The 144,179-nt window shown below is 44.1% G+C and overlaps 4 protein-coding genes across 34 annotated transcripts in view; all 4 read right to left on the bottom strand.

Moving 5' to 3' along the window:
• MYO5B (myosin VB) overlaps nucleotides 1–22,566 on the bottom strand; it is a 390,702-nt gene extending 368,136 nt beyond the window's left edge. The window contains exon 1 of the mRNA XM_023207571.2: nucleotides 22,187–22,566. Coding sequence (XP_023063339.1) covers nucleotides 22,187–22,213 — 27 coding nt within the window. The 5' untranslated portion in view covers nucleotides 22,214–22,566. The remainder of the gene's footprint in view (nucleotides 1–22,186) is intronic.
• Nucleotides 22,567–56,211: 33,645 nt separating this feature from the next.
• Nucleotides 56,212–91,273, bottom strand: CFAP53 (cilia and flagella associated protein 53). Its single transcript, XM_023207570.1, has 8 exons — nucleotides 90,995–91,273; nucleotides 86,645–86,874; nucleotides 85,716–85,889; nucleotides 75,486–75,789; nucleotides 74,762–74,980; nucleotides 67,230–67,446; nucleotides 62,564–62,666; nucleotides 56,212–56,628 (listed from the first exon to the last, which is right to left on the bottom strand). The coding sequence occupies exons 1-8, from the start codon at nucleotides 91,229–91,231 to the stop codon at nucleotides 56,400–56,402; spliced, it is 1,713 nt and encodes a 570-aa protein (XP_023063338.1). The 5' UTR covers nucleotides 91,232–91,273; the 3' UTR covers nucleotides 56,212–56,399.
• Nucleotides 91,274–91,410: 137 nt separating this feature from the next.
• Nucleotides 91,411–107,055, bottom strand: MBD1 (methyl-CpG binding domain protein 1). 29 transcript variants are annotated; one of them, XM_023207551.1, is made up of 17 exons: nucleotides 106,403–107,055; nucleotides 104,915–105,049; nucleotides 101,833–101,947; nucleotides 101,575–101,741; nucleotides 101,406–101,488; nucleotides 101,119–101,159; nucleotides 100,612–100,758; nucleotides 100,379–100,507; nucleotides 99,908–100,024; nucleotides 99,756–99,824; nucleotides 98,943–99,110; nucleotides 98,321–98,620; nucleotides 98,087–98,224; nucleotides 97,579–97,710; nucleotides 97,432–97,493; nucleotides 96,218–96,289; nucleotides 93,615–94,579 (listed from the first exon to the last, which is right to left on the bottom strand). In XM_023207551.1, exons 2-16 carry the CDS (start codon nucleotides 105,022–105,024, stop codon nucleotides 96,250–96,252), a joined length of 1,818 nt encoding a protein of 605 aa, XP_023063319.1. In that variant the 5' UTR covers nucleotides 105,025–105,049; nucleotides 106,403–107,055; the 3' UTR covers nucleotides 93,615–94,579; nucleotides 96,218–96,249. The 29 variants fall into 29 exon arrangements, with proteins under 29 accessions (XP_023063315.1, XP_023063319.1, XP_023063325.1 ...); XM_023207557.1 differs by having other exon boundaries at nucleotides 98,087–98,179; nucleotides 98,943–99,107; XM_023207552.1 differs by having other exon boundaries at nucleotides 94,439–94,572.
• A 335-nt stretch (nucleotides 107,056–107,390) lies between these two features.
• On the bottom strand, nucleotides 107,391–113,287 carry CXXC1 (CXXC finger protein 1). Of its 3 annotated transcripts, XM_023207538.1 has the most exons (16): nucleotides 112,559–113,287; nucleotides 112,394–112,479; nucleotides 111,739–111,857; nucleotides 111,538–111,638; nucleotides 111,017–111,252; nucleotides 110,747–110,923; nucleotides 110,326–110,352; nucleotides 110,003–110,248; nucleotides 109,721–109,840; nucleotides 109,379–109,563; nucleotides 108,896–109,103; nucleotides 108,707–108,817; nucleotides 108,518–108,567; nucleotides 108,278–108,374; nucleotides 107,899–108,051; nucleotides 107,391–107,783 (listed from the first exon to the last, which is right to left on the bottom strand). In XM_023207538.1, exons 2-16 carry the CDS (start codon nucleotides 112,394–112,396, stop codon nucleotides 107,637–107,639), a joined length of 1,980 nt encoding a protein of 659 aa, XP_023063306.1. In that variant the 5' UTR covers nucleotides 112,397–112,479; nucleotides 112,559–113,287; the 3' UTR covers nucleotides 107,391–107,636. The 3 variants fall into 3 exon arrangements, with proteins under 3 accessions (XP_023063306.1, XP_023063305.1, XP_023063307.1); XM_023207537.1 differs by lacking the exon at nucleotides 112,394–112,479; XM_023207539.1 differs by lacking the exon at nucleotides 112,394–112,479 and having other exon boundaries at nucleotides 109,733–109,840.
• Between the last annotated feature and the right edge of the window lie 30,892 nt (nucleotides 113,288–144,179).

Genomic DNA, 144,179 nt, shown 5'->3' with positions numbered 1-144,179 from the left:
AACTCCTGATGTTTTCTGAAGGGGAAAAGCAGAAGCCAGCCATTGTGAGTTCCTTCAAGGCCACTTCTCCTTTCCCACATGGCCGGAATTAGGGGGTAGCAGTGGGGTGGTAATATACAGGTACTGATGCACACGTGTGAAGTGGAAAATGCCTTATTTTTCTTTCATTTGATTGATCATACAAATGCCTTACATAGGTGCTAGTGATTTGTCCAGAGCAGACATGCTGCAACTGCAGAAGGTATCTGGCCTCAGACATCAGGCCCTGTTCCTGGAGGAACACACCCCATGCCAAGTGTCTGGTCAAGTGACAAGCAGAGTGATGGCCGGAGGAGTCTGAGGGCAGCCAGCCAGGCCACTGGCACATCCTGGATCTGTCGCTAATGAGATGCCTGATCTAAACCTATATCATCAGCTTCCAGGACACTATGGGGGAACTGACATCTAAAGAAAGGCAAACTAGGTCCCTAGCCGGCCTCTCAGGGGAATCGGATCCATGTCCCCTCGGTAGCCATTCCTCTAGGGTTGACCCAAGCAACATTCTGCGCAAGGGGATTCATGCAGTGCCAGCCTGCCAGGTGGCAGAGGCCACACCATGCCTGCCTCCCTCTTGACTTTCACTCTCCTCCCCCATCATGATGATCCTTCCTCTCTCTAATCTCCTTCAATTGTTCTCATCCCTTTTCTGTCTGCATCCAAGCTTGCAACCCACAAGCCGCTTTATCCTAAAAGACAACAGGTGGTCCTCTTCCATTGTCTTCCTACCTCCCACCACTAAATAACCACAACATGGAACTAAAGCATGTTTTAAACTTTATTCTGAATCAGTAAAAGCTTGATGATTTCTATTCTTAAGATCGAGTGAGTTGGAAATCTATTTCTTTAAGAAAAACAAAAACCATCAAATTTATTTAGGTTTATATTTATGGGCAAGTAGAATCTCGAGAAAATGACTTACTCCTTCCTTCTTTTACTATGTGAAGTTATGCTTTGTCACTGCAATTTCATCCTCCCCAATAAGCAGTCATTTCTAGACACCTTTCAGGTGGGCAAGAAGTTTCAAGGTCATAAAGGTCAAATTCTTACTCAAAGGCACTCCCTTATGGCATCCTTGCTGGAAAGCTGGCTCAGGTACCTGCAGAGATGAAGACCTCACTTCTGCACAGGCAGCCCATTCCACCACAGAGGGGTTGAGGGGTGTTCAACTGACCATGTGCCTCTGCACCAAGCTAAGTCCACCTTCCCACAACACATACCCATTGCTGGTCATACTGCTCTTTGGAAGAATTCAGAGAGGAAATACATGAATTCCACATGACAGCCCTGCAGTATTTTAGGATTATATCTCCTTTTCCCTAGACTATAAGTCCTGGATCCCCAAGCCATTCCTCACATGCTATGGTTTCCAGGCACTTTGCTGTCCTGGGCATCTACCTCTGGATAAGCTCCATTTACTAAGGTATCCTTAAAATATGTCATTGAAATCAGAATATATTATCATGGAGTCACATCTTATTGGGAGGGAGTTGGCTTAATGCTAACGTCAATATTAAAGCAAAAATCATGCAGCACCAACACTACCCTTGGAAATACCTTGCACTGTCCATGACCGTGGTGAGATGTTCTAACTTCAAGAGGCTCTGAACTACCTAAACAGATCCTCCTTCCCACTCTCATCCCTGGGGTATCCTCACTGAGCTGGTCAATGGTTCACACAACTGAAGTTATTTTTTCTCATTTTGTTCGTTATTTCCTTGGGGATTTGTGTTCACTTATGCCTAGCACACATAACTGCATTTCTGAAATTTAAATGCATCCATGAGCCAGATTTACCCAAGCTGTAAAAATAGTTGCCACTGTTACTTAGCCCTCTTCAAAGGTGTTTTCCTAGAGTCTTCAGAAGTTCATCCTCTCTTGCACACCTGGTCCCTGATCAAAGTTTGGTCCCTGACCAAAACTTCTTGATGGTCAGAGAGCCACCACTCAGAGTTTACCCAAGGAACTTTGTTAAATTTCCATTCAAGTCTTTCTTTCTGCAAATCATTGTCTTGATAATTAAAAAGTCATAAAGAGGTTAGTGTGATAGCAATCTTACTATAGTACGTAAAATCAATAGCACCATCCTTTTCTAAAGGCTGCAACAATTTAAGCAACTGCTTTTTTTGCTCCTATAAGACAAGTGTGCACTCATGAATGTCGTTTATCATCCCAAGTGAAAAAGTTACTGGCACAAGTTTCTTGCCTGCGTATTTATGGTTACATTTGAAGTCATCTTAAACTATGTTAGCATGTCAGGACCATAGGAATCATAGCTAACACTTATTCATTTAAGATGAAAAGTGTTGTATTATAAGGGAGATAATGAGCATTGAGCTTTGAAAGAATTTCATATGACACCCTTGGTTAAAACAATACCAAAACAGTAAAACTAAAACACAGTTACATAAATCAGGGTAACCCTAATTTCGTGGAAACACAGGCCATCTTATTTTTTTTTTTAAAGTTGGTACCAAGTGAATTTTATCCAAAAATAAGCTTCAGCAAAGGACTACAGGGCAAGGAAAGGTACAGCTCCATGCAGAGGCAGCCCTGAAGATTGATGCAAATAGACGCATCCATACTTTGAATATTTCTGTGTTTTTATACACTAAGGGGTGGGATGAGTTCTAGAGGAACTCATTTTAAGGTGGCAGCTACAATAATCAAGCGCTTATAACAGCTTGTAAACATTTATGTTTTTGTTTTTATATACTCCCATCTTTGCCTTCTTCCTCAAACGGCACTGTAATTTATGGGAATCATTCTTTGATGTCAATAATGCTCAGTCTCAACAGGCCAAACAAACAAAACTTCAGCGCTATCCCCACCCCATCCAATCAGGCTGTGTCCTGTAAGTCCTGCTTTCCTTAACTGCCTTGAGCCCCTCCCTGGGGTTGGTGAGAGGGAGCAGTTTTCCAGGTGAACAAAGTAGGGATCCCATTTCAAGAGCTCTTTTTAACTGCTCAGAGGGAACTGCTCTGAAGGCTGAAAGCCCCCAGATGATGTGGGTCTTCATCACCACCCACTGAACCGTGACTCTAGACAGAGAATTCAGTCCTTCTAAACTGATCTAAGGCAGGGATAGCAAGGCACGCTGAAAGACTGACGTGCAAGGCAGGCAAACCCAGCCACAGGGAACAGCAAGTGGTGAAGCCTCCTGGAGCACTGCCTTCATGGCTGCCATGACAGTGAGGCAACCTCTAACTGCCCGCAGTAGAGGGGTGCCACAGCCCATCCTTCTTGTTATCTCCAAAGGCAAGAATATTGTTAAATACCTCCTGATACACTACTCCTGAATAGCACTTATTGCACTGTAATCCTTAATAGCAAGGACTGTGTCTTATTCGCCTTTTACACCCAGCACCATGCTAAGCATCAAAAAGATTATCAAATACTTGTGTCTGTTGTACAATACTACCTAACCCACTGAGGTTAAGAGTGGAAGACAGTTCTGCTGTGGGGAGAGAGTAGTTCTGGTGCATACAATGAGCTGAAAGTGAACATTTTCACAAATCAGACCATGAGAGCTTTGGACTCAGATCACAACCAAGGCCCCCAGCCCAAACTGGCACAAAGTAGAATCAATGCCACTTCCCATGATATAACACCCTGCTAAATCAGAAAGTGTATATGACTGAAAAATATCAACTTCCCCTGTCTGATGCCATGAACTAGCTCAGATATTAACCACTGTTTGCCACAGTGAATACATTAAAAAAAAAAAAATTATCATTTCTTAGGACCCACCGTACTCAGCAACTTAACAGAAAACACTTGAGATGCATAAACATAGCTCAGTAGGGAAGTGCAACCACTGACCCTCTAGCAAAACACAAAAAGCACAAGGCAAGATTTTAAATTCCAGTGTTAAGCCAAGAGTTTACTTATTGAGTGAGATTCAGCAGAAAACAGTTATAACCTAAATAATTTGGCTGGCACTAAGCTGCCTCACTTTAGACACAGGCTACCATTCCAGGGCTTCAGGTATTATTTACAGCTCCAGACACGTCATTATTCTTTGGCCAGCATTTAGGCAGTTTCTGATTTCTGAGATGGTTCACAATGCAACGTGAGCGCAATTCAGATGGACACTCTTCACATCTGTTCCATTAAGTAAGAACTCTCTCCACGGCTAGTGTTGTGTGACTCCAGTGGCCTGCTGAATGGGGTTTGGTTTCACGCTGCCAGTCAGATTTCAGGGATATTAACACAGTGGACTATCCCTAGAACCATTATTAAGGATGGATTACAGAAGGTTAAAGTGTGAGGCAAGGAAGGGAGTGGAGGAAGCAACTGGAGGGGGAAAAAAAGGTGAGGACCTAGAACACTTTTAGAAGAGGAGATAAAATCCAAGGAAAAAAATGTTTGTTATTATACTAATAAATAAATGGCAAATCTTGGGGCCCATAGCCCAGCATTATTTTTAGGGGGTGACAGCAGATTAAAGCTCTTCTAGACATGAAAACTACCAGCCACCACCAGAATGTAGGCAGAGATTGATGATAGTTTAGACTCCGGTAGAAGGATGCAGTTTCCATAAATAACCATAATCTAGCAAGAAGTGGAAACCAGGCCTAGAACAAGTCTCCCAAATCCAATTCTACAAGAGATACAGCATCTGTATTTGATGCACCCAAAGTGGAAAAACCAGGTCTCTGGTACCAGCAGCCTCCTGTTTTGATGGAAACATGGCTCCCAGTGACTAAGCCATCTTGGGAAGTTCCTTCAGCTGAAGTGGGCAAAGCCACCCGAACCAGGTAGAGGAAGCCCAGGAGTCAGCAATTAAGAGGTTGCCTTCTACAAAAGCTTTAGAGCTTGTGTCATAATGACAGGGACAGCGGTGCATAGTGGAGCCAATCTAAACTGGAACCAGAGATTCAGAAAGGGCATTAAAACCACAGCAGAGGTGAGAAGACAGGGAAAAGAGCCAAGGACAAGACTAACTGAGTCACCTTGCCGCACTAGCACAGAAGGCAACGCACCCCTGCTGCTGATGGGATAGCCTGCTCCCTAAAGCCGTGGAAGTCTTCAGCATTCTTCTTGTCCCCCAGTACTGTGCTGGCCTATTAGGCCACGGTTCTCAGACCAGGTAAGCCTGGTTTCTGAAAGAGCCTCACCTCCATGAATGCCTAAAGCATCCTTAGAATAAAGCCTATGCCTTGAAGTGCCCTTGGACCCAAAATAGCCAAGAATACCAAGTGCTAGGAAGGACAAAGAGATACAAGCATCCTGTTGGTGGTATCAATGTGGGATGCTCTTCTCAACACAAAGTGCAGGAAGGGTCTACAACCATAAGCTATGGAACACTTAGGTCCAGAGCTCTAGGGCTGAAGATCTGACAGGTGGTCCTCAAAACCAGGACCTTAAGACTCCTAAGGGCCTTCTCCACACCTGAAAAGGAAAAACATGTTGTAACCTCGAGGTTCCCCATCAATGCTGGTGATTTGTTAGGTGAAAGGACCCAATCCAAGGCTGGCCACTCAGAACCAGAGGAGCTGGAGCCAGTGATTCAGCAGAGAGCTCCCTTCCCAGCCACTCACCACACTGCCCTGCACCGGGCTGTGGCCTCCCAAGGACATGACCTTCTCCTAGTGATGTGGCTATCAGCAAGTAATACAGTTCACATGTTACCTCATTTCATCAACAAGCCTGAGGGGTGTCCGAGACTCTTACTCCTGGTTTACAGATAACTGAAGCCTAGAGGTTATGCCTAAGATTACACAGCTAGAAAGCTGAGGAACCAGGTATCAAAATCCAGGCCAATCCCCCATCTAAACGCCTAACCTCTATTTTCCAGTCCTCCTTCCCAACCAACCACTCCCCGAGTTTAGCTTTTAAATTGTGGTAAGAGACACAAAATTTACCATTGTCACCATGTTTTAAATGTACAGTTTAGTGGCATCAAGTACATTCACATTGTTGTACAATCCTCACAACCACCTATCTCCAAAGCTTTGTTTTAATCTTGAAAGATTATAATTCTGTGTCCATTAAAAACCCTGCCATCACTCTTTCTGTCTCTATTAATTTGACCATTCTAGATACCTTATATAAGTGGAAACACACACTTATCTTTGGGTAACTGGCTTATTTCACTTAGCAAAATGCCCTCAAGGTTTATCCTTTTTGTAGCAGATGTCAGAATTTCATTGCTTTTTAAGGTTGAATATATCCCACTGTGTGGACAGGCCACATCTCATTCATCCATTCATCCTTCCATGGACCATTCCTTAGAATAGTCAAAAGGCTGCTCCCTGCTTTTGACGATCATGGATAATGCTGCTCCATCTCATCTTTCATTCACTTACATTCAGCACCTGTCATCCTGCCTGACACAGCTGGGGGAAGAGAGTAAAAAGAGTATTCACCATCCACTTTCAAGAGTGCATTTTAGGAAATTAGGTGAAATGGGCTTTCCATGTGATTTTTAAATCAATAGATATTTATTAATGCTATTATACTTGTCATAACATTGAAGTAATTATATGTTCATATACTAAGCTAATTGTACTAACATACATATGATTTAAATGGAATGATAAATCAGCATAACTATAAAATTCTATCTTTAAATTGTTAACCAAACAGACCAGAACTGCTACATCCAAATAAGTATTTTCCTGACAATTTGGGAGGCTCTACATTTATTGATCACTGGGAACATTCAAAGCCTAACTGTAACTCCAGACAATGAGGGCTAGTAAGAGGCCTCACAAAACTGGCATCCATACCTGGAAGCCACATACAGTCCACAATAGCAATATAAGTCAGTGAGTCCTCACCTTACTCAACCAGCTTAGTTGTGTGAATAGCTTAACTATTTCTAGAACAGAAAGCCTATCTTCCAGACAAAGGTATTGTCACCATAGAGAGGACTCAAAAGCACACACCATCAGGTTTGAAGCCAGTTTCATAAGAGGTATTGATGAGCTACGACATCTGCACCCCTCTGCCCAAGTGGCCATCCCAAAGGATACAGAATGCATTCAGACGGTGCAGGATCTAGCATGCTGGTCATAAAAATCCATCATATTTTATGGGCATTGCCATCATGTTGGTGCCTGCAGCTTGTTTCATAGTCACACACATACACACAATAAAATGGTAATTAAAAGAGCAAGTAGCTTGATAGCGAAGAAACACTAGTTTCTGGCTGAGGAGACATTCGTTTTCCTTACTTTACAAATAAATATTATCCCTCATTAGGGAATTCAGGCAAATTGAAAATGTGATTAAATCTGATGGGAAGAGAGAAGGCAATTTATCTCCATTTAATGTACTAATACCTCCTTAATGCTTATTCATATGACAAATGAACCATTGGCTTGGAAGAACTCAAGGTCAAATGCCTACTTTTGCCAGGGTATTCTCTTCCTCCCGGCCTTGTGTGCTGGCTGGCTGAACACATCCCAGTGGTGGGACAGTGCTCCGAACCTTTGTTGCCTGTGTGATGAATACGAAAGATGGTCTGAACCTTCAGGCAAAAACTGTGAGTACTGTTACCTTTCCTGGGCGAGAGAAGAAAACAAACCAACTCGATCTAGTTGTTCTTCCTGGATTCACTGTTTTCTGTTCCGAAAGCCATCAGCTTTGCTAGATCTAACAGGATGGGTGGAGATCCATATATGCGCCCCCCATCATGCAAATATCCACGGGTCTTCATAAGACTGGTTTTGGGGGTGTTTGTTTTCTTCCTTTGACCAGCTTGGCGGAGAAAAATTGTTAATTAAGCCTTTTCAGTTAATTGAGGGAAAAATAGGAGACTGTGCTCTTAATAAATGATAACCTGGAGAAGGTAAGGGCAAAAATATATGACCAAAATAATGTGTAAAATTAGGATATTCAAACACAAGGCAGTTAAATTAACTCTCTGATCTCAAATGTTACTTTGCTGATATTCCACATTCATACCTTGTGCTAAGCCTTTGACCACTGTAATAAGGAAAAACAACATTTAATTATCTCCTGACAGGGGCTCCACATTCCATAGACTTAGGCAAGTGCCAGAGGAAACAGATGGGCTTTCTACTGGGTATGCCAAGCCAAAAGCCTTTCCAAAATCACAAAAGATAACGTTACAGTCAAGGTGGCTCCTTGGTGAGGAGAGGACTTTCCTCAAAGAGCCATGCCTAGAACCAGGGAGGGGTTGGGGGCTGTAGGTGAACTTTAAACCAATTCAATAATATTTGTTGAGTTCCTACAGTATGTAAAATCCTACCTTGGGAACTTTGAGGGATGTGAGGCTAAGATTCTACCTACAACTTCAGTGACAGCAATTTTGCAAATATACACACTCAATCATCAATTGCATACCCAAAAGAAAGAGTAATGAAACACTGAATCTAAAACTACCTTGCATCTTTTAATTTGGCATTATAACTCATCCTATTTTCAGCAGAACCCCTTTTTTTGGATAACTGATGATGCACAGTAATAAAATGAATACCTGTGAACTCACTACCCAAATTAGACTGCTAATAGTACAGTTTCCCATGCTGCTCCCCTACCACTCCCACCTCCCAAATAATTATTCTAGACTGTTTTCTTTTCCTTCATTCCCTGGTTTTTCCTCAATTTTATCATATATATATATATTCTTCAATACTATTCATTTTGTTTCAGAAATTCTAAGAATGGTATCATTCTGTACGTATTCTTCTCTAAAGCACATTAAATGATGACACCTAAGCTGGGCCTCATAGGAAATGAGGTAATATGTCCTAAGAGTGTATCATATGATTGGTGGGCTGTGCTAGGGTCTACACGAACAGCTAGCAAGGGAAACTGAACGAGAGTCTAAAGCGAATGGCCAAGACACATGAAGTAGATAATGAAACATAGGACAACTTACTGGTCCAAATATTTTACCCTTTCACCTTCTAAGATACACAATATCCAGGTCACAGTATGAACAAAAATGGTATTTTATTGCCTGGTATTTTTTAATCAGGGAGGCTGGTCTCCCAACAAGGGACCTAAGCTTCTTAGTCCTGAAGACAGAAGTCTTTTAATTCCACGCAGAAGGCACCTGGATGTTCTCCTTCCTCACAGGATTTCGTTTCACAGCATGTTTGAGTTTTATAATGGCAAAAGCTGTCTGGGAAAGTCATTAACTTTTCAGGATGGGCCTCCCCATTCCTCCCCAAACTTCAGCACAGAAGAGAAGAGCTGCAGAGTCTGTGTCACTATTAGAATTGTTCAAGGGAGGGTGATGATTCATGAGTCGGTAAGTTTTAAGAGGAGCATTATGAGCCATTAATGTGAGCTCATATGTATAAGCTTGCTCATTCTCACAGGCAAATTAGTGAGATCAGTGTAGCCCATCTATGCCTGGGTCCAGAAAACTTGAGGACTTCCTCCTGGGTCAAACTTAAAATGCTCAATTGGAGGATGTTTCTGAAGTGCCTTAACAAACTCCCTGATAAGCACTTAACACGGTAACAGGGAATGAACTGGGTCCTGGATATACCACTACAAGGCACTCTCCTCAGATCATGAAGGGATCTGTCCAAGATGGCCAGAGCAGACAACCTGAGTGAGGAAGGCAAACTCATCTTCCATCAGACACCAATTTCCAGAGGGCAGGGCACACCCATAAAAGGCAAAGATCTTTGACTGAACGAGAAGATGCAGAAAGGCTTCCAGTAATCTCAGGGCATGGCCCAGAAAGAGAGCAAAATGCCTACTAAATGTCAAGCACGGTAGGAAGGAGGCGGCTTTTCACTGGAGGATGTTAAGGGGGAGATGGAGCCAGGAAAAGGGGACCAAGGCCCTGAGAATGAAAGGATGGTTAGTTTTAGATCAGAAATACCTAATTTTAAGCTTCCTGAATTTCAAGTATGCTGTGGTTTAGATGCGATTCATTTGTCCTCAAAGCTCATGTTGAAATTTGATCCTTAATGTGGTGGTGTTGGGAGGTGGGGCCTAGTGGGATGTGTTTGGGTTATAGGGGTGGATCCCTCATGAATGGTATGATGCTGTTCTCATGGTAATGAGTTCTCACTATAGTGAGACTGGATTCGTTCTCCTGGGAATGGATTTATTCCCACAACAGTGAGTTGTTATAAAGCCAGGATGCCTCTCAGATTTTGTCTTTTTGCACGTGTCTGCTTCTGCTTTGACATTCTCCACCAAGTTATGACATCACAACAGCCCTTGCCAGAAGCCAGGGCAATGCCCTTGAACTTCTCAGCCTACAGAACTGTGAGCTAAATAAACCTTTTTAAAATAAATTAACTAGTCTGGGGTATGCTGTTACAGCAACACAAAATGGACTAAGACAGTATACTTTGTTACACTTTGCGCCTTTTCGAAGATGTGGATCTCTTTTAGGACTACATGGTCTAAGGAAAGCCAAAAGCAGGGGGTCTGCCTACATTAGGGACAGAGTTTTAAGAAGCACCAGGACACACATGGGGCTGGGTGTGGTGGTGGTGGCAGTGGCAAAAGAACACAAGCAGGATCAGACCCCCTGCCGTTCCTTCTGCACAGGGACTCCATCCATCCTTCTCTCATCTTGGTGGGTTTTCTATTGCTGAGGCAGGGAGAGTTGCAGGGCAGTGCTAGGTAGAAAGGACCCTCTATTTTAGGGTCCCTTATATCCAAATGATGTTCTGATTCACCATAAATGGGACAGATACCTCATGGAAGGAAGTAGAACACAGTGGTCAGAAGCTGGGCCCTCAAGCCAGGCAGCTTTGGGAAAGTCACATAAGCCTGTGTTATTGTTAACTGAGCTAACACATAGTGCTGAGAAGCGACCTGGCACAAAAGCGCTCCATAACCAGTAGTTTTCCAACTAGAGGGTTCAAAACACATAAGCTCAGAACAAATGAAGGGGAAAATACATGCCAAGGTGCTTTATTTTTTAAATGTATATATTGTATCCTGAATATTGTGGCTTCCATGTTTTCCTATCTCAAAATGTAGAGTGGACTGGGTACTGTGACTCATGCCTACAATCCCAGCACTTTGGGAGGCTGAGGTGGGAGGATCACTTGAGGCCAGGAGTTCAAAGACCAGCCTAAGCAACATGGTGAGACCCTATCTCTTAAAAAAAAAAAAAAAAAAAATTTAAGTTAGCTGGGCATGGTGTCACATGTCTGTTCCCAGCTATTTGGTAGGCTGAGGTAGGAGCATTGCTTGAGCCTAGGAGGTTGAGGCTGTAGTGAGCCATGATTGCACCACCACACACACTCCAGCCTGGGTGACAGAGTGAGACCCTGTCTCAAAAAAATAAAAATATAGAGTAGTCATTTAAATTAGCAAAAACAGTTATAAACAATGCCAGTTAATACAAACAGGAAATATAAGGAAAATAACACATAAATACCAAGCATATGAACAGAGGCTCATCCCTCAAATGAAAGTCAACTTTAAAACATGCCTAAAACATTTCGTATGAATAAGGGTTAAAAAAAAGAGAGACAAAGAACAATGACCCAAACTCTATTAGAGCGGTGAAGAAACAGACTGGTTCTCTTCTGGTGGCTATTAGCCATATCAATGAAGACTGTAAATGTGCATGCCAGCAATTCCACCTTTAGGAATTTATTCTGAGAAAATAAATGAGGTTACAAGAACATTGTGCAATATTTTTCACAGTATGAAAAGATAAACAATATTTTGGTATGTTCAAAAAAGCTAGAAGATAGGATCTTGAATGTTTCTAATGCAAAGAAATGATAAATGTTTGAGGCAGTGGATAACCTAATTGCCCTGATTTGATCATTATACATTGTATACATGTATTGAAAAAAAATCACTTGAACCCCATAAATTTGTGCAATTATTACTGTCAACAAAAAAAAAAGAAAAATAATGGGAACCAACCTAAACGTTTATCAGCATGGGAATGGTTAAACACATTACAGTATGTGGCATCAGACCTTGGCAATTTAAAAAATGTATATTTTTAAGAAAAAATTACAGTACATCCATATGCTGCCTTATCATGCAGCCATTAAAAATGGCAATATTGCCTTTATATGCTACAGGAAAAGATAGCCATAGATTAAGATTTAGAGTAAGAGACATAGCACAATCCCGTTTTGAGTACATATTGTGCCTAAGTCTAAAGCAGCAATGCCCAAGAGAAACAGAATGCAAACCACCACTGTGAGCCACCTGTGCTACTTTAAATTTTCTAACCACCTTTAAAAGGTGAATTGAATAGAATATTTTAGCCGATATACAAATAACAATCACTTCAACACATAACCAATATAAGAAGTATGAAGGATATTTCGCATACATTGTTCTAAGTCTTGGAAACCCAGTGTGTACAGTACTGCACACTTCCAGCTCATCCCAGCCTGGGCCAGGCTCATCTCAAGTGCTCAGCAGCCACATGCAGTTACCCTATTGGACAACGGAGGTCCAGAGAACATGCCTAAGTGGTCAAGAGTAGTTGTTTCTGGGAATGAGACTACACAGCTTTTGTCTTTTCTGCATTGTATGGATTGTTTCAATAATCATTTGTATTCACAGAGGGAAAATCAGCATTGTGAAAAATGCTTTTTAATGTTCCTTTAAAGCTATAATAAGAGACCAGAAAGCACAGCTTGAATTTAAAACTCCTTTCAGACTGCTCTTGCTCATTCCCCAGGGGTGGTGGGGAGTAGGAACCTTTTCTTACCATGCCTTGTCTACTGCTCTCCTAGTTACGTGTTTATAGCAATCCTACCTCCTCTCTCACCAAGTCCCCTTGTGATCAAGACCCCTGCAGGACCGCAGGGAAGGGTTAGGGAAAAAAAGAGGCTAGCCACATAATGCTGACTGCCCCCAGCATGGTGACTGGAGGGAGAAGCAAACTGATGAACAGTTGCCAACACTGTGTTAGACGAACACTTCACATGGATTAGGATCATAAGCCTCCAGTAACCTTCCCATGGTGCAGGTACCACCCCAATTCTTCAAATAAAGAAATCAACACTTAGAAAGTATTTGTTCTTTGACAAACCAGACAAAAACAAGAAATGGGGAAAGGATTCCCTATTTAATAGATGGTGCTGGGAAAACTGGCTAGCCATGTGTAGAAAGCTGAAACTGGATTCCTTCCTTACACCTTATACAAAAATTAATTCAAGATGGATTAAAGACTTAAATGTTTGACCTAAGACCATAAAAATGCTAGAAGAAAACCTAGGCCATACCATTCAAGACATAGGCGTGGGCAAGGACTTCATGTCTAAAACACCAAAAGCAATGGCAACGAAAGCCAAAATTGGCAAATGGGATCTAATTAAACTAAAGAGCTTCTGCACAGCACAAGAAACTACCAGAGTGAACAGGCAACCTACAGAATGGGACAAAATTTTTGCAATCTACTCATCTGACAAAGGGTTAATATCCAGAATCTATAAAGAACTCAAACAAATTTACAAGAAAAAAAAAATCCCATCAAAAAGTGGGCGAAGGATATGAACAGACACTTCTCAAAAGAAGACATTTATGCAGCCAACAGACACATGAAAAAATGTTCATCATCACTGGCCAGAGAAATGCAAATCAAAACCACAATGAGATACCATCTCACACCAGTTAGAATGGCAATCATTAAAAAAATCAGGAAACAACAGGTGCTGGAGAGGATGTGGAGAAATAGGAACACTTTTACACTGTTGGTGGGATTGTAAACTAGTTCAACCATTGTGGAAGACAGTGTGGTGATTCCTCAAGGATCTAGAACTATAAATACCACTTGACCCAGCCATCCCATTACTGGGTATATACCCAAAGGATTATAAATCATGCTGCTATAAAGACACATGCACACGTATGTTTATTGCAGCACTATTCACAATAGCAAAGAGTTGGAACCAACCCAAATGTCCATCAGTGATAGACTGAATTAAGAAAATGGCACATATACATCATGGAATACTATGCAGCCATAAAAATAGGATGAGTTCATGTCCTTTGTATGGACATGGATGAAGCTGGAAACCAACATTCTCAGCAAACTATTGCAAGAACAGAAAACCAAACACCACATGTTCTCACTCATAGGTGGGAATTGAACAATGAGAACACTCTGACACAGTAAGGGGAACATCACACACCAGGGCCTGTCGTGGGCTGGAGAGAGAGGTGAGGGACAGCATTAGGAGATATACCTACCATAAATGACGAGTTAATGGGTGCGGCACACCAACATGGCACGTGTATACATATGTAACAAACCTGCATGTTGTGCACATGTACCCTAGAACTTAAAGTATAATTTTAAAAAAAGTAAAATAAAATAAAAAGAAAGTATCTGTTCCAATGTGTCAGAGCTGAGAGTTCCACAATATCCAGGGTGGTCCATGTCAAGATCATAGTCACAAAGGCCTTGGAAATGCCCATACCAAGCTCCTGTTCTTACCCTTATTAACACCATGTTATCAGACAACTGCATTTCTTCATTAAAGAAAAGTAAATCCCAGGCATCATTTGCAAAAACCCCAGATCCCGACATTTCTCCTTTAAGCTCATTCGTAAATCTCCAAATGTAAATAAATGCTTTCACTTAGACAAACCATTTTCATTCCAAACCCAACATGTCAAAGATCCAGAATTATCCCTGTTCCAACCTGGCTTCTGTCCACACTCAAGGTGGACATTTCAAGTTCACAGTTGACTCTTCTACTTCCCTTGCCCTTAATAAAACATTTATTGAGTTCTAGTCTCTAATCTCTACGTAACTACAAAAAGTAGTAATGAGTACACCTAGCATCCAGATCTTCATTTTTAAATTCCATTCTTCAATAAAAGGAAACTGACAGGCATCAGCTTAACCAAGGAATCAGAGTGATCCATCAGTAACAAAACACATTGATATCACCTGTCTCCTGAGGCGATGCAATGAGGAAGGCACAGAATTTCTGATGTGTTCTTGTCCCAAATTCACAACCTCCATGTAAGCATAAGACAATCAGACAAATCCAAAATCATTCTATAAAATTATTGAGAAATGTTTTTTTTGGGGGGGGACAGGGTCTCACTCTGTCACCCAGGCTGGAGTGCAGTGGCACAGTCACAGCTCACTGCTACCTCAACTCCCAGTCTCAAGCAATCCTTCCACCTCAGCCTCCAGAGTAGCTAGGACCACAGGTGCATGTCATCACATCCAGCTAATTTTTTTCTATTTTTTGTAGAGACAAGGTCTCGCTATATTGTCCAGGCTGGTCTCAAACTCCTGGGCTTAAGGGATCCTCCCATCTTGGCCTCCCAAAGTGCTAGGATTACAGGTGTGAGTGACTGTGCCTGGCTTGACAAATGCTCTTCAAGTGTCAAGGTCACAAAAGACAAAAAACTGAGCAACTGTCACTAAATAGAGGGGGGCGGGGAGCTACAACCTTCAAGGCAGTGTGGAATCCTAGAGAGGATCCTGCCCCAGAAAAAGAACATTAGTGAAAAATGTTGTAAAATTCCAGTGAGCTCTGTAGACCAGTTAGTAGTATTACAGAAATGTTAACTTCCTGGTTTCAATAATTGCACTATGGTTATATGACATGTTAACACTAGAGCAATCTGAGAAAATATAGAAACTGCGCTACTTTCACAATGTTTCTGTAAGTCTATAATTATTTCAAAATAGTTAAAAATAGTGCTATAATTATCCCCAAACACATATAGCTCATGCCTGTCCCTATGTTTGAACTCACTCTCCCGTCTCCTCCTGAGAGCATCCTTCTCTTCACAGCCTCCTTATGCATTTCAAATTCTATCCATTCTTTAGGCCCCAATCATGTCACACTACACCTTAAAGGATGCCTTTCCCCCAATACTGTAGCCCAACTAGACCAACAGTTCTACAAAGTGTCTGTAACCTCTACAAAATGCCTGTAACTTGTAGAGGAGTATGTGCACTCCTCTAATGACACAAAGATAATCCTGTATTGTTAGTGTACTTTGTGTATTTAGCTTTTGTCATCAAACACACTGGAGGCTCCTAAAAATGTCTGCTATGGCCTCTGTTCTCCAGAATCTCAGCCTACTTAGATAAGGCATCACATAAAATCTATCAACAAGGCTGAGGCAGGCAGATCACGAGGCCAAGAGATGGAGACCATCCTGGCCAACATGGTGAAACCCTGTCTCTACTAAAAATACAAAAATTAGCCGGGTGTGGTGGCACGCACCTGTAGTCCCAGCTACTCGGGAGGTTGAGGCAGGAGAATCACTTGAACCCAGGAGGTGGAGGTCGCAGTGAGCCAAGATCATGCCACTGCACTCTAGTGACTGAGCAAGACTCTGTCTTAAAAAAAAAAAAAAAAACTTATCAACAAAGGAAGGCAGGGCAAGAGCCTGCTTAATGAGTACAGGTTACAGGTCGTTGGAATACACCACATCCACAAGTCACAAGTACAAACTTCAAAATTCTGATGATCACCAACAGGGTCAAGCAGGATCCACTGGGCTTATAGGCCCATCTGAAAAAGGGGAGCAGAGGATCAATGGAGTTGGAACTAGGGATGGGAGAAGAAAAAAACCACATGCAAGACAGAGAATGAGGTTCAGAAGGAAGGTGACAGCATGACACACAACCTCCATGCTTCTCTTCAGCCTCCCCTGGGACCCTAAAGGGGCCAAAGCCCTTGAGATTCTCAACATCCACTCAGCTAAGCCACCATGAGTTATGGGTTAACTTGGGTTCCTAGAACCTGATCCTGAGATGAGGATTCCTGCTCAAGAGACTTATAAGGCAGTGTTTTCAGGAAGGACTGGTAGGGGAGTAGAGAAGGTGGACAAGAGAGGGAAGGAAGTCAAGCAAACATGTGATTTAAGGAAAGTCCCAAACATGGTAACTTTAGCTCAACTGTACAAAGAAACTGAAAACAGTATGGGCCATAATTTAGAGCTGTTCCGTTCCCAAGGTGAGGGGATAGGAAACTAATGTCATACCATTGGTTAAGACCCTTAAGAACTGTTAAGGACTGTTCCCTTTTGCAGAGGATGTCAATTCCCAGGTTCCCTATGCACACAGGCAAAACAGCTTCAGGAGCTTTGACAAAGAGAAGGGTGCCGGCTATCGGGAGTGAGCTAACACCAAGGCAGTATGCAGGGAAGGGAGTAAGGGGGAAAACAAGAGCACTAACAGCTTCTGCTGACACTCTTCAAGTCCTCGTGTCTTTAACACTGTCACCACTTCTTGGAAAGAAGAACATCGCTCAGAGCCACCAGCAAAAGAAGGAATCATCAGCCCCTCCAGCAGGGGTGACCAGGTACAGAGGAAACAGGTAGCTCTTGCTGCTTTTAGACTGACACTTGGGAGAAACTTACATTACCTGAGGTATAGGTAAGGGACAGTTAAAGGACACCTGCCCAAAAGCACGGCAATCTATTTTTCAAATAATTGGTCCCAAATCAGCACCCTTAGTAAAGGCTCCTGGGTGCAAAGCTGCCATACACAGGGTGTGTCTGCCAGCAAAGTAACCTCCCAGCAGCACTCAAAAACCCACTGCTCAGACACTACCTATCAATTAGAAGCCAAGGAGGAAAAAAGGTTATTTGAAGGAATTGGTTTCAAGGCACCAGTTTCAATTTGATGATTTCTCATTCACTCTGCTGGCTAGAATCAAAGTAGCATATTGAAAATCCAGGTATTTGAAACAGCAGTGTTTAAATTTTTTGTCCCAAATAACTCTTCTGTAGAAAAGAGTTCAGCCTGAGGAGGAGAGGTTACATTTTATGCTTTAAAATCAGACTACTGTCTGCAATCATAATGAAATAGTATTCACCATGCTTGCACATGTGAGGTCTTCTTTCTGGACCTATGCAAAGCAAAGCTCACATTGTCTTTTCCAGTGGGTTGGAAGCCAGGCACTCACACTGACCACATGCATGCCACTGTGACAACAGACACCATCATCAGCTCCACCTTTGGACCTGATGTGAGACTGAATGAGACTGACTCACTTTGACATCACCCTGAAAGTGTCTGGCACTGACTGATGCTCTTTCTCCATCCAGAAAACCCTCACTACAAAGAAAACAATTTCTAAAAGGTGAGGTGTTGGGTCTTCTGAGAACAGGAGTGTCTCTGTTCACAGAGAAGTGCCCTTTGGCCCCTGACCCACTAAAAAAATCACATAACATATAAACTGTCAGTTGAAGAGAACAGATCAAGAAGAGCAAGAACACATCTAACTGGATAGAGGGAAAAAGAAAGTCTTTGCTTAGATAATTAGACACTAAGTTCTTACCGAACACTATTTAATACAATATATAAATGTTTCATATTCCAATAATAACATCTTCTAACCCTGTCACAAAAGCAACAGGTATAATCAAAGGGCTCTAATTTTCCATTCCCAAAAATGTATAAGTGCTGTTAGCATAATAGGTAATTATTTCCATCACACATAACACATTGATGTGTGTGCCTGGTTCCAGTGTTCGTCACATTAAAAAAAGCCCACTTGCAAGTTAAAAATAAATGGGAACATTGGCTATTTTGATAATACAGTAAAAATGAATAATCTCCAAGAAACAAAGTGAATCTGAGTAGCAGGCATGACTTCCCTGTGTAACTTATGATTCACATGCACAATGAGAAGCCAGTTTGGCAAGTGGGGAGACCATGGTTAGGCAACTACGCAACTGCTTCTCACAGCAAAGCACAAGTGTGTTGATTTCCAGGAAGAATAACAACTGCTCAAAACAAATCTAGAAGCTACTGTCTTAGGTCCCAGAAAATCTCCTTAATTTCGGAATCAAGACCCGAAATGATTAAGAACTGGAAACCCATTAACAGAGTTAACAGAGCAAGGTGCAGTCCAGCAGCCCTTAGGGAAGAATCCTAATATTTGTTTGAGATTAATTATGCCAACCTCTCACACCAATGAAGCTACTTTTTAAGTGTCTTATATCAAGACCTTTCTCTGGTGACACCAGATTTGTACTTATCTCCATAACCTGAGAAAAAGTAAACTGAAACCCAAGTTCAGACTCCCACTACTTCATCATTCCTAAGAATTAACATGCAATGTATTCATTTCTAACTAAAAATGAAATTGAATGTTTTCTCCTACAAGTGTTGTCTTTAAAAGCAATCCGATACTAATTCTTGTTTTTCAAAACTAGGGCTCCGAAGATTAAGGGTTTATTCAATTGTCCATCAGTCTCATATGAGCACTATTCAAGATCACGGAAAATGCCTATCATGAAAAAATTCACATGGATTTCAGAGTTTTCTGCACCAAAGCAAACGCATAGTTTTATACTTGTTATAACAAGCATGAATGGGATCTAGAACAGGGTCTAGTTTGAGGCACTAAGAAAGGTAAGTCATCAGTTTGAAAAGAAGCCCCTATCAGGGCAACATGAATTCTACTAAAATTGAAGCAAGACCAAACATCAAATTTATGATGAAGCGTGGAGAGAAGAATTGTGAAATTATTACTTTATGAAGTTGATGGGGACAATGCCCCCAAAGAAATCAGTTTATAAGTGGGTAACTCATTTGAAGAAGGGACGAAGCAATGTTGAAGATGAAGCCTGTGCCAGCAGACCATCCACATCCATTTGTGGGGGGGAAAAAAAAAGTATCTTATCTGTTCCCTAATTGAAGAGGGCTGACAATTAATGGTAGAAACAACAGCCAACACCACAGACATCTCAATTGGTTCAGCTTACATGACTCTGACCGAAAATAAAGTTGAGCAAAGTTCCCACTTGATGGATACCAAAACCGCTGCACCCAGATCAACTGCAGACAAGAGCAGAGCTTTGGATGGAAATTCTAAACAAGTGGGATCAAGACTCTGAAGCATTTCTTTGAATTGTAACAGGGGATGAAATGTGGCTCTCCCAGTACAATCCTGAAGACAAAGCCCAATCAAAGCAAAGACTTCCAAGAGGTGAAAGAGGTCCAGTCACAGCAAAGGTGGACTGATTCAGAGCAGAGATCATAGCAGGATTTTGGGGGACTGCTCAAGCCATTTTGCTTGACTTTCTAGAAGGCCAAATGATGATGACATCTGCTTATTACAAGTGTCTTGAGGAAGCCAAAGCTTTAGCAGAAAAACACCAAGGAAACTTCACCAGAAAAGTCATTTTCTGCCACAACAATGCTCCTGATTCCTCTCAAAGAAGAGCAATTTTGCAAGAGTTTCTATGGAAAACTATTAGGCGTCCACCTCACAGTCCTGATTTGGCTCCTTCTGACTTTGTGTCCTGATCTTGAAGACAATGACCTGCATCTTTTCCAGTTAATAATGTAAAAGAGACTGCATTGACATGGTTAAATTCCCAGGACCCTCGGTTCTTTAGGGACGAACTAGGTGGCTGGTATATTTTTCAAAAGTGTCTTGAACTTGACAGAAATTGCGTTGAGAAATAAAGTTTATATTTTTAATCTTTTAACTCCATTTTCCCCCACAAACTTTCCCCCTCATATAATAACAGCAATTCAATATTGCCTGACAAAGGACTTTGACACATTAGGGTATATTCAGTTGAGTCACTCCTTTTACTTAGGAGTACAACTTGCATCTCCATGCCCTTCAATGTAACAAAGCTTCGGCTCTTTGAGCAATGCAGTTCAGATTTTTCCCCTGCCTCACTGACTTCCAGCCTCCAGTCCCAGCTCCTGAAAATCTAACCGGCTTCAGGGAAAAAACTGAAAGCTGAGCTTTTAGGGATCCTCCCCAATACCTCCACAGCTAAGAGGAGTGGAGTGCCATTCCAAGGCTAGGACTGCCACAGAGTTCACGCCCTGGCTCCCGCCTCCTCCCCTCCTCCCCCAGAGGCCGTCGCCCATCCCTGATCGCTGCACAGGTGGTCCCTGGTGGGCTAGCAAGTATTATCTGAGGCTGCTGTGTTCCCAACCCCAGCCAGGTGACAGCCTCCGCGGCCACCTTTATGAGCGTGAACCCATCCCGGCCCTGCTCCCCTCCAGGAGGAAGGCGAGAGTTTAAAATTCCTCAAACTTAGAAGAGTTGCCAGCCCACGGAACCCAAGGGCTCCCCCACATGTGCTGGACAGTCGCGAGTGATCTCCAGTTAAGGACGCAGAAGTGACTGTTCCTACCCAGCCCAGACCTGTTGGCCCGGGCAGGTGTCCCGGGAATCGCTCACGCACACACAACTCTGCACGGAGGTGTGTGCATAGGCACTGTCAAACGTGTTTTGGCCACCCAAGAAGATGAACAGGAAAACCAGGCATTGGACTATCCAAAACTTGTTTTCTTAAAGGGCACATGTGAAGAAAAGGCCTTTGCCCATCTCACTCCTGACTCCAGGGTGAAACTTGAGGGGTACCCGACGGCTGCAGCGCTGCCACCAGCTCCCCTGGAAGTAGCGGCTCGTCCCTAACTTTAACCACAGCAACTGCCGCGGAACGCGGGCGTCTCCGCCCAGGCTGCACCTGTTCCCGATTCGGAGCACCCAGCCTCGCACATCCCTTCTGACCTTGAAGGCATCCTGAAACTCACACCCTGCTCCCGGTTCGGCTTTACTCCAACCCCCTTCCCAGCAGTCACTGAAGCCCTCTTGGTACCAGAGGGGCCGCGTCAAAATACCCATCCCCAGCAAATTCACAATGCTCTTGCCTGGGGTCTCCGGAGATAACGGAGCACCCCTCTACCCATCGCTTACCCCCACTCCATCCAGCTGCCGCGCCCTCACGCAAGGTTAAGTCTCCTCCCTCTCCACCAAGTCCAGAACCCCCACCTCTCCCAAGTCCAGGGTTCCCTGTTGTAGGTATGCGTGAGGAAAGGACGCCTCGGAGGCGAACCCTCGAGAGCCGGCGCCGCAGAGCTCCTGGGGCGGGGTCCACCGCGGGGGACCGTCCGGAGCACGGCGCTCAGAGCTGGCAGAGTCGCCCCCGCGGTTCGGGGAACTCAGCTGGAACCGAGCCCGGGCAACCAAATTGAGGTGCGCGGCGGGGAGGGGGCGACAGCACCGGCTTGGGGCTGAGCCGTGGCGCTGCGGAATCTCCAGGAGCCGGGCGGCCGGTCGGTGCGGGCGTTCCCGGAACCGCCAAACTTTCTCCGCCAACAGAAGTTAGGGACGCCGAGGACGGAGACGCGGGGGACACCAGGAGGGGTCTCCCGTCACCTCCCGCCTCCAGTAGCCGAGGGAGAAGGCGACCCTGAGTGCCAGGTGGCCCTGAGCGCTCCGCCCCGGCCCCGCGGCGCCTCTCCCGCGGCTGCGCTCACCTGGCTGTAGAGCTCGCCCACCGACATGGCCCGGGCCGGGCGGGGCTCGAGCCCCGGCTCCCCGCTGCACCGCGGCTCTCAGTCCGCGGCCGGCCCGCCTGGCGCCATGTTCCCGGGCTGGCCTGGAGTTTCTCGATCTTCTCGCTCTTCTCCGACCTGCCCCGCCGGCTTCCCGGAGGCACAGCGCCGGCTAGCTCCCGGCTACGCGACCTTTACTCCCGCGGCCGCGGCGCAGCTGCGGCCGGACAGGAGTTGCGAGCGCCGGGGGAGGAGGCAGCGCGACGCCGCTCCCCGCCCAGGTGTGGGGAGGAGGCGAGGGCCGGCGAGGAGGGAGGACTCGAGCGCGTCAGAGCGGACTGCCCGTGCGCCGCCGCGCCTCTGAGCCCTGCCGGTGCCCGGCCCGACGCGCCCTCCCGCGCCCCCGCTGCCACCTGGGCCTCCCGGCCGGGGGCGGGGCACTCAGAGCGGAGCTCGGGGACCGGCGCGGGCCGCCCCCTGCTGGACGCCACGCGCGCGCAGGCACAGGTGCGCCCCGGTGCCAGCACCTGCCCTGCCTCGCTTGGCTTCCACCCGCACCCAGCCCCGCGGAGTCCGGCACGCACGCGGTGCAGACAAGAAAAGGGGAGAGGAACTAACCAGAGAGCGGGGAAAAGAGAGAAGCTTCTATGGCTGGAAGGCCCCAGACATTGCCCTTGATTTTACCTGGCTGTATTCAGCGCTTTCATTAAAATTCAGTTACTCGTAGATCGTTATTAAGGTGACCTGGACATACGTACACCAAGGATCTTCTCCTTCAAACTGAACTCTCTGCGCGGAAATTCTTGTCAGAAAGGTGGGAGTCGTAACTTCTTCTGTACAAATATTGGCCACTTTCGCCCACAGCCTCCAAGGAGACTCCAAGCCACTCCTCTCAGAGGGCTCTTGCTTTTTCAGGAAGTCTCACGTTCTCCCAACCCCCGTCTCTCCTACATGCAGACTCCCGGTCTTTCTGCCACTCACTACCTCGTTTATTTGTGTTCCCTCTCTGCCCATGGCACTTGGCTGCCTACAGCAACTTCAGCTCCTCTCCTACTTCCAGTGAAAAGTAGAAATTTCAGTCAAGAAAAAAAAAGACTGCCAGGAGTCTGTGGAAGGAGACCAGGGCTGTCAGAAGAGACACTCCCTTCTGAAGGTTGCATGTGTCCCTGAACCAGGGGTGGCCCCTGAAAAGTGGTTCTCAACCAGAAGATCTATCTATACCAGCTGGGGCAGTTGTTCAGGAGCCTCAGAAGGTGATTCTCAGAGGCATCCCACCTGGAATGCAAGATCCCGTTGTAATTCACCTGTGCAGGCCTTCCCGTGGGCGCCTCCACAATGAGAGTCAACTGGGGAGCTTTAAGCGATCCAAGGAAGAGGCCCCAACCCAAGGAATTCTGATTTAATGAAGGAAGGGACCTGGGTATCCCAATTTTTAAAGCTCCTCTGAAAGTCTAAAGGACGGTACTTCCAGGGTGACAAATGCATTGACCAAAGCTTGGGCGGCTCTCATTGGACCTAAAATGGAACTCTTCCCATCAGTGGCAAGAGCAGAGAGGAATTTTTTTTTCTCGTCCTCAAGTTTTTCTGCGTGGTTTCCTTGCCCAGATTCCTGTAGCTCTTAAAGTGTGTCCCCACCCCCCACGCCCACCATCAGCATCACCTGGTAACTTGTTAGAAATACAAGTTATTGGACTCCACTGCAGACCTACTGAACCAGAAACTCTGGTGTGGGGCCAGTACTCATTGTTCTTTCTGCCTCCAGGTGATTCTCCCCTTTTTTGAATAAGAAAGTCGTCAGTCTTGCTTAGATCCTGGCCTCTTCCTCCACCACCATTAGTGGTCCCATCTCTCTACCAGCAACTCTTCCTCTTTCCACTGGCTCCTGGCTTTCTGTGTTTTCCTTTCCTGCTAAACTTAAAGCAGTCGCTTCACTTATTCAACTATCTCCAGTTACGCCCAGTCCCTCCTTAATTCTCTGATTCTCAACACTTTATGCACATCAGAATCACTTTTGAAACAAGCGGATGTCTGGTTCCTGCTCCCAGAAATTCTGATTTAACATGTCTTGGGGGCGCGGCCCTGGGTGAAAGGATTCTGAAGAGCTCCCAGATGGTTCTAATGGCAGCCAAGTTTAAATGTTGCTGTTCTGGCCAGGTGTGGTGGCTCAGGCCTATAATCCCAGCACTTTGGGAGGCCAATGTGGGCCAATCACTTGAGGTCAGGAGTTCAAGACCAGCCTGGCCAACATGGTGAAACCCCATCTCTACTATAAATACAAACATTAGCTGGGTGTGGTGGCACATGCCTATAATCCCAACTACTTGGAAAGCTGAGGCAGGAGAATCACTTGAACCTAGGAGGTGGAGGTTGCAGTGAGCTCAGACCACACCACTGCACTCCAGCCTGGGTGACAGAACAAGACTCTATTTAAAAAAAAACAAAACAAAAAACCACTGCTGTTCTATTTTCTTCTTATTTGGGTCCACTCAGCCCCATCCTGTTGAAATTACCTTATCACTGTGAAGCATGGGGTGGGAATTGATTCAACCCACTACATTAAACCATCGCTTCCCTGGGTATTATTTTTCTATTGTTTTCTCAGCCTCTCTAACCAAACTTTAACATTATTTTCTAGGCGTAGCTTCCTCTTCCTGGTTTCTGAATAAAACTATGCTCCATTTCAGAGATCTCGTCTTTCTTCTCATCCATGCCCCCATTTCATCGCTCGTTCACAATGCTAATTCTCAAATCTAATTCTAACCTTACTCAAGACCCACCTTTCCACCTGCAGGTAGGCAATGCTAACAATGCCACTTGGACCTCGGACCAACCTGACACTCATTTGTTTCCATCCTTTCTCCCTACCCTTAACTGGTTCCAGCTGTCTGGCTTCCATCACACCTGGCACAAATGAAAAGCTCAATTCATGTTGACTGAACTGAATTGCATTTCTGGGTCCCACACTTGGCCAGAGCTTTGTGAATTTCTAATCCCACAATCAGATATGGTCTTTCCCTCCTTTGAACAATAAAGACATTTTAAAACTTAATTGATTCAGGAAACATACCAAGCGCTTTACTTCTGTGATCTTGTTGAAGCCTCAGAGCAACCTTATAAAGGAGGTTCGGAATATTAAGCCTTTTTCACAGATGGGCGAAGTGAGGCTTAGGGAGGAAGGATGTGAAAAACACTCTAGGTCAGACAGCTACTGTTCAATTAAAGTCTCATTCGAGAGTCTAACCCTTGCTTTTTATGTCAATGCATCTTGAATGTCAGTGTGTACCAGGATTAAGGGGCTATCAGGGGATGTTAATTTAGTTGGTCAGAGATGTGATCAATGAGTCTGAATTTGGTCTTTTTCTTTCTTTTTTTTTTGGTTTGTTTTTTGAGATGGAGTTTCGCTTTTGCTGCTCAGGTTGGAGTGCAGTGGTGCCATCTCAGCTCACTGCAACCTCCGCCTCCCGGGTTCAAGCGATTCTCCTGCCTCAGCCTCCCCAGTAGCTGGGATTATAAGCATGTGCCACCACACCCAGCTAATTTTGTATTTTTAGTAGAGATGGGGTTTAGTAGAGGTGATCCGCCTGCCTCAGCCCCCAAAGTGCTGGAATGACAGACGTGAGCCATTGTGCTCGGCCTACGAGTCTGCAAATGCAATACATATCCCAGGTGGTGTAGGGCCCACACTTTGAGAGACATTGCTCTGTGCTCCATGGCTTCTCAAAGTAAAAAGAAGATACCTGTTGGAAATGCCTCAGTCTCCTTCCTGACAGGTGAGGATTTCCCTCACACAAATAACAAAAAGTGAACTTCCAAGGCATTCATTTGCACCCTGTATGATATGTGAACTAATATCCCTTTCTCCTCCTCACCACTAGGCTCTAAGAGTCTTGAGGGCAGGGACCAAACCTGACCCATATTTGCATCCTCTGCACTTCCTAGAACATGCCTTGGACAAAGTTGATCGCAGTAAATAGTAGGTAAATTGAGATGTTTTGAGCCAAGTCTTAAAGGAAGTACTGCCTATTAATTAGTGGAAAAGAGAAAACAAGGGGATTACTAAACAGAAAAATTAGCATAAGCAAAGAAAGAAAGAGGAGGAATTCCACTAAGAAGAAGCCTTCTTATTGGCTGGCCGTTCTGTGAACGCGGTTTGTAAACTATACAGTGACTGTTAAAATTATTTTCTTATGGGCTGGACACAGTGGCTCATGCCTATAATCCCAGCATTTTGGGAGGCAGAGAAGGATCACTTGAGGTCTGGAGTTCACAACCAGCCTGACCAACATGGTGAAACCCCATCTCTATTAAATATACAAAAATTAGCATGCCTGTAGTCCCAGCTACTTGGGAGGCTGAGGCAGGAGAATATCTTGAACCAGGGAGGCAGAGGTAGCAGTGAGCTGAGATTGTGCCACTGTACTACAGCCTGGGCAACAGAGTGAGACTGTTTCCAAAAATAATGATAATTTTCTTATATCCTCTCCTTTACCAAATAGATTCATATCTTCTCCCTTTCCTCCTCTATCCCAAAAGCCTCCACTCCTTAAACAAAGGCTGTCTTTCTTGCTCATATTACATACCTACCGTGGGTTGGATGTGGCTCTGCTCTAGAGACTTTCCTTTGGGTTCCTGTCTGGAAGCTTGCCTGTGTTGTGGTGGAAGGAAAAGAGATGCAGCAAACCCCGTTCCAGCTTCAAAAGCTTCTGCTTAAGGACTGACTCACATTTCAATACGGAGAGAGATGCACTCACATCTCATTGGCCAAAACAAGATGCAGGGCTGCTTCTGAAGTTACCAGGGCAGGGCACTGACTGGAGGAACAACCAGAACAGGACAGCAAATGTTTTCAATGATAACATAATCCATTAGACTCCTTTCTCTCCAAATTCTCTCTTCCAGAAAACTTGTCTTAAATTATGTCAGGATTTCTCCTGAGGTCTGACCCCCCAAAACCACGGCAAGGGAATGAATAAAGTGAATTCTGGATCTGGATGAGGGGCCATAAAGTATATTCACAGTTGGAATATCAACTCCCTAAACATGAAAAGGAGACAACTTTACCTGCAGGGAGGAAAGGGTGGAAGAAAACAAACTTATCCTTGAACTAAAACCTGAGCATGGACTCACTGATCCTGATCCACAGTTTTTGGGGTAGAGGTCATCTAGCCCAATGCCACGTGCAAGAATGCTCAGCTTCCCAAATGTGGGACCACCCAGGCTCTGATTAGACAGTGCTGCAGATGGAGAACCCATTATCCTGCTCAGGAGGTCAGGAGTTCAGCCAGCACAGTCATTGAACTTCTGCAGGTCCTCTCTCATTTCCAGGGGTCCAAAATGTCCTCATCACCCTCGGCCAGCTGGCAATCCACTGCTTCTCTCATACAGATTTGAGTACTGGGTTGTGTTTTCCAGATTGTATCCAAGAAATGGAAATATGGTTGAAATAGTAGTCCCTGAGACGTGGGAATAATTGTTGAAGTTGTTTTCCCCAAAAGGTGGTCATTAAAGCCTGATTATGGGCTGCTTCTGAAATGGCTCCCAATATTTCTCACCTCCTGATGGTCTCCTTTTGTGTAATCTCTTCCATTTATGTGTGGGCTAGACCTAGAGATTTGGTTCTAACAATAAAATACAGCAAAGATGATGGCATGCCAGATCCATTAAATTATAAAGGACTGTGACTTTTGTCTTACTGGAACTCTGGCTCTTGTCATATGCTTGCCCAGATGAAGAGTTGCTGTGGAAAGGCTCATATGGCAAGGAAATAAGGGAGGCTTCAGTCCAATAGCCCTTGAGGGACTGAATTCCCAAAACAACTATATGAGGAAGCTTGGAAGGCGATTCTTGTCTAAATGAGTGTGATGGTTAATACTGGGTGTCAACTTGATTGAAGGATATGAAGCATTTATCCTGGGTATGTCTGTGAGAGTATTGCCAAAGGAGATTAACATTTGAGTCAGTGGGTTGGGAAAGGCAGACCCACCCTTAATCTAATTAGAGCACAATCTAATTAGCTGCCAGCATGGCTACAATAAAAAGCAGGCAGAAAAATGGGAAAAGAGAAATTGGCCTAGCCTCCCAACCTACATCTTTCTCCCCTGCTGGATGCTTCCTGCCCTCAAACATCAGAGTCCAAGTTCTTCAGTTTTGGAACTCCAACTGGCTCTCTTTGCTCCTCAACCTGCAGACAGCCTACTGTGGGACCTGGTGATTGTGTGAGTTAATACTTAATAAACATATGTGTGTGTGTGTGTGTATAACATATTTTATATATATTATATAGAATATATATTTTATATATTATATATATATATATTCCATTAGTTCTGTCCCTCGAGATAACCCTGAGTAGTACAATGAGCTTTCAGATGAGACCAAATCCCCAGCTGACATTTTGATCACAACCATGTGATCCACCCTGAAGCAAGGATCCGGTAAAGCTGCATCTATGTTAAAGAAACTGTGAGATAATTCTGTGACCCATGTAAACTGTGTGATAATAAATGTGTTGTTTAAAACCACTAAGTTTGAGGATAATTTGCTATGCAGTGATGGATGACTAATATAATCATATACAAAAGCGTTCTGTGATCCTTGGCTTACTGACAAGAACTTCATTCTAGCAAATTCTCTCCTCATCGTGGCAAGTTCATTCCCCAAATATCTGCTAAAGTGGTCATCGTCGAACTGGGGTTTGTGGGGCCCTGTACACCAAGACTATTCATGTTGTTATTCCCATATTTTGTTTTAAAAGAATCGGTGTCCAGATCCTATATCTCCATATGTATTTCTTCCTAAACACTGATTTGAAAAAAATAAAAATCAGGCCTGCAATTAGGAAAGGGTCATTCTCAGGTCTCAGTTCCCAGGTCCCTTTCTCTCACTTTGCAAAAGACACATTCTCAGACCTCCTGAGTAGTAGGATGGTGGTTTGCCTGGGTAGCCAAAGCCTTCATGATGCCACACAAAAGGACACTTAGAAATGTGTTGAGAAAGCAAGTAACTAAAGAAGGGGCCACAAATTCTTTTGCAGTTCAAATGGTTTCCACTTCTGTGCTATCAACAAAATTGAAGCAGGACTTAAGCCAGTGGTCAGCTGACAGGTTATTAAAAATAATCCTTCGATGGGTCACTATGCAATTTTTGTCAACTCTGAAGGAATTCAAAGAATTGAAGGACACTGTTCCAACAAAACTTCCCTTCCTATCTATTTATTTATGTAAACAAGATTCCTCTCAGCACTTATAACAAAAATAGGAATAGATTTTTGAAGCTGTGCAGTAATACTCTGTGATAATTCAAAATAATAATTTTAATACTTAGACCACTGGAAATTTTTAAAATATATTAATTTATATACCTATTTTTGTTGTGGTTAATTATTATAGGGTGATTATTAAAAGGACTTCTACCACAAAAAATATAGGATAAAATTCCGTGGAAAAAGTGGAATGGAATTTCAGGCTCAAGGAACAAAAAATAATTGATTTAAATAACTTGTTTGTGTATTTTTAAAATGGGCAATGGAAGTTATCAAATTGCTATGACTGAGTCCATTGGGTTCATTAAAAACAGTAATATAGTATTTTAAGTGACTAGATACATCGAAATTATAACTTTTTCAACTATGGAAACTAAAAAATATCCAAAATGTAAGGAGACATATAGTTTAAAAAAATTTTTTTTGAGAGTATAAAAGCAAGAAAGTCAGCTGGGCACGATGGCTCACACCTATAATCCTAACGCTTTGGGAGGCTAAGATGGAGGATCACTTGAGCCCAGGAGTTTGAGATCATCCTGAGCAACACAGGGAGACCCCATCTCTACAAAAATATATTAGCCAGGTGTGGTGTCATGCACCTGTAATCTCAGATACTCAGGAGGCAGAGATGGGAGGATCGCTTGAACCCAGAAGGTCAAGGCTGCAGTGAGCTGTGGTCATGCCACTGCACTCCAACCTAGGCAATCAGAACAAGACCCTGGCAAAACAAAAAAAAGAACAAGAAAGTCTAAAGCCCCTGGGAGGGAGGACAGCCACTTCCACAGCTCCCCACATTAGGACTTTCTTAGGAATTCAGGATTTAAAATGGTGTTAAACATCTTGATGCTGTGAAATGCTTTCGGCTTGCCAGTTTAGTCTGTGCTGATCTCCAAGTATCTCTTGGGACAATACAAACTTATTTTTTCACCTGTTTTAAATTAGCACCCAGCCTCTGCAGCTTTAGCAGTAACTTCTGTTAATATTTGTACTGGGAGGCCCTGGCACAGTCCCCGACCCCCCGACCCAGACTTCTGCTTCAACATTCTTCCATGGTGGAGCTCTGATATGTGAGGATGATTGAAGGTTATTGGAGTTGTTTAGGAGAAAAAGACTCTGAGGACTGAGGAATGGTGAGGGCTGGGGACCCCCAACAAGAGAGATAGGGGCATCGTGTTCTTAAATACTTAAAAATCGGTTTTGTGAAAGAGAGATTAAGCCGATTAATAGAGGCCAGGCCCACAGGGAGGAAGTTTCAGGGTAATAAATCATGGACAACTGTGAGGAATAAGTACAACATTCAAATAAGAAAAGCTATCAAGAGAGGCAAGGCATCTGGCAAAGAAGTGAGCGTGCTGTCCCTGGAGGAATGCAAGCAGAGGCTGGATTATCACTGTCAAGGATGCTATTTTGCCACCAGGTGGGACGGTGGGCTGTACCCCTGCTGGGAATCACTGGTGATTCCCTGGTGGCTGCTCTCCTTACACCTGGCTTATGGTGCCCAGGAAAACTTAGAGCTATTGTCGCAAATGCTGGATTGATAGCCTTGTGGGAAGAAACCCGCATCTTAAAGCTTGCTCCCTGGGAAGGTTTGAGATCAGTTTTTTACAACTCAGTACGACTGTAAGTCATGTGCTTCCTTTGGGGGATGTTTCACATAAACCTCACCTTTAATCCGAAATGGAATGAGCAGCTTTGCTTCCTAGGAGGCATCCTAACTGCTGAAAAGGGGTGGCGGGGCTGGTTTCTTCTGTTTGAAGAAGAGGGAGGCAAAACACCGTGGTTTATGCTTTCCCAGAACCTCCAAAATCCCTGTTCCTCGTGGCTGCTCCCAGGGCTCACGGCTGTATGTAAATAACCGTAATGACCCTTCCAAGAATGGAATGACGAGTCTATTAGAGCTTGGACGGAGAGGAGGGAGGAGAAAAATGAGGTGGCATGGATCAGAGGAAATGTAATATCACCGTCGGCGAACGTACAGTCTCCTCCACACCCCACTAAAGTGTTCTGAGCCTCCAGTCCTCCGACAGACACTTGCCCCTCACCGCAATCCGCCCTCACCTAAGCAAGGTCCCTTTCCGGAGGATCGCAGAGGCCGCGGGAATGTTTTATCCCCAGCCTCTCACGCCCTCTTCTGGACACTTTTCCCAACAGCTAGTTTTGTTTCTGCTTTTTCTCATTTTTCAGTCTCTCTCACTTCATCTGAGAGGAAGGTTGAATCAGGTTGAAACATGAGCCCCACAGCAAGGCTTTGGTTTAATGGTTCCATTTTGATTTATTACCAGGTGATGTGGGGTGAAGGGTAAACCTTCTGAGCCAGGCAGGTGGGGAGAGATTGTGAAATTCTCTGCTACTTAAGCGGATCTCGGGAGCCCCATCATCTTTCTAGTTCTTCCCAGAAATGCCCAGGCCAAAGAGCCTGCTGCCGCACCACCAACGAGGGGCGCGACTTTGGGCCGTCCCCCTTCCTCTCTGAGCCTCTGATTTCTCATTAGTAAAATGAGAGGATTGGCTCTTCCAGCTACCGCTTTCAAAGATCAGGGAACTAGGGAAGATTGTCTGTTATATACCCTGAAATACTTCAGTCCCACTCAGTTAATTTGAGCTTTAATTCCAGGGAGGGCCAGGTGACATGCTGTCAAGAATCTCCATTCCAGGGCAGTCAGCAGGCACATCCCAAAAGGCCACACGCTAGATGTAGCCACCACAAATCCTTCTGCTATCACCAAGTCTAGGCTAATTAACAGACTGAATGTCAAATGAGTTTTTATTGGTGACTTGTGCAATTGCAGGATGGATGTTAGAAGTTGGCACTCTTTGGTGAAATGATGGGTATTCAAGATTTGGGGGTGGGCTAGGGACATTCCCCACTCTTGCCAGAACATGCCAGAGCAAGAATCTGGAGTGCCTTATAACCTGCACCGTGAGAGAGGGCGCCCAAGGCCGGATCCCAACTTGGCCTGGTGTCCAGCCGATGGTGGAGGAGGGCGTCTGGTTGTAAAAAGCTGACTAGAAGCACAAACTCCTGCCTCTGAATGCTGGAATGAATGAAACTTGTACACAGGTAGCATCAAGTAACCCTGCCTTACAGGTGTGATCAAAACCCATAAAAGGCAAGAGTGCTGAAACCTCATCAAGCTTACAAAGCCAGTTCTGGACCTGCTTGCAGCTGAAAGCTTGGCTAATAAGTGGCAGCACGTGGGCTGAATGAACTGCTTTCTCTATCACCTGTAGCCACCACAAGCTTCTTGGGCAACTAATTGTTATCTACCGAAAAGAACCTAAGTGTGGCATGGAATCCTAAGCTGCTTTCTAACTCTGAGTCCTACATGTTTCTGATTCTTTTAAACAAAAATTAATGTAAACATCATTTGTTAAAAACCCACTATATTTCAGACACTCCCTGGGGCACTAGAGATTTACAGAAGAATAAAATGTCTTTTGGGGGCCCAGCCCAAACATCCAGCTGCCTACTTGCCTTTTCCACATGTGTGTCTAAGGGTATCTCTGACTCACATGACCAAAGTGAAAATCTTAATTTTCAGCCCACATGTGTGTTCTTCCCTAATCTTAACCATACTCATAGATAGCACCTCCATTTACCATCAAGCCAAAATCTTAGGCTAGGCATCATCCTTGATTCCTCTATTTCCCTCAATTCTTTTGTTTTTCTTTTTCCTTTCTTTTTTTTTGAGATGGAGTCTCACTCTGTCGCCCAGGCTGGAGTGCAATGGCGTGATCTCGGCTCACTGCAACCTCTGCCTCCCAGGTTCAAGCGATTCTCCTGCCTCAGCCTCCTGAGTAGCTGGGACTACAGGTGCACACCATCACGTCCAGCTAATTTTTGTATTTTTAGTAGAGACGGGTTTCACCATATTGGCCAGGCTGGTCTCGAACTCCTGACCTCAGGTGATCCACCTGCCTCAGCCTCCCAAAGTGCTGGGATTACAGGCACGAGCCACCGAGCCCAGCCTATTTTTTTTGTTTTTAAATAGAAACGGAGTTGCCCAGGCTGGTCTCAAACTCCTGGGCTCAAGCGATCCGCCACCTCGGCCTCCCAAACTGCTGGGATTACAGGCGTGAGCCACTGCGCCCAGACCATTTTCCTCAATTCTCAATTCTAATCCATCAGCAAAGCCTAATAGCTCAGTCTCCAAGGCACATCCTAAATCAGGCACCTTTTCCATCTCCAATGCTGCCACCCTCCACCAGCCCCAGCCATTTCCTGCTGGGCCACTGCAAAAATGACCTGCTTGGTCTCTCCACTTCCATTTATTTGACCTCATCTCTTCCTGCCCTTCTCTTTACTTACTTTGAGCTCCTGACCTCAATCCCTTCTTTCTGTTCCTCAAACATGCTGTGCTTATTCTCACCTCAGGCTACTTGAACCTGCTGGCTCCTTCCCTGGAATGCCCTCCCCCTGATATTCACTTCAGGCCCAGAATTTAAATAAGCAGCAAAAAAACTTAGTAATCAAGACATTAGGACAATAATTTAATGAAATAGCAAAAAAAAAAAAAAAAAAAAAAAAAAAGGTCCATGATGGAAAAACAACACAAACTTTAAAATAAAGACAGGATTCAGGAGTGCCATGCTGAGCCATATAGAATCCTAAGGCAGAGGTAAAAATGTGTGACCCTATATACATTTTTTTTTGAGACAGAGTCGCTCTGTTGCCCAGGCTAGAGTGCAATGGTGTGATCTCAGCTCACTGAAACCCCCTCCGGGTTCAAGCTATTCTCATGTCTCAGCCTCCCAAGTAGCTGGAATTACAGGCGCCCACCACCACGCCCAGCTAATTTTTATATTTTTAGCAGAGATGGGGTTTCACCATGTTGGTCAGGTTGGTCTCAAACTCTGGACCTCAGGTGATCCACCCACCTCTGCCTCCCAAAGTCCTGGGATTACAGGCATGAGCCACCGCACCCAGCCTTGTATTTCTTCTTAAGAGGCAGGGTCTCACTATGTTGCCCAGCCTGGAGTACAGTGGCTGTTCACAGCCTCGATCAGGAATTTGCCCTGCTCAGTTTCTGACCTGGGCTGGTTCACCCCTCCTTAGGCAACCTGGTGATCCCAGCTCCTGGGAGTTCAATATGTTGATGCCAAACTTAGTGCAGACACCTGGTCAGCATAAAGTACTATAGCCCAGAACTCCTGAACCCAAGTCATCCTCTTGCTTTAGCCTCTGGAATAGCTGGGACTATAAACATGTGCCACCGTGCCCAGCTGTGTGTGTGTGTGTGTGTGTGTGTGTGTGTGTGTGTGTGTATTTTGAGACAGCGTTCCACTCTTGTTGCCTAGGCTGGAGTGCAATGGCACCATCTCGGCTCACTGCAACCTCCACATCCCAGGTTCAAGCAATTCTCCTGCCTCAGCCTCCCCAGTAACTGGGATTATAGGCACCCACCACCATGCCCGGCTAATTTTTGTATTTTTAGTAGAGACAGGGTTTCTCCATGTTGGTCAGACTGGTCTCAAACTCTCAACCTCAGGTGATTCGCCCACCTCAGCCTCCCAAAGTGTTGGGATTACAGGCATGAGCCACCACACCCAGCCCCAGCTGTATATTTTTAAAGGTTAACTTTTCCCAGGATCTTAAAGGAGTTAAAAAATATTGAAAAATTATAAAGTGGGTTGTTACAATGCACATTATTTTAAGCGTAAATACTTTATTATACTTGTGTTAAGGGGTCTCCAGGACTCCAGATTTGAGGATTTGCTAGAAGGACTCATAGAACTCAAAAAAGCTGTTATAGTCTTGGTTTTGGCTTATTACAATGAAAGGATGCAGATTACAATCAGCATAGGAAAAAAGTACACAGGGCAGAGTCCAGAAGAGACCGGACATAAGCTTCCATTGTCCTTAACAGGAAGAATCATAGGGAGAGCACGTACTTCTCCCAGCAGCGATGTGTGACAACATGGAGGAGGTATTGTCAAGCAGGGAAGCTCACTCAAACTTGAAAGGTTTTCACTGGGTGCCAGTCTTCATTTCTCCCACCCCCAGAGGTGAAATGAATACAGCATGGCCCTGGCTCCTGGGTGAACAACAACTAGTTTCAACAAAAATTACATCATTAGTATAAATCTGGGATAAGCCAGGTGCAGTGGCTCATGCTGTAATCCCAGGGTTCTGAGGGGCTGAGGCAGGAGGACTGCTTGAGGCTGAGAGTTTGAGACCAGCCTGGGCACAGAACAAGATCCTGTCTATACAAAAAATTAAAAAACTTAGCTGGATATAGTAGCATGTGCCCATAGTCTTGGCTACTAAGGAATCTGAGGCAAAGAGCCCAGGAATTCGAGGCTGCAGTGAACTATGATTGTGCCACTCTACTCCAGCCTGGGCAGCACAGTGAGACTCCATTTCTAAAATAAAAAATAAGACGCTATCTATGGTAGGCCAAGTCTCTAGGAAGACAAAGACACTCAGGCAGAATTCCAAGAACTCACAGGTTATATCTCCCGGGAGCCTCAAGGGTCCATTCTTTCTTTGGAATGTGCAGGGTTGGACACCTCAAGCCTGTTGAATTAACCTTTAACTGCATAATAACAAAACCAGAAGTTAGTGTAATTTCACTGGCTTTAATGAAGCAAACTCCCCAATAATATTTTCAATATCTACTTCTGGAAAAAGTTAACCACTGAAGAAATACATTAAGGCATGTCTACACAGACGCACATTTTTCTTTTGGTCTCTGATTCCAACATGGTTGAGCACAGCACTGCCAGATCCTGTCTTTATTTAAAATTTTGATATTTCATGCTTTGTGGACTTTTTGCATTAATTTTTATTTTTAAAAATATTATTGATCCATAGACTGGGCGTAGTGGCCCTATAACCCTCAAGTCTGTGGTTTCTCATCCTTCCAGCCTAACCAAAATAGTACATAATCAGGAAGGCCTCTGACAACCTTATCTGTTATTGCATCCTCTCCATTTCTCTTTCATTGTATCACTTCACATTCTAAAATAATCTTATTTCTACCTCATAATTTCCTGTCTACCCCTTCCACTCAGCTCAAATATAGGCTCCCTGAAGCAGAGAGCTTGTCTGTCTTGCTCACTGCTAAACTCTCAGACGCTAGAAGAGTGTCCCTCACATGGTTGATGTAAAATGTCAGTTGCACTGACTACATGGAGGTGAGACTCTGTGTGGTTACAGACACAAAGAGCAGCCACACAGCTGAGGTTTCTCCTGGTGTCGTTTATTGCCAAGCGGCCTCCATGGCTGGGGGATCCAAAGGCTAAAAGGACCAACAGAGATAAGTCTAGATGGAATATTTAAGCTGAAGCATTCCTCTAGCTCTTTCCAATGTACTTATTTAACAAGTGCTATTTACAGAGTGTACCATCAAGTTGCACTCATGTCAAAGTGCAGAAACTACCAGTTTGCATATTCAAACTTTGCGTAAATCAACTTAGCTTTGGAGCTTATGAAGAGATACATTGGCCCTGGTTCTGGTCTGTCCTGGGGAAATGATTTATTCTTTTTCAATGGTGATTTGTATTTCTAGGTTTCCATTATTAAAATATGAACAATACCTAAAGGGAAAATGCGTGAACAAAGTTATCCAACATTAACATTTTCATTTTCATGCCTGTGCGTCTGAGTGTTATTTCACTTTCTTGTACTTGGCTGATCATAACTCTCCATTATCCCCAGGCTGAGTGTTGTTCCTGGGGTGTGACTCCCACCCTTGTCCTTCTGGCCTCCTATCCCAGGGCTCCAAACACTTCCTAACTCCAGACATGCCATTGGCCAGGAATTCTCCTTCCTGTTTTCTAGACTTCCCCATGTACACGCCCTCTAAGTGTTTCCATCTCACTTCATAAGGACTTTGCCTTGTACCTGAGTGAGATCCAACTCATGGATCTGGAAACAGACAGCATCTCACTCAGGGTACACGGCAAAGTCTTTACAACGGCTTGTCTCCAACAGCCCCCTTATCCCCTCCTTTCCAGCCCCCTTGTTGTTCCTTGAATGCCTCATGGTCTGACCAGCTTCAGTGCCTCTGCCTTTCCTGGCTTCAAGGCTTTCACCCTCTCACCTTCACAGGGGTCTTCTCAGTGAGGGCTTCCCTGCTTGCCTCACTTACATTGCATGGCCCCTTGGCACTCCAGATCTCCTGTCTCCTTTCTTTTCCTCTATGCCATGATCACTGCCTAGCATATTATGTATTTATTTGGTTATTTTTTTCCCCCAATCCCCTTGCTAAAATATAAACCGTTTTATTCTCTAACTTGTAGGGACTTCTTCAACTCCAGCCTGATTCTTTCCAGCACGCAGGGTGGTTTGGATGATGTCTTGGTTTGCTAGGACTGCCATAGCAAAGAACCATAAACTGGGTGGCTTAAAATCGCAGAAATTCATTCTCTCAGAGTTCTGGAAGCTGGAAGTCCAAAATCAAGGTGTCAGCTGGGCCAGCCTCTTGAAACATGCAGGGAAGAATCTGTCTTTGCCTCTTCCAGCTTCTGGGGGTCTGCCCACTATGTTTGGACTTCCTTGGCTTCTTGGGTGTGAACCCCACCCTTGTCCTTGTGGCCTCCTGTCTAGATGCAGCACTTCAGTCTCTTCCTCTGTCACAGACGGCGTTCACCTCGTGCATCTGTGTCTCTCTGTCCCCGCTTTGTATAAGGACACCACTCATACTGGAGTAAGGGCTCACTCTAATCCAGAATGATTTTGTTTGTTCGTTTGTTTGTTTTTTGAGACAGAGTCTTGCTCTTGTTGCCCAGGCTAAAGTGCAATGGCATGATATCAGCTCACCGCAACCTCCGCCTCCCAGGTTCAAGCGATTCTCCTGCCTTAGCCTCCCGACTAGCTAGGATTACAGGCATGTGCCACCATGCCCAGCTAATTTTGTATTTTTAGTAGAGATGGGGTTTCTCCATGTTGGTCAGGCTGGTCTCAAACTCCCAACCTCAGGTGATCCGCCCTTCTCATCCTCCCAAAGTGCTGGGAGCCACCTCGTTCGGCCCCGGAATGATTTCATCTTAACATTTATATCTGTAATGACCCTATTTCCAAATAAGGTCACATTCCAAAGTACTAGGGGTTAGGACTTCAACATATCTTTATGGAGAGACACAATTCAGCCCATTGCAGGTGACATCTGAGGGTGGTTTTGTCCAATGGCAGTTCTGTTCCACCAAGACAAAGATACGGGGCTAGAGTTGTTGTTTCTCTTTGTTTTTTGTTTTTGTTTTGTTTTCTTTTGTTTTTAAATAGAGGTAGGGTTTCCTATGTTGCTTAAGCTGGTTCTGAACTCCTGGCCTCAAATGATCCTCCCATCTCAGCCTCCCAAAGTTCTGGGATTACAGGTGTGAGTCACCATGCCTGGCCAGCTGCCATAGTTGTAAGACACAAAGTCTTCCTTCCTTTCTTCACCCATGTATTCAACGAACACTTCTAAAGCCAGGCATTTGCTAAGCACTGAAGACCAAAAAAAAAAAAAAAAAAGTGATAGGCAGGGCCTCTACCCCAGGGAGCTCCCAGGCTAGTGAGAAAAAGCAAATAACATCACTATGTGATTAGTCCCAAGAGAGCCCACACAGAGGGAGGTGGTGCCTCCCCTCCAGAGCCATCTGTAAGCACCAACCTGCTGGTGCCTCCAGTAATCTTTGCATGCCCACCCTTGGCAGCCTGGGAGTATGGGGAGGCATATCATTTAGGATTACATTTTTATGCTCTAGCTAAAAGTTTATGGTCTCCTTCTATTTCAACATGTGTTACTCCATAAATTAGGCTGAAAAATCCTCACACATCTAAGTTGTCATCAGACTCAAGCATTTTGCCACTCCTGCTCAAGCTGATCTTAAAGCTTATTCCACAAGTGGTTGCAGAAGTAACTGTCCAGCTCCTGGCTCGCCACTCTTCAAACCCTGGGAACCGCTCACAGCAAGCCAGGCCCCAGGAGCTGCACAGTTTTAAGCACAAAGTCAGTAAGTGGTCTGTCCCACCCAGTCTTGATGCTCCTCTCCCCTTGAACTTTACTTCCAGTAGTTGGGATCCTGTGTTATTCCTGACAACAAGCCTCCGTCGGTCTGGTCATATAATTCAATCCTTCTCTTGTCTCTAGTGCCCTCATCTTTATTCAATTCCCTATGTTATTTCCAGGTTTCCTGGAGACCAGATTCACCTTACTCATCACAGTCTTCCCTCCATCTCTGATCTTATCTGTAAGTCCAGGTTTTATGACTTGGTCCCAATGTTTGCAGCAGATTCTCCTTGATGCCTGGACCTGCCTGTATCTTGCTTCCAGATTCCTGCTGCTGTGATTTGCTCACCTGTCAGGATTCCCGTTAGTCATTGTTGGGACCTTTTCAGACTTCCTGCTTTCCCAAGGGGGAATCTGCTTGGCTTTAGCATCAGGGATACTTAATCAGTGTCGCAAGGCACACTAAAGCAGCACTGTGAACTGTCACTGTTGCGCCATCAAATATGATTATGTAAATCACATCCCTCAAATGGAACACTTATTTTTGTTACCACTGAAGATACAGTTTTATGAACATGATGCCACTTGCTTCATCTGGGAGGTAAGAAATGGGATAAAATGTTTGCTAGAACATTCCAGGCTGGGAGTGTGGACAGTGCACTCAAGTACTCTACCCACATCCTGGTGATCAAGCGAGCCTCATGCTAGCCTGGATGCTTTTATAGACACTTGGAAGCATTGTGAGGCCACAGTAATGGCCGAATTGTAATCCTGCTGACTTGTCTAGTGATGTTTTATGCCTTTTAATCCCTGCATATGTGTCAATGAATATTCTGATATTTAAAGTGTGACTTGAGACTGGGTGTGGTGGTTTATTCCAGTAATCCCAGCACTTCGTGAGGTCAAGGCACAAGGATCACTTGAGCCTAGGAGTTCAAGATCAGACTGGGCAAATGTAGTAAGATCCCATATCTACAGAAAATGAAAAAATTAGCTGGGCATGGTGGCACACACCTACAGTCCCAGCTACTCAGGAGGCTGAGGTAGGAGAATCGACTGAGCCCAGGAAGTCAAGGCTGCAGTGAGCTGTGATCGTGCCACTGCACTCCAGCCTCGGTGACAGAGTGAGACCCTGTCTCAAAAAAATTACATTAAATTAAAATAAAGTGTGACTTGAAACCTAGACCAAAGAGTTCAAGAAACATGACAGGGTCAGGTTTGTCCTCCCGTAACTGAGCCCTGGAATCATCAATCAGCCAGCCCCTTCTCTCTGAAGTTAATCAGTAGCATGGACTGGGATAGTGCTGGGTGCATGGAAACCACTATCAGAAATCGAAATGAAAGTTCCCTTGACCAGAAATTCCACTTTAGGAATTCACTTTCCTGATATACTCATAAATGTATACATATGGACTTTCATGTATATGTAGTCACTTTCCTGATATACACAGAAATGAGTCAACTGTGTGGATTTATTCCCAGCAACATAGTCGGAAACAACAAAAGCCTGGAAACCACCTATATGTCCATCTCCAGGAGTCCCCTGGTGGCACAAAACCCTAAGGAGATTTGTCCACGGAGGTATTGGCCCACATCTGGGTCATGGCCGCATCGGAGATTAGTTTGCCAGAACATTTCTGGTGAGGATAGGGCATTTGCACACAGGACAGAGAACGGCTAGCTTGAGGTCAGAAAAGAAAGAACTAGTTGGAGGTGGAGGGAGGTGGTAACTAAAAGTCTCTGTGGGAGAAAAAGGGCATGAAAGGTGTGTGTCCAGGAGTGGAACCCTGTCCACTGGGCAGCCAGGAGCAGCTTTAGGTGCTGAACTGGGAAGAGAGCAAATGGCATCAGAGGGGATGGTGTCTGAAGGCAGACACAGGAACTGACAGCGAGAAAACTTGATTTTTATTTCCCCATTGTAACTTGGGTGGCTGGGAGACTCCTCTTGCAGGAAAGAGAATTTCTCTGCTAAGTGAGAGAAGAGGCCATCTCTTCCTGACAGCGGAGACACCTATATTTATCCTTGATCTTGGCCAAAAGGCCAAGAAGCAATTGGAAATGTCTGTATTTAGCACACATTGTTGGGAAAGCACATTCAATCTGAGCGATTTCATCCGTTGCATTTTTGCTGCACATAAATTTCTCTAGTTCTTGGCCCCAGCCTTGGAATTTGACTAGTAGCATTTACCATTAAATGATTTTTTTTTAATTGTCCTAAATCCTTGCCTGGATCCATTTTTCCCTCCACAGTTTTCCACAAATCACTCTTGAGCTGCCTCCAGCACTTCTCATCTGACTCTGCAGTTGGTCCTTTAAGAAAACAGCTAGTGTGGCCACAGCTGGCTCCTGAGAGAGAGGCCTTGAAAGCCAGGTCCTGCATGGACAGAGCAAAGTAGCTCAGTTTCCAATGCAGGGAGAGGCATATGCCCACATGCATATTAGGGCATGATTAGTAGCATGCTAAGTTCACACACATACACACAGACACAGACACGGTCCACAGCAGACCGACCACTCTGCAAGAAAACAATGGTACCTCTCTCCCCGTCTTGCTTACACTGTAGCTGTAAATGTAGAGTTGGAGAAATGAATTCATTCTCCACTCCCAGACTTTTTCTTCTCCACCTCCTCTTCTTCCATATGGCTCAGGAGCATTAAGCATTTATTCAAAGCCAACCATGTGCTCAGTGTTCATTTTAAATACATGGCCACATTTTCACATGAAGATTCCCACCAAAATGGGATGTTTATTTTTTGCTTTTGCTTATTGATTGAACTACTTATTCCTTGCCAGTGATTTAAGAGACTATAAGTCATGTACTTCAAAATTCTGCAAGCCCCCAGAAAAGTTTCTAGAAGCACTGCTTCAATGTGGCACCTTAGAAAGGACATGGAATTTGGAGCCAAATACGCTGAATTCAAATCTTGACCTTCCTACCTGTGCCATCGGAGCCAGGGACTTAGTCACTCTGGCCCTGGGTTACTTCCTTTGTAAATTTTGTTTAATAATCTTTTCCTGCAAGAGAATGGATACACTGTGGTATATTCACACAATGAAACACTACCCAGTACTAACAAAGAATGAACTGCTAAAACATGTAGCAACATGATGAATTGTATAGACATTATGTTGAGTGAAAGAAACCAGGCGCAGAAGACTGCATTCTGTATGATTCTATTTACATGAAGTCCAAGAGCAGGTGAGATGAATGGATGATGTTAGAAGTCAGAAGAGTGGTTATTTCTGAGGGTACAATGACTGGAAAGGGGCATGAGAGAACCTTCTGAGATACTGGAAATGCTCTGTATCTTCAGCTGGTGGGGCTATACAGGAGCAAACATAGGTAAAACTTCACCGAGCTGTACACTTGACACGTTTTACTGCATGCATGTTAAACATCAGTATATAAAAGGAAAAGCATTTCTGTCTGGTGCCTATGGGCTATGGTGAGAACCAAGTAAAACTAGATAGGCTTGCAAAACACCAAACACATGTGCATTGTTATTGTTAAGGAATAATGATGGTATCAGAAAGATGTTAGATCCTTGAGGGAAAAAAAAAATTGTTCTTCCAGACCAGAATGAACATAACTAGGAATAGAAACTGAGCACTTCTGGGAAATTACACAATTTCACTGGAAGGATATGATATGTATTATGGGCTGTAATGTTTCAGTTGTTGAGATAGCACTTAGCATTTGTGGAGTGCCAACCCTGTGCTGTATCATCTCATTTAATTTTGCAACAGTCAAGGTGGGGTTGACCCTGCTGCTCTGGATAATACGGCCTCTCGACTGGACTTGGACGCTGCTAAGGCTCTGCAGGCATCCTGCTGCCTGTTACTCATGGTGTGGCATCTTCTTCCTTAAGCTACGAGTACAAATGACTACCTCTAATAGTTTAAACAATATAGTCAAGACCGTGCCCTTAGTGAGAAAGGAGGTGCAATAGGTTGGTTATGAATCATGCCCAACATGGGGTCTGTGGTTACTGAAATTCTGCAGGCAATTCATTTCTCTTGAAGTCTGGTGAGATATAGAATACTCCCTTTTTCTCATTTGTGAATGGATCTTTCTGGTCTGTCTGAGAATGAATGCTCTGATCTCCTGCCCCCAAGATAGATTTCTTCAACTGAGTCAAGTTCATTTCTCACTGTGACCCGCCCCAACACTCAACTTCAAATGGCTTCTTCCTTCTCTAGGCCATCGACAGTCCACCCAACCTGTAAGTCCAGCTCCAGTGAACCTTCTTCCTGGAAGACTTCCAGAACTGATGGTCCCAGTCATCATAAACCTCTCCCTTTTCCAAAACACCCAAGTAGCAGTGAGCAGTGGGGTGACTCTAAAGTGTGACTTGCATAGTACCACCCTCTGCAAAGTCACCAAAAGCTCCTCCTCCAAGCCACTCAAAATAAACATAAAATCTAAACAAAACAGCATAATGCTATTCAAATGCAGCCTCAAGAAACGTTCCCCAACACTGTCTTCCAGCCAGATGCCCTTTTAAATCCAGGCTACATAGAAATTCTGAAGCCTTCTTAGCACAAGTAAGTCTGTTGCATGCACTTACTGTATTTCACACTGTATCTCGTTAGATATTGCCTTGCATTATTCTTAATTATTTCTTGGACTAGGTTTTGATCTTCAGTGAGACTATAAATTCCACCAGGGCAGAAATTATGTCATTTTTACTCTGTATGCCCCATAGAGTTTAGCAGGGGTTTCACACAGCTGAGATTGCACTAGTTACCAAAAGGTTTTGAGATGCTCTGCTAAAAATATACTATATACATTCAGCAAATGAATTTTATTCATATTATTTGTGGTAGCACTGCTGATAATGATAATAAATAATTTTTAGTGTCCTTGTATTTGTTATTGATTTCTCCAGTTGTTAAGTGCAATTTATAAAAAGCCTATTGGACTTTAAACTGCAATGATGCTATTTTCCAAGGTAGTTTTGTACTTTTTCATTACATCTTTAAAAACTGTACTCAGCACATTTTGTAGGCTGATGAAATAAACTGCTCAAAAAAAAAAAAAAAAAAAAGAAAAAAGAAAAGAAAAAGAAAAAGAAAAACCCCACTGGCATCTGTAGCATTCACATTAAAAAACAGGTTTCTTCCAATCGCACACCTCCCCAGTTTAGAATAAAGCTATTTCCCATTCTGTTCGAATTGCAATTGCAATCTATTTACACACTGGGTAATTAGTGTTTTTCATAGTCTTCCTTGAGTGGACAACTGCGAGGTTAGTATTAACCCCCTCTATAGCACAGGTCCACAGTTCTTTATCCAAATTCCTTGGGGCCAGATGGGTTTTGGAATTTTGATTTTTTTTTTAATTCTGGAAAGGTGGCATGATGCCTAAACTATAGATTTTATAACACTTCCTGCCAGAGCTGGGGCAGTGCCTGGTAATCAAAATCATTCATAGCGCTATAGTAAAATCTAGCGAGATAATTTTAAGTAGCTTTACTCCTGTCAGGTCAAGCTTTTCTGCTAAATGAGGGTTGGCATCACACCCTCTGGTTTCGGAGCTTTTGGTGTTTTGCAGTTTTGGGTAAGGGCTGGCAGACCCTGACTATCTTCTCTGGCGTACACGGATCAGGATTGGCTTCGGGATTTGTCAGAGATTTCAGATCCAGTGCCCCAGCAGCACCACATCTTTCATTCACCTGGGTATTACAATTCAATGTAGTCAACCTTTGTTGAGGGGTTTCTGTGTGCTTGGCACTGTTCTAGATGCTGTGAAAGATTTAAAGGAGAATTAGATAGGTCTCTGTATTAATCAGCTTCAGTTGCCATAACAAAGTTCCACAGTCTAGGTGGCTTAACAGACATTTATTTTTCTCATAGTTCTGGAAGCTGGAAGATCAAGGTGTCTGCAGAGCTGGTTTCTGGGGAGGCCTGCCTGCAGTCTTCTCGCTGTGTGTGCAAGAAGAAAGCTCTGCTATCTCCTCTTTTTATAAGGACACCAGCCCTTTGGAGCCCATTAAACCTTCATAACCTCCCTGAAGTCTCCATCTGCAAATACAGTCACATGGAAGACAGGGCTTCAGCAAATGAATTTTGGGAAGATACAGCTTAGTCCCTAGTGAGAGGTGACAACATGCTAGCAGCCCTCACTCTCGGCGCCTCCTCGGGCTCAGCGTCCACTCTGGCAGTGCTTGAGGAACCCTTCAGCCCTCCACGGCACCGTGGGAGCCCCTCTCTGGGCTGGCAGTGGCCAGAGCTGGCTCCCTCTGCTTGAGGGGAGGTGTGGAGGGAGAGGTGCAGGTGAGAACCGGGGCTGGACTCAGCGCTGGCGGGCCAGCACGAGTCTTGGGTGGGCGTGGATTCCGTGGCCGGCACTCAGAGCGGCCAGCTGGCACCACGGACCTGGGCAGTGAGGGGCTTAGCACCTAGGCCAGCAGCTGCAGAGGGTGTGCCAGGTCCTCAGCTGGCGCTCAGGCCTCAGCTGCCGGGCCTCAGCTGCCTCCCCACAGGGAGGGCTTAGGACCTGCAGCCCACCATGCTTGAGCCTCCCCCTGCCGTGGGCTCCTGCATGGCCCCAGCCTCCCTGACGAGCGCCACCCACTGCCTGGCTGCAACCAGTCCCATCTACCGCCCAAGGGCTGACGAGTGCAGGCGCAGTGCCGGACTGGCGGTCAGCTCTGCCCTGCGGCAGCCCTGGAGCAGGATCCACTAGGTGAAGCCAACTTGGTTCCTGAGTCTAGTGGGGACTTGGAGAAACTTTATGTCTAGCTAAGGGATTGTAAGTACACCAATCAGTACTCTGTGTCTAGCTCAAGGTTTGTAAATGCAGCAATCAGTACTCTGTAACTAGTCAACCTAGTGGGGACTTGGAGAACTTTTCTGTCTAGCACTCTGTGTCTAGCTAAAGGATTGTAAACGCACCAATCAGCACACTGTCAAAACGGACCAATCAGCTCTCTGTAAAACGGACCAATCAGCTCTCTGTAAAATGGACCAATCAGCAGGATGTGGGTGGGAATAAAACCAGCTGAGCGAGCCAGGTTCGTTTCCACAGTGTGGCAGCTTTTTTCTCTCGCTCTTTACAGTGAATCTTGCTGCTGCTCACTCTTTGAGTCCACGCAGCATTTATGAGGTGTGACACTCACCACAAAGGTCTGCAGCTTCACTCCTGAAGCCAGGGAGACCAGGAACCCCCCGGGAAAAACAGATAACTCCAGATGCACCACTTTTAAGAGCTGTAACACTCAATGTAAAGGTCTGCAGCTTCACTCCTGAAGTCAGGGAGACCACGAACCCACCAGAAGAAAGAAACTGCAGACACATCTGAACATCTGAAGGGACAGATTCCAGACACACCATCTTTAAGAACTGTAACACTCACCGCGAGGGTCCGTGGCTTTATTCTTATAGTCAGGGAGACCAAGAACCCACCAATTCTAGACACACTAGTACCCCTTTCCTCCGACAGCTCATGGTCTAGTAGTGGGTGCAGGTCGGATCCCAGCTGACCTGATAGAAAAGAGAAAGCGCTCGAGAGAGCAGGGTGGCAGGCAGCTTTTAAGATGTCTGGGTAGGCTGAGTAGATGGCATTGAGTTGGGCTTTCAAGAGAGGAAAAGCTAGTATCCACCACGTGGCTGCAGGACAGAGCACTCTCAGTGAAGGCTTAGCTGCCGGGGAAATGGTGGGACTGTCTGTTGGGGACCAGTGACTGTTAGTTCAGCACAGCTGGATATGAGCTGCTCAGAGTATCATAAAAATGAGCTAAAAGTGACCCCTGTGCATTGGCACTGAGGTTGTTTATTTCTTTACTGCAGTCTGAGACCCATTAGCTCAAAAATCCTCTGACACCATATGCAAATGTTGATACAGCCGATTTTAAATACAGCCTGAACAAGCAAATGTTTAGCCATTTAGAGCCTGCCTGCTTTGCATACCCAGCGCAACTTCACCCCACAGCTGTCCCCTGTTGATACGATAGGCCCTGGCAGTAGTGAGGTCCCGAACTGTGTGGCCCTGGGAGCTCTGAACCCAAAGACACCCCACTGGGCTGCCTGGTGATCCATCCCCCTGTCCCCAGGAGCACCTCTCTCCTCCTCGCTTTCTGGATGCTGACCCCCTCATCTCCATAAGCCTCTGGGGCTTGTGTGGGGTAGAAGAGCGAGATATTTTGCCCCTTCCTGTCTTCTGGTCATTAAGTTAAAGATCACTCCTTTGACAGTTGGTTTCCCTCTGCCTCTCTGCCAAGCTTAGAGGGATTTGAGGTTGATCAAGGAGAAAGATATGACCACAAGGTGGCAACAGCAAACACAGGTGCTTAATAGAGCTTTGTACAGGGTGGCTTAGGAGGGAGTACCTCACAGCCTCTGTAGGCCTCCCCACCTGGTGTGGGGGGTCAGTGCCCTTAGAGACAACCCTTTACCAAAGCAGGCAAGAGTGGAGAGATCAGTGCTCCAGCCTCGTGCACTTCAAACCTGAGAGGCTTTCTAGACAGTTCCTCAGCAGGTCCCCAGGTGCAGTGAGACCCAGTTACCTGCAGCGATAACCGCTCTGTAGCACATTCTTGTCATGGTTCCTTCCCCACAGCCTCCCTACCTCTGCTTCCTGGATCACCAACCACATAATCTAACTGCTCCCAAGTCCTCGGGCTCTTTCGGGAGAACCAAACCCAAGATGAGTTCACATCTATAAAGGGAAAGATTTGAACTAGACACCCTTTCAGGTCCCTTTCAGCTCAGGTTTAGGGAAAAAAAATGAATCCCAGAAAGCCCAACCTGAAGTCACACATATAGGGCAAGAACCTAGCCTGAAACTGTCTCACTATGTCCGTTTCCCCAGAATTATATCTACAAAGTCATTTCAAATAAAAGTCTCACATAGCAGTGCTTGGAAGCACTAAGCTAATAACCCCCAGCCTGTACCCAAAACACATGTCTTAGCACTTTATAGAGAAAAAAAACCTGACATTTGGAGGCAGTTTAGGCTCTCAGAGCCCTTGTCCAGCTGACAGCTTCACAAGAGGCATAAATGGAATCACATCTTTTTATTGTTCCCTGCACTAACTGCAATAAAATATGCTTTTCCAGTTATCTCAGGGGTCTTTCTAGAGAAGAAGATATTCTTTTTATTAGATGAAATTCTCATCTATATTCTGAGAGGCTGTTTGCCCTATTTATATAAGGTAATCAAAATATCAGAAGGATGGTTTATAGAAGGAAAAATATTCATCCCTGTGTGTAATTTATGAAATGTGCATGCATTGATGTATTTGATGGATCTGCACCAAATGCTATGTTAGCAAGCATAAAGGTTTGGACAGAGACCACAAAATGATCCCAATGGAGTGAAAATGCCAACAGGATTGCTAAATAGCAAGTCTTAAAGGGCATATTGATTAAGAGTACTTTGATACCAAATTAGATTTTGGTAAGAAATCATAATGGTATGTGATGGAAAAAGTTATTGGGGGAACCTGCGCCCAATATTTCAACATAGATTCTATTTTCCATGTGTTGCCTGGCTGAGAAATAAAGAGAGATAGTATAAAGAGAAGAATTTTACAGCTGGGCCACCAGGGGTGACATCACAAATCAGTAGCACCATGATGCCCACCTGAGTCTCAGACCAGCAAGTTTTTATCAAGGGTTTCAAAAGGGGAGGGGGTGTAAGAACAGAGAGTAGGTACAAAGATCACATGCTTCAAAGGGCAAAAAGTAGAACCACTGATAAGGGTCCAATAAAGATCACATGCTTCTGAGGGAACAGGGTAAAGAGCAAAAGCAGAACCACTGATAAGGGTCCAACAAAGATCACAAGGCAAAGAGCAAAAGAAGAACCACTGATAAGGGTCCAACAAAGATCACAAGGCAAAGGGCAAAAGCAGAACCACTGATAAGGGTCTATGTTCAGTGGTACACGTATTGTCTTGATAAACATCTTAAAAAACAGAAAACAGGGTTTGAGAGCAGAGAACCAGTCTGACCACAAATTTACCAGGGCTGAGTTTTCCCAACCCTAGTAAGCCTGAGGGTTCTGCAGGAGATCAGGGCTAATCTCAGTCCTTATCTCAACTACACAAGACAGACATTCCCAGAGTGGCCATTTATAGACCTCCCCCAAGGAATGCATTCTTTTCCCAGGGTATTAATATTAATATTCCTTGCTAGGAAAAGAATTTAGCGATATGTTTCCTACTTGCACATCCATTTATAGGCTCTCTGTAAGAAGAAAAATATGGCTCTTTTTGCCCGACCCCGCAGGCAGTCAGACCTTATGCTTCTCTTCCCTTGTTCCATAAAAATCACTATTATTCTATTCTTTTTCAAGGTGCACTGATTTCATATTGTTCAAACACACATGTTTTACAATCAATTTATACAGTTAACACAATTATCACAGTGGTCCTGAGGTGACGCACATCCTTAGCTTACGAAGATAACAGGATTAAGAGATTAAAGTAAATACAGACATAAGAAATTATAAAAGTATTATTTGAGAACTGATAAATGTCCATATTAAGATGAAATCTTCGCAATTTATGTTCCTCTGCCATGGCTCCAGCCAGTCCCTCCGTTCGGGGTCCCTGACTTGCCATAACATTTCTCCCTTTATTTTTACGTAAATGTGCCATGGCGATGAAGACTTGTTCATTCTCTCGGTTTTGATGCAAGATTCTTTGACTGGTCCAGCACACTAAAAACAAGTTGATTAAACAGAAAAACATGATTCCAAAATTTACTACAGTGGAACCCCAACAGACTTAATCCAAGTCATCGGGTTTAGTCCAGAAAGACTTTCTGCCATCTGATCTAATGCCTCAGCTCCAGGCACAACGGATAAATGAGCTTGAGAGGCTTCAAAACTTTGTTTCTTTAATTTAGTTATGTCCAATGATAAATTATCTTCCCTACCCAGAAGATGTCCTTTGACCATTTCCCATGAATGATCAGTCTCATTGTAGGAATACAGGGCAATGCAGAAATCAGAAGTGTTGCAATCGCACTGCATTTGCATGTGATATTTGAGACTCATTAGCCAATCTCCAAGCCAAATAATAGATTGTCTTAAATCATTAATTTGATTAGCTAATTTTTTATCAATGCCCTGTTGATAATTCCACATTTGGGTGGAATTGGCTTGCCAATCATTAATAAAATGAACCATTTGAATACATTGGTGTAATGCCACTCCAGCAGTGGTGGCCAGTGCAATGACTGTAATTAGGCCCATGATCACAGCAATTAAAGTGAAAACAAATCTCTTAGATCTTTTGAGAATTCATTGTAACACGTCATTAATTAAATGTACTGAGGGGTAAGATTCCCAAGGTTGGGGTAAAGTTACCGGTATCCAGATTCCTTCTCAAGCTTGAAACAACATTATACTTTTCCTGAAGTCAAAACGGGAGTTAACACAAGTATATAAATGACAATTAATACATTGGACAGTTTGATTATTTGTCCAAATTTTGATATTTCCTACTAACAGCATGTAAGGAGGCTTAACACAACTTTGTATAGGAATAGTCAGGTTGGAGGTAAACAAAGCAGAATGTTTGAATCTAGGTTGATACTGCGGGAGAGGAGTGGTGGTGGCAATGCCCGATGTTCTCCACCATAAAGAAGCAATCCGAGGTGCCCAGGGATGCCAAAGAGGTAGAGGGGCATACCTGGGTCGAGAAGAATTATCATAATGCCAATTGGAGTCCCATAAAGGAAGAGGAAGAGGGTTCAAAGGGGATTTATCATGGGGTTCAGAATCACAGATGCAAGGGGTGGTAGTGGGGACAACAGACAGAAAAATTTCCCGTTCCCATATTCGCAGTCCAGACATGGCAATAGCCAATTTCCAAAGTTCTGGGTGTTCTGGACTCAGAATGGGGAATATCATATGAGGTCTAAGTGGGGTAATGCCCTTCCCATTTTAAGGGAAAGAATGAGCTGAACCTCCTATGCAAAGTATGATGATGATCCTCGTCCTCCCAATAAGAAATAAAATAAGTAGCCTCCAGGCATTTCCTGCCACCAGAGGAGCAATTGTTTTCTAAATATCCCTTTGGTGCCCAGTCTATTACTAAACCATATGAGTCATTTTTTAATACTACTGCATGTGAGTTAACACAATCTTCCCAAATTAAAGTTTTAGATGGGCCCTCAATATTTTTAGGACATGGTATTCCTACAGGTTTATATTGAAAGTATGGGGTATCTCCTATTACTCCCCATTTCATTTGTCTTAAAGGAGAAAGGGAGAGGCCAGAGACCAAATGTCCCCATTCCCCTGTGGCTGATCTCTCCGGAAGTTAAGCATCCCAGACTTCAGTTTCTAGATGGATACAACCAGGTGCATGTCCGAGGCACAGAGGAAGGTATTTACAACCCATAGTAACATTAAACACAGTGCCTTCTTCTCCTGGTTGAGAGGGGCAATGGTCATCTGTAGCTCCAGGCTACACACTGTCGTTAGTACAGATCTCCACAGGAGCATCCATCCAGGTGAGAGGTCAAATAAGTGGAGAAAAAGGCACATAAGCCCAATAAGAATAATAATTTACCAGGGCTGAGTTTTCCCAACCCTAGTAAGCCTGAGGGTTCTACAGGAGATCAGGGCTAATCTCAATCTTTATCTCAACTGCACAAGACAGACATTCCCAGAGTGGCCATTTATAGACCTCCCCCAAGGAATGCATTCTTTTCCCAGGGTATTAATATTAATATTCCTTGCTAGGAAAAGAATTTAACGATATGTTTCCTACTTGCATGTCCGTTTACAGGCTCTCTGCAAGAAGAAAAATATGGCTCTTTTTGCCTGACCCCGCAGGCAGTCAGACCTTATGGTTGTCTTCCCTTGTTCCATAAAAATCGCTGTTATTCTGTTCTTTTTCAAGGTGCACTGATTTCATATTGTTCAAACACACATGTTTTACAATCAATTTGTACAGTTAACACAATTATCACAGTGGTCCTGAGGTGATACACATCCTCAGCTTACAATGGTAACAGGATTAAGGGATTAAAGACAGATATAAGAAATTATAAAAGTATTATTTGAGAATTGATAAATGTCCATATTAAGAAGAAATCTTCACAATTTATGATCCTCTGCTGCGGCTCCAGCCGGTCCCTCCGTTTGGGGTCCCTGACTTCCTGTAACAAAAAGTACCAGACCAAGAGACAGGAGATTTCTTTGGGCTTCTGTTTCTTGCAAAGTCAAAGACAAAGACCAAAAAAAATTTTTTTCAGAGGCAGGGTCTTGCTCTGTCACCCAGACTGGAGTGCAATGGCACCATCAGATCTCACTACAGCCTCATCCTCCTGGGCTCAAGTGATCCTCCCATCTTAGTCTCCCAAGTAGCTGAGACTTGTTTCCACACTATATAAAGAACTCCTCCAACTCAGTAATAAGAAGACAACCCAATTAGAAAGTGGAGGAAAAGATCTGAATAAATACTTCACAGAATAAGACATATGATGGGCTAAGAAGCTCATGAAAAAATCCTCAACATCACTAGTCATTAAGAAAGTGCAAATTAAAACCACAATGAGATACCTTCCACAGTCACTAGAATTGCCATTACAAGTGCTGACAAGGATGTGGCGAAAATGGAACTTTCATACATTGCAGTGGGAACGTAATATGATGCAGTCACTTGAAACAGCCTGGGCCAGGTGTGGTGGCTCACGCCTGTAATCCCGGCACTATGGGAGGCCAAGGCAGGTGGATCATGAGGTCAGGAGATCAAGACCATCCTGGCTAACACAGTGAAACCCCATCTCTACTAAAAATACAAAAAATTAGCCAGGCATGGTGGCAGGCACCTGAAGTCCCTGCTACTTGGGAGACTGAGGCAGGAGAATGGCATGAACCCAGGAGGCAGAGCTTGCAGTGAGCCCAGATTGTACCATTGCACTCCAATCTGGGCAACAGAGCAAGATTCCATCTCAAAAAAAAAAAAAAAGAAAAGAAAAAGAAACAGCCTGGCAACTTAAGTGAAAAACACCATAAGACCTAGCAATTCCATTTCTACATATCTAACCAAGAGAAATGAAAGTGTATGTTCACACAAAGACTTGTATGTGAATGTTCATAGCAGCCAAAACTTAGAAATAATGCAAATGTCCCTGAACTAGTGAATGGATGTATAAAATGTGGTATATCCATACAATAGAATACTATAGAAATCAAAAGGAATAAACTACAGATGCACCCAGTATCATGATGAACCTCAAAAACATGTTAAGTGAAAGGCTAACATGAAAGAGTACATATTGAGTGATTCTATTAATATGAAATTTGAAGAAAAGACAACTGTGGAGACACAAGTTGGTCAGTGTTTGCTTGGCACTGGGTAAAGAAGTAAGGTTTTGTGTAAACATGCACAAGAAAACTTTTGGGGGTGATGGAAGCATTCTAAAACTAGATTGTGGTGATGATTGCAAATCTCTAAATTTACCGAGAATCACTTTATAAATCACTCACAATGAGTAGACTTTATGGTATGGAAATTATACCTCAATATAGCTTTTAAAATACTGTCTAAAAGAATAAATTTCTCTAGAATTTTTACATAAAACATTGGCCAAGCTACTAGAAATAAAGCACTGTTTTATTTAGAAAGTAATATCCTGCAGAAAGCTTCTCTGAATATCCCATGGAGATGATGTAATGAATCATGTGAATATGCAGAAGAAAGATGAGCATTTACCAAAAGGTGTTAATCGGTTTGATTTTTTTAAAAAGGGTTTTAAGATCAAGTAAGTATGAGTAACAGAGGATTAAATAAATGTAACTAGGTTTCATTACTTTAGGGTTTCCTAAAGTTTTAAAATATTTCATTGTGTCTAATGACTCTAGGAAAATGATGTAAATTTCAGACCTTTCCAGATTTGTTTTTCACAAAAACTGGTATAACACAAAACATATTTTGATATACGAAAAACACAGTGCAGTGCAGAGGTAGAATGCCAAATTGACTATTGATGAGAATCACCCAGTAACTTCTTAATTTCTTTGACTTCATTTAGCTAACATCTCCAGGTTCACAACTTGAGAGAGAGGTCAAGTGTTTCCCACCACAGAGGCAGTTTACTGGTTTGTTGCTTAGACCAAAAGTTTGGAGTTCTATTTTATGACTTCCTTTCAAGTCCTACACTCAACATACACATCCATCAGCACATCTAGTTGGCTCTACCTTTAAAATAGAATCTGACCTCTCTCACAGTGCCCAAGATACGACCCGTATTCGTTTTCTATTGCTGCCTAATGATATACCACAAAACTTAGTGGCTTAAACCACAACAAACATCTATTATTTCTCAGTTTCTGTGGGTTGGGAATCAGGAACACCTTGACTGAGCAGTCTGGCTTAGATCTCTAATGAAATTGCAGTTAAGTCATCAGCCAGGGCAGTAGTCATCTGAATGCCTAACTGGTGCAGGGGCTGGAGGATCTTCCAAGGCTGCTTATGCACATGGCTGGCATGCTGTGCTGCCTTTCGGTGGAAGGTTTCAATGCCTCCCCACATGGGCCTCTTTGAAGGGCTTCTTGAGCATCCTATCCTTACCAGCATAAGTGGCTGACTGAGCTGCAGTGTCTTTTATGACCTCGTCTTGGAAGTTATACTTTGTTCTATTGGTCCTGCAGATCTGCTGTGATTCAGGGAGGTTAGACAAAAATACAGGAGAAGATCATGGGGAGTCATCTTGGAGGCTGGCTACCACACTACCACCACCTCTTACCTGGATTATTGTAATCACTTAACATTATTTTTTTCTTTTTTGAGACAGAGTCTCACTCTGTCACCCAGGCTGGAGTGCAGTGGCGCAATCTTGGCTCACTGCAACCTCCGTCTCCCAGGCTCAAGTGATTCTCTTGCCTCAGCCTCCCAAGTAGCTGGGATTATAGGTGCACGCCACCACACCTGGCTAATGTTTGTATTTTTAGTAGAGGCAGGGTTTCATCATGTTTGTCAGGCTGGTCTCGATCTCCTGACCTCAAGTGATCCACTCACCTTGGCCTCCCAGACTGTTGGGATTACAGGTGTGAGCCACCATGCCTGGCTGCAATCACTTAACATGCTTGTTTCTGTCTCCCTGATGTCTATTCTAGACATAGCAGCCAGCAACCCTCTTATATCATATTGTGTTGCTCCTCTCTTGAAAACCCTGTAACATCTCCCTTTAGTGAGGCAAAACTCAGCCTTTACCATGGTTCCAAGGCCTTACGTCATCTGGCCCCAACTACCTTTCTGATTAATCTCTTTTTACTGACTCTACTCCAGCACAAATATTATGCCTCAAATGCACTCAGCAGGCTTCTTCCCAAGGGACCTTGCACTGGCTTTTTCCTCTGCCTTAGATGATTACCCTGCAGATAATCCATGGCTAGTTCATTCAGACCTCTTTTCAAATATCAGCTGCTCAAAGAGGCCTTTTCTGATCATCACATATAAAATGAAACAGCACACCTGCCATTTCCAGTTTATGGCACTTAACACTTGTTGCCTGTTGAGTATGTAAGCTCAACAAGAGCAAGGGGTATATTTTGTTTTTGCTGAAGTCTCAGGATCTAGAATAGTGCCTGGCACATGGGAGGCACTCTGAAAATGCATGTTTAATGACTAAATAGGTGGGTTAATGAAAGTGGCTGTTAATCCCAGTTCTGCCTGCAAAAACACTCTCTTAACACTGAATTATGTATATGAGAGAGAAGAGAAAGGAAGGAAGAAGAAATGGGCATATGGGTAGATAGTTGTCAGCAAATGGAACTAGTCATAAGTGAGTTAAAAAAGGAGGCAAAGGGGGCAGGAAAATAACAACATGTGATGAAGTAGAGCACTTGGATTTGTAAGTCTGTGAACTCCAAAAACGGCGCAGGTTTATTCAAAGGAAGAAAATTACGTTCAATTAATTACACAAACTCAGGGAAAAAAAGAACAGTTTATCCAGGAGTTAAAAGAAGCATACAAGCATACTGTAGTTAAAAATATTAAAAGACCAAGAAAAGATACATAGATGCTCACGGAACTATGGTGGAAGCTCACTGAGGCATGCCTTGCGCATGGGATGAATGTTTTGAGGCAGCACTTGATGGGTGGACAGGACCTCCTGGATCTTGTCCAAACACATCTTGTTTGCTGCTATCCCTGCTTCAAACTCTCGGCGTTTCTCTTCCTTCTCTGCTTCTTGGGACTGCTGCTGGTAGGCGATTTGCATCTGAAGTTGCTTCCTGTACTCCTGGGCTAAACATTGGCGTCTAAAGTATTAGAAATGTCAAAGCATAAAATTATAAAACTAAGCATTTAGATTTATTTAGAGCATTACAATTAAAATATAATTTGTAAAGTCAAATTAAAATTCCCATTAAAATCAGGGTGAGTGGAGAAGAAACAGATGAAAAACTCAATAATGGGTTTCTTACACAATAATCATTAATATAATCCTAGAACAAATATTGATTTTAGGGAGGAAATGCTTCTTCGCTGCTCGCAATGTTCACTGCTATGTGGGAATAGTTCTTGGTTTGCCTCCATCCCTTCCCTCACTCTTCTCTATGGGTAAAATTGGAGAGGATAAGCAAACTGCTCAATTCAACTCTTCCCCTTTCTTTTTTTCTTTCTTTCTTTTTTTTTTTTTTTGAGACGGAGTCTCACTCTGTCGCCTGAAGTGCAGTTGCACGATCTCAGCTCACTGCAACCTTCGCCTCCCGGTTAAAGCAATTCTCTGCCTCAGCCTCCCGAGCAGCTGGGATTACAGGCACCCACCACCATGCCTGGCTAATTTTTGTATTTTTAGTAGAGACGAGGTTTCATCATTTTGGCCAGGCTAGTCTCAAACTCCTGACCTCAAGTGATCTGCCCACCTTGGCCTCCCAAAGTGCTGGGATTACAAGCGTGAGCTACGGCACCCAGCCAGCTTTTCCTCTTTCATCTTAGAGGCTGCTCCGCCTGTTTTCTGCTCTGCTCTAGATCAAAGGGCCACAACCCTGCACAGGAGGCCTGCAGTGGTCTCATGCTGCTGGGGACTGGGTAAGTTAGCCTCATCTTATCATTCTGTTCAGTATTAACTAGACAATTTCTTGCATCTATAAGCCACATTTTAAATATATGACAGCTTTTTTATTTACAGTGTAATTTTTATTGTAATAAAAAACACATTATGACAGGCATGGTAGCTCACACCTGTAATCCCAGCACTTTGGGAGGCTGAGGTGGGCGGATCACCTGAGGTCAGGAGTTCAAGACCAGCCTGACCAACCTGGAGAAACTCCGTCTCTACTAAAAATACAAAAATTAGCCAGGCATGGTGGTACATGCCTATAATCCCAGGTACTCAGGAGGCTGAGGCAGGAGAATCGCTTGAACCCAGGAGGTGGAGGTTGCAGTGAACTGAGATTGTGGCATTGCACTCCAGTCTGGGTGACAAGAGTGAAACTGCATCTCAAAAATAAACAAAAAACAAAACAAAACAAAACAAAATTACATAGGTCATACACCTAATAATCTCAGTACCTTAGGAGGCCAAGGCAGGAGGATCACAGGAGTTTGAGACCAGCCTGGGAAACATAGGGAGACCTGATCTGTACAAAACAATAAAAAATTGGCCAGGCATGGTGGTATGTGCCTGTGGTCCCTGCTGAAGTGGGTGGATTGTCTGAGCCCAGGAGGTTGAGGTTTCAGTGAGCCGTGATCACACTACTGCACCCCAGCCTGGGCAATAGAGCAAGACTTTGTCAAAAAAACAAAAACAAAAACAAAAAAACAAAAAAACCCACATAACAAATTTGCATCTTAACCATTTTTAAGTGTACAGTTCAGCAGTTAAGTCTCTTCATATTGCTGTAAAAGAGATCTCCAGAACTTTTTCATCTTGCAAATCTGAAACTCCCCTCCCCTCTTTCCTCCTCACAACTCCTGGTAACCACCATTCTACTTTATGTTTCTATAAATCTGACTACTTTATATGTCTCATAAAAATAGAATCATACAGTATTTGTCTTTTTGTGACTGGCTTATTTCACTTAGCATAATGTCCTCAAGGTTCATCCATACTATGGCATGTGACAGGATTTCCTTGCTTTTTAAGGCTGAATAATATTCCGTCATAAATATATACCACGTTTTGTTTATTCATTTCATTAATAGACTCTTGGGTTGCTTCTACCTCTTGAATACTGTGAATAGTGCTATGAATATTTCTGTACAAATATCTCTTCGAGACCCTGCTTTTAATTTTTGGACATATACCCAGAAGTGGGATTGCTGGATTATGTAGTAGTTTTAATATTAGTTTTTTGGAGGAACCTCCACACTGTTTTCCATAATGGTTATATAATTTTACAATTTATAAGCCGTATTTTTTTCTTTGTAGTTTCTTTCTTTTTTTTTTTTTTTAGACCGGGTCTCACTCTGTCACCCAGGCTGGAGTACACTACTGGAACAATCACACAACCATGGCTCACTGCAGCCTCAACCTCCCAGGTTCAGGTGATCCTCCCACCACAGTATCCCAGGTATCTGGGACTACAAGTGCACACAACCACACCCAGCTAATTTTTTTGTTGTTGTGTATTTTTTTAGAGACAAAGTTACACCATGTTGCACAGGCTGGTCTTAAACTCCTGGGATCAAGATCAGCCTATCTTGGCCTCCCAAAGTGGTGAGATTACAGGTGTGAGCCACCATGCCTGGCCTGTTTGTAGTTTCAATGGCTAGAAATACAAGCCACATTTTTAATATCAGCTGTGGTATAAGAAGAATTATATTTGATCTTTGTTCCTACTTCTTGGCACAGAGCTCCTACAACTCTTGTAATTTCCTGAGTGATAAAAGTATCTTTTGTCATTCAGAGGAACACCTGATTTTATGCTAATAAATTGACTTAGGGTAGGGCCCCTGGGTGGCCTCAGGATGGGGTTGGTCACTGGAAAGACCAAGTGATGAGGGGGTTAGGACTTTCAGCCCCACCCACTGACCTCTCAGGAGGGGAAGGTGGAGGCTGGAGATGAAGCTCTAAAACCTCTTGAACAAGGATGTTCTGAGGGCATCTGGGATGGTGACACAGAGAGGTGCTGAAAGGATGGTGCACCTGCAGAGAGCACAGAAGCCCCTATGCTTCTCTTCCACTTGGCTGTTCCTGAGTTGTGTCCATTGTGATAAACTGGTAAACATAAGTCAAATGTGTTCTTGATTTCTGTAAGCAATTCTAGCAAACTGTTGAACCTGAGGAGGAGGTCGTGGGAACTCCAATTTATAGCTGGTTGATCAGAAGGTGGTCTGGGACTAGCATCTGGTGTCTGAAGTGGCAGCAGTTTGTGGGACTAAGCCCTTACCCTGTGGGGTCTGTACTAACCCTGGGTAGTTACTATCAGAACTGAATTGAATTCTTGGACATCCGGTTGGTGTCTGAAGAATCAGAGAATCTGTTGTTGGGGTCAGAAAACACTCCATCAACTTTTATCAGAAACAAAGATAATGGGATTTTATCAGAAATAAAGATAATTTGGACACCCCTCTATGGTAGATTCTATTTTCCAAAGATGGCCACAGTACTGTCTTCCTCCCCATATGTGTACTCCTAATTAGGGAAAAGGAATCAGGCTGGTGGAACCAGGAGAAAGCAAAGAGAGAAAGCAGATAAGCTATAGGTCTGCCTTTGTTCATGGCCCAGGACATATAGCCCTCCTGTGCAGATAACATACAAAACTCACAAACTTCCTGCTTATCATCAAATGCTTTGATTTATCATCAAACACCTCGGCTGACAGAAGAATGCAAGTTAGCTCCCTGCTACCTTGGTGTTATCAAGTAGCCCAAGAACCATCCTATAAAATCTCCAGCAAGCCTTTGTTTCCTGGCAGTCAGCTCCTCTCTTGCTGGCTGCCATTGCTTTCTTGCACTGAATTTTCCTGCTTTCTCTAATAAATCTGCCTGTACCTACAACTGTCTTGGTAAATTCTTTTACCCCCATGCCACCAGCCTAGTTACGCTCTTCAGCAATGTGAACCTCTACTACCCTTTCAAGAGGTGGAGCTTCTTTCTCCATCTCCTTGAATCAGGATGGGCCCTGTAACTACTTTTATGACCAATGGAATATGGCAGAAGTAATGCTATGCCAGTCCCAGCTGTAGCTCTTAACTGGCCTGGCAGCTTCTTCTTCCTAGCTGTTGGTATACTTGTTATTGGAACTCTCCCTCTCAGAACAAGCCACCACATTGTGAGAAGTCCAAATCACATGGAGAGCCCACACATAGGGTTTCCAGGTGACAACTAAAACTCCTAGTTGATAACTGAGATCCCTGGCTCCAGTCAGCATACAATGCTCCCTATATGAGTAGGTATCCTAGGTTGAGCCTTCAGATGAATATAGCCTCAGTCATGTGGATCTGACTTCAACGATATGAGATGTTCCAAGCAAGAACTACCTAGACGAGCCTTGTTGACTCACAGAATCATAAGAGATAATCATGAATTGCTTTAAACCACACATTTCAGGGTGTTTTGTTATGTAGCAATAGGTAACTGTAATACCTCTGCCCATATTTTTTTCCTTATCTCTCCACTGGTTCAGAAGTTTAGCAGGGAAGAAATGTGATATTTGTTGAGTCCTCACAAATCTCCAACAGGAGACTTTTTAAAAATGAGAAGGAGGCCAGGCGTGGTGGCTCACGCCTATAATCCCAGCACTTTGGGAGGCCGAGGCGAGGGGATCACGAGGTCAGGAGTTCAAGACCAGCCTGGCCAAGGTGGTGAAACCCTGTCTCTACTAAAAATAATAAAAATTAGCCAGGCGTGGTGGCACGTGCCTGTAATCCCAGGTACTCGGGAGGCTGAGGCAGAGAACTGCTTGAACCCGGGAGGCGGAGATTGCAGTAAGCCAAGATTGCACCACTGCACTCCAGCCTAGGTGACACAGCAAGACTCCATCTCAAAAAAAAAAAAAAAAATATATATATATATATATACACACACACACACACACACACATATATATATATATACACACACACACATATATATATGAGAAGGAAAGATTTCCACAGCAGAGGCAGTAGCAGGAACTCAGAACAGTAGGACAGATGTTGTTTGTGACCCCAAAGTGAGAATAGGATCAGGCACATTAACCATACTTTTTCTAGAAAGAGCTTATTTCTATGCACCAAGTATGAGCACATCAACGGACAGGCCCCAGGAACAGGGAGGGTGACCAGTAATCAGAGAAACCAGGTCCTCTTCCTCCACTACACTGACTGCCTGATTTAGGTATCATGGCCACCAGTGGGAAGAGAGTGTGATGGTGTAAGAAAAGCTGCAGGGAGGTAGCCGCCTGTTTCCCCTACTTGAGCCTGGTTGTGATGATCAGAAGAAAACTAATCCCAGCCCTTGTCAGAGGAGGGCAGTGGTATTTCCCAAAGCATCCAGAGTTTTCTAATGCAGTAAGGCTAAACACATCCTCCTGGGGACATTTGTATGGAATCCTGTCCCTATAAGCCACTCTGCTAATCTAGCTGATTAGGCCAGCCTGCTTTTCAGGATTTGCTTCATGGAGCAAAAAAAATCTTCTTCCTATTTTAATAGGATTTAAGGTTAGTGCCTATTTTTTAAGTGTTTCAAATTTATTTTATTTTTAAAGATATTCATCCAGCCTAACAACTTATGTGTATAATCATAATATACATAATGGCAATGGAATTTAATTTTACGAAGACAGTTGGTGCCTACTTTTACGTGAAATTTTGTAAACTGCTTTGAGCTTCTAGAAGGACAAGTGTAACACTAATGTAAAATAATGTCAATAATGCATGAATTATGGCACATGGTCTTCTATGTTGAAAATCTGTTTTAGTTTTTGTTTTTTTTTTGAGACAGATCTTGCCTGTTGCCCAGGTTGGAGTGTAGTGGCACAATCATAGCTGCTGGGTTTAAGTCCTGTACTCAAGTGATCTTCCCACTTCAGCTCCCAAGTAGCTAGGACTACAGGCCTATGTCACCATATCTGGCTAATTTTTATTTTTATTTTTTTGTAGAGATGAGATCTTGCTACACTGCCCAGTCTAATCTCAAACTCCTGGCTTCAAGCAATCCTCCTTCCTCAGTCTCCCAAAGTACTGGGATTACAGGTGTGAGCCACCATGCCTGGCCAAAAATCTGTTTTTTAGGTAGCAAATGATGATATAGAAAACAAAATCATACCTTGCAAAATTCTCCTTCTCTTCACAGTTAAGTTCTTTAAGACTTTCATTTATGTGTTTCTGTTCCATAGCACGTTCTTCCTGTTCTTTAGCTTCTCTTTGCACTAAGAAAAGCAAAAGCAATTATATGTCAAATGACTTTCAGACAAGACTTGCCAACATCTTTCTGGGCACCAGAGTCATATTGTCTTTAGAAAGGTAGAGCTGAGAATCATGGCTGGATATTAGATTGATAAAGTAGAAGTACTCATCTCAATTGAGAAATAAATTGGGTTTAGACTCATATATGCTACAATCTACAGATTTCCTCTTAATCATATTTCATTGAAAATCTATAATTACCCTTTTTCATATAAATTATCAACGTTAAAACACTTCCTACTTTTCTCTCCTTGAAGACAAACAGTTCATTGCCATTCATATTAATAAGTTTATTTATTATAATTTATTATTTATTATATATATATTTATTATAAAATAAATATTATTTAAATATATAAAGCTCTTGGCTGGGTGCAATGCCTCATGCCTATAATCCCAGCATTTTGGGAGGCTGAGGCAGGTGGGTCACCTGAGGTCAGGAGTTCAAGACCAGCCTGGCCAACATGGCGAAACCCCCTCTCTACTAAAAGTACAAAAATTAGCTGGGCACGGTGGCACGTGCCTGTAATCCCAGCTGCTCAGGAGGCTGAGACACAAGAATCACTTGAACTTAGGAGGTGGAAGTTGCAGTGAGCCTAGATCGTGCCACTGCATTCCAGCCTGGGCGACACAGTGAGACTCCGTCTCAAAAAATAAATAAATAAAGCTCTTATAAGTTAATAAATATAGTTAAGCATCCAATAGAAAAAAAAGACAGGCCGGGCGCGGTGGCTCAAGCCTGTAATCTCAGCACTTTGGGAGGCCAAGATGGGCGGATCACGAGGTCAGGAGATCGAGACCATCTTGGCTAACATGGTGAAATCCCGTCTCTACTAAAAATACAAAAACTAGCCAGGCGAGGTGGCGGGCGCCTGTAGTCCCAGCTACTTGGGAGGCTGAGGCAGGAGAATGGCGTAAACCCAGGAGGCGGAGCTTGCAGTGAGCTGAGATCTGGCCACTGCACTCCAGTCCGGGTGACAGAGCGAGACTCCGCCTCAAAAAAAAAAAAAAGAAAAGAAAAAAAGACAAAGGAAACAGAGTTTACAAAATAATAAATACAACTGGCTAATATACATCTGAGATGTATATATCTTTGGTACCACAGTCTATTTCAGAAATTTATCTTAAGTAACCAAATACAATCCAAAAACAACTACGTACGGAGACAGTAACCTGGAATTCTAAAACAGCAGTAAAAAGATTAGAAATAATATAAAGGGTCATTAGTTGTATTTAGGTAAAATAAGTTACAGTCCATTTTTATAACAGATTTCTAGGCAGTCATTACAAATCTTATAATTGACAAAAAATGACTTAAAAATAGTTTCGATAAGTGAAAAATATAGACCATAAAACAGTATATACTACATGATTCTAATTTGTGAAGGAAAATTATATGTGTAGTAAAAATACTAGAAGAAAATATACAAAGCTGTGAATAGTAGCTATTCCCGGGTGGTAGAATTATGGTTGATTTTGTTTCCTTGTTTATAAATGGTCGCAATAAATTTTCCATGTTTTTCCAACATTTTACATAACATTTATCGCTTGTTAGATATGAGTTCTAAATTTTTCTTCAAAGAATTAATATGTCAGTATGTTCAATTCTTTGCCTTCTACTTTTAAACTTAACTTCCTCATAAAGCAACCTTTTTTGATCACCTGCTCCACCCTGACTCATTCTGATCACCTGCTCCACCCTGACTCATTCTGATCACCTGCGCCACCCTGACTCATTCTGATCACCTGCCCCACCCTGATTCATTCAGATTACCTGCTCCACCCTGACTCATTCAGATTACCTGCTCCACCCTGACTCATTCAGATTACCTGCTCCACCCTGACTCATTCTGATCATCTGCTCCACCCTGACTCATTCTGATCATCTGCCCCACCCTGATTCATTCAGATTACCTGCTCCACCCTAACTTATTCTGATTACCTGCTCCACCCTGACTCATTCCGATTATCTGCTCCACCCTCATTCTCCACCCTGACTCATTCCATAACCACTTTTCCCGCCAGACCATTCAGCCCGTCACTCTCTTTAAATTAGCCAATCAGAATTAGTTTAGCCTGTGTGGTCTAACCCTAGCCAATAGCGGAACGACACAGCAGCAGGGGCCATGTGAGTCAGGAATAAGAACTCCTTCCCCTCCCTGGCCTAGGTGTGTTCTCGCTATTGTTCCATCTGCAACTGAGCACCCTTTCTGCAGAAAGTAAAGATGGCCTTGCTGAGAGATCATTTGTCTCTGTGCTGACTTTTCTTCCTGGCACCGATTGTCTATTTCTAACATCACTGATGAATATAAAAATATTTTCAGCATATAAACTTTCCACTCAGTTTCTAAAAGTTCCATCTGCTTTTCAATTTTCTACTGTTACTATAATTCCTGGAGTGAAGAATTAATGAATGGGACCAGGATGAGCTTCCTCTTGCGAAGACCACTAGTGTGAAATGCAGTGGTACCCTAATAATAAATGTGTCCATGTGTTTATTGCCTCTCTGGTCCATTGGGCTGGACATGGAAATGGCAGAAATCTGGAGGTGGAAATTCACCCTCTCAACGAACACCCTTCTGTGACCAAGCACTGCTTGAAGCTGAGGGAATACAGTGGCATAGTGTAGTAAAATAATAGAGACATAATGTGGCTATAAGATTATCATGGTAGCCATAAAGTTAACTTAAGCATCTCACAGGGCTGGCACTATGTATCACTTAGCAGTATGATGCAACCTAGTCCAGGGATTTCCAAAAGACAAAGGTCTTTCAGCACAGATGTAACTTTCAGAAACCTTAAAACAAAGCTTACCCTTACAAGAATAGCTTAAACTCCCTTTATGAAAGAAACACCTAGTAACCGACGTGGATTGAAAGTAAGTATTAAAAAGGGGAAAGATTCTCCAAACTTTGAGAATGGTCTCCAAATAAAGACCCCTCAGGCCAGTTGGTCATCTGAGATGTGAGCAAGCCACAGTGCCCCGGAAAGAGGATTTATCTTAAATGGGGGAACACAGAGGGCTGGCTGCTCAAGGCATGAGTCAATTGAGCTGGCACTGAAGGATAACTAGATTTCTCATGATCAAGAGCATCATAGGCAGAGACAACTACATAAACAAAGGTATGGCATCAGGGGAACCAGCCCCCAATATTTCAATGTAGGTCCTTTCTATTTTCCCTAAGTGTCAGCCAGTCTAAGAAATAGAGAAAGGGAACAAAGAGAGAAATTTTATAGCTGGGCCTACAGAGGTGTTATCACATATTGGTAGGACCGTGATGGCGACCTCGAGCTGCAAAACCAGCAAGTTTTTATTAGGGATTTTGAAAGGGGAGGGGGTGTATGAACAGGGAGTAGGTCACAAGGATCACACGCTTCAAAGGGCCATAAAGGTCACAAGGCAAAGGCAAAATTAGAATTACTGATGAGGGTCTGTGTCCCGCTGTGCACACATTGTCTTGATAAACATCTTAACAGGAAACAGGGTTGGAGAGCAGAGAACCGGTCTGACTAGAATTCACCAGGCTGGAATTTCCCAATCCTAGTAAGCCTGAGGGTACAGCAGGAGACCAGGGTGTATTTCAGTCCTTATCTCAACCACATAAGACAGACATTCCCAGAGCTGCCGTCTATAGACCTACCCCCAGGAATGCATTCCTTCCCCAGGGCTATTCCTTGCTGGGAAAAGAATTCAGCGATATTTATCCTACTCGCTTTCTGCAAGAAGAAAAATATGGCTCTATTCTGCCCAACCCTGCAGGCAGTCACACCTTATGGTTATCTTTCCTTATTCCCTGAAAATCGCTGTTATTCTGTTCTTTTTCAGGGTGCACTGATTTTGTATTGTTCAAATACACGTTTTACAATTTGTACAGTTAACACAATCATCACAGGGTCCTGAGGTGACATTACATCCTCAGCTTACAAAGATGACAGGATTAAGAGATTAAAGTAAGACAGGTGTAAGAAATTATAAAAGTATTAATTTTCGGATCTAATAAATGTCCATGAAATCTTCACAATTTATGTTCAGAGATTGCAGTAAAGATAGGCATAAGAAATTATAAAATTATTAATTTTGGGAACTGATAAAAGTCCATGAAATCGTCACAATTTATGTTCTGCTGCTGCAGCTTCCCTCCATTTGGGGCCCCTGACTTCCCACAACAGTATGGAGAAAACTTTCAAAAGAAAAGAGGGACAGATAGAAAGGACAAAAGGGAGCTGTATGTCTGTGCCCCACCTTCTCACTCTTCATTCTAATCACCAAGGCACACAGTATTCAAATGATGTACTGTTCCTTTAACCTTGAGAACTTCTTCCCTGTGACTGGAATCTGCTGGTATATAAAACTCTTCATATATATCCAACTAGATAAGATTTGCAAAAAAAAGGCCTCCTGCCTTCATCCTTTTTGCATCCCTCATGGTGTTTTACATAATAAGTATTATGGTTGTTAGTATTTTGGTTGTTACCTAAATTGAATTAAGGGCAAGCTACAACATAACTGTAATTCAGTTCCTTACACTTTTCTTGAACTTGAAGTTTTCTTGTACACATGACCTCATCCACAAGCTGTCTCCTTGCCTCCTTTTCAAGTCTCAGCTCCTTGTCCTTCTCAGCCAACTTCTTTTCCTTGTCTTCCTCTAATATTCTGTCAATTTCTTTCTCCTGAGCTTTTTCTTCTTCACGTCTCTGTGCCAAATATTTATGGTATATCTTCTGTTCTCTTATCATATCTTCCTATGTAACATAAAAATTCATATTGTTAAAATTTTTTTGTGTGATAGTGATAGTAAGGATACATTTAAAAACAATCTTTAAAAGCTCCAATCCCAATCTTTTAGAACTATGTACTGAAACATTTACAGATGTATGTCTGAAGTTTATTCCAAAATACTCAAGAGTAGGGGGGAAATAGGTAGGGATATAGAAGAGACATGAATGGCCATTAGTTGACAGTTGTTAAAGTGAGGTGATGGACACATGGGGACTCATTGTGCAATTCTTTGTATTTGTTTGAAATGTTTGATAATAATTGTTTGAATAAGTTAATTCAAATGCTTTCCCAAAGTGTTTTTCAAAGTAGTTGCCAAATAGTTTTCAATGATACAGCTTTATTTTCATTTACTTTAATTTAGGTATATGAAATCTTAATCGGATCAACAAAATAAGTCATTTCTACTATTATAGCACTGTCTCTCTGGCTGGTAGTCATTTTGTACTTTATTACAGCAATTATAAATCTTAGCTACACTTTGGAACCACCTGAGGAGCTTTAAAAAGTATTGAGGGCTGGCCGGGGGTGGTGGCTCACACCTGTAATCCCAGCACTTTGGGAGGCCAAGGCGGGCAGACCATGAGGTCAGAAGATCGAGACCATCCTGGCTAACGTGGTGAAACCCCATCTCTACTAAACACACAAAAAATTAGCCTGGTGTGGTGGCGGGCACCTGTAGTCCCAGCTACTTGGGAGGCTGAGGCAGGAGAATGGCATGAACCCAGGAGGCAGAGCTTGCAGTGAGCAAGATCACACCACTGCCCTCCAGCCTGGACAACAGAGCAAGACTCCATCTCAAAAAAAAAAAAAAAAAAATGTACTGAGGGCTGAGTCCCACCCCCAGAAATTCCTATTTAATGGATACCTTTTAAGTTCCCCCAGGTGACAGTAATGTGCAGCTAAAGTTGAGACCTGCTATTTATTTAGTGCAAGCATTTTTAGCTGGCTACTGCCATGTTGCAGTAATTATCTGACAGCAATGAGTTCATCCAACACCAAGGTTCTAGATATTATTAAATACCTGATACAGTTTGGCTCTGTGTCCCCACCCAAATCATATCTTGAATTGTAATCCCCATGTGTGAGGAGAGGGACCTGGTGGGAGGTGACTTGGTCATGGGGGTAGTTTCCCCCATGCTGTTCTCGTGATAGTGAATTCCCATGAGATCAGATGGTTTAAAAGTGTGGCTTTCTTCATTCCTTCCCTCCTGCCACCACATAAGACGTGCCTTGCTTCCCTTTCCACTGTGATTTTAAGTTTCCTGAGTCTTCCCCAGCCATGTGGAACTGTGAGTCAATTACACCTTCTTTTTTTAATAAGTTACCCAATGTCAGGTAGTTCTTTACAGCAGTGTGAAAAAAGACTAATACCATTTCCCACTAAAAATAACCAACAATCCTTGGGAAAATAATCAATTATAAGACTGGAGCAGAAACTGAACAGGATGAACCTGGGACATCTTATTGTGTCAGAATCAAGAAAACTATCAAAGTCTATTGGAGGACAGCATCAAAAGAACAAGACAGCCCACTTAAAGGGACTCCCACGATCTAGAATCAGGCAATCTGAGCACCAAAAAGAAGAGTGAACTAATAATCCACTAAAAAACTATTGAAACTTGGCCAGGCACAGTGGCTCATGCCTGTAATCCCAGCACTTTCGGAGGCCAAGGTGGGTGGATCACTTGAGGTCAGGAGTTGGAGACCAGCCTGGTCAACATGGTGAAACCCTGTCTCTACTAAAAATACAAAAAATTAGCTGGGTGTGGTGGCACAAGCCTGTAGTCCCAGCTACTTAGGAGGCTGAGGCAGGAAGATCGCTTGAACCCGGAAGGCAGAGGTTGCAGTGAGCCAAGAATATGCCACTGCACTCTAGCCTGGGTGGCACAACAAGACTCTATTTAAAAAAAAACCAACTATTAAAACTACAAAATGAGTTTAGCAATGTTGCAGGATACAAGACCAATATACAAAAGTCCTTGTATTTCTATTTGACAGCATCAATCTAAAATGAAATTAAAAATTTTATTTCCAAATAGAAATGCTATCCTTAGGAATAAATTTAACAAAGTGTTAAAATGTATACTCTGAAAACTAGGAAACATTACTGAAAGAAATTAAAGAAGACCTAAATAAATGGAAAGACAGCCTAAGTTCATGAATCAGAAAACAATACTGTGAAAATGGCAGCACTTCCCAAATTGACCTACAGATTCAACACAATTTTTATCAAAATCTCAACTGGCTTCTTTGTAGAAATTGACAAGCTGATCCATGTAACTTCTAGATACATGGATATGCAAGGGAGCCAGAATAGCCAAAACAATTTGAAAAAAGAACAAAGTTTGAGGATTTACATTTTCTCTCTCTCTCTCTTTTTTTTATTTTTTATTTTTTGAGATGAAGTTTCACTCTGGTTGTCCAGGCTGGAATGCAATGGTGGAGTTTCACTCTTGTTGCCTGGGCTGGACTGCAATGATGCGATCTCAGCTCACTGCAACCTCCACCTCCTGGTTCAAGCGATTCTCCTGCCTCAGCCTCTGAAATAGCTGGGATTACAGGTATGCACCACCATGCCCAGCTAAGTTTTGCATTTTTGGTAGAGACAGGGTTTCACCATGTTGGTCAGGCTGGCCTCAAACTCCTGACCTCAGCTGATCCTCCCACCTCAGCCTCCCAAAATGTTGGGATTACAGGCGTAAGCCACTGTGCCCGGCCAGCATTTATATTTTCTGATTTCAAACTTACTACAAAGCAACAGTAATCAAGACATGTAGATTTGTTATACTGGACTAAGGATAGATATATAGATTGATGGAATAGAACTGAGTGTCCAGAAATAAACCTTCACTTTACTGTAACTGATTTTTGACAGGGGTGATAAGACAATTCAATAGGGCAACAATTAGACAATTATTTCAACAAATGATGCTGGAATAACTTGATATCCACATGCAGAATAACAAATTAGGATCCTTATTTCATGCTATATATAAAACTTAAAATGGATCAAAAGCCTAAATGTAAAAGCTAAAATTATAAAACTCTAACAAGAAAACAAAGGAGTACATCTTTGTGATCCTAGACTAGGTAACCGGTTTTTAGATAGGACCCCCAAGGCATAAGCAACAAAAGAAAATCTAGCTAAATTGAACTTTGTCAAAATTTAAAACTTTTGTGATTCAAAGGACACCATCACAAAAGTAAAAAGACAACCTACAGAATGAAAGGAAATAACTGCAAATCATTTATCTGGTAAGAGACTTGAACCTAGAAAATATAAAGAACTCTTGGCTAGGCGTGGTGGCTCATGCCTTTAATCCCAGCACTTTGGGAGGCTGAGGTGGGCAGATCACCTAAGGTCAGGAGTTCAAGACCAGCCTGGCCAACATGGTGAAACCCCGTCTCTACTAAAAATACAAAAAAATCAGCCAGGCATGGTGGCAGGCGCCTGTAATCCCAGTGACTTGGGAGGCTGAGGCAGAAGAACTGCTTGAACCTGGGAGGTGGAGTTTGCAGTGAGACAAGATTGCACCATTGCACTCCAGCCTGGGCAACGAGAGTGAGACTTAAAAAAAAAAAAGAGAGGGGAAAGAAAAGAACTCTTACAACTTAATAATAAAAGGACCAATAACCCAACTAAAATATGGGCAAAGGACTTGAACAGACTTCTCTAAGAATAGAGAATAGCTTTCAAATAGATTTCTCCAAAGAAGATCTACAAATGACCATAAGCACAGGAAAAGAGGCTCAATATCATTAGTCACTAGGGAAATACAAATAAAAACCATAATGAGATACTACTTCAGATGCATTAGGATGGGTAAAATAAAAAAAGACAGACAATAACAAGTGTTGACGAGCATGTGGATAAATCAAAACCCTCATACACTGCTGGTGGGAATGTAAAATGGTCCAGCCACTATGGAAAATACTTTGGCAATTCCTCAGAACTTCAACAGAGTTACCATATGGCCCAGTAATACTACTTCTAGTTATATGTCCCAAAGAAAAATAAAAACATACATCCACACAAAAATTTGTACATGAATGTTCATAGTAGCATTATTCATAATAGCCAAAAAGTGGAAATAACCCAAATGTCCATCAACTGATATAATGCATAAACAAAATGTGGCATATCCATACAATGGAATATCATTCAGCCACATAAACAAGTAAAATAGCAATACATGCTGGATAAACCTTGAAAACATTATGCTAAGTGAAAGAAGACAGTCAACAGGTCACATAACATGTGATTCCATTCATGTCAAAGTCCAGACTTTGGAAAAATCTATAGAGACACAAAATAGATAAGTGGCTGCTTAGGACTAGAGGTGAGAGGTGAGGAAGAAGGGATAGTAGGATAGTGAAAATGTTCTAAAATAGAATGTGATGATAGGGGCACTTATCTGAGAAAACAGTAAAATCCACTGAATTGTATGGTTTAAATTGGGGAACTGAATGTTACGTGAATTATCTCTTGAAGCTATTAAAAAAATAATAAAATGATTTAAATGTGAACAAACAACTCAACAGGAAAAAACAAATCAAATAAGCAAGTCAATTAGATAACGGGCAAAAACCAGGAGCTGGAGGCTGCAGTGAGCTATGATCATGCCACTGTACTCCAGCCTAAGTGACAGAGTGAGATACTGGCTAAACAAAAAGAAAACAAAACAGAAAATGGGCAAAAGACATGACGAGACATTTCATTGAAGAAGACATACAGATGGAAAACAGGCTCATAAAAAGTTGTTCAAAATCATTAACCATTAGGAAAATGTAAATTAAACCACAATGAGATGTTACTACACATCTATCAGAATGGTTAAAGTGGACAATAGTGATAGCACCAAATGCTGGTGAGGATGTGGAGAAACCAGATTGCTCATGTATTCCTGCTGGGAATGTAAGATGGTACGGCTACTCTGAAAAACAGTTTAGCAGTTTCTTTAAAAAACTAAACATGCAATTACTATATGATATAGCAATTGCTCTTCTAGGCATTTATCTCATAGAAATGATGATTTGTGCTGGGTGTGGTGGCTCATGCCTGTAATCCAAGCATTTTGGGAGGCTGAGGTGGGCGTGTCACTTGAGGTCAGGAGTTTGAGACCAGCCTGGCCAACATGGTGATATCCCATCTCTACTAAAAATACAAAAAAAAAAATTAGCCGGGCATGGTAGCCACACCTGTAATCCTAGATACTCAGGAGGCTGTGGCAGGAGAATCACTTGAACCCAGGAGGTGGAGGTTACAGTGAGCCGAGACCACGCCACTGCACTCCAGCCTGGGTGACAGAGCGAGACTCTGTCAAAAAAAAAAAAAAAAAAATTGAGAATGTGTTGACAGAAAAACCTGTACTCAAATGATTATAGCAGCTTTACTCATAATAGCCATAACCTGGAAACAACTCAAATGTCCTTCAACAGGTGAATGGCTAAACAAACTGCAGTAAATCTATACCATAAATACTACTCAAGAATAAACTGGGAGGCCGAGGCAGCTGGATCATCTGAGGTCAGGAGTTTGAGACCAGGCTGGCCAACATGGCGAAACCCTGTCTCTACTAAAAAACACAAAAATTAGCCAGACGCAGTGGCACACGCGTGTAATCCCAGCTACTCAGGAGGCTGAGACAGGAAAAGCGCTTGAACCTATGAGGCGGAGGTTGCAGTGAGCTGAAATCACGCTATGGCACTCCAGCCTGGGTGACAAGAGCGAAATTCTACCTCAAAAAAAAAAAAGAATAAAAAAAGGCTGGGCGCAGTGGCTCATGCCTGTAATCCCAACACTTTGGGAGGCCAAGGCAGGGGGATCACTTGAGCCCAGGAGTTCAAGACCAGCCTGGGCAGCATAGTGAGACCCCATCTCTACAAAAAAAAAGAAAACTAGCTTGGCATGGTGACTTGCACCTGTAGTCCCAACGACTCAGGAGGTTGAGGTTGAAGTTATCAATTGAGCCTGGGAAGCTGAGGCTGCAGGGAGCTGAGATCACACCACTGCACTCCAGCCTGAGTGACAGGGCAAGACTGTCTCAAAAAAAAAATTTTTTTTTAAATAAAAATAAAAATAAACAACTATTGATAGATCCAAAAAGTAGGACAAATCTCCTGAGGGTTATGCTAAGTGAAAAAGGCTATCTGAAAAGATTACATACTATATGATTCTACTAATATAACATTCCCGAAATAATAAAATTATAGAAATGAAGAACAGGGTTAGGAAGGGGGTGGGGCAAGAGGGAAGTAGGTGTGACTATAAAAGGTCAATATGAGAAATCCTGGTGCTGATGAGATGTTCAGTATCTTGATTATATCAATGTCAACATCCTGACTGGGATGGTACTATAGTTTTGCAAGATATTACCATTGAGGGAACCAGAGTAAAGGGTACAAGGAATCTCTCTGTATCATTTCTTAAAACTGCATATGAATCTACAATCATATCAAAATGAAGTTTATCCAGGCACAGTGGTTCACACCTGTAATCCCAGCACTTTAGGAGGCCGAGGTGGGAGGTTCACTTGAGCCCACTCCAGACCAGCCTGGGCAACTTGGCAAAACGCTGTCTCTACAAAAAATACATAAATTAGCCAGGCTAGGTGGCGGGTGTCTGTAGTCTCAGCTACTCGGGAGGCTGACGTGGGAGGATTGCTTGAGACCAGGAGGGCGAGGCTACAGTGAACCATGATTATGCCACTGCACTCCAGCCTGGGTTACAGAGTGAGACTCTGTCTCGAAAAAAAAAAAAAGAGAGCGAGAGAGAGAAGCTTAATTAAAAAACAAAGCACATGCACACTAAGAACCAGGTAAAAACAAGAAAAAGCACCTGTGGGAGAAACAAAACACTCTTAAAAGTTCAATCCAAATTCCAAAGGTACAGGTAGCTAAAACAATACTGAATGCCTTTCCCTACTCTTTTTGCCTGACCAAACCTCACATCTCCTTTAAGGTTCAACTCAAATGTCACTTTCTCAGTGATGTCTTCCTCAAATTCCAGGAGTTCTCAAACTTTAGTTAGCATCAGAATCACCTGGGGGAGTGTGCTGAAACACAGATTTCCTGTCCCTGTCATGATTTTGATTGAGAGATCCTGATTCTGGAGCCTGTGAATTTCTGTTTCTAACATTTTCCCAGATGGTGCTGATGCTGTTGGCTCATGGACCACACTCAGAGTAGCACTGTTATATATTTGTAGCCATCTTCCAAAAGACTGAGAACTCACAAATCCCTTCCAGCAAGTAGTAGGCATGAAAAAAAAAGTCTTACTCTTTTTTGTTTCTTTTTATCTGCCTCTTCCTGTAAGTCCTGAAGGGCCCTTTGCACGAGCTTCATGTTCAAGTCCTGTTCTTCTCTGTAGTCCTGCTGAATATGTTCTATCCTGTCCTGTAGGGCTTTTTGCAAAATGGTCCTAGTTTCCTGCTTTGCCTTCTGTTTCTTTAGCTTATCCTGTTCATTCTCATGTTTAATCTGTGCGTTGTTACTTTCCTAAGGTAGAATCATAATAAAGATAATGCATCAGTACAGTTGGACCAAGACAAGTTAGTGCATTTGATTTAGGAGACAGGAATAAAGGATTTCTGGAAATACACACACACCTGGATTTAGAGAGGCTATAAGAAAGAAAACTTGCCTTTTCATAGTTGAATCAGCAATAAAGCTGTGAAAATTGCCGGGGTATGTGTGATTATAATGTAATAAATAGTTGTAGAGTTGAAAACAGGAAAGTATAAAGACAAACCACTTTTAATCCCAGTACCCATCGTCTACCACCATTCACTGCCTGTGGGTGTGCTGGCCTTCCACACATGACTCTTCTACGTACTCTGTACCATACATTTGGATACATTATTAAACAGCACTGAGAGTCTAAAATTGGAAATATGCCTGTGAACTAGCCCAGGCCATCAGACAAACTATACAGTAACAGGCCTGCAAACTGTGCTATGCCCATGGCGTTGATGACCCTCGAACAAGTATTTTAAAGGCCCACCACGAGGCGCGCCTCCTCTTCCTTCAGCAGCTGTGCTGCCTGCCTTTGTGCCTTGATGCTGGTGATCTGGGCATTCAGCCCCAGGCGTGTGTTCTCCATCAGCTCTTTCTGTCTCCTCGCCTCTTGGGCTTCTCGCTTTTCCTTGGCTAATCGGTCTTCCTCCCAGAGCTTGGAGAACATCTGCTCTTCCACCAGCTTTTGCCTCCTCAGCTCCTCATTAAATGCAATCTGTGCTTTCCGCTCCTCACACACCTTCTTCTGATGGATACAAAACAATTTAACACGGAGCTCCTCACAGCATTCCCTGAAAGGAAAATTTTAAAAAGACAAAACACAGCCCTTCATGAGGCACTGCTCTATTGAGGCACACATCTGTACAGTCACACAATGAAGCGAGAAAAAATCAAAGACCTGGATGCAGGCCATCGGAGCACAAGAAACATAAGGGAGCAGCGGGGAGGCAAGCACCAGGATGGCACAGTCTGACTATGAAAACTGGAGTCAAGCAAAGGCAGCCCTGATTCCGTTTCCTGTGTGACTTTGGATCAAAAACTCAACCTGTTAACCCCAATGATTGACCTATTCACTTGACTTTGAGAACCTCTAATTTAGGGATGTTCATATTCTTTTTTTTTTTTTTTGAGACAGAGTCTCACTCTATTGCCCAGGCTGGAGTGTGGTGGCACCATCTTGGCTCGCTGCAAGCTCTGCCTCTCAGGTTCATGCCATTCTCCTGCCTCAGCTTTCTGAGTAGCTGGGACTACAGGTGCCCACCACCATGCCTGGCTAATTTTTTTGGATTTTTAGTACAGACGGGGTTTCACCTTGTTAGCCAGGATGGTCTTGATTTCCTGACACTGTGATCTACCCGCCTCAGCCTCCCAAAGTGCTGGGATTAAAGGTGTGAGCCACCATGCCTGGCTGCTCACTTTTTTTTTTAAGAGACAAGGTATCACTGTGTCGCCCAGGCTGGAATGCAGTGGCATGATCATGGCTCATTGTATCCTTGAACTCCTGGCCTCAAGTGATCCTCCCACCTTAGCCTCCCAAGCAGCAGAGACTATAATCACATGTCAACATGTCTGGCTAATTTAAAAAAAATTTTTGTAGAGACAGGGTCTCGCTATGTTGCCAGGGCGGGTCTCGCTATGTTGCCAGGGCTGGTCTCAAACTCCTAGCCTGAAGTGATTCTCCTGCCTCTGCCTTCCAAAGCGCTGGGATTACAGGCATAAGCCACCACACCAGGCTGAGATGCTCACTATATATAGACAGGATATCTGGCCAGGCATGGTGACTCATATCTGTAATCCCAACACTTTGGGGGGCCAAGGCAGGAGGATCCCTGGAGACCAGCACTAGCCTGGGCAACACAGTGAGACCTTGTCTCTACAAAAATTTTTTAAAAATTAGCTAGGCATGGTGGCACACACCTGTAGTCCTAGCTACTTGGGAGACTGAGGCAAGAAGACCACTCAAACTCAGGAGTTTGAGGCTGCGGTGAGCTAGGACCACACCAATGCATTCTAGCCTGCACTCTAGGTCAGTAAGACCCTGTCTCTAAAAAAAATAAATTGAATAATAGAATATCTATTTATTCTAATGATAACAATCATTGATAAGAGGAAAACTTTATGTTTGTGACTGCTTTATAGTTTACAGGTAGCAGCTATCACCCCCATCTTAGAGTTAAAGCAACGGAGACTCAGGGAGCCTAAGTGTCTTCCCAAGTCACATAGACAGTAGTAGGGATATTATTAGCAAAAGTGATTAAGTGCTTATTATCTTCCAGACACTATTCTAAGCACTTCAACACATATGAACTCTTGTAATCTTCATAACAATCAATATGGCAATGAACATTACTGCAAGTTCTTTTATATTGTTTTTATTACTCTTGGTTTACAGATGAGGAAATGGAAGCACACAGCAGTTAAGCATCTTACCCAAGTTTGTCCATTTCATATGTGGTAGAACTGGGACTGAAGAGCTGGCAGTGTGGCCCTGGAGTTTGGATTCCTTGGTGCTTCATTGTATCACCTCTGCCAGCAACTGACAGAGGCAAGACTACCTCTGATCCACAGGCATTCTGACCAAATATCCTAGGTTATTCGTTAATAAAAACACCCCAAAACAAACCCCTGAAATGCCTATCTTAATCTGAGGTCTAATCATTAACTGTGTATAATTACAGGGCATTTAAAAAGAAATTTCATAATGCACTAAAAAGTACAATGCATAAAAGAAATATTGATAAATTTGATTTCATTAATATTAAAAAATTTTGCTCCGTAAAAGATCCTTTTTTTTTTTTTTTGAGACGGAGTCTCAGTCCATCGCCGGGGCTGGAGTGCAGTGGCCGGATCTCAGCTCACTGCAAGCTCCACCTCCTGGGTTCCCGCCATTCTCCTGCCTCAGCCTCCCAAGTAGCTGGGACTACAGGCGCCCGCCACCTCGCCCGGCTAGATTTATTTTTGTATTTTTTAGTAGAGACAGGGTTTCACCGTGTTAGCCAGGATGGTCTCGATCTCCTGACCTCGTGATCCGCCCGTCTCGGCCTCCCAAAGTGCTGGGATTACAGGCTTGAGCCACCGAAGATCCTTTTAATAGGATAAATAAGACAGGACTGCTGAATGACTGGGGGAAAAAAGAAAAAAACATTTAAAACATGATTAAAAAAAAAAGATAAGCTATAGTCTAGGGGAAAAAACCACATATCGGACAAAGAAGTTCTATCTAGAATACATGAAGAATTCTCAAAACTTAACAGCTAAAAAAAAGGTAGAAACTTAACAGCTAAAACAATCTAAATTCTAAAAATCTAATAAGAAAATGGGCAAAAGATATAAAGAGACATTTCACCAAAGAAAATGTACAGATGGAAAATCAGCACATGAAAAGTTGCTAAACATCACCAGCCATTAGGTAAATACCAATTAAGCCCATGATGAGATATCACAGCATGTTTGTTAGAACAGCTAAAAACAAAAACAAAATAAAACAAAACAAAAAAACAATAACGCCACCACCAAAAGGACCAGGATGTGGAAAAATTGGATCTCTCATACTGCTGGTAGGACTATGAAATGGTATGGCTACTCTAGAAAATAGTTTAGTGTTTATTAAAAAAATATATATACATTTACAGCTGGCAGTCGTGGCTCACGCCTGTAATCTCAACACTTTGGGAGGCTGAGGCGGACGGATCACCTGAGGTTGGGAGTTCGAGACCAGCCTGACCAACATGGAGAAACCACACCTCTACTAAAAATACAAAAATTTAGCTGGGCTTGGCGGCGCATGTCTGTAATCCAAGCTACTCGGGAGGCTGAGGTAGGAGAATCGCTTAAACCCAGCAGGCAGAGGCTGCAGTGAGCTGAGATCATGCCATTTCACTCCAGCCCGGGCAACAAGAGTGAAACTCTGTCTCAAACAAAACAAAACAAAATTTGCATATGATCCAGCAATAGTATATGATAACTGTCCTCAATAAATGAAAACATATGCTCACACAAAAACCTGTACACAAACATTCCTGTCAGATTTACTTATAATAGAGCAAAACTAGAAACAACCAAAATGTCCTTCCGTAAGTGAATGGTTTAACCGAACTGAGGTACATTCATGCAATGGAATATTACTCAGCAATAAAAAGGACAAACTAGCAATACCTCCAACAACTTGGATGGACCTCAAAGGCATTATGTTGAGTGAAAAAGGCCAATCTCTAAAGATCACATATTGTGTGATTCCATTTATACAACATTCTTAAAATGATGAAATTATGGGGATAGAGATTAGTTGTTGCCAGGGTTAGGAATGATGGGGGATAGGGGTGAGAGTAGTGAGCATGACTCTAGAAGGGTAACATGAAGGAGATTTTTGCAGTGATGGAATAGTTCTGTATCTCAATTGTAGTGGTGGTTACACAGATCTACAGGTGATAAAATGGCACAGAATTTTACACACACCTTGCACGACTGTCAATTTCCTTGTTTTAATATTGTGTTATGATTATGTAAGATATAACCATTGGGGGAAGCTAGGTGAAGGGTGAATGGAATCTCTGTACTATCTGTGCACTTTCTATAAACATATAATTATTTAAAATTAAAAATTAAAAACAAAATAAAACCACTGGTAATTTTTTCTTGTCATTATTATCCATTTCATTTCATTATTATTGCTGAAAACAATTTTGCTGTATAATAGGGATCACTAAAAATGATCTACTCCAGGTATCAAATATTCTACAAATGCCACTGAATATATCAAAGAGAAATGAACGCATATGCCATCAAAGGACACGTCTATTCATTGTAGCTTTATTCATAAGAGTCCCAGACTGAAAATAACTGAAATGACTGTCACCAGGAAAACAAATAAATTGTGGTATATTTACACAATGGAATACAAAAAAAAGGCACAAGAAAAAGAAGAGGAAACTTTTCATTCTGCTTTATGTTAATATACGTATTAAAGCCTCAACTATATTTTCAGTAATAGGGTCTAACAACGCATCCTTACTCAAAAGTATGTTTGCTAATCTATGTTGAGGAGTTGGCAGTGTTGCATTCAAAACATTAAAAACAATTTGTTTTCAAATTACATCACTATAGGATACATTTGTTTCTTTAAAAATTTTAACAATTCATCTAACTAGCAAAAACTCAGTTATACAAGTGAAATCTGTAAAATGTTGCTAAATCCATACATTTTAAAAGCATAACCACTTATGAACCATTTGGTTTTCTTACTGTATCAAGAGAAATTTACTAGGGAGTAGAAAATATATGAATGGTCCATTGAAAGTCACTTGGCTAATATACCATTTTCCACCCACAGCATCTTTTCCCCCCAGCAACCAGTAGCAAAGATGTCCAAATCCCACTGAGGACAGGGTATGAGTGCATGCTTTACACAGGCTTGAAAATCCAAGTCTAATCCTCTTTTGGTCACCTCAAGCTTAAGACCTAGACAAATCCCTACCTGTAGAACTCAGTAATCCATCTACAAGCCAAGTAGGGTGGCAAGTTGCTTCTGGCCCTGTGCATTACTACTCTGGGTTTCTTCACTGCCCTCCTTCAGCAACTCCCCAAGCCCTGAAACTTCCAATTCCCTCTCCTTTTAGCAGTCTGAATTTACTTTTAGTGGCTGCATCTGCAACTTGTATCCACTACTCACTGTAATGGCTTACTTTTCCTTCTGGCCTCTAGTAGGAGGGTTGAGGGTTTAGGGCTGTCCACATTATTAATAGCGACTTCATGGCAGAAAGAGCAGATGGAAGAAGCTTTTCTCTGCACATGTCTTGATCCCTCCACAGACTTCATTCTGTTGCTTTTTCACGTCTGTTGACCTTTGGATTTCCAGTCTACTCAAATTTTGAGTGCTATGAAAAATGAACTCTTCTATTCCTTCTGTATTCCACCAGATTTAAACTCAGATATTTTTGGATCATCCATTCTTGAATCTGGCTTCACATGATAGACACCCTGCCCCACTCATACTAGATGACCTAACAAACTAAATGACACTCACTGTCACAGAGCCTGGCACAAAGTAGGAGCCCAAACATATTTACTGAATGAATGAATGCTAATGGCTAAGTTTTAAACACTTCCAAGTAATATTTGGACTTTAAAAATCCCTTCTGAATATAAAAACCCTTGCCAGTTACTCTAAAATTAAAAGACAGATGAAATCGATGATTTAGGGCATTCCATGGGTCATATCATGTGATCATCACTGCACTGAGAGATGTGTCTGAAAAAAAGGGGCAAAATGCACCATCACTACTATTATTCAACATAGTACTGGAAGTCCTAGCTAGAGCAATCAGACAAGAGAAAGGTATAATGGACATCCAAATTGCAAAGTAAGAAGTCAAATTATCCTTGTTTGCAGATGACATGATCTTATATTTGGAAAAATCTAGACTCCACAAGAAAACTCTTAGAACTGCTAAACAAATTCAGTAAAGTTGCAGGATACAAAATCAACATACAAAAATCAATAGCATTTCTATATGCTTACAGTGAACAAAGTGAAAAAGAAATTTAAAAAGTAATCACATTTACAAAAGCCGCAAATAAAACTGTATTTAACCAAAATTGTATTTAACCTAGGAATTAACCAAAGAAGTGAAAGATCTCTACAATGAAAACCATAAAACACTGATGAAAGAAATAGAAGAGGACACCAAAAAACTGAAAAATATTCTATGTTCTTGGATTGGAAGAATCAATATTATTAAAATGTCTATACTGTCCAAAGCAATCTACAGACAAAATGCAATCCCTATTAAAATACCAAAAACATTCTTCACAGAAATAGAAAAAACAGTTGCTCATGCCTGTAATCCCTGCACTTTGGGAGGCCAAGGTGGATGGATCACTTGAGACTAGGAGTTCGAGACCAGCCTGGGCAACATGGGGAAATCCCATCTCTATTAAAAATACAAAAATTAGCTGAGTGTGGCATTACATATCTGTGGTCCCAGCTACTTGGGAGGCTGAGGCAGGAGAACTGCTTGAACCTAACCTGGGAGGCAGAAGTTGCAGTGAGATGAGATCCTGTAACTGCATTCCAGCCTGGGCAACATGCACTCCAGCCTGGACCACCAAGTGAGACCTTGTCTCAAAATAAAATGAAATAAAATACAATAAAATAAGAAAAGACAAAAAGAAAAGAAAAAACAATCCTTAAATTTGTATGGAACCACAAAAGATCCAGAATAGCCACAGTTATTCTAAGCAAAAATAACAAATCTGGAGGAATTACATTACCTGACTTCAAATTATACTACAGAGCTATAGTACCTCAAACAGCACAGTACTGGCATAAAAACAGACACTTAAACCAATGAAAAAGAATAGAGAACCCAGAAACAAATCTACACACTTACAGTGAACTCATTTTTGACAAAGGAGCCAAGAACATGCACTGGGGAAAAGACAGTCTCTTCAATATATGATGCTGGGAAAACTGGATATCCATATGCAAAAGAATGAAAATAGATCCTATCTTTCATAATATACAAAAATCAAATCAAAATAGATCCAAGACTTAAGTTTAAGACCTCAAACTATGAAACTACTACAAGAAAACATTGGGGAAAAATCTCTAGGACATTGGTCTGGGCAAAGATTTCTTGAGCAATACCCTACAAGCACAGACAACCAAAGCAAAAATGGACAAATGGGATCATATCAAGTTAAAAAGCTTCTGCACAGCAAAAGATACAATCAACAAAGTGAAGAGAAAACCCACAAAATGGGAGAAAGTATTTGCAAACTATCCCTCTGAAAAGAGATTAATAACCAGAATATATAAGGAGCTCAAACAACTCTATAAGAAAAAATCCAATAATCCAATCAAAAAATGGGCAAAAGATTTCAACAGACATTTCTCAAAAGAAGATATACAAATGGCAAACAGGCATATGAAAAGGTGCCCAACATCATGAATCATCAGAGAAATGCAGATCAAAACTACAGTGAGATATCATTTCACCCCAGTTAAAATGGCTTATATCCAAAAGATAGGCAATAACAAATCCTGGTGAGTATGTGGAGAAAAGGGAACCCTCGTACACTGCTTGTGGGAATGTAATACAACCACTATGGAGAACAGTTTGGAGGTTCCTCAAAAAACTAAAAATAGAGCTACCATAAGATCCAGCAATCCCACTGCTGGGTATAGGTCCAAAAGAAAGGAAATCAGTATATTAAAGAGATAGCTGCACTCCTATGTTTGTTGTAGTGCTGTTTACAACAGCTAAGATTTGGAAGCTACCTAAGTGTCCATCAGCAGACGAATGGATAAAGAAAATGTGGTACACATACACAATGCAGTACTATTCAGCTATAACAAAGAATGAAATCCAGTCATTTATAACACCATGGGTGGAACTGCAGGTCATTATGTTAAGTGAAATAAGCCAGGCACAGAAAGACAAACATTGCATGTTCTCACTAATTTGTGGGATTTAAAAATCAAAACAATTGAACTCATGGAGATAGAGAAGGATGGTTACCAGAGGCTGGGAAGGATAGTTGGGGGTTGGGGGTGGAGGTGGGGACAGTTAATGGGTACCAAAAAAAAAAAAAAAGAATGAATGAATAAGACCTACTATTTGATAGCACAACAGGATGACTATAGTCAATAATAACTTAATTGTACATTTTAAAATAACTAAAGAGTATAATTGGATTATTTGTAACTCAAAAGATAAATGCTTGAGGGAATGGATACCCCATTCTCCATGATGTGCTTATTTTACATTGCATGCCTGTATCAAAACATCTCATGTGCCCCATAAATATACACACCTACTATCCACCCACAACAATTTTAAAAAAGAAAAGAATAAAGGGGCAAAATGAACAGAATATACTGAGAAGTATAATGGCAATTTTATTTTTTTAGTGACAGGGTCTCAGTCTGTTGCCCAGGCTAGAGTCCAGTGCTGCAGTTGCAGCTCACTGTAACCTCGAACTCCTGGGCTCAAGTGATCCTGCTGTCTCAGCCTCCCAAGTAGCTAGGACTAGAGGCATGTGCTACCATGCCCAGCAAATTTATGTATATATAAAAAATATGTTTGGAATTGGAAAATATATATATATTTTATATATATTTTTTGACAGAGTGTCACTCTGTTGGCCAGACTGGAGTGCAGTGGCACGATCTCAGCTCACTGCAATCTCTGCCTCTTGGGCTTAAGCAATTCTCCTGCATCAGCCTCCCGAGTAGCGGGGATTACAGGCATGCGCCACCATGCCCAGCTAATTTTTGTATTTTTAGTAGAGACGGGGTTTCACCATGTTGGCCAGGCTGGTCTTGGACTCCTGACCTCAGTTAATCTGCCCACCTCAGCCTCCCAAAGTGCTGGGATTACAGACGTGAGCCACCACGCCTGGCCAATTTTTTTATTTTTTGTAGAAATAAGGTCCCACTATGTTGCCAGGCTGGTCTCAAACTCCTGGCCTCAAGTGATCAAAGTGCTGGGATTATAGGTGTGAGCCACTGTGCCCAGCCAAATAACAGCAATTCTTAATGTTCAGACTCTTAGAAGTATCAGAAGCACTGAAAATATAACTGAGGAATTATAATAACATTATAAATATATAATAGCTCTTGCTCTAAGAGCTGTAGCTTTAGGGAGGGAGACTTTTTAGTATATTTTTGCTTTAGAGGTAAGGAATGTCTTGGTTTGTGATATTAAAAGCACCTGCCAAGCTTCTAATTATATAACACTATACATCATCTCAGAGGATCACTCTTGGGCACTCCCATACAAATCTTCCCTCTGTAAGTGCACAGTAGTGGGTAGTCTATCAGGGCATAGACTCAGAGTGTCCGATGATGGAAAACCACAATGAAAAGGGATATGGAGGCAACCACAGGACCAGATTGACTACAGTAAAGACCAGGGATCTGAAAACTGAGGGTCACCATGCGTCTGGGTCAGGAAGTGCCTTATAAGTCCAGGTGATCAGACCCAGTGATCAGAATACCAGGCAAGGAAACAGACAACAAAGAAGAGAGGAGAGAGCCAGGCATGGTGGCTCATGCCTGTAATCCCAATACTTTGGGTGGCTGAGGTAAGTGGATCACTTGAGTCCAGCAGTTCAAGACCACTCTGCTCAACATGATGAAATCCCCATCTCTACAAAAAATACAAAAAATTAGCTGGGCATGGTGGTGCATGCCTGTAGTCCCAGCTACTTGGGAAGCTGAGGTGGGAGGATCACTTCAGGCTCAGGAGGTGGAGGTTGTAGTCATGATCATGCCACTGCACTCCAGCCTGGGTGACAGAGCAAGACCCTGTCTCAAAAATGACAACCAAAAAAAAACCCGCCAGGGAACCCAAGCACACACGCAGCACAGGTAGAGACTATAGCAGTAGGGGGAGAGCCCAACTTTACCAAAGATTTCTTGGCATAGGAGCTTTTGAAGAACTTCCTGCCAACAGCAAGGGTGAGGTTGATACCTAAAGTTCAGTAACATAATCTCCTTTGTTACTTCCATTCCAATTGAGAAGCAAGCACAGAACATTAGAACATAGTTCTCAAGCACACATTGTATTATTCAATGATATGTAATATACTGCCAAGACTTAAAGTTACTACTGTGTATATCCTCTTAAGACTAATTGACTTTAAATTAGCATTCTCAAATCTACTTTAATGTACCAACTTTGGATTCTGTTTGTGTGTTTTCTGATTTCATTACCTGAATTGCTGGTCTAGCTTTTCAGCCACAAAATCCTGCCTCTCTTTTTCATTCTTCTCTTTTAGTAATTTAGTTTTCTCTCTCATCCTATCTCTTTTCTCCTCAATGGTTTCTTTCTTCAATTGCATTTCTGTAAAATACTCATTTTCTTCTAGTGCTAAAAGTTCACGTAGCCTGAAACAAAAAGCCAAAAAAAAAAAAAAAAAAACTGTCATGCTACATGCAAAATTTTATTGATTTTTGTTATATTCAATTTCAGAATTATAGGTCTAATTTGTAAGAAGAGAATGATCATTGCAGTCTTCCATAAAATAAGACTAGTTGGTTTGTTTTGGGTTTTTTTTTTTTTTTTTTTTTGAGACAGGGTCTCGCTCTGTCACCCAGGCTAGAGTGCAGTGTGATCATGGCTCACTGCAGCCTTGACCTCCTGGGCTCAGGTGATCCTCCCACCTCAGCCTCCTGAACAGCTGGGACTACAGCCAGATGCTCCTATGCCCAGCTATTTTTAAATTTTTTTGTAGAGATGGGGTCTCACTATGTTGCCCAGGCTGGTCTCAAACTCCTGGGCTCAAACAATCCCCCGCCCTCAGCCTCCCAAAGTGGTAGGATTATACGCATGACCCGCTAAGCCCAACCAACTGCACCATATTTTATTTGGTCACATATAAATAAGATATGAAATATATATTTTTAACAAAAGAGTAAAATGAACAGCTTTCAATCAAAATAATGAAACATGAAACAATATATTGTTTTTCATTAAAACATAGGTTATCACAAGAAAAATATTAAAAATATTAACCAGCAATAGCTATGGATTTAATATATCTCAGCCATGATCCTTCCTAAATTTGATTTTTGACTGGTCAATCTCAAATTGTGGTTTTAGGAATATTTCATGGCTTGGGTCCCAGGTTTGTGAGCCTTACTTATTTCGTCTTTCTTCAAGGTTAATGATAAACCCTTGCATGGCATCCTTGATTCTTGCTCGCACAAGGCTGTCCAAAAACTTGCAGTCATTGTGCTGGTCCCACTCAACTTTCAAGCGATCCCGCTCATTTGACTTAATGGAAGCCAAAATAGCATTATGCTTCTGATGGCTGCGTCGGATTCTTTCTAGATGGTGCTCAGCCCCTTGGCCTTTAGGAGGCTTGGGTCTCTGGAAACAAAAACCAACTATCACTTATAATAAGCCAAAGAATCAACTTCATATTTTCAATTAGTTATGCTCTCAATCAATACTCATTCTAAATAAAATTGGATATAAAAAACTAATACATCCTACTACAACTGAATACAGCTTATGCACCTAAAGAGTAACTTGTTTCATTCTCTGAGCCTATACTTAAGATGTAATCAAAACAGTCTCAAATATTTCTAAAGTGCCATTTGGAAAAAAGTTGATGGAAATTACAAACTTAAAAATGTGAACAGGACTCTGTTGAGATTATCTAGTCAAACCCACAGACATTAAGTGATTTGCTGAACTTGCTTCAAACAGGGCAGATAAAACAAGAATTAGAGGTCTTCTAATTCCTGACCTTGACATAGCCACCCATTATTCCACATTATTTCTCCTGGTCGGACACCATAGTTATCACATCAAAATACTTTCAATGAAAAGATGCTACTATGTGAATATATAGAATATATGTGTATATACATGTATATATGTGTATATGTATATGGATATATAATGAGTTGTGACAATAAAAGATCTTTCACTAAGAAGGAAGAAATGAAGTGAGGGAGGAAGAAAGAAGGAAAAAGAAAAAAAGCTGGTGGTAGAACTTTATTCCTATTTCTAGGGTGCCCAGAAGTTTTAATGCAAACAGTGTGTTCCTGACCTTTTGGGCTACTTTGAATTTCTGTAAATGTATTGTTTTTACAGATATGTCCACTAAAAAAGTTAGAAATGCATGTACCATTTGAATATATATAGATATACTTAATGAAATCACATAGACTATATCTTTTTCCTTTCTGTATTCCTAGCATTGAACATAATGCCTACTACAGTGAGGTTCTCAATAGAAATGAATGAATGAATGAATGAATGAATGAATGAATGAATGAATGAATGAATGAATGAAACAATGTTGCTGGGTGGGCTTGATGCAATTTCTGCACCTCCTGGAGCCACCACGAAATCCATAGTCTTGAGCTTTGTATTTTCAGGAACAGTTTTATCAAGTCATCCTTAGGTGAGTTGTGAGACACTGGGGTGCCGATTCATAGAAACACAACTCTTAAGAGGCAGAGAGAGACAGTCAATCTGATCATTTACACTTAGAACATCACCATCAGGATTACCAGAAATACTAGAGTTACGTGTTTGTAATGAAGTCTCCTGAGGAAAGGAAATCAACATTTGAAGACGGTTTAATGAAAAGATTCAGGGCTCAGGGTAGGCATGAGGTACCTAGATTTAGCTGAACAAGATAAGGCAAGCCTGGGGTGGTAAGGAGACAGAAGATGATGTTGGGGGTTATATCACAGAAAGTAGCTAATCCATGTCAGAATTATTTGGAGCCTACAGCCAGTTAATTAGATGACTGTGCTCCAAAATTGATAGCATTTATTAATATAGATCTGTGAAAATAAAGCAAAGGAGGATCACAGTGGCACCCTGGGCAGCATACACAGCAGGAATTAAGGCTCCCAGTGTGAGCTGAGAACAGGAACGAAACACCAAGATAATCTAGAAACACTGGCTCCAGTTGTCAGGACAGGAAACAGGGCTGAGGTATATTTTGGTTGAAGAGGTCAGAAACACCATGAGCAGTACCCATGGGGTTAGGAAGCCTTTTAAGGCTTGGGAATCATGTGAGGGACTCCAGTCTGGGAAGGACCCAATCTCTTGATAAGTTAGGGGTATGACCTGGAGTTCTCAAAAAAGGTGGTGCCAATCCCAGCACAGTCGTGGCATTGTTCAAAATCTGTACTGTTCAATATAAATATAATGCAAAACAGATACGTAATTCTCAATTTTCAAGTGGCTCCATTTAAAGAAGTAAAAAGAAACAGGTAAGTTAATTTTGGTAGTATATTTTATTTAACCAATATATCCAAAATATTATCTTGTCAATATGTGACTCTAGGCACACTTCAAGTGCTCAAATGCTATGTGTGACTAATGGCTACCTATTAGACATCATAGCTCTAAACCATGCTAAAGTCAGGAAAACACAGGATATTTTACTAACTACTTTGGGTTTTCAAGGTCACTGAAGGCTTTTTGTTACTGTAGCATCTCAAATTATAGTTATTAGGATTACAATTTATAGTTCGGTTGTCTTAAAGAACAATGCTTTACATCCTAGGTTTGATTCTGGCCTCTGTCCATTACTAACTGAATTGAGCAAGTTACTTAATCTCTTTGAATCTTAGTTTTCTCACCTGTCAAATGAGCAAAATAAGTATCCTCCTAATGGGTTCCTAGGAGACACTCATCAAATAGCTGCTCCTTTCAATGTCCCATTACTTCAGACATTACGTTTTTCATAGGTTTCTCCTGGGGAATTGTTTAGGACCCAATTCTCATCTGTTGGTGGCTTTAATTCTTGCAACACAATTCTGCTACCTCTAACATCTATCTTTCTTATCACACTCAGACACTGGAGGAGCAGATGCACCAACTCTAACCTCTTCCTTTTCCTCTTAATTCTTCTTAAGTGCAAAATATTCAACAGGCCCGCTTCTCTGGTTTAGTGTTTTTGTTTGTTTTTTGTTCCTTATTGGTTCCCAACACAAGTAATAGCACCCAACAATGGCTCAGCCCCTGAGCCCTGTGTTTGGATACAGAACCCAAAGTAGATCTTCTGTCCTTCATGAAGTGTGTTTATAATTATCACTTTGAACCCTACAGCCTACTAACGTGTCCCATCGACTGCTTTCCAGCTCCAGATCTTACAGTACTCAGACCTACAGAAGGAGCAGGTCTATAGGTTGACTGAAGTTTGCTCTGTGCACTGTGGAGCATAATACAACTGAATCACTGACCTTTCTTCCATAAACTGACATCACAGACAATATAGCACATCATTATTTACCATGTTAACCTTTAGTGGTTTCATTATACATAATTCTTTTTTGCAATTGGATTACAAGTTGAGCACCCCTAATTGGAAAATAAGAAATCTGAAATGCTCCAAAATCTGAAGCTTTTTGAGCACCCACATGATGGCATAAGTGGAAAATTTCACACCTGACCTCATGTAAGGGGTCACAGTGAAAGCGGAAGCAAACAACACATATTTATTCAGCACCCCCAAGGGGAAAATAAAATTACCTTCGAGGTAATGAAATATAAATTCAGTGTTTAGACTTGGTCTCCTCCCCAAGATATTACATTATGTATATGCAAGTTTTCCAAAATCCAAAAAAATCTGAAATTCTAGACATCTCTGGTCCCAAGCATTTCAGATAAGGGATACTTAACCTGTATAAGCTCCTTGAAGGGAGGGCTCAGGCTTCAATAAAGGGTTAACCTTCCAGGATCATTGTATTCACCCCTGTATCTCCCACAATACTGCGTACACAGCAGGGGCTCAAGCAATAACTCTGCCTACATGGCAGTTTTCTGGCGGGTAGAAACTAGTTTGTAGAAATGAAGGAATCTACATGTATGGACCAATAGTGTCCGGGATTCTCAGCAGGAACCATCAAATTCTGCAGCAAGCATATTTCCCTGCCCTACTACCACTCCAGCCTTAGAGGCAGGCACCTGCGTTTTTCCCAGGTCTGAAGGGACACTTCAGTCCAGCAATGGTTACTAGTTGAGTTGGCACAGGAAAGGCGTTGGGTGCCACAACCTCTCACAACCTAATTCCCCTTCCCCAGACGATTTTCCTAGGAGTGAAAGACCAGCTCCAAATCATAGGCCAGCCCTGCCCCCAGATCTGTCTCTGGGCTGGGTGCCCTTTCCATAACACACACTCGCCACTGCATGGGGGACAGACATCCTTCCGGTGTCTTGGAGACTGAAAAACCCTAAGATCCCTAGTGGTGATTCTCCAAAAACAGAACCTAAATATTATAACTTCGGGGGCAGATGAAATGCTGTAAGGATGGAAATAGAGGGGGATGAGTGGGTGAAAGGTGGGGTAGATAGGTGAGCGACCTTATCTTCCTTCTTTCAAAATTCAACCCACTGCATCAGGGGGCACCCGTTCCCCTCAAGAAGGCCCCGGGTGGGGGGCCGAAGTGGGATCGGCCAGGCCTGGAGAGCGCAGAGATGGAGAAAGCTGAAGGGTCCGGCAGACACATCCTGTGCTTACCATAATCACCACTTTGGGGGTGGGGCCCTTAACCTCCCGCTGTACGATGCCAAACCGCTGGCTGTACATTTTCGAGTCCCCTTCGGGATGGGGGCGGCGTCCGCCGCGTTTCCCCCAACCGTGGCGACCTGCAGGACCCGCTTCCGCGACGCAGAAGTCTGGTTGCCATGGTGCGCCTCGCGGGGTTAGGGGCAGGTAGAGGTGGGCGGGTCGGACGGAAGTCGGTCTGGTCACCATGGGGGCCGCAGACGCCTGCACTCGCGACTTCCTCTTCCAGCCAAGAAGCTGAGCCTGCGCGGTCCTCACCCCGCCCCTCGGCCAAACCCCACCGACCTTGCTCCCTTCCTCTAGGGTTCATCAGAATGGCAGAAAAAACCTCTAGCCCAAGAAAAATTGAAGCTCTAATTACAATTCCAGTTGACTTTGCTATTTATATCCTGTAATGGTCTAAAGGTATGAGAAAGGTTAGCGAACATTTTTTGGGAAGCTTAAATTTTGCACTATCTCTAGGTTAATCTTGATGACGGTAATAATCACAGGAAACCCTTGTATTTGTGTAGTTCTTTACAATTTCCAAGATATTTTCACACACACAACCTTTGAACCTAACAGACTTTTTTTTGAGCCAAGGTCTCGCTCTGTCACCCAGGCTGGAGTGCAGTGGCCTTATCATGGCTCCCTGCAACCTCGTCCTCCTGGGCCTCAGCCTCCAGAGTAGCTGGGACTACAAAGCCTGCGCCACCACGGCCTGCTAATTTAAAAACAAATTTTGAAGAGATAGGGGGTCCTACTATGTTGCTCAGGCTGGAACTCCTGCTCCTGGGTTCAAGCGATCCTACCCTCTGCCCCTCCCGCCGGCCTCCCAAAGTGTTGGAATTACAGGCTGCGCTACCGCGCGTGGCCACAAATATCTTATACGGTTGATAGAATAGCAAGTATTACTAGCCTTATTTTCCAGCTAAGGCAAAGCTCAGGGAGCCTAAGTGCCTTGTCAAACCAAATAACCAGTAATAATAATAATAATAAAGGCTGTTAATAAAATCTTCCTGTTTGCCATTGGCAGAAACCAGGGCTTAGACTCAGGATATCCTAGGATGGGGACAGATCAGATGGACTAGTGGGGCAGTGGCACGACCTGGTGGGGCATAATTAAGAGTCTGAGGGTCACAGTGGAAGGATCAGGATGTGGATCAGAAGTCCAGTAACTGGTTTCTGAGAATCAGGATTCACGCAGAACAGGAAACACAAATCAGAGAACCAGGACGGACCTGCAGCACAGGTAGTAACCACAGTTGTATTTCCAGTCAAGAGTAAGGTGGTAATACCTAAAAGCCAATTAAGAATGACACTTTGGTACTCCCAAAGTGGGGGTGAGCATAGAACACTTGAGCACATGCAACAAATCAGTACCTACGTCAAACTGACATATAATAAGCACAACTAATGTGTATACCCTCCTTAAGGACGGAATTTACTGTAAATTAGCATTCCTTAATCATACGCAAATCACCCACTTCGGCTTTTGTATATGGTACGTTTCTAAATATGAATTCCATTTCCTGAATGGTTCAGCTTTTCAGCCACGAAATGTCTTTCTTCTCTTTTAATCATCTTTTAATAATTCTGTCATTTTGTGTTTTCAATTGCAGTTCAGTAAAACACTCATTTGTATTTGCTAAGAGTTTACGTGGCCTGAAACAGAAAAGAAACAAATTAGGTGGTCGTCTGGGTTTCCTGGAGTGTCCAAAGGGGCGGTTCTTTGATCTTCGAGTTCAACGGGCCCCGGGCCCGCCCGTCGGTCTGGGCGGAACCTCCCACACCACACCTCCGGGGAGGCGGCAATGAAAACGCCTTGGGCCCGGAGCAGGGCTTGGGAAAATCTACGGAGATTCGGGACCGCCCACTGGGGATTCCCAAGGTTGTGCAGCCCGGAGGGCCTGGTCACAATTTCTGAGGCGATGGGGTAAACCGACCCTTGGCGACACCCAGCAGCACTTGAACGTCCTAGGTCGTCGAGCCCCGCCCTCACCCTGGACGAGCGTTCCCCTCAAGAAGGCCCCGGGTGGGGGGCCGAAGTGGGATCGGCCAGGCCTGGAGAGCGCAGAGATGGAGAAAGCTGAAGGGTCCGGCAGACACATCCTGTGCTTACCATAATCACCACTTTGGGGGTGGGGCCCTGGACGAGCTCCGAAATTTAACCCCGGTTCAGTTTTGCCTGTTTTACCACTATTTGAAGAGGGGCACTCAGCTTCCCTCTGGCCCTAGCCCAGGTAATGGGGTTCGCGCCAGGCGGATACCACGCCCCAGGGCGGCCAGGCCACTGGTGATGGGTGACGGGCGGTGCCTCCAGGGCCCCGGAGGTTCCCCGGCCGGCAACTACGGGCTTTCTCGCCCCGGCGCCCCCTGGCGGGCCCACCAGCAGCTTGACGGTGTCCGGCCAGTGCTGAGCACCAAGAGCCTCAGCTTTCAGTGAACCACCCCGCCCCCGCGGCCTAGGGAAGTGAATCTCTCAGGGTCCTTGGAAAGAAGTGACTTTGATCTTCCCACCCACTATCCCAGTTTCTCAGAGGCAGTCAACACTGTTCCCACCAAACCACTCCCAAAAGAAACACTGAGCATGTAAGTGGGACAATAAAAATTTAAAAATAATTTTAAAATAGAACAGCTTAGAGATAGAAACTAAATTATTTCCAATTCCTACTGTGCCCCAAACAAGGTTCACAAAAGGGCTGTCCTCCCAATAATTTTCTGAATTCTATATATTCAGCATTAAATTCCATGATAAAGTTGGAAATCCATTCACCATTTGTAATACATATTGATGCATTTAATAAAACTGCATGGGCCGTATCTTTTGCATTTCTGTATCCTAGTATTAAGTACAGTGCCTACCACAGGCCTGGTTCTCAATACTTGAATGACACAAAAATAGCCAGGACCAGCAAGTTTTTTCTGGGTGGGCTTCATAGAATCTCTGCACTTGCTGGAATCACCATGAAATTCATGGTCTTCAGCTTTGCATTTTCAGCAAGAGTTATATTGAGTTATCCTCAGGTGAGTAGTGAGACCCTTGGGAGCGGATTCATGGTAGGGCGGCTTTGTAATGTGTCACCTTGGTGAGGCTGTTTCCCAGAACTCTCTTCCAGTAAGATGGGCCACAAGAGACATTTTGCTTGATAACTGGAGGGCAAAAGTGAAGCAGCAGCATATTGTTTTTACACTTGGAAGGCTGGTGCTGGGGCACCAGGTGCTGTTGCAGTTCACATATTGTCATGTATCTGCTGGATCACCTCGTTGGTGTGGGCAGCAGGCAGGCCTGCAGCCAGGCCTGCAGCTGCTCCACCTTCCCCAGGATCATCTCTTCAGCTTCTCTAATTCCTGGGCCAGATGCATATTTAACTCTGTGAGGAAGGGCACCAGCTTCTTCTGCAGGACACCCACATCATCGAAGCTGGAGGTGGTGAGAGACTGACATGGGTTCCAGGCCATCCTCGTGGGTTCCAGCTCGTGCTCGTGGGCTCCACTGTGTCCTCGGTCTCCCACACTTTACATCCATCTTCCCTTCCCGAGTGCCTGCCCTGCAGACTTCAAGCTCCAGCATTAGATGCAAAGATAACAGCCTTACAGAGACTGTTTAACCAGCTCCCACAATGGCATGCAGTCAGATCTCTATAATAAATCCCTTAAAGTACATATATACATAATCTTTATCTTAGTGGTTCCGCTCTTCTGATTGTACCCTAACATACATGGTAGGCAGAAGCTTAACTCATGAGTCTAAATGTCAATCAAATTTCATATAGCTCACTGTCAAAATTACCAGAATACTGGGGTTGGGTGGTTGGTTCCTGGGGGAAACAAAGCAGTATCAGTCTATCCAGTCTTGACTAGGGCTGAACTAGTTAGAGTGGAATAAAGGAAGGGGTGGGGAAGGTGGCAGAGGCTGTATGATAGAACTGGGAAATGGCTCATCCATGTCTGAATTACTTAAAGCTGCAGGGCTGGGACTAGGGTAAGGCAAGGGAGGCACGTAGGATACAAAGTTTAAGGAGGCACTCACTCAGTCCTGGCCCTGTAAAGCTGGCTAACAAATTACAGGTCTAATATTTTTGGCACTTTATGAATGAAGAATTGGAAAGAGTGAGGTAGGGCTGAGCCAAGACTGGCCCTTGGGCAGGACTCGAAGCAGGAATTCAGCCTCCTAGAAGACATTTGGGCTGAGGGCAGGAGCCAAGCACAAAGGTCATCAGAGGGCAGGAGATGCACGTTGTCAGGAAAGATGAGCCAGGCTGGCAGCTTTAGTTACAAAGACTGCTCTAGCTGAAGAGGAGGAGTCAGGGTAACAAGCAAAATGGACAGCAGCCAGTGGGGAGATATATCCTGTAGGGTTTGAGGAATCCTATGCAGCACCTGGGGTCTGCAGGAAACCCAGTTTCTGTATGAACAGATGCTCTGACAAGGTGACCCCATCTACATTGAGTCTTGGCACTTTCTAAACCATGCTAGAGACAGGAATGTAAGGGATTTATTATAGTACTTATAGTAATCTGTGTTTTGAAGGTCACCGAAAACTCCTGTTAGTGCATACAGGATTACAAGTTACAGTTTAGTGGCTTAAAGAACAAGGGCTTTAAAAGCTGGGTTTGATTCTAGGTTCTACTAACACCAGCTGTTCAACATTGGACAAATTAATGAGTCTCAGTTTTCCCATTCACAAAAATGGGCAAAATCAATGTCTTCCCAAAAAGATTATTTTAAGGATTAAATAAACTGGGTCCACAGAGGAACACACCAAATAGCAGTTCCTTTCCTTATTTATTCAATTACATTTTCAATTGCTGTCTCCCTGAGGAAGTATGTAGAGACACTGCCAGGTCTCATCCAGAAGCCACTTACAATTATTCATGAACATGGCTTGTTTAGGTTGTTTTGTGGTGGTTTTAATTATATTACCTTTCCCCATCCCGGCTCCCCCACCCTTAAAACCCAACTTCTTATACTCAGGCTCTTGGGGAGGAGAAGATGCACCAACTTTCTACTCTTTCTCTTCCTTTCCCGCTTACTTCTTCTAGAAGCTCAAAGTACTGTTAGGCCTGCTCCTCTGGTTTCGTGGTAGGTTTTTCCTCCTAGGGTTGATTCACACACAAGCCCTGGCAACCAATCTAGGGTCCAGCCCCTAGTAGATCAGTGTTGTCTCTCATAAAGCCAGTCTGCAAATATCACCTTGAATCCTACAGTCTGTAGAAGCCTCCAGTCTACTGCTTTCTAGCTCCAGGTTTTTTAAGGTCTTTGGACCTAGGGAAGAGGGAGCAGGTCTGTATGTTGAATGAGGTTTGCTATGTGCGAAATGGAGCATTACAAAACCATTTCCTAGTATTCTGTGTCCTCCATCCACTTCCCCTTAATTATACCTTTATCTTTTTTTATATCTTCTAAAAACTACCATTATAGACAGCTTGTCCATAGTCAGATTATAAGCTCCCTGAAGGTAGGTATCCTGTGTCTCCTGACACAGGATATAAGCTTTGCAGGGCTCATTGTCCTCAATGCTGTGCACCAAGCAGGAACTCAATCAGTATTTCTGTAATTGGCCAAGCATAGATGAAATGGTTTCCAGCCTGGTAGGCTAGTTTGTAGGAGCAAAGGAATCCACGTGCTTGGCCAATAGTTTACATTGCCAGTGTCTGGGGCTCTATGCAGGGTCTGTCAACATTCTACAGGAGTCAGCATTCCCCTGCCCTCCCAACCATTCTAGTCCTTACAGGCATCTACCCTTCATCCTATGCCAGGACTACAGGGACAGTCCTGCATGGCATCTGAAGTTAATAACCTCAATAGGCTCAGGAAAGGCTCAAGAGATCCAGCCCAAGCCCCTCCACAGAGGTAGCTCCAGGAAGTACAGGGCAACCAGAGATCACGCAACTACGTGTGAACCCAGCTCACAAAGCCAGCTCGGAACCCAGATCTCCTGCCCATCCCACTGCCCAGGCAAGCCCAGCACCATTTCTCTGATACACATTGCTCAACGTCAAGCAACAGCCCACCCAGAGGTCTCCTGGAGACTCCAAAGGCCTTCAAGACCCTGAATGATTATTCTCTGAACAAGAATTTATATATTAAAGTTGACCCCTATAGATATTTCTTAGGAAAATAGGGACCAGACTCCCTATCTTTTTCTTTCAAATCTCATGACAGAGTGTCAAGTCTTCCCCCTACCCCCAAAGGAGAGTCCTAACCTGGAATGCTATTGGGCTGGATCTCCGGAGAAATCTCTATGGTCCTACACACGTGCCCCTCATTAATTGTGATCAGCATAATGGGTATGGGCCTTCACCTCCCACCACACCATGCCAAACTGCTGACGATACTTTCAAAACTCAGGGCCCACATCTGGCCAACACCCACTCCCTCCCCACCCCTCACTGTGTGGGGCACACCTTGGCAACCAGACCGCTGTATCTCGGAAGCGGGTTCCACCCAGGCTGAAAATCTCCGTGATCTAGAGAAGAATTAACACCATAGGTCAATGTGGTTGTTGGGGCTATGGCAGGGTCAGGGCAGGGTGGGGCATCCCCAGGACTGACCACGGGTGTGCCAGCCCCTCCTGCCTCTTCCTCTGGGGCCAGTTTGGAGGCAGAGTCATCCTTGTTCTCCTCCTTGTCCTCCTCAGGGTCAGGTGGCTCTTGCTTCACAGATGGCAGGCCTGGGTCTACTGCCTGGGAGAAGTAGGAAACAGGCAGCCATTAGAAGGGCAGAGTTAGCCTGAGGAAAGTCTCTATCAGCCAACCCCTCACTGTGCTGATAAATCCTACTTCCGTCACATTTCAACACAGAAAGGCCATCTCTGCCTATAAACCTTTCCCATTCCCATTCCTCACTGACCTCCGTTTTTCTGTTAGCTGGATAGCAAAGCGGGCAAAGCTAATTGCCTGCGGGAGGTAGGGTGTCTGTTAGACAGGCGGGGTAATTCTGCAGAAAGATCGCAATCAGCACATCTATTGCTCTGCTCAAGAGAACCATCATGGCTCATCATCACTCTGCTTACAGACCAGCCTGCTACGGCATCAACAGAACATCCATCACTGCCCCCACCTTGCTAGGGCAGCCAGGCACCAATACGGGAGAAGTCAGGACAGCTGTGCCTGGTGTCCACTCGTCCTGGGTATCCGCCTTCTCTTGCTTCACCTGGGGTAAGGCCACAACCCAACTCAGGCCAGAGCACTGGGCCTCCTGCGTGAGGGAGGATTGCAGCAGACTTGGTCTCAGCTCCCTGGCATAAGGCTGGGTGGGGCTGGGAAGGGCAGGACAACAGGGTGGGGCCCTCACCTGCAACAGGGCTTCTGTGGAAGCTGCAACAGGGCCTGGCACCTGCACAGGACTGCTTGCGCCCTCCCGTAAAAACACAAGGTCAGTGCCAGGTGGGGGCAGCACAAAGCCACCACCTGCTTCCTGCTTCGTTGGAGCCTGGGTATGGTCTGGTTGGGCTGTGCGTGTAGCCAAGGTGGGCTTCAAGGTAGGCCCAAGATGGTGACGTCGGGCAGAGCTGGGCCTCTTTCGACGACGGTAAGGTGGGGGCGATCCTGCCCCATCCTCAGACTCTGACCAGACACTGGGCAGCAGCCGCTTCTATGAGGAAAGATAGAGTGCTATGGCTACCTGGTGTCCTGACCAGTCACATCCACCCTGCCCGGCTCCACATGCCTGCTAATCTCCCATCGGTCCCAGCACGGAATCTGCTTACGTATGAGCCCTTCGTCATTGAGCCTGCTAGTCTCCTATTAGCAACACCAATGCCACCTAGACTCATTAAGCCAAGCACAATGTCTGTTAATCCTCAACCAAAGCTACTGTGCCACCCACCCACCTACCAAGCCTGCCCACCACTCCCACGCACTGGGGCGCCTGGCCCAACCTATCCCGGCCACCTGACCCTTCCTGCCCCACCCACCATGGCAAACTGCAGGCATTGGCGCCAACGACACTTCTGGCGCTTCTGGTTGCTGCCCCCGAATTTGGGCTTGTCGCAGCAGAAGTCGCAGCGGCCACAGTCCATCCGCCGTAGGCAGGCTGCACAGGCCCCGCACTTGCGGTTCTGCCGGCGGTTCGTGTAGGGCTGCTGGGGTGGGGGGAATGGGTGGTGCTGTCAACTAGGACTAGGAGAGGCCATCCTCAACGCCTATTCCAGTGCTGGTCCTGGTGCTCCTCTAGCCCCATAAGAAGGAGCTACTTGCATACTAGTCTCAGCCTCCTGACTCCCGGCTAGTCACTCCTCAGCATTTGCTAGTTCAACATTGGCCACTATCACTGTGCAAGCTGGCCCTCGATACCATTAGGACTGTGGCTGCTCCACTACAATATCCAGTGCTGTATTTCCTAGGCCACCACTGGCTACCAAGAAAATGTCTCTAACCCCCATTTCCAGCAACATTTTGTTAACTCTCTATTAGCTCCCGTCACTGTGCCTACTCTGTCTGCTCATCCTATGTGAACCCCAGTCATTGTGCTAGTTGCTCCTCTGTCAATCCCATCACTGTGTCGATTAGTCCTGCATCAGCCACCAGAGTGTTGATACATGTGACATGAGGCACTGTCATTGCACCTGCTGACCCTGTATTAGTCCTCCATTATCTACTCATCCCATCCTAGGACCCATTATTGTGCCTTGCTGTTCCCCAATAGGCTCATTCCAGCATCTGCTTCTTTGAAGTTAACCAAGCGTCCTGAGAGTCTAGGCTTATCCAGGTAGGGCGGGGCCACTCACTAGCTCGTCCTCGTCTACACAGTAATAGATGAATTCGGCAGGTGGCGAGGGGGCCAGGGCTCTGGGGTGCTGTAGAGGCAAATGGGGTGGGGTCAGGGCAGGTACTGGGAAAGGTCAGGGTTGTGCTTTCCCTCCACCCACTGGGGCCTCACCGGCTCTGTGGGCTCTGGGGACTGTGATGGGGGAGGTGGAGGCAGTGGCTGGGCTCCGGGGCGCCTCCTGGCAGCCATCTTGGAGTCACAGCCTCCTTTGCGGCGGGCATGTTTACCCTGGGAAAGACCAGAAAGGGTGGTTTCAGCTTGGTGGCACCAGGCAGACATAGGAACTCCCCACTCCCTAAGTGCAGAAAGCATGCATGGGACAGGCAGACAGAGGGTGGCATGAGGCACTCACAGTTGGGGGAGCCACAGCCAGGGGAGTGCGTCGCTGACATCTCTGATGACGGCGACGCAGGCGGTGAGCAAGGTGCTGGCAGACAGGGGCAGGCAGATGGGGCCAGAAAGGTGAGCGTGGGGTTAGGCAGAAAAGAAAGACATAAGGTAGGCAAGGCCAGGTTGAAAGGAAGCAGAGGTAGCGACGATTTTAACAGCAGAATGAGCTCTGCTCCCTCCAGCCCGACTCACCCGTAGGCAACGTCGCTGGACACATTTCCACTGGCGCCTGAGACCAGGGCGGGGAGGACGAAGGCAGATGGGGCAGCGGCCACAGTCCTCTTGGGTCTGACAGCCCCGGCATACTCCACACCCTCGGCTCTGTTGGAGGGGGATGTGGGAGCAGAGGCATGAAGCATGGGGCCAAGCCCACGAGGGCCAGGGGCCGAGGTGAGCCTTGGGCTCTTTCCACTTGCCCGACTCACCCTTTCCACAATCCGGAGGCAGCGTCTCCGTTCACATTTGCAGAACAGCCCCGATGCCACATCATGGGGCAGCTGCAGGAGGCACGTGGAGCAGGCCCCACAGTCTTCTGTTACCTGGCAGGCTGCACACTCCCCACAGCCCACACGCTGCCAGGAATGGTAGGGATGAGATCATGGGCCTGCTCCAGAAGCACTGGTCCTCCCATGTCTACTGACCCTACATCAGTTCCCATCACTAGGACTTCTAGTTGCCCATTAGCCTCATCACTGAGGCCATTAGTATGTCTACTGGTCCCCTGCTAACTTCATCACTGTGTCTACTAACGCACTAATGGTACAGTAATTAATTAACCCATTAATTCCCATTACTGTGTCTGCTGACCTATGGAGAGCACTCTATAAAACGACTTCATCCTGTGGACCTATCATCATCCCTTAGGACTCTACCAGCTCGATCACATCCTGCTCCCACTGCAGAGGTGTGAAGAGAAAGCAGGTTGTGCTTACCTTAAACATTCTCTGTTCTCGGTTGAAGGCGATTCTCTGTGCTGTGGGGAGGAAGAGGGAAGAAGAAAAGTGGAAAGAAAGCAACAGACATCTGACTGATTCACTCACTGCCTGTGCCCTGACTTCCACTATTCAACCTCTACCCATGCCTGCTATCTCCAGTATCCAACCTCCAACCATGCCAGTAGCCTCTGTCCTGACATCTACATTCAACCCCCAGCCTAGCATGACACTGAACCTGCACCAGCTCCTATCTCCCGATGCCCCATCCTCTGGGGGTCACTCACCTCGACAGTCTTTGCACAACGTTTTGAGCCGCTGCCTTTGGGTGCCATCCCCTGAGAAGCTGATTCCACAGTTCTCACAGCATCTGGAATGGGAAAGGCAGGTGAGGGGTCCAAGAGCACTCCCAAACACAACCCTCACCTATCTGGCTCACCTCAGACCAACACTCACCCAGGAGCAGGGAATGAAGCTGGGGCTGTGTCAGTGTCAGCCTTGGTCTCGTCCCTTGGGGCCTCCTTCCTGACCTCACCACTCTGGGGTCCAACCTGACGTTTCCGAGTCTTGGCTGGCCTTGAAGGCTTCTTTCGCTTCTTGTTGGCAACAGCCACAGGATGGGCCTGGAAAGTAAGGGAAGGAGGTATATGGGTCAGTGGGTGGGTGTTGAGTGGTACAGCCACCGCTACCTAGGCATCTCACATTGTGAAGTACCTTGGGGGCTGGATAGCACAAGATGCCTTGTTTGAAGTCGAAGAGGGTGAGATCACACGCAGGGCCCAGGTATCGAGTCAGCTCAACTTTGCTTCGGATCCTGTCTCCTGTGGGGCTAGGGATAGGCCATGATGGGTTAGCACCCAGGTGGAGCCAATGTCATTTCACCCACACAACCTTCCGACATGGCTGGCAGGATACAGGAGGCAGCCTGGAATTGGCCTGTGAGCCCTGCCCAGCCCCACCTCAACTAACCTTGAAAACATAAAAAAATTAATATAAATACTAACACAAATACAAACATCAGAAACAATATAAATGTAAACAGATGAATATATTTACAACATATAATACTAGTAATACTGGAACTATTTCACATAAGTAAAAATAGACACAAATAGGAACACAAATATATTAAATAACATATAAACATGTTAGCACTGGCCGGGTGCGATGACTCACACCTGTAATCCCAGCACCTTGGGAGGCCAAGGCAGGCGGATCAGGAGGTCACGAGATTGAGACCATCCTGGCTAACATGGTGAAACCCCATCTCTACTAAAAGTACAAAAAAAAATTAGCCACGCATGGGGGCGGGCGCCTGTAGTCCCAGCTACTCGGGAGGCTGCGGCAGGAGAATGGCTTGAACCTGGGAGGCTGAGCTTGCAGTGAGCCGAGATTGCACCACTGCACTCCAGCCTAGGCGACAGAGCGAGACGCTGTCTCAAAAAATAAATAAATAAATAAATAAACAAATAAGTTAGCATTATGTACCCAGTATATAATCAAGTAAAGAAAACAACACAAATATGTTTTAAAAACATATAAACAAATGCAACTACACACAAATTAAAGTGTAAGTAATTGATTTTGGGACCCCCAGTTTCTTGCATTTCTGTACGCCCCGCAAGAGAGACACCGATTGTCCTTTTTGATAAACTATCTTTCCAAGGACGTTTGTAAAGCAAACAACCTTGGAAGATAAGAGACAGGGTCTCCTTCCATAGTAAAGGGAAAGCATACTTACTGTCCTAATGTTATAAAAAAAAACTTGATTCTCTAAGCTCAGGGTTCTTTTCCTATAATAATACAACCCTCTTCGTGTCATGCTGTAGGAATTGGGATTCAGGAAACTGGCACAAAAATAGTAATACAGTAATTCCCCCTCTCATCAGGGCATACATCCCAAGTTCCCCAGTGGATGCCTGAAACCGTGGATAGTACTATCCCTAATGTAATATGTACTGTGTTTTCTTCTACCTGAAAACTGAGATGGTTACTAAGTGACTAACAGGCAGGTTGTGTATAGAACATGGATATGGATATGGATATGGATATGGACAAAGAGATGATTCACCTCCTGAGCAAGACTGAGCAGGATAGTGTGAGATTTCATCACGCCACTCAAAACGGCACACAATTCAAAACTAATGAATTGTTTATTTCTAAAATTTTCCATTTAATATTTTTGGATGGTGGTTGACTGTAAGTAACTAAAGCTGTGGAAAATGAAATTGCAGATAAGGGGGAGACTTATTCTGGATCCTGCAACTGTTGTAATAAACTGTCTTTGATCTGTAACCCAGGAGTCTTACCTCTCCTACCAACATCTACAAAATTCTGACAAATTCATTATTATCTTGTCCTAAGAATGAAATCTCAGATCCTTCATTGTTCCTGACAACTGCACTTTTAAGTTTTGAAAGTTTTATACAAGTACATAAATATGTGTATAAATTATAACTAAATACAAACAAAAAGTAATTTGTAATTTGATATTTACCTGCAAAATGGCAACTTAGATTTAAAAAATCAGAACGAATATAGAAACATAATAATTAATGTAGCCTAAACACATGTAAATGCTTATAAACATCTATGCTGATTCTCATTAGTTATGGTAGTTATGTTCTACAAAGTTGCCATGAACATTGAATACAAAACCATTGCTCCTAGAGGAAATACAGGGTTAGGTTCCTGAGAGCATCTGAACTTCTGTTTTGTGCATGTTTCTGTTTAAATACACATTACTTAATACATATTTTTTACAAATGACTATTTGCATGGTCTTTGAATGACTAAAACCAGGGGCTTTGGAGGCCGTATGTGTTCTGTAGGTTTGTTTGCCAATATTCTTGTTTAACAAGCCAATCTTATTGGCATTGAAAACCACTCTTCTACACAACCCCTTTCCTATATAACACTTAACAGGTATTTTTAAAATTCTTCGGAAGACTCCTGATCGGGAGAACCTGCATTGCATGCAAGTTTAACATTTTTCATGCCATGTTGCCTTTTGAAATGTGCAAGTCAGCCTGCACTAGCTGATACAACCTTAATATTTTCCTAACCCAGGGTAACGTGACTTTGGCTTTCCTCAACAATGCTGTCCACTATGCTTTATTGATCGTCATTTCATGAATCCACCAACGTAGCTGCTTTCTCATCTCTTCCATAGCTTCAAGACCATAAATGCTTTCTGTATTTTCTGAAGCAGCCTTGTGCACATATTGGCAAATTTCCTTCTTTTTCTGGTTGTACCATAATTCTGATGCATAACATTGAACTTACAGCCAACAGCATTGTAACTCAGATAACCAACAAGGTTTATCTGCCTTGTATTTTCTCTGTAAGGCACGACATAGCCTTCTCACACTCAGAACACTAAACAGCACCTCAGCACTACGCTTGAGGACTATTTTAAAAAGCAAAATCACCAACAAAACATACAAACATTAGAAAAATGTGACACTAAACAGACCACGAAAAGGACACTTGTTTACAGTATTAAAGCTGAAATAAAAAGGGCTCCTTCAGTCTCAGCTAGAAACACATGCATTGAGTGACAGTTTTTCACTGCTCTGTGCATGTCCTTCAATAATCGCAAATGCACTGTGGGTAGTGACTTTTAAGTTACAAACACATCGTATTAAGAAGGTGAAATTGCAAACATAAAATCCGCTAATAAGGATTAACTGTTTGTGCATAATTTAAACTCCATCCATAAATTTATCCGCACTATTTGATTTTACCCTAATCAGGCTCTACCCCACCCCCACTCTGCCCACAACCCACCCAGTACCTCTGGTAATAGGTGTCTGAGCGTCCACAGGTGGCCCCTGACTTGCGAAAGACTTCACGGCGCTTCCAGCCAGGGCCCAGGGCCGGGCAGTCCAGCCAGTCCTCAGCCATGGAGGCCACAGGAAGCAGCAGTAGCCTGAAAGGGAGTTGAGCGGATGAGGGAAACTGAGGCTCTAGGAGGGGACAAAACGTGCCCCAGGCCACACAAATCACTGGTATCCATTAGTGCTTGCCCAAGACCTAGGACCTGCCGCAGGCAACCAGCCCATATATGGAAAAGAAACCCCTCATATTCTCACCCCATTCTTTCCTATTCTGGGCCTAGGAGATCCTCATTCCTTAACCCAAGGATCTCTGTTTATTATTCTTAGTGTCCTAATCCCCTACTCTCTATCCTCAGACTGACAGCCCATCATTTCTCCTCACTGCCAATCCAGAAACTTTTCATCTTCCCCCCTCATTCCTCCCTGCCACTGACCTAAGGGCCTCTATCCCTCTATTTTATCACCACAAGACCCCCATACTTCCCATCCTCAGCCCCAAAGGGCCCCATTTCTCTTGCCCTCACTACTTGGCTTCAGTAGTCTCTCATTCCCCCCTTCCTCGACCCAGGAGTTCCTAATTTCCCTCCGTCAGTGTTTTAACCATTCCATTCCTTCTCTGCCTGATGTCCTCTTATCTAGCTACCTCAATGTTACAACCTCGACTTCCTCTGCGAGACACAACTGCTCCAACCCATGTCCCGAATAGCCCCTCATCTTTTCCATTCCTCACACTGGAAGCCTCCCATGCCTCCCCTTCCTCAGCCCAAGAGCTCCCCCCTTATTTTTCTTCTCTTTCAATGTTCTGGCCCACAATTTCTCCCCAGGCTCAGCCCCCAAACCTTCCTGTTTGTCTCCTTCCTCTACATCCAAAAAGTTCCCCACTTCGCCCTCTCACTGTTCTCATTCTCCATTCCTCCCTTATCCTGAGAGACCCTAATTTCTCCCCTCAGCATTCCGAACCCTCCCCCATTCTCTCTGTTCTTGTCCTGGGATCATGCCATCCCTAACTGTCAGCGTTCTGATCCCCTACTGCTCCTCGTCCTCTATATGCGGCCTCCCATTCCTCCCTTTCAGCATTCCAATGCCTCCATTTCTCCTGTCATCAGCCTGGGGGGCCCTCATTTCTCCCGCTCAGAGTTCTGAACCCCCATTTCTCTCTCAACTTCAGATGCCCTGATATCTCCCTTTAGCGTTCTGATCTCCACCATTCCTCTCCGTCCTCGTCCCAGGATCCCGACACTCCTACCTGTCAGAGTTCTGAGCTCCATTCCTTCCTGTCCTCAGCCTAAATTACCCGGTTTCTCCTCGTCAGTATTCCGACGCCGCCATTCCTCCCCCTCATCGGCCTGAGGGCCCTTGATTCCTCCCCGTCAGCGTTCTGAGCCACAATTCCTTCCCATCCTCCGCCTGAGCACTCTCCACGTCCAGCCCCAAGGCTGTCTCACCAGTTTGGCACCAGGCCGGTATCTTCCGCCACCCTAGGCCCGTGGACCCATGGCGAGGGTCCCTCCTGCACCTCCCGCCTCGCCCTCCTCCCCTTCTTCCTCCTCCGCGGCCGCCTCCTCTGAAGCGGTAGCTGTCGCCTCCGCGGCTGTTCGTTGCTCCCGGAACCGGAACTCCGCTGCCTGCCTCTCGGGCTCCGCCTCTGGCTAAGCACCTGCGTGCTATTGCCTCGACGTCGCGTGCCCTTAATAGGGAGGCTCCCGCGCCTGCGGGCTGGCGCTCTGCAGCGGGGCGCGCGCCCGCCTGCCGAAAACCAGTTGCATCTGCTTGCTGACGTTCAACGACAGCTCGCGCCCCATCGAAGGAGGGACCTGCAGTCGGGGCTCTAGTCGCTGACCATCTAGCTTGCGCATGCGCTCTCCAGTCTCAACCTGAAGGGAAGTGGTCGGGGAGGGCTTGCGCCTGCGCCCTCCCTTCCCTCCCGCGGTCTCCGCAGCGGATACCCACAGCGGTGAGGAAGCTGCTTCGCGCCTGCGCACTCCCTGGCCCAGCAGGCACTCTCTTCTCCCATCTCTCGCTGGGGTCTATCCTGTGCTCGCCGGTCCCTCCGAACATCAACCCCAGGGCGGTCGTGTCCCGCTCCCTCCTCCCCGCCGAACAGCAGCTGGAGCGCGCGGGGCGGGGAAAGGGGCGGTGACGCACCGCAGGTAAACTGAGGCACGCGGGAGGGCGCGCCCCTGCAGGAGGCGGATCCGCAACGTGGGGCTTGTGGGGAAAAGGCAGGGCCTGGCATCCATAGCGGACGACAGCTCTGGGTGGGAGACAGGAGCACGCGTGGGCGGCGTCACCACACTGAATGCGTGCTGCGTAGACCCTCTGCCCGTGGGAGGCTGGGAATGTGGGTCCCTGGGCTCTCCCGGGGTGCAGGCGCCCCCCATCTTATCCAGGAGTCTGGAACAGTTGCAACCGCAGCAATGTGGACACAGCTTCCTTGGTTTCTTCAAAATTTTATTAACAAAACCCAGGGAGAGGAGGCAAGGATGAGTGGACTCCACAGCCCCACCAGGCACTGAACATGTCGACGGGGACAGACCCTCTGATAAAGGCAGACGGGCGGTCAACCGGTGGATGGGCACAGGAGAACCAGAGAAACAGATGAGTGGAGGAACGGACACATGGGCACCGGGCGGCTCCCCCATCTGGAATGCAGGGTGTGAGGGGTCCGGGCCAGAAGGCTCAGCGGTCGGCACTGGAGCGCAGGTCGGTAGTGAGGGGATCGTGCTGGATGGTCTGGTGCAACATCAGGGCCAGCAATCCCGCGCGGTTTGTCATGGCTGTGCGCACATTGCGCTCCTGCTCAAACAGCTCGTCCAGCTTGTACCACTGCCAAGAGAGTGGCAAGAGTCCTAAGCAGGAACACCTGAAGCCCCGCCTGCCCTCGGCCACGTCCGGCATGGAAACCTACCACATGCACCACTGAAACCGTAGGGAAACGTACCACACGCACGCGCTCCAAGTCCACTTCCGCACGCCGCAGCTTCTCCCAGCAGTAATGGCGATTGCACTGGCGTTTGGGCAGGCGGCAGAAGTCACCCGTGAGCTCAAAGACATCACGTACAAGGGGGCACCCGCATACCTCATCAGCTGGCACCTGCAGGGAGGCCGGGTTGGAGGGATGAATAACCGTGATAAGGGAGAATAGGAATGGGGGCTCGAGGAGGGAGAAGGTAAAGATTGGAGGGTTCAGGGAAAGGTGAGGAGGCATGGAAAAGGGAGGAATGGAGGGTGAAGCACCAGGGAAGGTGAGGCAGGGATGAATGTGGGACAGCGAGGCAGGGAGGAGAGGCAAAATGGGAGGAGCTGAGGGAAAACCTTACTTTGGGGTCCCGTGAGTGCTCGGGGCACAGCACCTGGAGCCGCTTACAGTATGTTTTGCTCTGCGGATTATACACATCACAGAAGAGTCGTGTGGCCCTAGGGGTTTGGAATAGGGAGAGGGTAATAAAGGGAGGTCCACCTGTCCTTGCCTGTATCCTGTCCCAGTTCCACACACATCCCACTTCTGACCTCCGCCTTAACCCCCCACACCTCTCACTTCGCGTGGCACCCTCACTTACCCTTCAATGCGTGTGGGGTACATGGACCCAAAGGATGTCTGGCTCTCATACTGGAGGGATGAGCACAAATGGAGGGAACTGTGGATGTGCGCTGCATGCCCTCCCAAGACACCACCCAGACAACAAATCTGTCCCCCACTGGCCCACCGATGTTCCCACATGGTCTGCCCCCTCAGTCTGACCCCCAACCTTGGCATAGCAGCGCTCCATGTGGCGCAAGGCAACACGTGGGTTGATGGGGTGCCCACAGGAAACACAGAAGATCTGCAGGTCTGTGTCATCACTGTCACCCTCATTGCTCTGCATGGGGTGGAAGGAACAATAAGGCTAGGAAGGACAAAGTACCGGCCCTGCCCCGCTGCGGCCCTGCTTGCTCACCTCCTCATCCTCGCGCACAGCCTGCTGCTTGGCACGCAGAATGATGGCCTCAAGCTCATGGAATCGGCGTTCCATTTCCTGAAGGCGAGTGCGGGCACTCTGCTGCTCTCGGCGAATGCGTTCCAGCAGCTTCTTGCCGTGCTCTTCAGCAATGCAAGGGCTCTGCTGCCACTGCTGGATGCGCTGGGGGAGGATCTCATAGATGCGGCTGCAGGGAAGGTAGCAAGCAACAGAGTAAGTGAGGTGATCAGTAAGTGAGGGTGGGAAAATAGATGCATGACTAAATGGCAAAAGGAGAAATAAACAGGTGACTGGCGGAATGGTGGCTGGATGGACACGGGCGGATAGGTGGATGGGTGAGTAGTGGCTGTTTGGTGACTGAATGGTGGACAGCTGATTGACTGTATGTAGACATACAGAACACAGTGGTCAGGCCCTACCATGCACTTCCTGACTCCCTTGAACCCTTCAGTAATGACTCACTTGGCTGCCAGCTTCATGCCACAGTCATCTGAGCAATACTTGGAGCTGGGCTGGGCGGGGCGCACACAGCCGGGCCCCAGGCACTGGGGCAGCGATGCAGGGTCCTTGGCATCAGCCCTCTCTGGGTGTTTCCATTTATCCTTGTGCTTCTGCTTCTGCCGATGCCGCTTGTATCGCTCCTCCTTCTGTTAAGCAAGACAGGTCAGGTCAGGGTGGAGTCAAAGTCAGCCCCAGACCCCAGACTCCTGCTCCATTCTAGCCCTTTCTGGCTCTTGCCCCATTCAGCCTCTGACCTCTGCCTCTCCCTCAACCCCACCCTCTGCCTTTCCACATCCATTTTACCCTCTCCATCACCTTCTTCTCGGACTTCTTCTCCCGACGCTTCACATGCTTCACTTTCACTGCCCTCTTCCGCAGCGCAGGGTCCAGGAATGGGGACTCTTCTGTGTCGCTCATCCAGGGCTGCAAGCAGGGCATGCACTGACCCACCTGCCCCGCTCGTGACAACCCCACCACCTACTCATGTCCCATATCAGCCTTCCATACCCTCTGTCTCCTCATTACGGATACTCTCTGCTTCTGTAACCTCCACCCTTCCACCAGGGGATGCTCCTATCTGCTCACCAGGCCGTGGTCATCAAAGGCCCCTGCACAGAAGTCCTGATACAGGTCAGGATCCAGAGGTAGGTCCTCATCTGAGAGTGGCTCAGGCGTGGCTGTAGCCTCAGGAGGCTCCTTGACTGCTGATGATGCCACTGCTCCCTCATCTTCACGGAGGCGCCCTAACTTCTGTGATGGCTGTGGCTGCTGTTGGGAGGGCAGTGGCCGGCGGGGCCTTGGCAGGGACTCTGAGGGCGTCACTGGTGAGAGCTGCGGGGCAGAATCTCAGGACTGGCCCTGACCGCCCTGCCCGCATGCCCCACCCCACCCTAGGGAGCTGGACTCACCGAGGAAGGGAAGTACTTGTACGATTCCTGTGCCGGCAGGAGGAAGGCCCAGGTCAGCCCCAGGTGGATGGAGGGCGGCCTTGCCCAACCCCACCCACCTGGCCTGGCCTTACCTCCCCAGACACACCTCCCCACTACCCCTTACTACCAGCAATGCTCACCCCTGTCTTATCTGTACTGACGTGCATGACCACCTGGAAATGCCTGACCCCACTCTGTCCACCCAGGGTTGGTGGGGGTTCTGCCAGCTCAGCATACCAGGTCATGCCCCATTCATCTGGACATGACAGGTCCCTTCCCACCTGTCTAGATACAGTCAGGCCCAATCCCACCTGGCTTAGCCATGCCTAGACTTCACTAACAATGCATGGACTCACCAGCTCTCCCACACCTGACCCTACCCAGCTCTGTCCATGCTCACCCGGGCCCGCAGCTGGCACTGGCGCAGCCGGCACTTCTGCCGGATCTTGTTGGGGCCCCCAAACTTCTTCATGTCCCGACAGAAGTCACAGTGACCACAGTCCTCAGTGCGCCGACATGCCTCACACTCACCACACATGCGGGCTGACCGTTTGATCTGCTGCTGCTGCTGGTGATGCTGGAGGACAGGGCCCAGAACAGAAATTATGGACCCAGGCAGGACTGAAACGGAACCACTTTACACATCTACTCACTTTATGCAGCCACTCACCTGGCTGGGTGTGGCCACCAAGGGCTGCGGCGAGGATTTGTGGGGCGAAGCAGAGCCCCGAGCAAGCATGGCCCCAACCCCTGTCCCTGACCCTGCCCGGCGCTGCAGGTCTGGATCGGGGACAGGCCTCTTGCGCCCTCCACCCTCATCCCGGGGCTCACTGCCGTCCCGCTCATTGCCATCCCGCTCCCGTGACTTCTTGTGCCGATAGCGAATCTCTAGTTTGGGGTCTTTCTCTGTGGGGCAGAGAGTAGGGCCAAAGTGAGTGAGAACTGGAGGGCCTGAATGATCCCAAAACCTCTTTCTTCCTCTTCTCTCTCTTACTATCCCACCCATCAACTCTGCACCCCTGTCCAGGGCAGAGCTGCCTCTTTCCGTGGGATCTTCTATTACCACTCACAATGGAGACCCCAAACCAGCTCACCACAGACGCCTATCACTACTCCCCATGACCCCCCATTATGGCTCCTCCTCCTCCCTTGAAGCCCCACCTGCCTTCCCTGCCCATCCATGGCCCTCACCTCTGCACTCCCGACAGTACCACTCCCGGATGGCCTTGGCCATCTTCTCAGTGATCCGGATGCAGTCCCCATGGAACCACTCATTGCAGTTGTCACACCCACTGCGGAGGACGGGGCAGGCGGTGGAGATGTGAGGGGCGCGGCCCATCGGCCTCACCCCACCCTGCCAGTGTCTACCCCGCCCACCTCTCCCGGGCTCACATCATGAAGCAGTTGATGTCTGGTTTGCGACAGATGCAGTAGATGGGCGCATTCTCTCCATTCTCCGACTTGCTGTCCTCCCCAGCATCTGGAGGCTCGGGGTCTGAACCATCTCCCTCCTGCGGGACACCCCCATTACGGATCCTTAAACAGCCCCCACCGTGGCGGCTTATCCCATTACAGCTCCACCATGGTCAGCAGGGATCCCCACTCTGCCTGCAGATTTCACATCGGAGCCCCCCAAAAACCTCTCCATCACAGTCCCCACTGACCTCCATCCCTTCCCCTGACATCCTATTACTTTGCTCCATACTTCCCATCACGCACCCACCGACACCCGCTCCCTGCGTCCACACTCGCTAATGGGGCATCGCGACCCTCCATCGTGGCGCCTCATAGACCCCGCGTAATTCACTGCGGACTTCCCATCGCGGTTCTCTACGCACCCCTCCCTGTTTACCTCATAGACCCACCTGGCACCCGCACCCACCCCCAGTCGCGGCTGTCCACGGATCCCCGGACACGAACTCCTCGTCACGGCTCACTACAGACCACCCAATGTGACTCCTTACAATCCCCGATCACAGTTTCCCACGGAACTGCCACCCGTAGTCCCCACTAAACTTCTATTAAGGACTCCCCCACCGTGGCTCACCATAGAACTCCCAGATGGTTCATCATTCTGCCCACAGACTCCCGCCGTTCAGTCCACAGACTCCGGTTACGGCTCACCACAGACCCCTGAGTCGGCCGACAGACCCCACTGTTGCCAACCCCACCGACCTCCACCGCCGAACCCCTCCCTGAACCCGGTACTCACCATATCTCCGCTCCCGGCGCACTACCTCGCGACCCCCGCCAGCTACCCGCGAACCTGCACAGACCACTGGGCGGCGTCCCAGGCGGTTGCAAAGGCGCCCACAACTACTTCCGCTTCTGGTCACGCCTCCCGGGCAGCGTACTCCTATTGCGCAGGCCCAGTGCGTCGTCTCCGCCGCAAACCAGTAGGTCGCTCGCCTAGAGCCCCCGAAGAACTCTCAGGCGCCGCCATCTTGATTATCGTATCCGTATGGTGGCCGAATCCACACGTTCGCCGGGAACATGGCCGCGCTCACATTGTGGTTTTCCCGAGGGCGCCACCACCTTGTCAGTAGAGTCCGTACGGCGGCTGCTAGTACGGCCTGGACGTACAGGCAACATGGCTGCACCTACTGCGTGACTTCTTCATAGATGCCGTCATCTTGGAATCTGATTCCGTACGAGGGTTGAATTCGTACCTTCCTAGGGGACACATGGCGGCGACCTATTTGCGGATTCCTCAAGGGCGCCGCCATCTTGGTGGTTGATTCCGTATATTGGCCGCTTGTCAGGCAGAGAGGTTCACAGGTAAAGCGGCCGCTCCCCAAGCTACCTGGATCAAGGTGTATTCATTCCTCCATTCAGTCTCTTTCCCCTTCCTCGTGTATTGATGGGGTGTCGGCAGGCTGTGTGCCTTGCGAGGCGGAGGAAACCAGTTCCTCTGTCGTCTCCAACTTAACCTGCCACCATTCTTTCAGGCTCTCACTCCTCCCACTTGTCATTCTTCTGCCAGGCCTGGCACGGTTCGGCTTCTATTTATTTTATTTTTATTTAAAAACAATTGTTAAACTAACATCAAATTTTATTTTAGTTCTATAAGCTGCACAATAAGCCTAAGCACAGTTTACTTATCCATTTATTTATTGTTTAGCATGTAGAACATTTTGAAATATTATTCTGTTATGCCCAGACCGTTTATTCCCCGGAGAAGACCACCAGAGTCCAGAGTCAAAGCCAAGCAGCAAGGATCTTTATTACAGGTTCGAACCTGGAACTCTCACGCACACCCGTGAAACGAGCGGGGCGGGAGAGCTCCCCAACTGGGCTCAAGACAGTGTTAGATAGTCTGGGGTAAATAGGCACAGAGTCATTATACAAATCAGATGTATGATTGGTCGATATTTGAACAAGGCGATTTGGCTGATTATGATTGGTTCCCGCCATTTCTGGTATTTCAGTTAATTTTGAAATTCTGATGACGTTTATCAGGGGCTTGCAGGGCAGGGGTAGGGCTTGTTTTCGCAAACCCGAGGCGGGAAAGCAGTCTTACACAAAGGCAGTTAATCATATTGCGACAGGTTTTACAGGGCTTGTTTTGCAACATGGGTGTACCTTACTTAAACGCGTCTTGTGACCTTGCCGTGCCTCAGAAAGAAAAACAGGAACTTACAAAATCTCTAGAATGTGCCAAGATAGGGACAAAAGGATTGTGAGAGCAGAACAAAGGTTTAGCAATAGGGTGGGTACACACTTTTATGCCCTTTCAATTCTAAATAAAGTTGCAGCGAACATTCTTAAACATAGATCCATATGCTCATACCTGATTATCTCTTGTGAAATGTGATATAGAAAACAGTGTCACTCTGGTTAACAGCTGTAAAATGGAGCCTGGAAGCCATTCTTTCTAATTTTTATTTATTTATTTTCTTATTTTTTGAGACGGAGTTTCACTCTTGTTGCCCAGGCTGGAGTGCAATGGCGCGATCTTGGCTCACTGCAACCTCCGCCTCCCGGATTCAACCTATTATCCTGCCTCAGCCTTCCGAGTAGCTGGGATTACAGGCTTGCGCTACCACACCCGGCTAATTTTTTGTATTTTTAGTAAAGACAGGCTTTCACCGCGTTGGCCAGGATGGTCTGGATCTCCTGACCTCAGGTGATTCGCTAGCCTTGGCCCTCCAAAGTGCTGGGATTACAGGCGTGAACCACTGCGCCCGCTCCGCCTGGAAGCCATTCTAAGGACTCCTTGCAAACTTGCAAAAAGGAAAACAAATAAACCAAAACTAAAACACAATAGGAACTTGCCTCGAACCCTTGAATTGGTCAAAACTGCAATGACCACATTGCAGTGGTCATTGCAGGTCATATAGCTGGTTTCCAGACTACATCGTCCTGGAAACCAGCTATATTTCACCTGCGCTTCATCTCCTGAACAACAACCAATGAACTATGGACTGGTGCTGGCCAGCCGCCTCCACCAATAATAATTTCTTTCAAATAACTTGTGTAATCCTTAGCTTCCTTTTTATTTTTCTTAAAAACTCCTACTCCCCTTCCTCTTTTTTGGAGTACAATTTGACTTCGAGCTGAATCTGTGTCTCCTGAATTGCAGTTCCTAATGCCCCATTAAACTCCTGCATTGCAGCTTGGTCTCTTGCCTCTTCTTAGTTGACACTCCTTAGAGATAGAATTACTTTGTAATTAGCTCTAAATATTGTTCGACATGTTCAAATTTATAGGTGGCCATTGGTTTGGATAGAGATCCTGCTCTAGGTCCCACCAAAATGGAGTCACTCGCGCTAAAGTTCCATGCCACCAAGCCAAAACTAAATTGTTTATCTGACCTTCCAAGAAATCAGGAGAAAGAAACAGAATAATAGCTAAATCCCCAGACAAGCCACTTTTAGCTTGAAAGCCCCCTCTGCTTTAATCTTTATAAAAAAGTAACCTGAAGCAACCTGATGTTAACCAATCAACTTAAAAAAAAATGTTCTTTTTCCTTCCTCCCACCTTACAAAATTCACCACTCTGTTATTTCCCAGGAGAAGCTCTCATTCTATTTTGTATAATGGGATCTGCCCCAATTCATGAATTGCAAGTAAAAGCCATTACATCTATAACTAAATTTGTTGCAATTTTGTCTTTTGGTAGTTGATACATATATTTCTACCAGCAGTGTATGAAATTTCCTTTATCAGAGCCTTATTAGGTTATTAGATTAGTGCAAACTTTTGTTGTTGTTGTTGTTGTTGAGACGGGGTCTTGTTCTGTCACCTAGGTTGGCATGGAGTGGGCAATCTCGGCTCACTGCAACCTCCACCTCCTGGGTTCAAGCAGTTCTCCAGCCTCAGCCTCCTGAGTAGCTGGGATTATAGGCACATGCCACCACACCCAGCTAATTTTTGTATTTTTAGTAGACATGAAGTTTTGGCCAGTCTGGTCTTGAACTCCTTACTTCCAGAGATCCACTCCCCTCGGCCTCCCAAAGGGCTGAGATTACAGGCGTGAGCCCCTACGCCCGGCCAATGCAAACTGGTAAATTCATCACCCCGTCAGTAAAAAACTGTCAGCATTTACATCCATTTTATAAATACTACACATTACCACACTAATATAGTGCAAAAATCAGAAACCACATAAAATACATATTTAAAGGGATGAGATAAAAATAAATATGAACGTCTCTCCTATTTTCTCAAATACCCAGCACCATCTGAGATGCTGCCCTTGAGGAGCTCCCAATTTACACTATTGGTGCTCACTTTGGTCTGTGTGCAGTCTGGTAGGGACATGATGAAGCAAACAAAGATTAGTATTTTGTCAAATAGTACATTTCTCGTAAGTCTAGCTTGATGATGATGGTAATAGTCATAATTTTAAAAACCTTCTATTTGCTTAGTGGTTTATAGTTCACAAGATACTTTCTTTGCACATGACAGCTTATCTGATCCTAATTGCCTTATACAGTGAATGGAGCAGGAGCCTTATTGTCCCCACTCTGCAGTGAAAGCAATTGAGACTCAGGGAGCCTAAGTCCCTTGCCAGGTCACACAGCCAGTAATAATAGATCTGATATTAATAGTAAAATCTTCCTACTGTGAGTGTTGGGCTGTGGGCTGAAATCAGGTCATAGACTCAAGGAACCCCCAGGACGAGAAAAGTTAGATAAAAAGGTTCATGAGGCAAGCACAGAATAGAGCAGATTCTGAAAGCTAAGGGTCACAGTGGACCTGAGTCAGGAAATGGATCAGAAGTCCAGGGGATCAGACACCAGGAATCAGGATTAGGATCTTAGGCAGGAGAATAAACAACACAGAATGAGAAACCAAGTACAGGATCTCAGTACAGGTGGGGATCACAGGAAAGGGAAAGGAGAGCCCAACTCTACCAAAGATTCCTGGGAGGGGGACAGAAGTCTTCCAGACACTTCTTGCAAACAGCAAGCATGAGATAAATATCTGAAATTCAATGACAAAACCATGCTTAGCACTTCAATTCTAATTCGCCAGCAAGCACAGACAAAATCAGTACTGGAATCATTCGCTGAGGAATACACAGTTTTGCTTTCTGAAGTTTTAGTTACCCATGGTCAACCACTGTCTGAAAATATTAAATAAAAAATTCCAGAGGGCTGGGCGCAGTGGTTCATGCCTATAATTCCAGAACTTTGGGAGGCCAAGGAGGGAGGATCCCTTGAGCCCAGGAGTTCAAAACCAACCTGGGCAACATAGCAAGACCTCGTCTCTACAAATAATAAAAACATTTAGGCCAGGCACAGTGGCTCACGCCTGTAATCCCAGCACTTTGGGAAGCTGAGGCAGGTGGATCATGAGGTCAGGAGAGCAAGACCATCCTGGCTAATACAGTGAAACCCCGTCTCTACTAAAAAATACAAAAAACTAGCCAGGCAAGGTGGCAGGTGCCTGTAGTCCCAGCTACTCGGGAGGCTGAGGCAGGAGAATGGCATGAACCCAGGAGGCAGAGCTTGCAGTGAGCTGAGATCACGCCACTGCACTCCAGCCTGGGTGACAGAGCAAGACTCTGTCCCAAACAAAAAAAATATTTAGCCGGCATGGTGGCACATGCCTGTGGTTCCAGCTATGCAGGAGGCTGAGGTAGGAGGATTGCTTGAGCTCGGGCCGTCGAGGCTGCAGAGAGCCATGATTGCATCACTGAACTCCAGTCTGGATGACAGAGCAAGATCCTGTCTGAAAAAAGAAAAAAAAGAAAGAAAATTCCAGAAATAAACAATTAATAAGTTTTAATTACCATGCCATTCTGAGTATTGTGATGAAATCTCACACCATGCCATTCCATCCCACCTGGGATATAAATTATCCCTTTGTCCAGCATATCCACCTATTTGGTTTAGTTGAATTCTGTTTTTTGGACCAGTCTGAAAATCATTCTATTATAATGACTATTAAATTCATTTATTGACTTTGATATAATGTTCAAATAAACTCAAAATTGGCTTAAAAAAATCAGGGCTCAAGGTATCTATAGATGCCTAGACTCAGTGTGGATTAGGTAGGGCAGGGCTGGGGTCGGGAGAGAGCGGAGGAGTGTAGCAGAGGGCTAGGTCGCATTGAGTTAGAATTGGGAAGTGACTGTGCCATGTCATGATAGTCTATAAGAGTATGAAAAACAGACTGCGGCCCTCTAATCTTTCTGGCATTTTGTGAATGCGGGAGGCAGGGATTGGGTCAAGACTGGACCTTGGGCAAGAATCAAAGCAGGTACTCACTCTCCAAATGGACATAGGGGCTGAGAGCAGGAACCAAGCCTAGAAGTCATTCAAATGCAGGTGAATTGAGTAAGGAGCAGGGAGGAGCCAGGATGGGTGACAGTGGTACTGACAACCACTTTGGCCCAGGAGAGAGAGTGGACTTGAGAATCAGCAAAAGCAGCAGCCAGTGGGAGGAATATCATTTAGAGCCTGAGTCATTCTATGCAGCATCCCTAGTCTGGAAAGGACCCAGAATCTGAATGGAAAGGAACTATTGTAGGTCTCTCATGAGGTTGATGTTCATTCAGGCACAGCCTTAGAATTTGCTGAAACATGCCAGAAAAATAAGACCTAGGAATTCAATATCTATCTTATGTTTTCATTGACACTGAAATATTCTGTGGCTATTGCAATATCTTAAGTCATAGTTTTTAGAGGTATATTTTACAGTTCATGCTTTTAAGAACAAAGTGTTACAGCTTGAGTTTGATTCTAGGCTTTACCAATACTAGCTACTTGACATTGTGCAGTTTAATCTTTTTGAGACCTTTTTCTCATCTACAAAAATGGGCAAAATTAACATCCTCCTAGAAAGACATCTGAGAGAATAATATGAATTAGGTCCAGAATGGGAACTCTACAAATAGTGTCATGCAGTAAAAGATTAACTCAGGAGGCCTTGGTTGTTCAAACCTCCATATTAAAAAAAAAAAAAAAAATTCTGGTCTTTGGCTCTTGGGAGATAACCTTAAAGTGCTCAGAATTACTTGCCTAATAAGAATGTTCGGCTGGGCACAGTGGCTCACACCTGTAATCCCAGCACTTTGGTAGGCCAAGGTGGGTGGATTACCTGAGGTCAGGAGTTCAAGACCAGCCTGGCCAAGATGGGTAAACCCTGTCTCTATTAAAAATACAAAAATTAACCAGGCGTGGTGGCAGGCACCCGTAATCCCAACTACTCAGGAGCCTGAGATAGGAGAATTGCTTGAACCCAGGAGGCGGAGGCTGCAGTGAGCCCAGATCACGCCATTGCACTCCAGCCTGGATGACAGAGCAAGACTCTGTCTCAAAAAAAAAAAAAAAAAAAAAAAAGAATGTTAATATTTACCTAGGATCTTGGGCCACACCAAATAGTTTATGATAACAATGTGATTTGTGGTAGGGACCTTGGGCCACAGGGTATCAATATGAACTCTGGAGAGGCCAGAGACTGAGTAACCAAGGTCAGCAATGGCACCCTCCATACCCATGTAACTAATCCCCTAATAAAAACCCAGGACACCAAAGCTCAGATGAACTTTGCTAGTTTGCAATACTTCATTCATGTTGTCACAACACTGTTTCTGGGATAGTTAAGTGCTGTTCATATGACTCCTCTAGGAGAGAACAACTGGAAGCATGGCCTTTCCTGTACTATAGCCTATGAGCCTTTTTGCTGATTCAATCTGTATTCTTTTGCCGTAACAAACTGTAACTGGGAGCTTAACAGTGTTTTCGTATTCTGTGTGTTCTTCTAGTGAGTCATTGAACCTGAGGATGGTCTTAGGACACCTGACACAGATGTCCTTTTTCCTCATATGTTATACTTTCAAGCTGATCTCTCTGAAATGTTTAAAGACTGCCAAATGTCATGAACCAGTCATTTAATATCATTTGTGAGGAGGACTTAAGTCATTTTGGTAGCTTTAATTCTAATCTGCTCCCTCCTTGCTACAGCTTCCCCATCCCTAACATCCACATTTCTTTCTTTTTTTTTTTTTAGATAGAGTCTTACTTTTGTCACCCATGCTAGAGTGAAGTGATGCAATCTCAGCTCACTACAACCTCGGCCTCCCAGGTTCAAGCAATTCTCTTGCCTCAGCCTCCTGAGTAGCTGGGATTACAGATGCCTACTACCAAACCTGGCTAATTTTTATATTTTTAGTAGAGACGGGGTTTCACCATGTTGGCCAGGCTAGTCTCGAGCTCCTGACCTCAGGTGATCTGTCCACCTCAGCCTCCCAAAGTGCTGGCATTACAGGTGTGAGCCATCGCACCTGGCCCACACTTCTTATCACACTCAGGTTCCTAGAGAGGAACAGGTGCACCAGTTTTCTAATCTGACTTCTTCCTTTCCCACTTACTCCCTCTAAAAAAGCAAAAAGAATTAAATAGGCTTCCTTCTCTGGTTTGGTGGTAGATTATTATTTCTACTTTTTATTCCTACCTGACTCCTACCAACCAATTTCTATCCTGAACAGGTAAGTTTCTATCCATCGTAAAGCTCATCTGTAAATATCATCTTGAATTTTATAGCCTGCAGAAGCTTGTGGTTTTTTAGCCCCAGATCATGATGTTCTTGGTCCTACAGAAGACAGAGCAAGTCTGAGGTTTGTCATACACAAAATGGAGCATTATAAAACCCTTTAGTACTGGTCTTTGTTCATGATAATTTTTTTTCTTGATTATCCCTATGTTCTCTTCCAAAAGTTGCCATTACAGACAGCAGAACATTCCTGTAATTTTGTTAATCTTCAGTGGTTTCATATATGAGCAAGTTGTTTCCTCAATGAAATTATAAACTCCCTGAAGGTAAGCATTAAGCATCTCTTGAAGAGTGAATTGAGTCCACAGTTTTGTTTCCTGCAGTGCTGTGAACACAGAATTGGCTTCATTACCATATCTGTAATTGTCTCTGTGCAAATGGAGGTTTTTAATGGTCTCTCCGGGTTGGTTTGAAGAAACAACAGAATAGAGGTGCTTGGGCCAACAGTTTAAGTCGCCTTTGTCTGTGGAAGGCCCACCAATAATCTGCAGCACGCAGCATTCCCCAGGTGTCCTTGACTGTTTCTGTCCTTCAAGGTACCTACCGTTCCCATTTCCAAGCCTGCAGGACCAACTCTGCACAGCAAGTTCTCACAGTTCAATTACAATCAAATCAAGCAGGCTCAGGAAAATCTCAAGAGTCACTTAGAGCAGCAGGAACCCAGGAATACATGGCTGGTTAACCACCTATTCAGGCACTAAGTCTCCTGCCTGGGCCAATCCCCTTTCCCATGTCACACACTACACATAGCAAGGGGACAGCTATCCTGGGAGTCTAGGGAAGAATAAAAGTGTTCAAGATCCCGATGATAATTCTCCCGGTATGGAATTTGTGTATTTAGGTCTGGCCTATGAGAGATGTGGGGTGGGGGAGTTAGGGGCCCTCATTAGCTTTCCTCATCTTTCAAATCCTATCACACCCCTTTCCTTAAAAAAAAGGGGTTCCTTCTTTCAAAACCCATTTTCTTCTATTAACCAATCTTCATGCATTTAAAATAAATCTTTCTGAACCCTAGTGAAAGGCATCGAGTATTTTTTTTAAAACAGCTTTATTGAGATATAATTCAACTACTATGCAATTTACCCATTAAAAGTTTACATTTCAATGGTTTTAGTATATTCACAGACTTGTGCATTTACTGTCCTGATCATCTTTTTCCTTTAATAATTTTTTTTTAAATAGAGATGGGGTCTCACTATGTTGCCTAGGCTGATCTTGATCTCCCGGGCTTGAGCAATCCTCCTGCCTCAGCCTCCCAAAGTGCTGGGATTACACGCTTGAGCCACTGCACCTGGCCTCCTGATCATTTTTTAGAACTTTTTCGCTACCCCCAAAGAAACTTTGCACCATTTAGATACCATTCCCCAAGCCCCTCCCCCTAGGCCACCACTAATCTTTCTATCTCTGTAGATTTGCCATTCTGGATATTTCATATAAATAGAATCATATTATATGTGGTTTTCTGCGACTGACTTCTTTCACTTAGCATGTTTTTTAGGTTCATTCACATTGTAGCATGTACTGGTACTTCATTTCTTATTATGGCCAACAATATTCCATTGTACAAACATAGCACGTTTTGTTTATTCATTCGTCAGCTGATAGACATTTAGGTTGTTTCCACATAATGACTGTTATGGATTTTGCAGCTATGAACATTCATGTACAAGTTCTTGTGTGCACACATTTTCATTTCCCTTAAGTGTACAACTAGGGGTGGAATTGCTGGGTCATATGGTATGTTTTACTGACTGAAGAAACTGCCAGACTGTTTTCCAAAGTGGTTGCACCATTTCACATTTCTATCAGCAATGTAGAAAGGTTGTAATTTCTTCCCATCCTTTCCAATACTTGTAATCTGTCTTCTGGATTACAGTCAAGCTAGTAGGTGGGAAGTGGTATCTCACTGTCATTTTGATTTGTATTTCCCTGATGGCTAATGATGTTCAGTGTCTTTTCATATGCTTATTGGCCATTATGTATCTTCTTTGGAGAACTATCTAACCAAATACTTTGCCAATTTTTTTCATTGTGTTATTTGTTCTTATTATTCAGTTGTAATAGTTTTACAAAATTCTGGATACATGTCCTTTATCAGATATATGATATGATTTGCAAATATTTTCTCCCATTCTCTGGGTTGTGTCTTCACTTTCTTGATGGTGTTCTCTGAAGTGCAAATTTTAAATTTTGATGACTCCAGTTTATATATATATATATATCTTACTTTTGTCTTCTGTGCTTTTGGTGTCATATCTAAGAAAGTATTGCCCAATCCAAGGTCACAAAGATTCACTTCTAAGTTTTCTTCTAAGAGTTTTATAGTTTAAGATTTCTGTGTGTGTGTGTGTGTGTGATGGAATCTTACTCTGTTGCCCAGGCTGGAGTGCAGTGGCAGCTCACTGCAAACTCTACCTCCCAAGTTCAGGCGATTCTCATCCCTCAACCTCATGAGTAGCTGGGACAACAGGCACACACCCACCATGCCTGATAAATTTTTGTATTTTTAGTAGAGATGGGGTTTCACCATGTTGGCCAGGCTGGTCTTGAACTCCTGACCTTGTGATCTGCCCATCTCGGCCTCCCAAAGTGTTGGGATTACAAACATGAGCCACCATGCCCAGCCTTAAGATTTTACATTTAGGTCTTTGGTTGGAGTTTTCTGTATGGTGAGGTAGGGGTCCAACTTCATTCTTATGCATGTGGGTATCCAATTGTCCCAGCAACATTTGTCGACTATTCTTTCCCCAATAAATAGTTACGGCACCTTTGCTTAAAAGCAATTGGCCAGGCCAGTTGCAGTGACTCACACCTGTAATCTTAGCACTTTAGGAAGCCAAGGCAGGAGGATCAGTTGAGCCCAGGAGTTCCAGACCAACCAGGGCATCATGGTAAGACCCTGTCTCCATACAATTTTTTTTTTTTTTTTTTTTTGTAATAAGCCAGATATGGTGGCACATGCCTGTAGTCCCAGCTGCTCAGGAGGCCAGAAGGTCAATGATGTAGTGAGTCATGATTGTGCCACTGCACTCTAGCCTGGGTGACAGAGTGAGACCCTGTCCCTCCCACCCACCTCCCCCCCCAGAAAAAAACACACTATAACAATGAAAAGAAAATCAGGCCAGGTGCCATGGTTCATACCTGTAATTGCAACACTTTGGGAGGCTGAGATGAGAGGATTGCATGAGCCTAGGAGTTTGAGATCAACCTGGGTAACAAAGTGAGACCCCTATCTCTACCAAAAAAAAAAAAGCCAGGTGTGGTGGCACGCACCTGCTGAGTGGGAGGATTGCTTGAGTCTGGGAGGTTGAGGCTGCAGTGAGCTGTGACTTCACACTGCACTCCAGCCCCAGGCAAGAGCAAGACCCTCTATTCCACCCCCACCGCCCAAAAAAAAGAAAGAAAAGAAAAAAAGAAGGAAGGAAGGAAGAGAGGGAGGGAGGGAAGAAAGGAAGGAAGGAAGGAAGGAAGGAAGGAAGGAAGGAAGGAAGGAAGGAAGGAGGGAAAAAATCAAATCAACCATAATATAAGGGTTCTTTTGTGGACTTTCAATTCTACTCTATTGATTTATATGTCTATCCTTGTGCCAGTACTGAGTATCTATATGTCTTGATTACTGTGGCTTTGTAGAATTTTGAAACTGGGAAATGTGAGCCCTCCAACTTTGTTCTTTTTCAATATTATCTTGGCTATTTTGGGTCCCTTAAATTTCCATGTAAATTTGAGGCTTGGCTTGTCTAATTTTGCAAAAAAGTCAGCTTGGAGACAGGAGTTGCGTTGAATGTGTAGGACAATTTCAGGAGTATTGCCACCTTAAAAATATTAAGTCTGACTTAGTAACATGGAACGTCACCCTTTCCTCTTAAAGTGAGCCCTGACTGCCAGTCCAGTAGGGCTGGGCTGGTTGGGCCTGGGAGCGGGGGCAGCTGGACAAGTCTCTAGGGTCTTGGGCCCAGGTCACTAACTCCCTTCCTCCCCAAGCCTCCTTCTCCACACCCACACCCACACCCAACGCTTCACGATCCCCAAGAGGGAGTATGAGACCCTTCACCTTGCCACACCCTGCAAAGCTAAAAAGCTGTCTTTACATTTTCCGGGCCACTGGCACGGGCAGCCGTCGCCACATAGTCAGGATCCTACAATCGCAGCGACTGCAAAGGCTTTAGGGATACTGCATTCTGGTTGCCAAGGGCTACCCTCGTATTAAGGCGGGTGGCTAGGGGTGCTTTTGCGTCCTGCCGGAAGTGGGGAGAGTCACCATGGGAACCGTGGACACTGAAACTAGCCACTTCCTCTTGGCGCTGAGAAGCTGAATCTGCGCCATCCTCAGATCAACCTCGGTCTCTCTGGCTGGATATTTATCGGATTCTGCCTGGAAGACCAACTAACGCCTTTTCTCTTGGAAAAGTCGCAGGTCTTAATACAGCTTCAGTTTATACTTTTCTTTGTGCCTTATAGTAGTAATAAAGGTCTGGTTAGATCTCCACTCCCTCCAGGAGAGCTCCAGAAGCTCACAGTTGGACCTTTCTTAGCACGTAGGGAAAGATCCTTGCTATTTTGCTATTTATCGTACTGGCTTAAAATGGGGGTGGGCAGGCAGGAGCGCCCCTCTCGGAGCGGGCGGGAAAGCGCAGCGGCGACGGTTGGTCTCCCCAGACCCTGCAGCTTCTGCTGTGCCCCTCAGCTGCCATTAGAGTCCCTCCTGCCTTAGAGTCCCTCCTGCCGGTGCCTCTACAGGAGGGACCTAATGGGGACTCTAATGAGAGCCCTGCATCCTACCAAGGAGCCTCCAGAAGTCGGGTCCAGCGTAGGGTCGGTTGGCCTGGTGGAGTGCGTCCAACCTCTGACCCGCTTTTGGGAGGATCAGAATCCCGCGTCCAGGCGGCCGGCGTGCACCTGGAGCACTAGGGCTCTGGTCGCGGCCCGGGCTGTCACCGAGTCCGCACCATTCCGGGAAGCCTCGCAGCCCCGGGTGTCCCTTGGCGGAGCCCCGCGGCCCTTCACCGCCGCGGGGAAAGCTGGATCGGCGGTAGGAGGAACCCGCGGCCAAGCCGCTCCTGCCCTGAAGGGACTAGACCCTTTGTCTCCACGTCGGGGGTCGGCAGATCGTATGGCTAGATCCTGCAGGCCCACACTTGGGGACAGGCGGGACAAAAAGCACAGCCCAGGGAAGCCACAGGTTGAAAGCGGTGAGGGTGTCAGGCCTCATGAAACTTGACACAACCTGGAGCACAAGGCTAAGAAACCTGCCACTTGAGCCAACTGGTGGCTGTGGCCCAGCTGAGAGCGGAGTAACGGGGCTCTTGGGGCAAGCGACCTAAGCCCCTTTCCTCGATTATCTGACTGAGTCTGTAACCCCGCAATGGGTTTGCTGCACAAATAAAGACCGGGGCATTACAGTAAAGAAAGAATTTAGGCCAGTGGGGTGGCTCATGCCTGTAATCCCAGCACTTAGGGAGGCAGAAGCAGGAGGATCCCTTGAGCCCAGGAGTTCCAGACCAGCCTGGGCAACATGGTGAAGCCCATCTCTACAAAAATATATAAAACTTAGCCGGGTGTGGTGGTGCGGCCTGTAGTCCCAGCTCCTGGAGGACTGAGGCGGGAGGATTGCTTGAGCCCAGGAAATTCAGGCTGCAATGAGAAGTAATGGCACCACTGCACTCTAGCCTGGGTGAGAGAGCCAGACCCTGTCTCAAAAAAACAAAGAAAAAAGGAAAAAAAGAAAAGAAAAGAAAGTCTGACATGAAATCAGTCACACCACATGGGAGATGCAATTTTATTACTCAAATCAATCACCCCAGAAATTCAGGGATGGGGTTTTTAAGGATAAATTGGTGGGTAGGGGGTCAGAAAGTGGGAGGTGCTGATTGGTCAGGTCGAAGATGAAATCACTGGGAGTTGAAGGTGTTCTCTTGTGCTGAGTTCACTGGGAGTGTGGTGGCAGAGTAGGGGGCGGGTTACAAGACCAGAAGAGCCAGTTTATCGATCTGGGTGGTATCAGTTGGTACATCAGAATGTAGGGTCTGCAAAAATATCTAAAGCAGTGATCTCAGGTTTTGCAACTGTGACTCCTAAACTGTAATTTCTAATCTTGTGGCTAATTTGTTAGTCCTACAAAGGCAGTCTAGTCCCCAGGCAAGAAGGGGGCTTGTTTTGGGAAAGAGCTGTTTAGGCATTTGTTTCAAACCTAAACTATAATCTAAGTTCCTCCCAAAGTTACTTCCACATACACCCAGGAAAGAACAAGGACAGCTTGGAGGTTAGAAGCAGTATGAAGTCAGTTAGGTCACATCTCTTTGTCATAATTTTCTCAGTTATGATTCTTGCAAAGGCGGTTTCAAGTCAGCCCCTATCCCTTCTACTCTCTGTGGTCCTTGAGTGCTGAGATAGGAGGAAGATAGCAGGTTTGCAGGTTCACAAGGGGGGAGACCTTCTGCTGGAGGCTGAAGCATGTTTATCGCTATTCTTTCCCAGAGACCACTTTTCACACCACAACTGAATAAAATTTATTGTCACTGTGTGTCAAATTGTCACCCATGCTGTGATGTTACTTTGTCCCCTTGCTGTGTCCCCTAACTGACCCTTTCTTTAGGTTTAGGAAGATAAAACAAATGTTTCCAACTTCAGAAAGCTTATTCTAGGCTTCCGAGTTATGTCTTAGCTTTGCTTTATTTTTTAAAATTTTTTAAACTTCTTTTTTTAAAAAACTATAATTGTTCCAACTTCTATTGGTCTCAAGCATACCAGGAAATTGTGTGAAAACAAAGAGCCAAAAAAAATCATTTTTGTGTAATTCGTTTGAAATAGTTTGAAATAGTTTTTAGTGTTTTACTTTGATATCAGCAGTGTTTTTGTTTGGATTTAAAAAATGACTATAAAACCTTTATTCTTAAACATGTTATTAGATGTAATTCTATATGAATTTATAACATATATAGTTATTTTTGCTTACTTATATAAAAAGGTTTGGTTTTTGAGAACTAATTTGTAACACTACAAAGAACAACAGATGTCAAGGCTTCTGTTTTCATTTGAATATTTTCCTTTAACAAAAATGAGAGAAGAGGGAAGGCAATGATTTTTTTCTATCACTATAGTATTTTAAGATTACTTACAACTCTTCCTTAATAAGGTAACTCAGCACTGCACAAACCCCTGCCTTAGCCTATCAGGAAGAATCTTTGGGCCAGATCTTGGTTTTTTGGGTATCCAGATCTCCTTTTTGGAACATGTTATTTATAGGAGTGAGCAACACAAGGACCATGGTAAACTTTTCATGGATTATGTAAAATAAAACAAATAAAAGTTGCTGCCGGGAAGTGCTTTACTCAGTTGCCAAGTAAGACAGCCACTGGCATGTATAGGACTGAAAAGTACAGCAGATCTAGCCACTGACCACCTACTGGGCACCAACAAGTACTCTGCTAATCTGCTTTAGGTGTATCCCTTAGTCTGGCAGTAGGGACAATATAGATGGCTCTTGGTAGGAGGACAGTTGGACTTGATCTTTTCCTCTTGTCTTGGAGGAAAAATAGTCCCTGTTATCTGTTTTCCTGAACTTCATAAATTGGATTTTTTAAACATTCATTTGTCTTTCCTGTGTTTATATCCCTTAGATCAGCTCCCCCATAGTTATTTCTGGAAATGTCAGCTTCCTTATTTACACTGTGACGGCTCTACCAGCCTTTCTATCGGTGCACCTGTGCCCAGAAGACTATGTCTTGGTCCCACAGATACCTCAGGTTCTCCCTTGTTGACACCTTTCCCAGATGTGTACCAAACCTTCCCAACTTGGCCCCAACTGACATTTGATTTTCTGAGCTTTTTGCCAACCCTCCCTATGCATCAGTGTATGAGCTGTTCTTACACTGAAAGTGAAAAATCCCTCTTGTGTGTCTAACACTGCTGCCTTGTATCGAGAAAGATGAAATACTATCTCATTGTATTCCTCTCTAATTTAGTCTTGAGGTCTCTCTTTGGAGAGTGGCCATAAACCCTAACACTGCCTTAGTGGGGGTCCAGGGGATTGTTTTTTTTTTTTTTTTTTTTAGAGGCAAGGTCTCACTATGTTGCCCAGGCTGGTCTTGAGCCCCTGGGTTCAAGCAATCCTCCCACCTCAGCCTCCCAAACTGCTGAGATTACAGGCCTGAGCCACTGCACCTGTCCTGTCTGGGGAAATTGGTCATGGACGTTTGCGATGTGCCTTTCACGTGCTACTTTTTTATCCAGGTGGATGGCCCAATGCCTAAATGACTGACCTGAGACCAAGTATTCATCTCATAGGAAACTTGTTTATGTTGGCAGGTGCTCTTGTGGTTCTTGTCTGACCTGTGTCCAGTTTATTTCTACCATGATAGCCAATCTAGGAGAGCTCTGACCAAGAGAAAACTTAGGTTCAAGTGTGCCAGTAGAATGGACAGAGGCAACAAAACCCATGAAATAGCAGAAGCATTTTCTTATAGCACCAAAGATGAGAGGAGTAAAAATGAGGGCCAGTAGGAAGGTCACAGGGACAATATGGTCAACCAACAAGTTGGGGGCCAGAGAGAAAGATGAACCCATGGGCCAAGGCCTTTGTTGGGGTTCAGGGTGTTGTTACCCAAGCAGGTCTCCTTCAGAGAGTTCTAAGTGGTGGGTTTAGAGCAAGCAGGCATGCATCCCAAGAGGTTATGCTGTGACTGAGAGGTGGTCACTGTGGCATATCTGTGTAGTCTGTGTGGCATGTGGGGCAGTGGGGCCAGCTGGGCCAGTCTAGTGGGTTGTATCTAGCTGCCCCATGGAGACGTGGTCACCAGGAGCCAGTTGTATAAAGCAGATATCTGGATTAAGAACATTCAGAAACTAGGAGTAGGCAGAAAGCTAGAAACTGTGTCCAGGGTGACTAAGCCAGCTTCTGAAATGAGAAAGTTAAACCTACTTTCAAAACGGATGCAGAAGTGACATGATAGGAATGTATTACATCCATGGTCGAACTAAATGTATTTTATAGTTCATTTATTTTAGTTGACATGAAATCTACTTATATTAGCATACGAATATTCATAGTTATGTAACAACCACCGCACTGAAGACACAGAACTCTCTTATCATCCTCAGTGATTCTTTTGTGCTGCCCCATTTTAATCAACCTGTTCCTCATCCTTAGCACCTGGAAACCACAGATCTATTTTCTGTTCTCATAATTTTGCCTTTTCCGAAGTATCGTATAAAAGGATTTTTTTTTTTTTTACATAGGCTCCTTTCACTTGGATGAATGCTTTTGAAACCCATGTTGTTGCATATATCAGTAGTTTCTTCATTTTAATAGCGGAGTTGTATTTCTTTGCATGGATGTACTCTATTTTGTTTATCCATTTACCTATTGAAGGACATTTAGGTTGTTTCTACATTGTGGTGGTTAGGAATAAAGTTGCTAGAAATATTTGTTTACAATTTTTTTGAGATGGTCTTTCTCTGTTGCCCAGGCTGGAGTGCAGTGGCATGATCATATCTTACTACAGCCTTGGCCTCCTGAGCCTAAGCCATCCTCCCAGCCAGCTCTGCCTCCTGAGTAGCTGGGACTACAGGTACACACCACCACACATGGTGTTTTTTTGTTTGTTTGTTTTGTTTTGTTTTGTTTTGGTGAAGATAGGGTCTCACTATTTTGTCCAGACTGATCTCAAACTCCTGGCCACAAGTGATATCATTTTGCCTATGGATCATTATTTCAGCTATTTGGCAAAGAAACTGCTTTCTCAGTTGAACTACCTTTGTTATGTTTGTGAACATATATAAGTGGATTTGTTTATGGATTCTCTACTCTGATCCTCTATTCTAATTTTTTCTAAAATCACACATTCCTGATTACTGTAGCTTTATAAGAAGCCTTGAAATCAGATAGTGTAAGCCTTCTTCAACTTTATTCTTTTTCAAAACTGTGTTTTCATTCCTTTGTCTTTCCATATCATTTTCTATAAAATGTCTTGCTGTGATTTTGATTGAAATTGCATTGAAATGATAGTGTAGGGAGAATTGACCTTTTAATAAGACTGAGTTTTTCTTTCTTTTTTCTTTCCTTTTCTTTTTCTTTTTTTTTTTTTTTTTGAGACAGAGTCTCTTTCTGTTGCCCAGGCTGGAGTGCAGTGGCGCAACCTCGGCTCACTACAACCTCCGCCTCCTGGGTTCAAGCAATTCTCCTGCCTCAGCCTCCTGAGTAGCTGGGATTACAGGCATGCACCACACATCCAGCTAATTTTTGTATTTCACTCTTAAGAGGAGCAGAGCGAGTTTCGGATCACAAAGCTGGGTAACCGCCAGTTCAGAGCCCAGATCTCCTGCCTCCCAGTCCTGTGTCCCTGTTGGGACATACACACCCCTTCACAAGGGGACAGCCCTCCTGGGTGACTTGTAGACTAATGGGCCTTCAGGACCCCAAGTGATAATTTTCCAGAGTCATAATTTATGTATTAAAGCTGGCTAGTGGGGGATATTTCTTGAAGGTAGGGTAGGTGGTTAACAGGTTTTATGTTTAATCACCTAAAAAACATTATACCAGAGCACACTCCCCTTATAAAGGGAGGGCTGATCATGGTCTAGTTGGCTGGGCTAGGCCTGAGGGAGGGGAAAGCCGGAAAAATCTCGGGGTCTTGCACTCTTCCCCAACTCCTGCGTTTACCAGGATCACCACGTTTAGAGTGGAGCTCTTCATCTTCCACTGCAAGGGGTCAAACGGCGGGCCTTATACGTATTTTTGTCTTTCCTGGGTGCGCCTGGAGCTAAGAAGGTAAACAGTGGCGGTTAGAGACCAGAAGTAGGCTCTGTCACTGTGGAAACCGAGGACGCTGGGGCTCGCGCCCTCCTATTGGTGCTGAGTTGCTGAGTCTGAGCAGTTTTCATCTCATGTTAACAACATGTCACGCCCCCAGCTGGCTCGCTCTCGGGTTCAGCCCGAAAAGTGGAGACGCTGAGGAAGTAGGTGGTGGCGAATACAACATTTTTTTCTCATAAGACACTCACCATGTGGTTGGATAAATTACATGAAATAAAACAATTTAAGTATTTTTTAAAAAGTGCCATTAATAACAGAGGAGTGCAAATCCAGACAGCACCTTCTGAAGGATAAATAATTTACCAGTGGAATGTGTAGGAATAATGGATGTTGTGGGGCACCTGGATCTACTTCCAGATTCAAGAATGTGTTCCTCCAGTTGCAGGGAGTATTGCTAGCAGAAAGCCTTCAATTGTAAGTCCTCTTCTGAGTTGCCTAAGTCAAAGAGAGTTACACAATGAAGGTCACGCCCCTTTCCTGGACAGTTCACATCCAATGACGCATCAGTGACATGGAGTAGAAATCCTTTCCTGATTGCCTCAATCCCGGACAATTCTTGCAGGTTGTCCCAGCTTCAGAGCTCCATGTGCTGGGCCGTGGATTTCACTGAGACTCATGGCAGTTCACCATCTCACTCTGCCCAATTCCACTTTCTTCCACTCTGTACGTTTTTCTATTGGTGGTGATTTCATGAACAAAAATGAGAAATTTTCTACTGTGAAGCAGCTGTTTTTATTTTTATTAATCTCTTATTTAAACAGAAAACAGTACCTTTGGTCAGGTTTAAGCCCTAGAAAAAAAAAATTTTTTTTCACTCTCTGGTTACTAAGGAAAAGTCTGCATTTCAATCATTGTATGTGACAGACTGCCACGGTTACTACTTGAGACTGTCATTAGGGCAGTTACTACTGTAACTACTTGAGACCATCATTACAAGACTGAATGAAGGGACGAACATAGAAATGAAAACTTAAGACAACAGAAACTGTTTTAAAGGAAGGGGCCAGGGGAAGAATAAGAGAGCTCCCTGCTTCTAGTGAGCAAAGGCAGCCTCTGAGCTTCCACATCCCTTCGTATTTATTGGGTAGAAAAAGCGAGGAGGAGGAGGTAACAATTGGTCAGCTGCTTAACTGATCACAGGTTTCACATTATTACTAACAGGCTTCAGATATACCTAATCACAGGAAACACTGTGCTTGGGGTGTGACTGCCCTCAGCATTCTTTCTCGGCAGCAGAGGCAGTTTGACAGTTTGCCAACTTCTGCATTTATGAGAACAGTTTGCTGTTTACTTAGATAGCCTCCAGTGGTATACCGAGTTGATCACAACCCTCAATCTTTTGGCCTGCAACAATTGTACCCCTATATGTGTTGTTTTCCTTCGGCTGCTTTCAGTAATTTTCCTTTATCTTTGGTTTGGGTGGTTGAATTAGAATATATTTGGGTATGGTTTTCTTTTTTTAGTCTATCTTTGAGCCCATTTGGGGTTCACTGAGCTTCTTGAATATGTAAATTTATGTCTTTCACTAAATTTCAGACGTTCTAGTCATTTTTTTCAAATATTTTTTATGCACTAATCTCATTTTCTTCTTCTGAGACTCCAATTATATAGACATTAATTAATTAATTAATTTACAGGGTCTCTCTCTGCTGCCCAGGCTGAAGTACGGTGGTGCCATCAAGGCTTATTTCAGCCTTGACCTTCTGGATTCAAGTGATCCCCCTACCTCGGTCTTCTGGGCAGCTGAGACTACAAGTGCAGGCTACCATGTCTGGCTACTTTTTTTTTAATTTTTAATTTTTGTTGAGACAGGATCTCACTATGTTGCCCAGGCTGGTCTTGAACTCCTGGGCTCAAAAGATTTTCCTACCTCAGTATTGCAAAATGCTGGGATTACAGGTGTGAGCTGTCATCATGCCTGGTTAACTTGGACTTTTTATATTGTTCAAAAAGTTTTCAAAGCTCTGTTCACTGCTTTTTTTTCTCTCTCTATCTCTCTCTCACTAAGATAGAGACAGGATCTTGCGCAGGCTGGTGTTGAATTTTTGTAGGTTCAAGTGATCCTCCCACTTCAACCTTGCAAGTAATTAGGACTATAGGCATTCCACTGTGCTTTTCAATCTTCTTTTTCTCTATTTTTCGGATCGTATAATTTCTGTTGACCTATTTTTAAATTCCCCAACTTCTTCCTCTGTCATCTCCATTCCGCTATTGAGCTAATCCAGTGAGTCAGTGTTTTAGTCCATATTCACGCTGCTGATAAAGACATACCCGAGACTGGGAAGAAAAAGAGGTTTAATTGGACTTACACTTCCACACGACTGGGGGGTAGGGGCTCAGAATCATGGCAGGAGGCAAAAGACATTTCTTACATGGTGGCAGCAAGAGAAAATGAAGAAGCAGCAAAAGCAGAGCCACCTGATAAACCCATCAGATCTCATGAGACTTACTGTCAAGAGAATAGCATGGGAAAGGCCAGCCCCCATGATTCAATTACCTCCCATTGGGTCCCTCGCACAACATGTGGGAATTCTGGAAGATACAATTCTAGTTGAGATTTGGGTGGGAACAAAGCCAAACCGTATCACTCAGTTTTATGCTAATTACGTTTTTGTATTTTTCAGTTCTAAAGTTTCTATTTGGACCTTTTTCATCTGTGGAGAACTTCTGATTTTCCATTCATTTCAAGGGCATTCACCTTTACCTTGTGGAAGATGATTATATGACTGCTTTAAAGTCTTGTATGACAATTCCAGTGCTTGATTTTTTTGTGATTGGCCTAGAGAAATGTTAGTAAGAACTTTTTAGAAAAGTCAAATTTGTGTGACTCTATCTGTAGGTATAGCTTGGAGATGATGGCAATAATTATCACATGAGAAATTTATAACTGTGTAGTGCTCCATAGTTAATAAGTACTTACACATATAAAATCTGGCTGGGTGCAGTGGCTTATGCCTGTAATCCCAGCACTTTGGGAGGCCAAGGCAGGCGGATCACAAGGTCAGGAGTTAGAGACCAGCCTGGTCAATATGGTGAAACCCTGTCTCTACTGAAAATACAAAAATTAGCCAGGCATGGTGTTGCACGCCTGTAATCCCAGCTACTTGGGAGGCTGAGGCAGGAGAATCGCTTGAATCTGGGAGGTGGAGGTTGCAGTGAGCCAGCCTGGGTGACAGAGTGAGACTCTGTCTCAAAAAAAAAAAAAAAAAAAATCTTATTTGACCCCCACAAGTGCCTTTTTAGGCAAACACAAGAAAGGTTATATTATTAATTTTCAGTTTAAGCAGTTGAGACTCAGGAGCCTAAGTCATTTGCCATGCTGTACTTCCAGTAGTAATACATTTGATATTAATAATAAGTCTTCTGTCTCTGAGTGCTGAAATTAGCCTTGGGCTGAAGTTAGGGCATAGGCTTAGGGAAACTCAGGATGGGAGAAACTAGATGAAAAAGCTAACGGAGCAGCCATAGCATTGACTGGCTGTGGTGAAGACCAGGCTTCTGAAAGCTAAGGGTCACAGTGGACCTGGATCAGGACATAGATTTAAAAATGCCATTAAGCTCCAAGGTTTAGTATTCCAGGCATGGGAACAGGCAATGCAGAACAAGGAACTAACAATCGTGCCTCAGCACAAGTGGGGACCACAGCAGCAGGAGAGGAGAACACAAATCTACCAAGGACCTCTAGGGCAGAGACTTTCAAGGTACTTCTTGCCAGCGGTAAGACTGAAGCTAGTACCTAGAATTCAATTACAAAATCGTGCTTTGGTTCCTCCATGCTAACTTAAGGTTGAACACAGAACTCTAGAGCACAGACAAAACCAATATCTGCGTGTGTTGGGGCTTCCTAAGGCCGGCTCCAGTTTTAATGATTTGCCAGAAGGGCACACATGACTTAGCACATAGTCATAATCATGGCTAAGATTTGCTGCAGTGAAAACATACAAGGCAAAATGAGCAAAGGTAAAAGGCGCATGAGGCAAAGTACAAAGGACCACAGGCACAAGTTTCCAAGAGTTCTCTCCCAGTGGAGTTGCACAAGACATACTTCCTCTAGCAACGAGTGTGACAATGTGTGGTACGTTATCGGGGTGTCATAAGATACTGTCCCTAAGGCTTTTACTGGGAGCTGGCCATATAGGCATTCCCTGCCTACCATGTACCATGATTCCAGATACCCAGATGGAAAGCGGTTGTTCAGCATAAACCATACTGTCCACACAGTCTAGGCACAGTGAGCCACCCTTATCATTTAGGGAAAGTGTTTTATTTTATTTTACTTTTTTAGAGGCAGGGTCTTGCTCTGTCACCCAGGCTGGAGTGTAAGGGTTTGATCAGAACTCACTGCAGCCTTAAACTCCCAGGCTCAAGCAATCCTCCTGCCTCAGCCTCATAGTAGCTAGGACTACAGGTGTGTGCCACCACACCTGACCAATTTACAAAATTTTTTTGTAGAGATGGAGTGTTGCTATATTGCCTAGAACTTTTGGACTTCTGGTCTCAAGCGATCCTCCTGCTTCAGCCTCCCAAGGTGGTAGGATTACAGGCATGAGCCACTGTGCCTGACCAAGGGAAAGTTTTATATCAGTGTAGGTACCTGTTTACCAGTTAAGTTCCCAGATATCAGCCAAGGGCCAACTTTGCAAGCAGGCCTTTCTAAGAATAGCAGTCTCAGGTCTGCTTTGCTAGTTTTTTTCTGCACATTGTGTCATATACTGATGCATATTTTTACCAACATACAAAGGTATAACCAATGTGTATCCACTCTTAAGGCTGTTATTTCTGTAAATTGGCATTTCCAAATTCTTTTTAATATTCTCACTGTAGTATTCTCTCAGTTGCTTTATTTTATTCTTATATTTTAGTTTTCCCTCTCTCATTCTGTCTTCTTGAAACCATCCTCATAATAACATGCCAGGTTCTGGGCTGAAGGGCAGTCAAGCATTAATCAGGCTACACTTTGGCCCACTTCGCTATAATTGCTAACTAACCAAAAGTCACGTAAGCCAGAACACAGACCATGAACTTCCTCATTGTTCCTATAGATAGCATCTTTAGTGTTAGAAGTCTGAAACTTTCCATTCAAGATGTTTTTCAGATTCTGAATTCTTTTTTAAAAATTGTATTATTATTATTTTTAGAGACATGTTGCTCTGTCACTCAGGCTGGAGTACAGTGGCATGATCACAGTTCACTGCAGCCTCTAAACTGCTGGGCTCAAGTGATCTACCCACCTCAGCCTCCCAAGTAGCTGGGACTACAGGTGCTTACCACAGCACCCAACTAACTTTATTTTATTTTTGTAGTAACAGAGTCTTGTTCTGTTGCCCAGGCTGCTCTTGAACTCTTGGCTTCAAGAGATCCTCTTGCCTTGGCCTCCAAAAATGCTGGGATGAATCTCCGTCATGGTGGCATGAGCCAACATGCCTGGCCCAGATCCTGGATTCTAGCAGGGCAGCCGATGCCCACCAGTCTGAAGACACCCAAAGGAGAACTAACTCAATACAAGAATGCAATTTCTTTAGTTCCATGACGTCACCCTTCATTCTTCAACTAATCGATGATCCCTATACCTTAGCCCACTAGCCATCCAAACCCCTTAAAATCCCTAGACCCTAAACTCCTTGAGGAGGTGGATTTGAGGTTTCCTCTAGTCTCCTTGTTTGGCTGCCTTGTGATTAAACCTCTTTCTCTGCTGCAATTCTTGGTGTCTTGATGTATTGACTTACCACACATTGGACATTTTACCAAGAACTAAAAATAGAACTACCATTTGACCCAGCAGTCCCACTACTGGGCATCTACTCAAAGGAAAATAAATCATTCTATCAAAAAGACACCTGCGCTCATATGTTTATTGCAGTACTATTCAAAATAGCAAAGTCTATTTATGTTATAATTAGATTTGTATTACAAATATACTGTTTTATATTACGATAGTTTTATATTATAAATATAATTATGTAACCTATATATAGTACTCAATTACAATTGTTATTGTGTGTGTAACTATGTCTGTGTTGTAAAAATTATTCTACCAAAACAGGAATGGTAGGTAGAAAGTATATGCAGATAATTTTGTCTAACAATTTTGTCTTCCATTTTTGTCCAACAAATGCACTGTTTACCTTTTGCCCCAGACTCTCTGCCTCAGAGGACTGACCTTTGTGGACTGTTTCATGAGTAGCCCTTGACTTTTGGCTTACAGCAGTTTCTATCACTGGGGAGGATCAGCAGGAGACCTAGAGACTGGGAGGTGAATGAGGGAGGGTGGTTGCTGTCCTAGATCTTTCTCCGTCAATTCTCTATGGGTTACCAAGTACCCTAGCAAATTTCACAGCTCCTCTCAGATGGCCCTCTCCCATATAGCTGTTCTCCATAGGTTTCCATAAACTTTGCCTTTCAGGCTAGATGTAGTAATAGCTCCCTGGTGTTGCAAACTCTAGGGAACCTACTATTGCTTGTTGCTTTTCCTAAATACTATCTGCACATTTTGCTGGAATTCTGACTGATACATATACTCCTTTTTCTTCAAATAGATTAACTCATGCTTTCAAGTATTATAAATCTCTGATTACTAAGTATTGGAGAAATTTCCTACCACAAAGCTCCTACATTGATTTATCTATATTGTTTAAATAAGAGGCCAATGCTCTAATTTGCAATTAACTCTGAGCCTCTCTAGCATCCAGCTCACATTATAGGTGGTCAGAATTTAAGCTATCTTTTCATTCATTGTTTGGGTTGGATATTTCATCTTCCCATAAGTAGAAACATTTCAACAAAAATGAAGTGTCGTGATAGCTGCATCCTAACTTCAAATGGCTCAGAACAAAATTTTCAAAGAAAATGAAAATACAAAAATCAAAAAGGTATTAATCCATATATAGATAGAGATAAACAAATGAGGAAAGTATCAGTTGGTAAATCTTGGTGTTCTATGTAGTAGCACTATTCCATTTTTCTACAAGTTTGAAGTCTTTCAAGTAAAATATTGAGCGGAAATATTGCTGTGAAGAAATTTTTGACTAGCCTGATTTTTCTTTTCTTTTTTTTTTTTTTTTTTGAGACGGAATCTCGCTCTGTCACCCAGGCTGGAGTGCTGTGGCCTGATCTCAGCTCACTGCAAGCTCCGCCTCCCGGGTTCACACCATTCTCCTGCCTCAGCCTCCCGAGTAGCTGGGACTACAGGCACCGCCACCTCACCCGGCTAGTTTTTTGTAGTTTTTAGTAGAGACGGGGTTTCACCATGTTAGCCAGGATGGTCTCAATCTCCTGACCTCGTGATCCGCCCATCTCGGCCTCCCAAAGTGCTGGGATTACAGGGTTGAGCCACCGCGCCCGGCCTAGCCTGATTTTTCTATTGTGCATGGCATTTTCTCTTTCTTGCTTTGAAGCTTGCACAAATATCTTTTTATTCTTGAAGTTCATTATGTCAATTAAATTGTGTTTCTGTGTTAAGAATCTTACATTAAAATTTCTCAGAGCCTGGCATTTTTTCCGGATGGTGTTCAAGTGTGGTGCAGTTCTGTATTTACCTAATATTTTTTCAAAGTCAGAATTATCAAAGATCTAGAATGAACAGAAAAGATTCAAATTAAGAGTGACTATTTGAGAGTCATTAAAAGTCTGTGAAAAGAGGGGATGTCTGGGAGTGCAGCTGTGAGGCAGCATCATGACATCACAGATGAAACACAAGCACTGGAGAAGCACAAGCACTGGGGAAACTGACTCCTCCATTCAATTCTGACTTTACCATTTGCCAGATGTGGAACCTTGGTCTGATAATTCAACATTTCTGAGTCTCAGTTTCCCCATCTGTAATATGGGATGAATCTCTGTCTTATAAGATTGATGAGAGGATTAGAGACAAGGAATGTAGACACTTAGTCTACAATAAGTAGACTTATTAAGTGGAGCTCAATAAGTAAGTAATTGGTCATTATTTTTAGTACATTAAGGGCTGGGTTACTGCAACCTTACAAATGCTTTCAGAAATTGGCAGGAGGACACCACACATGTGTACTCAAGCAAGAACACCACACGGAGATACTGTGTTAAGCAGTTAGGCAAGAATAGAGTCAACTAATCATAGCAAGCCTTCTCTCATCCCCCTATATTACCTGAATGGAAGGAACACTAGAGAAACACAAATTTTTGCTGCAGCATTGCCTTTCACACTTAGGTGCATGTCATTATTCTAGAAGAACATGTAGCAACAATATTTGCTTGTGAATTTAAGGCAGTTTTTGCTGCACCTTGTAAAATATCTGTTCCCACAGGTGGCTTTATTTCTTCACAAGTTTATTCATTTCACTGTTCTAGTCTCAATATTAAAATTGTGTGGTACATTGAAATTTTCAAAAGACAGAAGTTAAATTCTCTGCCTCATTGATATGAGCCCATTTGATAAGTTTCTTGCAGAGTTTCTGAGGTAATTGCCTTCTTTCTCTTTAGCTGGGTCTGATTATATAACAAGAATAGGTCCTATAATGAGAGACTTTATGCAAACATTAGACATCATAATTCCTTTCAAGCAATTAATTTCTCTCAAGATTAAGTAAATTGATGCAACAACACTTGATAAATGTTTCAATTAATTAATTAATTTGAAAATACTTTTATAAACAAACCTAAGCACAGCATTGTTTTTAGTGGTGTGAAAGGTATTTTCATGAAGGCAGAGGTAAAGAGTACTCAGAAAAAGAGTACTAGCAGGCCAGGTGCAGTGGCAGCTGCCTGTAATCCCAGCACCTTGGGAGGCTGAGGCGGACAGACCACCTGAAATCAGGAGTTTGAGACCAGCCTGGCCAGCATGGTGAAACCCCATCTCTACTAAAAATACAAAAAACTAGCTGGGCATGGTGGCAGCTGCCTGTAATCCCAGCTACTTGGGAGACTGAGACAGGAGAATCACTTGAACCCAGGAGGTGGAGGTTGCAGTGAGCTGAGATCGTGCCACTCCACTCCAGCTGGGGCAACAGAATGAGACTCTGTTTAAAAAAAAAAAAAAAAAGCTATATGTATCAAAATAGTGTGGTAATGGCATCAGGCTGGACATATAGATAAATGGAATAAAATGAAAGTCCAGAAATAAACGCATACATCTAGGGTTAATTGATTTTTGACAATAGTGTGGAAATCTGAAGTTTCATCTGGGGAGACAAATTGTGGGGCATGACTCCTATGGCTTATGCCTGAATTACCTAGTTGCTTCTCCACTTATGTCTGGTCCCTGTGCTATAATGACACAGTAAAGTGTGTGCTTTAATGACACAGTAAAGTGTATGCTGTCAATGACAAGAGTTACATATGGCCTCTCAATGTAGATTGGAGTTTGTCACAGCGTGGTGACTTTGGAGTAGTCATAGTTTTATTTGGTGGCTTAGGGCTACCATGTGTGCATGTGTGAGCAAGTCAAAAGCTGTATAATCTATTATGAGCTAGCATTGGAAGTCACATAGCATCACTTCTACCATACTCAGTGGTCAAAGCAGTCAGAAACCCACCAAGATTCAAGGTGAAGAGAAACAGACCACCCTCTTGATGGGAAGAGATTCGAAGAGTTTGAGGCCATGTTTTAGAACTACCAGAATGAAATTTTCAGCCATCACTTTGCAAACGAAAGAAATATAAATTATCCATTTAAAACATTAAGAATTCTGAGATTTCTGGAAGCAAGGAAAAGGAAAAATATCTATTGTACAAAAATATCTATTGTATTACAGAATGAAACTGCCATGCTAAGAGTGGAACTGAACAAAATAAAAGAATCAAGATCATGGGATCTCAGAAGGGCCAGTAGAAAAAAATATGAAAATTATAAATCAAGATCAGAGAAAATATATTGAAGATATTAACATTTTAACAGAAAAGAATTTTGATATTCAAAAGATAATAAAACTGGGCAAAGAAATACTAGCCAAAATAATATGCAGTATAATGGACTGCTTTATGTAGTAATACCTGAGAAGGCAACATTGAACTCAAATTAATAAATGGAAAACAAAGCAAAGAGAAAGTGAATATATAATGGACTGCTTTATGTAGTAGTACCTGAGAAGGCAACATTGAACTCAAATTAATAAATGAAAAACAAAGCAAAGAGAAATTGAATATTATGGTTGGGATATGATTTTTTGTTTTTTGTTTTTTGTTTTGTTTTGTTTTGTTTTTGAGATGGAGTCTCGCTCTGTTGCCCAGGCTGGAGTGCAGTGGTGTGATCTCGACTCACTGCAACCTCTGCCCCCTGGGTTCAAGCGATTCTCCTGCCCCAGTCTCCTGAGTAGCTGGGATTACAGGTGCCCGCCACCAAGCCAGTTGGGCTATGTTATAATTCGTTTGGCCCTGCCAAATCTCATATTGAAATTTGATACCCAATGCTGGAGGTGGGGCCTGGTGAAAGGTGCTTGGATCCTGGGGACAGATCCCTCATGAATGGCTTGGTGCCTTTCTCACAGGAGCGAGTGAGTTCTCTCTTTTAGTTCACATGAGAACTGGTTGTAGAGAAGAGCCTGGTACCTCCTCCTCTCTCTCTCAATTCCTTTCCCACCATGTGATCTGTACACACTGGCTTTCCTTCCTCTTCCATCATGAGTGGAAGCAGCCCAAGCTTCTTGCCAGAAGCAGATGCTGGTGCCATGCTTCTTGTACAGGTTGCAGTACTGTGGGCTAAATAAACCTTCCTATATAAATTACTGAGCCTCAGGTATTCCTTGATAGCAACATAAACAGAGTAAGACATTGAATCACAAGGTTCCAACATTTTCATTTGTCTGAATTAAAATATAACCATGATGTTCCTTCTCAATAATGTTGAAAACTAAATGTTAAAGTAGTAACCTACACAATGAGCTTTATCACACTAAAGTTACCCTTGGTAAAAGACACTGGTTAGACCTCCTATCAAAGAATATCAAGAGAAGGAAAGTGAATACATGTAACAACATGAGCACACAAAATGAATATATTATATGATAAAAAAATTAAAGAAATGATCACTCAAACTACAAAGCAAAAATACGTTGTTTTCAAACAATGGGGTAACATGCACAAAAAGATTATGAAATAGAAAAACACAATGCCTAATATAAAAGATAAATTTTGTAAGTATGCACAACAAATCAACCTGAGAGTGAAAAACAAACACATGCTGGAAGAGAGAAATAACTAGCTATTCAAAGAATATCATCACTTGAAAGAAAAAAAATAACTAAGTATGAAGTTGGCAAAGCAGATAGAGGGATTATAGTGTGACAATTTTGATAAGATCTTGCTGATACTATTTTAAAAAATCTGCATTGGACGCCTTCCTGAAGGTCTTTTATCACATTTATTCAGGAAAAAAAAAGGCTAAAGATATAAAGGAGATAATAGGTCAAATCATATGCCAGTTGGAAGTAGTGTAAGATGGACAAACACTGGTAATATGATAGAAGGCACAGTAGCAGCAGATGCAGAAGTCTGAAATTGAAACCGCCAGGTTTTCTGTGGCATACCAACCTGAGTGTGCCTGGTCTCATCCACTCTCAGAAGCTAAGCAGGATTGGGCCTGGTTAGAACCTGGATGGGAAAACGCCAGTTAAAATCTGGACTAAAAAAATTAAGCAGGCAAAATCAAAATCAAATTGCATCAAAGAATCTGTTAGGGCAAGTTTGGTTGATAAAGCAAAAGAGAAATTGAATACATTTATTATATTAAATAATCGGGACTATTATGTGGATCAAGAGGAGAAAAACAATATATTTTTTCATTCAAAAAAGAGATTACTGGATTGATGACACTATAGCAAAATTTAAAACTAGCATATTTTAATGATTAGAGGGTTGGGACTTTGTGCACCACTTCACAATCTCTGAGGACAGGAGAGAGGATGAAAGTTAAGTTGATCATCAGTGGCCAAGGATCTAATCAATCATACCTATGTAACAAAGCCTCCATAAAAACCCAAAAGGACTGGGTTTGGAGAGCATCTGGTTGGCTGAATAAGTGGAGGTTCCAGACGGTGACACACCGGGAAGGGCATGGAAGCTCCAAGCTTCTTCCCCCATACCTGGTTCTATGTATCTCTTAATCTGTATCTTTTATAATATCCTTTATAATAAATTGGTAAATGTAAAAAAAAAAAAAAAAAAAACCTCTAGCATCTTTAAAATGTGTGTATCAGAGGCTTCCAGTTTCTGATAATATCCAAGTAACCCCTACTGAACAAATTCTCTTTCACATAACTATAATTTCTGGAAGAAATATTTAAAACAGTTACTTTGAGGCACTAGAGAGAGCAAATGAAAGTAAATAGATAGAAGAAACTGATGGGAAAAGCACGAAACAAAAAGTAAAATTGTAGACCTAAATCTAACCATATGAATAGTTAAATTAAATGATAATGAAGAAACTCTCCAAGTATAGCAATGCTCAACTATGTGCTCTTTACAAAAACTACACCTTAAATATAAAGAGATGAGTTAAAAGTAAGTGCACAAAAAACTATATTATGAAAACATAAGACGACTGAGCTCTTTAGTTGTATCACTGTTATGTAAAGTAGTCTTCAAGATGAAGAGTATTAACAGTGATAAGAAGGGACAATTCATAATGATAAAGGTTATTGTTCATCAGGAAGACATGGCAACCATAAAAGTATATTCTCCTAATAACAGAATACAGGACATGAGTAAAAAATCTATAGCTACCTTCCTGTTTATTGGAAAAAGAAGGTCTAAATGCTTTCTTTCTGTGATTGAGAACAAGGTAAGATGCCTACTATATATATTTCTAGTCAATATTATATGGGAGAGCTTAGCTAGTGCATTTAAGCAAGGAAGTGAAACAAAAAGCATACAGATAGAAAGGAAGAAGCATAGTTTGTTTTATTCAACTTGAGTATCTTTCTAAAATTTGTTTGAATCTTCAAAACAGCTATTAGAACTCACAGCTGAAATTAGTAAAGGACAGAGTCTAAGGTCAATAGATAAAACTCAATTATATTTCTACATACTATTAAGAAACAGTGGCAAAATAA

The sequence above is a fragment of the Piliocolobus tephrosceles genome, chromosome 18 (genome assembly GCF_002776525.5).
Source record: "Piliocolobus tephrosceles isolate RC106 chromosome 18, ASM277652v3, whole genome shotgun sequence".
Taxonomy (NCBI): Eukaryota; Metazoa; Chordata; class Mammalia; order Primates; family Cercopithecidae; genus Piliocolobus; species Piliocolobus tephrosceles.
This window is presented reverse-complemented; position numbering and strand designations above follow the sequence as displayed.

Coding starts and splice junctions, on each gene's coding strand:
- CFAP53 (XM_023207570.1), bottom strand. CDS start 91,231: ATGGTGACCAGACCGACTTCCGTCCGACCCGCCCACCTCTACCTGCCC. Junction 86,875..90,994: donor CCCCCAAAGTGGTGATTATG/GTAAGCACAGGA, acceptor TTTTGTTTCCAG/AGACCCAAGCCTCCTAAAGG. Junction 85,890..86,644: donor CTTGAAGAAAGACGAAATAA/GTAAGGCTCACA, acceptor TTTTTGTTTCAG/GCTACGTGAACTTTTAGCAC.
- MBD1 (XM_023207540.1), bottom strand. CDS start 105,024: ATGGCTGAGGACTGGCTGGACTGCCCGGCCCTGGGCCCTGGCTGGAAG. Junction 101,160..101,405: donor GTTGTGCAAAGACTGTCGAG/GTGAGTGACCCC, acceptor TCCTCCCCACAG/CACAGAGAATCGCCTTCAAC. Junction 97,711..98,086: donor TGCCTGGCTGCCCTAGCAAG/GTGGGGGCAGTG, acceptor TACTTCTCCCAG/GCAGTAGACCCAGGCCTGCC.
- CXXC1 (XM_023207538.1), bottom strand. Junction 111,639..111,738: donor GACATCAACTGCTTCATGAT/GTGAGCCCGGGA, acceptor CGTCCTCCGCAG/TGGGTGTGACAACTGCAATG. Junction 109,104..109,378: donor GGCATGAAGCTGGCAGCCAA/GTGAGTCATTAC, acceptor CCTTCCCTGCAG/CCGCATCTATGAGATCCTCC.